The sequence below is a fragment of the Balaenoptera ricei genome, chromosome 17, assembly GCF_028023285.1.
Source record: "Balaenoptera ricei isolate mBalRic1 chromosome 17, mBalRic1.hap2, whole genome shotgun sequence".
In the NCBI taxonomy this organism is placed as follows: Eukaryota; Metazoa; Chordata; class Mammalia; order Artiodactyla; family Balaenopteridae; genus Balaenoptera; species Balaenoptera ricei.
The window spans coordinates 34170525-34314703 of record NC_082655.1 but is presented as its reverse complement, the minus strand read 5'-3'; the positions used below and the strand labels follow the sequence as shown (position 1 = coordinate 34314703).

Sequence of the window (144179 nt, the reverse complement as noted above, 5' to 3'; positions counted from 1 at the left end):
GAGTGATCCGATCTGACTTTCATTTTAGAAGGATCCCGCCATCTGCCAAGTTGAGAATAAACTGTAGAAGGCAAGACCGGAATCAGGGAGACCAGTTAGAGACTATTTCAAGAATCCAGTGGGAGGTGGTTGCAATGCGGACTAGGTTGGTGGCTGTGGAGGGGTGAGAAGTGGCCCATTTCCAAGTGATTCTGAAGACAAAGACAATGAGAAGGAGGATGTGAGGGAAAGTGTAGAGTAGGAATGATTCCAAGGTCTCTGGTCTAGGTGCCTGGAAAGATGAAAAAGCCTAGGGGAGGAGAAGCTTTGGGGGATAAGTTCAGGATTTGGGGTTTTGACATGTTAAGTTTGAGATGTTTCTTGAAGTTGAGTAGGTGGTTGGATGCAGGAGACTGGAGTCAGGGGAAAGATCCAGGCTGGAGGAGAAAAACTGGGAGTCGTTCACACGTGGCTGGTAGTCAAGGTTGTAAGACTGAATGGGCTCACCAAGAGACTGCAGACAGAGAGGACGGCCAAGGTCTGACCTCAGGGGGCCTGCCCATGCTTAGGTGGAGGAGATGGAACTGAGTAGGAGCAACCAGGGAGGCTGAGGGGACCCAGGAGAGCTGGTGTTTCCAGGAGGAGGGAGTGATCCTCTGGGTCCGAAGCTGCCGGTGGGTCAGGTAGATGAGAGCAGTGATGACTGGGTTACTGACATGAAGATCTTCGGTGGCCTTGCCAATAGCAGTTTCCTGGGAGGCTGACTGGACTGGTCTAAGAGGGCAGCAGAAGAGAGGAGCTGCGGACAGCAAGCACAGACCACCGTCCTGAGGAGTTTGAGAGGGAAACAAGAAAGAGGCAAGGGCTGGTGAGGGAATTTGGGTCAAGACAAGGGTTCTGATGATGGGGAAATACAGCATGTTTCCGTGTTGGTGGGAATGATTCAATAGAGAGGGGGAATCCATGATGCAGGAGGGAAACAAGAGAATCGGGGAAGCGGTGGGCTTGAGTCAGTGAAAGGGGTTAGGATCTGGGGCACACAAGAGCATGAGCCTCAGGTAGGAGCACCCATATTGGCGGGAAAGAAGGATGAGGTCCTGGACCTTATACAAGTGAGAGGAGATAGGGGAGTCGAGGAAGCAGGAAGAAGCTGACGAGGGCTGGTAAGAGGTGGAGCTGTGAGGCGGAAGGAGGGACTCTCAGTCCTGGTAGGGAAGAAGAATTGTTGGAGATTGCGGCGGACCACTAACTGACCCACCAAATCCATCCTCTCCTTCTTCCATAACTAGAGTCTGGCTGGGTACATCCTTGCCCGGACAACACCCCGTGTCTCAGCCCCACTAGCAGCTAGGGGCAGCCACGTGACTGAGTTCTGGCAGTGGCAGGTGACAGAAGTGAGGTGTGCAAGTTCCACATCACTGGCCTGGAAGGAATTTGCTTGCCCTGCACCTGTACCCTTTCCCCCTTCTGGAATGTCGACATGCAGCGATTCAGCTTCAACCAGCGCAGGGAGCGACACGTGGGACAGGGCTTCTTGGTTTTGTGTGTGCCTTGGACCCCCTTTCGCTGTCTGGTGAAGCCTGTGGACCCTTCTCTGAATAGTGTTCTTAAATTCATGCAATAAAATCAGAAGATTTCCAAGGGAAAACAACTAGGCTGAACTATTACAAAAATATTAAAATTTTACACTCTAGTAGTATATATATACTTCTTATTAACGCATTAAAGCACAATCTAACAATGGGTCTAATAACTACTGTGCTCTCAAAGTAATAGTCATGAGCATACACAGTATTTCACAACAGAAATCACAGATATTTTCCTGTCACATTAGTTGCTGCAGATACTATACCTGCCAATACCCCCATTAGGCTTCCTGTCAGAATGGGAGGGAATGCTAATTTTCAAGTAGATCTTGGTGTAAATCAGAATGTCGTTTTTTTCCCATGCAGGTTCACAGAGCCCCTGAATTCTGACCAGCCCTGTTCAGATCCCAGGTTTAGAACATCTGTTTTTTGGAGATGGTAGAACCACAAGATGGAAGAAAACTGCATTCCCCCAATAACCACAAAGGTGGCAAAGCCACCTTGTGGAGCAGTCAGACTGTCCCGAGAGGGAGCATTACAATCCTGCCTTATATATACTATTGTCTTTTAGGGTCTTTTTGTCATAGCAACTTATCCTGTACCCTAACAGAGAGGCAGACAGTGACTAAACAATTTTTAAGATGTAACTGCATGAGTCAGCTGATTGCCTTGCCCCACAGCAACCTGAAACCCAGCTGAGGGCCTCGAGATTCCGCAGCCTGGGAACTCAGAAGTGAGCCCTTTTCTTTCCGCCGCCGCCGTACACCTCCTGCTGCCCAGACATGGGCCTCCTCACGTCCCACCCCCCTGTCCGGGCCTCAGCAAAGTCCACCTGTTTCCTGTTCTTGGCCTGGACAGGCTGTGCCCTGGCCTCACCGCGTGGTGGCTGGCTAACAAAAGAGCAGCTGCCGCTCCCCTCCCTCCGCTCCCTCCCTCCCAGGCGCGGACACACCCAGACAGACCTTGGGCAGATCCCTGACTACAGTTCACAGGAATGTTAGCACAGAACTCGGGTTGGTTGGGGCCATGATTGCTGGCAGGATCTCAGGGCTCCGAGAGGTCTGAACGGGAGTTGCCTGCGCAGCCGGCAGCAGCAGAAATGCCCTTAAAAAGGGAAAGGAGAGATGCCAAGGAGAGAACTAATGCCTGTGCCAGGAGCATGCAACTCTCAAGAGGTAGGCAGAGGGAAGGAAGCCAACAATCGGAACGATGAGGGCTGCCATGGATTAAGCACCTACTAACAGCCAGGACTGTTAGGTGCTACCCACACACAGCCTCTTTGAACCTTCATAAGAGCCCCCTGGGTTGTATTTTTACAACTTTACATCTTTACAATTTTACATCTTTACAACTCTGAAAACTGAGGCTCAGAGAGTTTGAGTCACCTGCCTGGGGTCACACAGCCCTCAAACTCATAAGGATTCAAACCTCTTCTTAACAACAAGGACCAGAACTAAGCATAAGGGGCCTCTTTCTTTCGTAGGAAAAAGGAGGTCCAGCCCTCAGTTCAGAAATTCCTGCTGTTGTGGGAAAATACGTGGTCTTCACAGAAAAAGGCAAACTGCAATCTCTAGGGAAACTGCTCTGTGTCCTGGGGTGGCAGGGACAGCACGTGGTAGCCACGTCGAGCTGTAGGATGCCAGTCTGTCCGTCCATGCCCTGTACAGGTCAGGCTGGACAGCAGCTCTGTCTTGGCACAAAGCCACAGAGGGTGGGCTGTGGAATTCCAAGGGCCTGAGGAAGGGAACAGGCTGGCCCCAGATTTTGTAGAGAGGCCCTGATCTCTGGGGAGGGGTGGAGCTAGAGGAGCAGCCCTGGGCCAGAGAAAGAGCATGCGCTGTGGGGTCAGACAGACCCCGCCTGTCCCAGACACGTGGCCTTGGATGAACACGTTTCTTCACCTACGAAGGACACTCACAGCCTCTGTGGGAGCTCGATGATTGAGATCACACGAACTCTGTTATAAAACACCCAGACGCTGAGGAGAGTGCTTGGCACACAGCGTCCACTACGTGGTCGCCCTCATTTCTGTCCTGAAGCTCTGGGTGAGGACAGGTCGCGGTATGGCAGCCGCGTGTCCTGAGAAGTGGGGGAAGGCTCAGGGGGAAGGCGGGAAGCTGACCCGCCAGATGGGGCTGCCTGCCTCCCTGGCGCGCAGACCTAAGTGCCACCACTGAGCTCCAGGGCGGGGCCCGCTCCAACCAGGCTGGGGACCCATGTGGCTCCAGGACCAGCAACACAGAGGGGCCTGCTCTGGCCTTGCGCCCACTCCCCAGGACTTCTTCCCCACCTCTAAGGCTATGCCTTGCACGTGTGTTCAAGGAGTGAAGCCCCCGGGAGCGTGTGAGCTGGACGCCCCCTCTCTACCTCGCTTCCCCTCTACCCGGTCCTCCCAAGCCTGCTCTGAACCTGCCGTCTCCTCCATGAGCTGCAACGTCCTACTATCCACTGCTCTCCCCACTGCTGCCCAGGTCCGCCCACAGCCCTCCCCGACCAAGCCCTCTCCCTAAGCGGGGTCCTGCTATCCCGCGGCACAAGCTGGTCCTAAGGTGAGGCAGCCCAGAGTCGTGAAGAAGAGCAGTGAAGGAATCAGGGTGGAGGTCCCCAAATCTCCCCCATCCACAGCACCCTCAGGTGGCCAGGCAGCTTGGGAACCCCAGCAGCAGGGAGATTCATTCATTCAACAGAGCGTTTGTGGAGCACATCTTCTATGAATTGGACCCTGAGCTAGGAGCAGAAAACACCGCCAGTGAATAATCCAGCCCTTAAGGAGCCCCCTGCTTAAACTAAGAAGAGATGGACAAGGAAACACACAATCACCCGCTCCCCACAGTCGCAGGGCGGAGAACACAGTGGGGTGTGCGAGCGGGGCTCTGCCGTCCTCTGGGTGCTCACGGAAGGCCCAGAGCCAAGCCCCAGAGCTTGGCCAGGCAAACATGGGAGGTATTGGGTTGGCCACAAAGTTCGTTCGGTTAGTGAATCTGTTGTTGAATAGAGTTCTTCGTGAAAATGAAAAATGTCTTTTATTTTTACTTGAAACCGAACAAGCTTTTTTGGCCAGCCCAATACCCTGGGGCGAAGCACAGAACGACAAGAGAAGACTGTTAGAGGGAGCCTGGCATCACTTTAAAGACCAGCAAGGAGAGATGAAGGTGGACAGGTGAGCGGGAGCCAGGCCAAGGGGGAACCACTGAAGGGTTTTACAAGGGAAGAAACTGGTTGAACCCATCTTTCAGAACCAACATCCACCTGCAGTGTGAAGAACGGACGGGGAGGACAAGACTGGGACCCAGCTGGGGGGCTGCTGCAGGAGTTCAGGCACTGGCGGCGGTGGCGGGAGCCAAGGTGCTGGTGCTAAGCGTACAGGCTAGGAACTGCGGGTGGGATTGAGGGAGAGGGAGGAGAGAAAGTGACGCCCAGGCTTCTGCCTCGGGCTGCTGGGTGGATGGATGCGGGGCGGGCAGGGGGTTTAGTCTCAGGGGTCCAGGAGGCGAGCAGGCTTGGGCAGAAGGGAAGTGATGAGCCCACTTGGGACTTGGATTTAAGGTGCCTGTGGGACCCCCAAGTGGAGACGATCCAGGGGGCAGGTATACACAAGAGCCTGGAGTTTAAGAGCCCACCTGGGGAAGGGGCCTGAGGGAGCACATAGGTGGAGCCAAGCGTCCAGGCTGGGAAGCTCAAGAGAAAGGGGAGCCCCTGGGGGGAAAGAGCAGGTGGAAGGGACGGCATGTTCATGTCCACACCTGGGAGACTAAAAGTGGTTCTGTGCGGCTGGGACCGGGAGTCTGGGCTTTAGCTTGCGGGCAGTGGATTTCAGCAGGGCAGTGCCTTGCTGCGATTGGCTTCTATGATGAATGAATTGACAGAGGTGGGGGGGGGGACCCATGCTTAGCATGATAAGCTCATCAGGAAGTCACAGAGATGGCAGGGACGTGGGAGGAGGAGCACTAGATGAGGAGTCCTGCTTCGTTTGCTTGGGCCAAGATCTTGGATTCCCTTGGCCTCAGTTTCCCCATCTGTAGTACAGGGGTTATAATACCTGCCTTCTTGGGCACATGGTGAAGATTAGGTGGGGTGTGTTTGAAACTGTTGCCTAAGGGGCTATGCATAAGTATGATGGGTATCCTTCCATGGGTGAATAATTGGGCTGGAGCCCTCAACACGAAAGCTTTCTGGAATGCATTTGGAGGGGTCCTGGAAGGGAGGAGGGGAGAACTCAGATCTCCAAATCCCACCAGCCTATCGACTCACCACACGTCCCTTTTCTTGTCAAGGCTTGATGTATAGCCTTGGCTAGGCCAGGAATGAGATGAAGGTCATATGGGGGGCTGGTGTCAGCCTGAAGGCTTTTGGTTGTAAATTACAGGAAACCCAACCCCATCCAAGCACAGAAAAGACTATCGGCCACATCTCATTTCACTCTTCCACTCACTTTTTCTCACCCTGGATCTAGGGTTTCAAATGATATCGTCAAGGCCTAGTGTCCCTTTTTCCTGCTCTTAGCTGCCTTCCTCGGGGTTCCTTACACTCTCAGAGAGCTCCTCTCCTGGGTTGGCAAGCTGGCCACACCAGCTCCAGCGTGACACCCTCCCGGTGTTAAACGTAGGGGGAAAACCTCAGCTCCACCTTCACTGTGTCTCCCTGGCTTGGACTGGGTCATTTGCTCCTCCCTGAACAAATCACGCAGCCGGGAAACCAAAGCCCGGATCTCACCCCGATAGCAAAATCGTTGCACGTGCCAGAAAAAGGGCAATGAGGCCACTGCTTCCCATTGAAGCACCTGCTTCTCATGAACCCCCTCGGTGGTCTTGAACTGTGCTTTCCTCTGTTCGGGAAGCCAAGGCCAGAGGCAAGATGAGGGCTATAGTTCGTTGTCCCTTCCCTACCCACATGCAGGCTCCTGCTGGCAATGCCCTCAGCTGCAGCCTGTTCTCTGAGGGGCTCTGTATGTGCAGATGGGCAGCACTTTATAACATCACACGTGAACCTAGTTCCATGCCTGGCACTGCTTCTGTGTTCCCAGGGCGTGCTCCAGAGAGCACTGGGTCTGGCTGCCACTGCATGGGCAGCCTGGGTCCCAAGTGGCCTGAAAGCCAGTCCCTCAGTCATCAAGAGCTCTGAGGGGGCTCCTGGCCTTCAGCCAACAGGACTGCACAGGCCAGTTCTGCCATCTCTAGCTGTGGGACTAGTCACTAAGCTCTGAGCCTCCGTTTTCTCATCTACAAAATGGCGTTAGTAACACCTCCCTCAGAGCTAAATGAAATAACATGTGAAAGTTCAACAGAGTTCCTGGGGCTTCAACCAGTGCTTCTCAAGCTATCTGTAGTGAACCACTATTTGTGTAAAATATAATAAAAACGAATTACTGGGAAAGTTAACTTTAAAAAGATATACAAGCTCCAATTTTTTTCTATTATATTCAACCAATATGAAATTATTCTGCCACATAGCTATAAAAGTTTCTAAAGTCTCAATCTCTGTACTTCTCTCATGTGCAAACTGGTAACGAACATTTCCCAGACCAGTGTGATTCCCTGGACCACACTTTGAGTGGCACTGATTTACAGGGCTCCCCACAAATGGTTGTGGACTTTTCCATAGTCCACTTTTGTTCATATGATTATTATTTGAAAACTGACTTTTCTCTTCCCCCTCTTGCAATTTCAGGTTTCACTGGACCGTGAACTAGGCTTGTTGATTGAATGGTGGAAACAGCTGTGTGAGGCCAGGGAAGTTCAGCATCACCCCATCCAGGATATCATGAGCAGCTGCAGAAGACACGTGGAATCTCTGACTTCACCAGGTTTATAACCTTGCAGTGGCAGAGCCTCCGAGGTGTTCTCCAATATCCATTCTTCCCTTCTTCCATAATAATAAAGTTTTACATGGGAACATGGTTGCTCAGCTAAAGACTATGTTTTCCCCACTTCCCTTGCAGCTAGGTGTAGTCATGTGACTGAGTTTCGGCCAATGGGATATAAGCAGAAATGATTTCTGTCCTTTTGATGGGGTGAGTGCTCCCCTGTCTCCTTTACTCCTTCCCATCAGCTGGAAGATCACAAGAACTAAAGCAGCTTTGGAGCCAGAGATGGAATCTGTGCAAGGAGAATGGTAGAGTCTCCCTAAAACTTCTGGATTGCTGACCTGCAGGCAAATAAGCTATTTTGTCTAAGCCATTGTATCTAGAGGTTGTTTTTTTCACAGTAGCCTAGCCTGGATCCTACCACTGAAATGAGCAGTGGCAATAGATCCCAGTGGGTTTCTGACTTCTAAATACAATACAATAAATAAATACAATCTTCCAACATCCTTTAAGTACTAATACGCCAGAAACAATCCTCACAATAGCCCTCTGAGACGGGGAGGGCCTGTTACCCATTCCCTGAGCTTCTCCCAAGTTCTACCCTTTCTCTGATGGGGAACCAAATCAAAAGCACCTGGAGGCAGGGTGGCTGTGGAAGCAGAACACCCACAGAAAACTAGAATTGGGATGCAGAGCTAAGGCCATCCAACTCACTCATTCAGCAGCTAACTATCATGTGCCGACTGTTTGCCAGGCTCTGAGCTAGGCACTAGAGGCACAGTGGTGAGCAAGTCGACTAGCACCTGCCCTCCTGAAGCTTGCTGCCTCTGTGGGCGAGACCCAGGCTAAACAGAAAAACATGCAAGAGATAAGTAATTACAGTGGGCATGAAGGTGAGGAAGGGAAAGGCTACCGGGCCAAGGTCACCGAGAAGTTTCAGGCAGGGCATAAGGAGCCAGGTATGGAAGACACAGTAACTAGGATGCGGGCTGGACCTCTGGGAGCTTGGATAGATAGCGAACGAATTGATTTCCCCAACATGGGCACTTAGGCGTCCCACCGATACAAGAAGGCCTCCTGTATGTTTATCATGCCAACCTATGAGCATGGAACCTCTGCACAGAACAGTCCTAAAAATCTGTTTCCTGGGTCCTAAAAATCTGAGACAAAGACTCCCTCATACCTCCTTGGTTTTACTCAAGATGATTATTTTCAAAATGTGTCTTAAAAAGAAAGAGCTCTTACTTCAGCTACTAACAACAGCAATAAAAAATTCCATCAACTTCTTACGAAAAAGGTAGCTTTTTGTGGTTGAAGAACTCAGAACCCATTTGACAAGCGGTTAAAAGAGGCAGAACTGTGAGCTGGACCCCTTTCTCTTTGTGCCTGTCCAAGGCTGAGAAGTTTCTGGAAGCATGTCTGCCTTATCATTTAGGGATGGATTTGCCTGGGAGTCTCCCACCAATACAACTAAGTCCCAAGGCCTGGCAAGTTGTCATTTCCTGGGGTTACTCTATGTGTTTTTGCAGTCCTCCAATTTATCAAGGGAGTAGACAAGATGGGGGGTGTATTTTATGGAAGGATTAGCAGCTTAAAGAGTAAACGAGCAAAGATCTGTTCGTCCAGTTAGCAGTTCAGGATTGAGCTGCCAGCTGCAGGGGACTTTTTATGTCTAATAATTCTCAGTCCAGCCCTTGGGTTTGAACCTCTATATAGGGATCAGCTTCCACCCAGATTGGATTTATACTGGGGCATGGGAGGTTGCAGGTAAGGCTCCCCTTATGGTTTCTTGGTGAGTGAGCACTGCTACTTTTTCTCCTCCACAGAAATCTGGGCCTCCAGCGGGGTGGGGCAGGGGGCAGGGGTGTGTGCAGAGCAAGCAGGCCTTTCCGGGCCTGTGTGGGTGGTATCGTAGGGCCAGGAGGGAGCAAAGTCAGGAAGCTGGGAAGGGACAGTGGCTGTGGGAGCGACGTAGAGTGAGGCCCACTTGGGAGAGTCCCAAGTAACCGTCTATACTCCATACAGAGTCACTGGGAAGCGGACCCCAGCCTTCAGCCCCAAGGACAAGCTCCCTTGTGATCAGGGAAAATGGGCTGGTGGGCCCTCAGATGGGAGCCAGCGCCAGGCCTGTGTGATGGCCTCACTCCAGGAACAGAGAAGCAGAGGACTAGAGGGGGGACAGCGAGCTGAGTCAGAGCTCCAAATCCCACGCCTCTGGCCTTCGCCCTGACCAGCCCCTCCGTGCTCCCTTCTCAGGATGACACCACCCCCCTGGCCTCCCCAGGGGCCCAGCAGCCAAGAGTCTCAGCGACTCCGACTCCAGATGCCCAGCAGCTGCTCCGCCCCCAGGGGAGAAAACCGTGATCTCTCATCAGACCGCAGCACTAGGAGAGGGCGCACCCCTGCGTGTGCGCATGCGCAAGCGCGCAGTCACGCGCACGCACGCAGGAGACTGAGTTGAGGGTAATACATTCTAGTCGTGTGCTTTAAAAAGAGAAAGCAGAGACACAATAGCTATTCAATAAAGGTTTGCCAATTGCACGATACAAGTGTTAGCAGAATAGAGGCGGCGGTCATGTCCCACATAGTTCAAGGAAAGGGAAGAGAGGATTCAAGGGGAGAAAAAGCAAAGAAGAGGGGAAAGACGGGGTGGCAGTGAGATGAGACGAAATGAGAACACGGAGGAAGCCCGCTGGGCTTTGCTCGTACCTGGGGCACCATGCACTGGCCTCCTTTCTTGTAATAACCGAGCACCTACTGTGTGCAGGCTCTTTACTTCCGTCTCTTATTTTGACTTTAACAACAAACCTGGAAGGGGAGTAAGATTAGCCCAATTTTGTAGATGAAATAGCTAAGGCTCATAGAGAGGCTTCGTGACGTGGACAAGGCCACACAGTGGATCCAGGTTGCATCCTGGTACCTTAAATGGGTACCAGGATGCAATCTGGTACCCATTTAAGGGTACCAGATTGCTTCTGGTACCCAGAAACTCTTAATGCTTCCTACGGCGCCTGAGAGGCAGCAGGTCCTCAAGAAATGTGCAATGAATGAGAGAAGAGAGGATGGGGGGCAGGTGGAGAGGGGAGAGCTACTGCACTGCTGCTAAGATGGGGAGGGAAGGACAGAACAGCAGAGCTGACCCAGGCAGGAGCCCCATTTCTACGGGGCTGTGCTTGTGCCGCCGCCTGGATGGGTGGGCAAAACTGCGGCCTCTGCTGCAGGTTTTCTCTTGCACTGCTCAGCTCTTCCGCAGAGCCTGGCAGGGGCTGCGTGGGAGGGAGGGAGGGAGGCACAGTTGAGTAGGGGCCAGCCTGGGGCACTAGTCCCAGCAATGGCAGTGGATACATTCTACCCTCCAGCCCACAGGCTCTCCCCACTGGCTACCCTCAGGAATCACCTGGGGAGCTGTGAAAACAACAGCAGCTTGGGCTCCACCCCCAGAGGTCTGTGTTAATTGGTCTGGGTTGGGTCCCGGACAGCAGAATTTATTAAAATTCCCCAGGTGGCTCCAGTGTGTAGCCGGAACTGAGAACCACTGCAAGCCCAATGTACCACATACATCTGCCCCCTGTGAGGCGCTGCCCACTGCCCCACAAGGTAGGCATCCTTATGCCCCTACTACAGGTGACAAACCGAGCTTCTGTGAGATTAAGGGCCTCGCAGTTGTCACTGCTAAAGGGCAGAGGTGTGATGGGAATTCAGATCTGACCTCAAAACGCCAGCTTCCCCATCCAGCACACAAAAGCCCATCTATTTGGGAAGGGCCCTGACTGGGATTGCCCTGGGTTTCGTTTTAGAAGGCTGCCGCTCTGGCTTCAAGTCCCCCAGCTCACTCTCGGGTCTACGGTGCACCCCCCTCCTTAGCCAGGGAGGCTGGTGAGAGTTCGCGCTACTAATGACAAAGCTGCCATTTGTAAGCTCTTCCCATTCACAGAGCTTTTCCCACACATTATCCCGTTCAGTCCTCATACCTACACCACGAGGTGAGCCCAGCAGGAGTGATCATTAAGTCCACTCTACAGTAGAAGGAACTAAAGTTGTGAGCAGCTAAACGATTTGGCCAAGGTCACAGAGCTTATTAATTGGCCCAGGGGAGACTAGAATCCAGCTCCTCTGTCTCTAAGGGAAGAGCTTTTTTCCCTACCGTATTCCTGAGTCGGGGTTTGGACAAACTGGCTTTGCTAGAGGAAAGCACAAGTGGTAACAGAGCAGGCAGCCCAGCTTAGCGCAGTCAGGGGCAGAGCTGCCCTTGAATGGCCTAGAGAATGGCACTCAGAAAACTGCTGGTATCTATGTGCTTACGAAAGTGTTAGTTATTATTATTATTATGTGGCACAAAAGTGTTCTGGGCCGTGCTGAATCAAAAACCAGGAAACAGGGCTTCCCTGGTGGCACAGTGGTTAAGAATCAGCCTGCCAATGCAGGGGACATGGGTTCGAGCCCTGGTCCGGGAAGATCCCACATGCCACGGAGCAACTAAGCCTGTGCACCACAACTGCTGAGCCTGCGCTCTAGAGCCCACGTGCCACAACTACTGAAGCCCGAGCACCTAGAGCCTGTGCTCTGCAACAAGAGAAGTCACCGCAATGAGAAGCCCATGCACCGCAACGAAGGGTAGCCCCTGCTCACCGCAACTAGAGAAAGCCCGCGTGCAGCGATGAAGACCCAACGCAGCCAAAAATAAATAAATAAATTTTTTTAAAAAATTAAAATAAAAACTTAAAAAAAAAAAAACAACCAGGAAACACTATCTGGCAAGTTCAAGTTTTAGTGGGAACTTTTTTCTTTTTAAAATCAGGATTGAATTGGAGACCTGTATGTATCTTTGTTTTGAAGCCAGCCTCTCAAAGGTCACCAGGCCACCAAGGGCAGGCACTGAGTGGCTTGATCTCAGAGACTTCCTGCCTGGTGGATGATGTGCTTCTCTGACCTCTTGCAAATCCTGTGACCTTGGCAGAGGTGAGTCTGTCCTGTTGGAAGGGGTGGGGTTAGAAACCAGCTTGGGTGTTACAGGGTGAGACCTCTGGGTTCGCGGGTGTCAGCAGCACATGACTCGGAGGATAATTGCTGTTTGCCACAGGTCCTGGGGACTTTTGACTCACCTGTCTTGGCTAAATGGCATTGTTAAGAGGTCTGAGAAGAAGGAAATGTAAAGAGCGTAGAGTTCGAAAACCAGGAGACAGATTCCCATATGTCCTCAGCTGACCCAGTCAGAGCAGGAGCCTGAATTCTAGAAGAGGGTCCAGTGGCACAGCTGGTTTCTAATGCAGCTTCCCATTCCTAGCCGAAGCTGCTTGGATCCCATGAGGGCAGGAACAGGGACATGAGGGCAGGTGGAGGGTCTAGGCAGCCAGGGGACCTAGTTGCCCAGTCTCACCCACTCCTGGAGGGCAGTCCTTGGATGTTGCCTCTGTATGCATCTCTCTGATCTAAACTTGAAGTTTTTTTTTTTTTTTTTTTGCTGGCTCACATTTTCCCAGTTTACCAGTGAGTGTGGCCCTGGAGAGGGTTGGATCCAGCCATTGAATTCATTTTAATAAACATTGAGAGATTGATTGAGGGGTTATAAGCTTGCGCAGGATACAGGGTACAGAGTGAGAAAGACTCCACCTTTGCACTGAGGGAGACCAGGGTCTCTACTTTGCCCCGCCCTCTTTTCATCTTCTTCTCCATGTGTTCCCTATGCCACCCCGTGCCACTGAGGATGCCACACTACTGCCTGCCCTGATGCCTTTGCACATGCTGTTCCAGCTGCTTAGATGTTCTTCCTCCATACCCACCCCTACCTCCAAAAGTACCCAACCTTCAAGATTGAACATCATGAATAATTCATATTTATTGAGGACCTACTAAGTACCAGGCACTATTCTAAGCATTTTATGTCCATCACTCTCTGAATGCTCAAAGCAACCCTGTGAGGTTGGTATTGTTAGCACCCCATTTTAAGGGTGAGGTCATTGAAGCTGGCAGAGCTAGGTACAGGTAGTTACAGGTGGCAGGGCTAGGTTCAAAACCCAGCCAAACAGCCCCTAATATCACCCAGGAAGTGAAAGGCTCACCGCACCCCAAGATGCAATTAATTAATGGACTCAAACTCAGAGTTCCCTCTGCCCTTTGCACATCTGGCAGTGGTGGTCCATACCTCATTCTGGTGTAACTACTGTTCATGATTGTTGCCCCGTGTAGGAACCTCTGCAGAGTCAGTGTTCTGTTTGATCTTTGAACTTCCAGAGCCTAGCAGAGTGCCTGGTATGCCTAACATACTCAAAAAAATGTTGACTAATATTGAATAAATGTTGAGTGAATGAATAAAGATAAATAGGCAACTAACAGTAGACAGATTATGACAAATACCAGAAGAGGGATCTGAACAAAAACATGAGGAGTTTGGAGCAGGAAGTGGTCACATCTGGGTGGGGAATCAGGAAAGCTTTTCTGAGGGAAGGGGAGCTGGTGTTTGATCTGAACCTTAGGCCTGGTTGGGTTTCAGCATAGTGAGAAGGGAGGGAGGGAGTCAGATGAGGGAACAGACAAGCGAAGGCCTAGGGCCCAAGTACAGGGTGTGCTCACAGCTGGGGGTTAGGGGGAACACAGCAGCATGCTGGGCAGCAGTGGGAGAAGAGGGTAAGTGGAATATGCTGCTGTTATGGGTTGAATTGTGTCCCCCCAAAGATGCTGAAGTCCTAACCCCCAGTATCTGTGAATGTGGCCTTATTTGGAAATAGGATCTTTCCAGGAGATCAAGTTAAGATGAGGTCTGTCCAATATGATTGGTATCCTTACAAAAAAGGGAGATTTGGACAGAGACAGACTAGCACACAGGAAGCACATCATGTGAAGATGAAGGCAGAGATTGGGATGATGCATCCACAAGCCAAGGAACACCGAAGACTGCCTGCAAACTGCCAGAAGCCAGGTGTGAGTCCTGGAACATATTCTCCCTCACAGCCCCCAGAAGGAACCACCCTGCCCACACCTTGATCTCTGACTTCTAGCCTCTAGAACTGTAAGAGAATACATTTCTGTTAGGCCTCCCAGTTTGTGGCGCTTTGTTGCAGCAGCCCTGGGAGACTAGTACAGCTGGGGAGGGTCTCCCCTGGCCAGCCGGGGGTTTGGTCCTTGGCAGCCAATGGGAAGTCAGTGAAGGCTTCTGGGAAGGAATGGTCCCATTCGGATATTTGCCGGTCTGTTCTACCCTGATGAGAGTAGAGGATTCTCTAGGTGGAAAGGTCAGTGGTAGCCAGCGTGGAAATAGGCTGAAGGAAGCTACTAATGGATTGCACAGCATGGGCTCAGCTCTCAAGCAGATGCTGTGCGTAAAAGTTACGGTGTCTGCACTTCACGGCTTACAGTGGAGCTGAGGGGCAGGACAAACATGCAGGGACAGTGGTGAGCAGCACAGCTCAGGTACGGCCTCCCGGTGATCCCGCACTGGGAGAGAGCAGCGCATGACTACGGCTAGAGCAGAGGGGCGCATGGCAGCAGCAGCCCTCCTGCTGGCTCGTTTGGGCCTGGGGTGGCTCATCAGCTCAGCTGCTCAGGTCTTTTAGGGTTCCAAGCTACAAAATACAATTCTAATTTGAGCAAAAAGAGGCATTTATTGGGCATATATAATCAGTGTGCGAATAAAGGTTGAATGAATGGAGATGAGTTGGCAAATAATTATATGCAAGTCAGTGACAAATATTAAAAGATCTGAACAAAATGCGACAAGGCAGGATGTGACCACATCTGTTGGAGGCATCCAGAACCATCTCCGGAGGGAAGCTCCCCAATGGAAGGAATGGCTGCCCTCAGGAAGGATAAGAACGGGCAGCTCTGGGGAGTGGAGTGGGAACTCTGGAAGTCTCTAGAGGGTGGCCATCGATGTGGCATCTCTGAGTGTCTCCCCCAGGACGCCAATTCTCAGGAGAGAACTGATTGGCTTAGCTTGGGCCATGGGCTTACCCCCTGGGGGCGGGGCCTGTGATGGGCAGCTCAGGTCAAAGGCACGAGTTCCCCAAAGGAAAAGAAGAGGGGACCATTCACCAGAAGCAGGTGGAGCAGCAAGGGATTCTAGGCAGGCAAGACAGCTGACACCCTGTGCAGGAGAGGAGAGGGCTTGAAATTCAGGAGGCTGAATGACGAAGGAAAGAGTTGGAATGAATCATGGATGAGACTCAGGCAGGGAGGAGACACACGTGGTGGGAGCCCAGTGCCAGTGTAGGAGTAGTGGACACCTATCCTTTCGTTGGCCCAGAAGCCACACCTCACACCCCTCCCCTCCTTCTGAGAACTTTCTCTCCCCTTCCCTGCCACCACCCACATCTCCGTGGTTCCCGTGGAAGCCTCTCTGACATCCCGTCCTAGTGGATCAATCGGGGCTGGCAGCGGACCCCACTTGAGCCAACCACGGTAATCAGCCCTTCATCCCAAATCCTTCCTAGTAGGTCTCTAAGGGAGTTTGAATTAGATTTCTGCCCCTGGTAGTTGCCTAGATTTAGGGTCCTATCTTTTGCACAGTTCCTGCTCTCAGGGAGCTCAAAATAAAGCAAGAGAGACAACAATTAGAAACGTAGCTAGAAAACAATGTAAATATACCTATCCCATAGACTTGCACAGTGAGCACACAGGTAAATACTTACAAGTCATATACGTGCATTCGTGTACAAAGGTACTGGAAACAGATGAAACTTCATAGAAGAAGAAGGGCATTCCAGGAGAGAGAACAGCTTGAGCAAAGAGTGGAAGTAGGAAAGCACTTGTCGGTTTTGGAGAATTTAGTCCAGCGTGACCGGAGTATAGCGTACATGACAGGAAGCAGCCAGAGAGGTGAGTGTCACTCGCATGGGTCAGGGTTGGACTTCATTCTTAGACGTGGGGAGGAATGGAGAGCCAGGTAGGGAGCTGTGCTTTATGAACAGCACGCAGCAGTGATGTGGAGATGCGTACAGTGCAGGGGAGAAACTGTGCTCTGGTGATCAAGCCCCCTCCCCTGTCAGGTGGGCAGGAGGAGAACCCCAGAGCTAATGCGAGCTCGGGGGCCAAGGGGTCTCGGCAGCCAGAGGGCAGACGCCATGGGCAGTGTCTGCAGATGTGCTGAGGGTCAGGAAAGCAGCTCCTAAACTGGGTCATCAGTCCAGAGGGCTAGTTGTCAAGGAGTGGAGGCCCAAAGGGGAAGTTGGGAGGGGAGTAGAGGTTGGAAAGGAGGAAAAGCCAAAAGCAAGGAGTGGCAGAGCTGGCAAATAGGAAGTGAGAAAAAATTCTGGAGCTAGGGTGGGCTCCCTCGGGCTCTTCATGCCCTCTTAGAGGGAATTGCAGGAGCCCCCAGGTCCACTTAAAGGGGTCTGAACTGGACAGAAGCAGAGTAAACAGCAGGAGGCTCTTTTCCTAGTTTAGGCAAGAGTTGATAAGGATCTAGGACAGTGGTGGTAGGTATAAAGGGGAGGAGATAGCCCAGAAGCATGTTTTAATTTAAATTTTAATAGAAAATACGTTCTCATGGTTAAAAATAAAAAATATTAAAAAGTATTCAGGGGAAAGCCTTGTTCCCACTCCTGACAGCTAACCTTTATTATTAGATTTGGCATGTTTTCCCAGTTTATTTTTTTTTACAACATAAATAAACAAAATGAGTATCTATTATTACTTCTATCTTTTTTTACTCAATTCTATAAACACTGTTTTACACTTCGCTTTTTTTCCCACTTAATATCTTTGAGATCTTTATAATACACAGGAAACAGCATTTGTGTAATATTTCCTCATGTGAATAAAGCAGAATTTATTTAACCAATCCCCTGTTGATGGACACTTGAGTTTTTCCCAATCTATTTCTATTACAGATACCATCCCAAAGAATAGCCTTCATTATTTCCCATGTGTGCAGAGATTTCTGTAGGATAGACTCTGAAGGTGGGATGGCTGCGTCAGAGGACATATGCTTTGATAATTTTGACAAACTTGCAAATTACCCTCTATAGGGGTTGTACAAATGTATACAACCAATAGCAGTATGTGAGAATGCCTGTTTCCCCAGACTTGTTAGTAAAGTATATTATCAGACTTTTGGATTTTTGCCAGTCTAATGGGTGAAAATGGTATTTCATAATTTTCAATTGCATTCTCTTATTATGAACATGATTGAGAAATGTTTTCATATATTTATGAGTCATTTGCATTTCCTTTCTGTGAACTATTTGTTCATATTCTTTGCCTAGTCTTCATTTGGGTTGTGGCCTTTTTCTTCTACAATCAATTTCTAGGAGTTTTTGAACCAGGGTGGCCATAAGATGTGGAAACAAAAGTGAATATACATTATAAATAGTTTATTAATATATTACAATACATATTATATTCAGTGACATTTCGTGATATGTTCCATGTGTTATCCCTCATTAGCAACTGCTGTGCAGAATGGCAATGGCTGTGGTACATAAATGTCACATCTCTATCAATTCCACATAGGCACATGCCTCTCTGATGCACTACCACAGATTTTTTGCATCTCTTACTTTCACAGAATAAATCTATACCTCTAGCACACTCCAAAGAAACATCAAGGACTTCCACTTCCAGCTGTGATGGAGTAATGGGCAGATTTATCCTCCTGTCTTAAACAACTAAACACCTGAACAAAACATATGAAACAATGGTATTAAGACACTGGACAACAGCTAGCATAGAGAAAGGAAACAAACAAGGTGAGCCCTGTGACTTTCTTAGCTTACTGCCTAAAGAGAATTTTCAGTCTACAAAACACAGAGCAGGTACCCACACAGAGCAGGTACCCAAACAGAGCCTGGGAGTCTTCCTGAGCTGAGAAAACAGAGTTCAGGTTTGGGGAGGCCAATATGTCTGGAATTTGTGGGGCAGAATACTGGAAAAGAGAGCGTTACACAGAGCGAACACTCTGGAGCTCTGAGGAGGGTTCCCCTCAAGTCTTTAGCTGAGTACTGATCCGTGCAGGCAGGTATGAAAACTAAGGTCAGGGCTTCCCTGGTGGCGCAGTGGTTAAGAATCCGCCTGCCAATGCAGGGGACAGGGGTTCGAGCCCTGGTCCGGGAAGATCCCACATGCCGCGGAGCAACTAAGCCCGTCCGCCACAACTACTGAGCCTGCGCTCTAGAGCCCGCAAGCTCCAACTACTGAAGCCTGTGTGCCACAACTACTGAAGCCCGCACACCTAGAGCCTGTGCTCTGCAACAAGAGAAGCCACCGCAATGAGAAGCCGGCGCACCGCAACAAAGAGTAGCCCCCGCTCTCAGCAACTACAGAAAAACGGCGTGCAAGCAAAGACACAATGCAGCCAAAAAGAAAAAAAAAAAGAAAACTAAGGTCAGGGAAAAACCACTAAAATGGATCAGTCAGAACAATTGCAGAGCTCACACAGGATCAGGAATAGTTCATGTTCCCACTAGCCAGCCATTTCCAAACAGCCAGAGTCGAAAGCCTTCCTAATACCAAAGGCATTAAGTAGAGTCCTCAGAAGGTTATTTCCTTAGCAGTGGGCAAAGTTAGCCCTAGACTTAAGGCTCTTCTAGATCCATCTAACACAGCTTAAAGTCAAGCATGAAGAGGATCAAATATTTTCAAGGAACTTGACTGCATCCCAAAACAAAATCTAAAATTACTTAAAGGAATATTTAAAAGCTCTAGCACCCAGCAATGTAAAATTTACAATGTCTAGCATCTAAAAGAAAAATCTTATACATGCAAGGAAGCAGGAGAACATGATCCAAAATATGCAGGGGGAAGAAAATCAACAGACCTGGAAATGACACAGATGACAGAATCAAAAGACAGCATGGTAAAACAGCTATTATACATATACGTCAGATGTTCAAGAAGGTAGACGAAAGCATGAGCATATTAAAGAGAAATAGGGAATCTATAAAAAAGATCCAAATCAAACTTCTAGAGATGAAAAATATAAAATCTAAAATGAAAAATACACTGGATACGGTTAACAGCATTTAGATACTGCAGGAAAATAATCAGTGAACTTGAAAATATAGCAATAGAAACTAATGAAAATAGAAGGCAGAGAAAAAAACTACAGAAAAAAAAAAAATGAACAGGGCATCTCAGTGACCTGTGAGACAACAACTAGCAAACTAATATATGTGTAATTGGAGTCCCAAAAGGAGAGTAGAGAAAAATTTGGGGCAGAAAATATCTGAAGGAATAATGGCCAATATTTTTCTGGATTTGATGAAAACTATAAACCTAAAGATTCAAGAAGCTTAAAAAACCCCAATCAGAAGAAGCGTGAAGAAACACCAAGGAACAACATACTTGAAACAAAGAGCAAGTCAAGAACAGCTGAGGATGGGGAAGACAGTGAAAGGGAAAAAAAACTGTCAACCTATACTCAGAGAAAATCTATTTCAGAAACAAAAATGAAATAGACTTTTTCAGATATACAAGAGCTGAAAGAATTCACTACCAGCAGACCTGCACTGCAAGAAATGTTAAAAAAAAAAAAAAAAAAAGGGGGGGGGGCTTCCCTGGTGGCGCAGTGGTTAAGAATCTGCCTGCCAATGCGGGGGACACGGGTTCGAGCCCTGGTCTGGGAAGATCCCACATGCCGCGGAGCAACTAAGCCCATGCACCACAACTACTGAGCCTGCGCGTCTGGAGCCTGTGCTCCGCAACAGGAGAGGCTGCGACAGTGAGAGGCCCGCGCACCAAGATGAAGAGTGGCCCCCGCTCGCCGCAACTAGAGAAAGCCCTTGCACAGAAACGAAGACCCAACACAGCCAAAAATAAATAAATAAGTAAATTTTTAAAAAAAAAAGTCCTTCAGCAGAAGAAGAATGATAACCAGATGGAAATTTGGATCTACACAGAAGAATAAAGAGCACAGGAAATAGTAGATATGTGAGCAAATATAAAAGACCCTTATTTAACAAAAAAGCAGTAATCAAAGATGTTCAATCTATAAAAAGTAAAATAATATAATTCATGTTTCCAGAGATCATCACCAGTCTGTATATTAGGGAGATCTGTTCTATGTCTGTGATATAAGTTGTAGTTGGCTTTTCCCAGTTAGTTGTTTGCTAATGATGCTTTCTTTTATTTGTTCGTTTGCTTGTTTGTTTTGGTTTCATGCCCTAACAGAACTTTTTTATTTTTATGTAGTTGAATTTATCAGTCTTTTCTTTTATGGCTTTCAGATTTGGGGATTATAGTTAGAAAGTCTTCTCTACCGCAAAGTTATAAAGGAAATCTCCTAGAAAAGGGCTTGATATCTGAGAAAAGGAATCAAGTTGACTGAGGTTTCTGACTTGGGTACTGACTAAATGTTGATGCCATTTACTGAGTCAGGGAACCTGGAGCAAGAGCTGATTTGGGAAGTAAAATAATGAGCCGCATTTGGACAGGTTGAGTTTGAGGTGCTGCAGAACAGTCAAATGGCGATGTCCCGTGGGCATCGGGGAGCATGAGCATGGAACTCACAAGAAAGGCGTGGGGGGGAGTCATCAATGCAATTTGATGCAGGATGGCATTATCGATATATCTTGTCCAAGGACAGTAAAGGTAATAAATGGGTAAAAGATCAAGGATGAAAATGTTGGGAGGATAAACATTTTCAAAATGGGAGGAGGGAGGAAGAGGATCAAGGGAAAGAGACAGAGAAAACTTGGTCTGAGAAGGAGGTAGAAGGCCAGGAGAAGCAGAGAGTAAAAAGTAGGGTCATGGAGTGAAGGGAAGAGAGTGAAAGAGAAGAGGGCCAGGTGGAGAAAAGGGGGAAGAGAGAGAGAACAACCAGGGGAGTGTTAAAAATCACCCAGGGTGGGTCGTGGAGCAGAATGAGGGGAGAATGAATGGAAATGAGTGTTTATTATGTTCTATGTGTGTGGCACTGGGCTAGATATTTACAAAATTACTCCATTAAATACTTATAGAATTAATTTCTTAAAAAAATTAACTGACCATCTTTGTTTCTCCTTATTACCAAAGAAGTAAACACACTTATTAAAAAATAAATTAAATGATACAGATATATAACACAGAAATTTAGTCCCTGGGAATGCCACCCTTGAGGTATAATCACCAGTATGAGTGTGGTGTATGTGCTTCTGGATGCTTTCACGCATATACTAACATTCATTATTTATTAACCTCTACTTATTGTATTGTAGCTGACCTATTTAAAAACATTTCTTAAATATCTTTTCATTTTTGGTATATGTATATTTATTGCATCATTTTTAATAGCTATATAATATTTTCCAATGGATTTTGCCTAATTTATCTAATTATTCCTTGAATAATTTCTAATTTTTCCTATTAAAAATTTTGCTTCAATAAGCATTCTGGAACACAGGTACTTGAATATATATACAAGAAGGTATGCAAGTTCTATTCTAGTAATTGTCAAACGGTTTGCACATTTTGATGGTATAGTAGATATTGCCTAATTCCTCTCCAGAAAGGATGTACTAATTCATAGTCCCAACAACAGTATATGAAAGTGCCTGTTTTCTTACCAACACTGGGTATCAAAAACCATCTAAAATCCTTGTCACTATGCTATTTCTTTGTTCTTTTAATTTGCATTCCTTTGACTATTAGTGAGGTTGACCATCTTTTCATCTGTTTATTGAACATTTACATTTTTTCTTTTGAAAATTGTCGGGACTTTCCTGGAGATCCAGTGGTTAAGACTCAACACTTCCGGGCTTCCCTGGTGGCGCAGTGGTTGAGAATCTGTCTGCCAACGCAGGGGACACGGGTTCGAGCCCTGGTCTGGGAAGATCCCACATGCTGCGGAGCAACTAGGCCCGTGAGCCACAACTACTGAGCCTGCGCGTCTGGAGCCTGTGCTCCGCAACAAGAGAGGCCGCGATAGTGAGAGGCCCGCACATTGCGATGAAGAGTGGCCCCCGCTTGCCGCAACTAGAGAAAGCCCTCGCACAGAAACGAAGACCCAACACAGCCAAAAATAAATAATAAATAAATAATAGATAAATTAAAAAAAAAAAAAAAGACTCAACACTTCCACTTCAGGGGGCACGGGTTTGATCCCTGGTTTAAAAAAAAAATAAAAGAAAGAAAAGAAAAGAAAAAAAAATTGTCCATGCATATTCTTTATCTATTTTTCTAATAGCAGTCTTTTAAAATTATTTATTTATTTATTTGGCTGTGCGGGTCTTAGTTGCTGCATGTGGGATCTTTTAGTTGCAGCATGCGGGATCTAGCTCCCTGACCAGGGATCAAATCCAGGCCCCCTGCATTGGGAGCACGGAGTCTTAACCATGGGACCACCAGGGAAGTCTCAGCAGTCTTTTTTGTTATTGAATTCTATAAGCCCTTCACATATTATAGAAATTAGCACCTTTGACTGTCATATATATTGCAAACATTTTTTCCCAAGTTGACTCACTCTCCCTCCCCCACCCCCGTGTGTGCGTGTGTGTGTGTGTGTGTGTGTGTGTGCGCGCGCATGTGTGTTATGTTTCTCTTTTTCTTTTATTATTTAGGAACTTAACTCTTCATGTAATAAGATTTATCAATCATTTCCTTTATGGGAGCTGGGTTTCATATGAATATCAGGCTTAGAAAGTCTTTCCCAATTTCAAAATAATAACAATGCTCATCCCTATTTTCTTCTAATACTTTAAAAGTTTCACATTTCACATTTAAGCTTTGATCCATCTGTAATTTATTTTATATTTGGACTGAGGTAGGAATAAAAGTTTATTTATTCAAATGGCTATCTAGCTGTCCCAATAATATCTAGTGAACTGTCCATTTTCCTCATTTGGTTTTAAATACCAGCTTTTTCATACACTAAAATTGGATGTATTTTATCTCCATTTCACAAGTAAGAAAACAGAATCTCAAAGAGATTACGTAACTTGTTTGAAGTTGCATAGGGAGCTAGCAATTGAGCCCAGGTTTGGAAACCAAGTCTATACTGTATTCAGCATAACCTGCCTCTCACAGAGGGGGCAAGGAAAGTTTAACAAAATTCAATGACTGGCTGGAGGGAAAAGGGAAGGTCACTTCAACAGTGAACCCAGCAGTCATGTCAGACTGAAAGTCCGGAAAGTTGATCTTTTAAGCCGGTTTTAAGAGGAAAGATGCTGAATGTGATGATGACTAGAGTTTGGGATACTGTATATCACAGTGGAGGTGGTACCCAGGTGGAGGAGTACCAGATGAAAATTTCCAGAACTGGAGTTCAAGAGAAGAGACAGAGCATGAGTAGCGATGGGTGGTTGTGGGGAAGACGAGAGAAGGAGGTGCTGAGGCTGACTCCCAGGTTTCTGGCTTGAGCAACTTGGGGGATGGAGGTGCTGTCTCCATCTTGACAGAGCAAATCAGGAGAAACAGGTTGGTGGGGGGTGGGCTACGAGTTCTCTTTGGATTGGAGGAGCTTGTTGAGTCCCCCAGTAAGCAGTTAGATACACAGGCCTAGAGGTCAGCATAAGCTCTTTCCTGAGGAAGGGTGAAGTGGTAAAAAAGGGGCAGGCCAAAAGGGAGGGAGGGAATCAGAAAAATATATTTGAAATGAAAAAAAAGGACCATTAATTGCTGGGGAATAGAGCAGGGAGACTGAATCCTTATGAAGCAGCCAAAAATGGATTACCAAGAAGTAAGGATTTTTAGATGAAGCAAGGAAATCCATCAGCTGACTCACCAATGACAATCTATAAAAGGTGAGTACCCATATGATTGCCAACCTTTGTTGTAAAGCTTTTGTGTCACTCCTGCAGGCTAGTTGAGTTTATTATGCTGTCCTGAGGAAAGGGGGCCAGGAGAGGAAAGAGAGCTGCCATGGTACCTGCCCACTCCTCGTACAGGGAATAGTAATGGGCAGTCCCAGACAGATCTAAATTGTGGTGGTCCAGCCCCCATGGATTGGAACCAGAGGAGAGAGCTCTCACTGAGGCTTGGAGTAATCATGCGTAGCCTCCTAAAGGTTGAGTAGGATTTGAAGCGCTGGGAGCAAGATTAGTGAGGTAGGGCGAGGCCAGCCTGAGGACAACCTGGAAACTCAGGCCACATTCAGACCTAATAGGGATCAGAAGCAGGGATCCTTGAAGGTTTATGAGCAAAGGAATAGCACTGAGAAGGTGGCATTCTAGGAGGAATTGTCAGTGCCAGGTAGGAGAGACAGAAAGCTGGGAAGTACAGAGGTGGCTTTTTGGGGATGTTCATTTAGCAAACATTTCCTGGGAACCAAGTACATACCAGATACTAGGTATAGCCACAGAGATGAAGAGAAGAACAAAGATCCGGGAGAAGAATTAAGAAAGGCTTTCCAGGAAGCTGGGTTTTGCAGGATAAATGGAATTTGCCACTTAAACTCTTGACTGCTTAAAAATGCCTTTATTGAGACTTCCCTGGTGGTGCAGTGGTTAAGAAGCCGCCTGCTAATGCAGGAGACACTGGTTCGATCCCTGGTCCGGGAAGATCCCACATGCCGCGGAGCAACTAAGCCCATGAGCCACAACTACTGAAGCCCGTGTGCCTTAGAACCCGTGTGCTGCAACTACTGAGCCCGCATGCTGCAACTACTGAAGCCCTCGTGCCTAGAGCCTGTGCTCTGCAACAAGAGAAGCCACCGCAATGAGAAGCCCGAGTACCACAGCAAAGAGTAGCCCCCGCTCGCTGCAACTAGAGAAAGCCCACGCACAGCAAGAAAGACCCAACACAGCCAAAAAAAAAGCTTTTATCTCTAGAAACACATATAAAAAAGTCAAGCAATACAAAGGGATATGGAGTAAGTCTCCAATACAAGTTGGCCTGCAGTGCCCTCCTCCTGAAAAAGCAGCCACAATCATTAGTTTCTAGCACAGAACAGTGATGAAATTCACAGATTCTGGTACCAACCTGCCTGGCTTCAGATCTCAGCTCCACCACTTGCTAGATGGTCACCTTGGGCAAGTAGCTTAACTTCGCTGTACCTTAGTTTCCTCAATCACATGAAGAGGGTGATGACAATAGGACCTACTTCCAGGATTGTTGGAAGAGTTAAAATATATAAAGAGCTCAGAACGATGCCTGGCACATAATGAATACAAAGTACATGTCCTCCTATTAGTGTTCCTAGTATGCTCCAAGTGTGAGATGTGTATGTTTATAACCCCTCAGTATGGATGGGGATGAAATAAGATAATGCATATAAAATACTTAGTATGGTATTCAGCAAAAAAAGTTTTCAAAAAATGCCAATCGTTGTTGTCCTCATCAGTGCAGCAGTGTAGCCAGTCAAATGGCCAGAGAGTCAAAGGCCAGAGCTTCTGCCCAGGATGTTCCTCTATACATGTGTGTTGAACAAGTGAATGAATGAGTGAGTGGGTGAATTAATCTTTTACCTTATAGTCATAAGATTACCTATATCAGTTCCATGCTTCTTATCCTGATTTTTTTAAGTGCAAAAGTAGGAAGAGAAAGGTTCTCTCTGTACCAGAGCGTCTTTGCACCATTTCCCACCTTCTTTGCATCCTCTTCACCATGGAGTCTAAGAACTACAGATCCCAGAATCCCTTGCTAGCAGGGATTTGGGTTAGATGGCACTAATGAGAGGTACCTGTGCAAGATCTGGAAGGAGGAAGAGAAGAGCTAACACGAGATTTTGTAGTGGCCTCTAGGAATTTGCCTGAAACTCACCTGCTATGGTCTGCAGAGAGCTGTGATTATCACTGCAGTCTACTATGATTCTTATAGCTTCCCGACTATCTGAAAGCTAGCAGTTGACCTTTAGGGCTGGTTTGCCTTTACTTTTGTTCCTCCAGGCCTTTCAGCAGTTATGTTCCATTTAAGTCCCTGTATTAAACCCCTTCCTGCTTGAAATACCTGAGTGGTGTCTGTCTTCCTGACTGAACCATAACTAAACATTTCCTTTTTATTAGGAAAGAAAAACTTTCCCAGAAATCCACCATCAGACTTCTACTCGTGTCTAATTGGCTGGAAGTGGTCATAAACCCCAGCCAGTTAGCAAAGGATTACCATAACAGGCCTAACCCAGTCAGGAGTTACCCCTCCCCCACCCTCCCCAGGGCTGGACATATTGCTGCCTCACACCTGAACAAAGAAGAGGTAAAGGGCTACTGTGCAGGCACCTGTAGTTTCTGCTCCTCGGTGTTTTGGAGACCCCAGTCTTATTTGGAAGGTCCTCATAAGAAAAGTTGGACTGGGAGTGGGGTTTATCTTTCAGGTCTGGCTGATGGTAGTAATGAATGTCTAAGGAACTGGGCTTCATGATCAAGCTGAGAACACATTAAAAAAGAATCAATGTGTTTGTATTGATTTGAGGTGAGCATTTATATTTTCTTCTCTGCAAGGCTAGGCATTCTTGGGACATATTAAAAAATAAAAGCACAACGAAGTAAAACAGAACGGAAAATTATTCATATGTTATTCATTGAAAGACTGAATAATGTCTCTCACAGCTATCCTATGATTTAATTAAAAAAAAATAATCACTTTCATAGCATTTACAGTGTGCCAAGCATTTTTCTAAATGCTTTCTGCACATTAAATCATTTAATCCTCCCAATAATATAAGGTCAATCCTCCCAATAATATATGTGCCCAAGGTCACACAGCTTTACGTGATAGAGCAGACGTCTGAACCCAGGCAATGTGGGTCAGAGGTCACATTCAGAACAAATGAATGAATGAATGAGTGAATGAGTGAATGAATCCACCCCATGGTATGAGCTGGGTGTGAGTTACACTGCTTCTTGAATGTTTGTAGCTGCTGTGTGGTTAACAAGCTGTAAGTGCATTACTGAATTCAAGGTGGCTTTTTGTCATTATATATTTTATTCATCAATAGATGCTAAATAAAAAACAATCACAGGAGGAGCCATGGCATTTTTTTCATGTTTGTATTCGTTTCCAGTTGCTGCTGTAACAACCACAAATTTGGGACTTCCCTGGTGGTCCAGTGGTTAAGACTGCACGCTCCCAATGCAGAGGGCCCAGGTTCGATCCCTGGTCAGGGAACTAGATCTCACACGCATGCCGCAACTAAGAGCCCACATGCCGCAACTAAGATCCAGCACAGCCAAATACATAAATAAATATTTTTTTAAAAATTACCACAAATTTAGCAGTTTTAAACAACACAGATGTACTCTTTCACAGCTCTGGAGGTCAGAAATGTAAAATCAACACAGATGCATCTCTCCTGGAACCTCTAGGGGAGAATCTGTTTCTTTGCCTTTTCCAGGTTCTAGAGGTCGCTTGCATTCCTTCGATCATGGCCGTTCTTCCATCTTCAAAGCCAGGATATAGCGTCTTCTCTCCTCTCTGTCCTCCTGCCTCCCTCTTCTAAGAACCTTTGGGATTACATTGGGCCCACCAGGTAATCCAGGAGAAGCTTCCCATCCCAAGATCCTTGACTAAATCGTATCTGTAAAGTCCTTTTGACCATGTGAGATTACATATTCCCAGGTTCCAGAGATCTGGACATCACCATCTTTGAGGAGCCATTATTCCTATTCAAGTAGGATGTCTTGTCATAAAGAGATCCTACTCCCGGAAAAGGCGAAAGAGACCTCTACTAACACGATGAGTCCATCGTATGAATAGGAGGCGGCAGAGGTCATCCTCAGAAGGCCTAAGCCCTTCCCTAACTCCTTCCCACTTGTAGCTGGTGGAGCTGGTGAGCTCCTGGGCTCTGAGAAGGGGAGCAGGCCCTGAGGGGCACAGCAGCCAGTCTCCCAGAGTGCCCCTGCCCTTGGCTCGGCTTGGCGGGGCCAGCTTTGAGGGCCTTTCCAGGAGAGCCTTGTTTCCCAGAAGGAAATTTATGGAGGGACAGCAGCCCCAAAACAAGAACTAGTGAAAGCGAAAGCTCTAAAGACATCCAGGTGGGCTTCGCATCTCTCAGGAGGGTCCCTCAGATTTCAGCAGCCGCGGGATGCACAGCGTGGTCCAGGGAGGGGGGTGCAGGGAAAACCTGCGACGAGAGCCTGGGCGGGCGCAGCTGTGCTGTGTCTTCCTTGAGGGTTTGGGGACTGGGCTGAGGGAGTCTGGGCAGATGCGTGGTCAGCATGGTCCGGTCAGTGGGGGGGAATGTTGGGGTGCAGAGGGGCAGACGGGGGGCTCCTGCTCCCTCTCCCCTGCAGAAGCTCAGCCTTGGCATGGCCGTGGGTCACGCTCCAGCATCCCCAGAGTCCCTGACAACAAACATTTATCCACATCTCTTACGTGAGGCCTGGGACCGTGAGTAAGGCACGTGGGCTGGGATGGGGGTGGGGCGAATGTTGCTACCAAGAGGTATCATGTTTTTTTGCATCCTGCCCTCTGTGGCTTCCAGTCTATGCGAGGAGACAAGGCGTGAACGCAGAACGGCCACAGCACATAGGACAGGCCACTGAGGACCCTCACTTGTACGTGGAAATCACGGAAGAACAATGAAGTTGGTTGCTCTGTACAGAGCACGTCCCCCGATCCCCCCCCGTGAATCTCATGCTGCAGGAGCAGTCCCAATTAAGCTCTTTCCAGAGGCTTCCTGTCACACCAGCTGAAACAGGTATTCCCCGGGGTGCTCCTTCTCCCGGAAGCAGTACGTACGGAGTTCCTCGTGCCTGCCAGGAAGTTTCCTCTTCACCGCCCTGCTGCGCACGAACTCTGTCAAACAAGAGCTCAGGTCTGCACGCTGCCTGCCTGCGAGCACAGCTGGGCGGGCGGCACACAGCTGCCAGCTGCAGAGGGTTTGTTTTCCTAGCAACCGTCCCTGTTCTTGATAACGGCAGCCTGGGGCCCAGCTCCGGTGGATGATTTGCCCACGGGTCCCAGCGAGTTATGTTTGTTCCTGGCCCTCGTGAGTTGGAATCCGGTTGATCACCACACCCCCAACTCAGCTTTCCTCAGAGCCCAGCCTTGCCTGAACTTCCAGAACCTTCCCCTCGCTAAGCAAGGGGCTAGGGAATGTAGGTCCGTCCCCAGGAACTGAGTCAGGGAAGAGAAGGGGTTACAGAAAACATGGGAGAAGAGAGAGACCCTTGAGAAGGCAGTCAGAGCTGACCTTCCTCACGCCAGTGGCCAAGACTCCGACCAGTTTGGGTTCTGTCCCTGAAGGCCAGAGCTGTGAGGAGGGCACTTACCCAGCTTACCCTCCTGAGCAAAGAGTCCTGGCATGGAGCTACCTAAAGATGCCCAAGACCAATCCCATCATCTGATAGACAGGCCCAGAGATGCCAAATGACATGCACAAAATCAGACAGTGAGTGGGCGGCAGGACTAAGGTGAGAACCTGGGACCCACCAAAGCAAACCAGTAGAATTGGTCTTCAACTTCCACCCCCAACATACACACACACACACACACACACACACACACATACGCACGCACGCACGCACATACATTGCAGGTGACCCTTCTGTGACTTCCACGCCCTAAAGAGAGTACCTTGACCTGAGTCTGTCTGCATACAAACGTGGGCTCAAGGGGTGCCTGGAACCCCCTCCATGATAATTATAGCAGCCACTTTTTTAACGCTCAGCTATGTGCCAAGTATGGGGCCAAATGCCTATCTGCCTTAGCTCATGTAATCCTCACAACGTCTCGGTGGAGTAATGATTATCCCCAGCTTATGAAGGAGGAGCCTGGGCGTGGGGAGATTCCTTCACCTGCCCAAGTCATTCAGCGAGAAAGAGGCAGAGCCAGGATTTGCGCCCAGGTCTACTGGCTCCAAACCCAGGCTCTCAGCCACGCGGGGGTCTGCCCCCATTAGACGGGACCTGCTTCTATTTCTCCCTCTAAGAGCCTCACAAAGATCTCTGGGACTCTCCTCTGGGCCTTCTCTCCAAGTACAGGCATATATTTTGGCAGAAGGAGAAGGTCAAGGGCTGTACATTTTGAGGAGTATCAATCCACAAGCAAGTGTGTGAGAAGCCCATGGACCAGCACGGGAGGCACACAGACCCCTCGGGGTTACCTGAACCTAGACTGGGTGGTGTACTGAGGGGGGCAGGCCTGAGGCCAGAGGGAGACTTACTTCGCAGTGTATACTGCTTTATGTCCTTCAAATCTAGTATTGTATGTATATCTTGCCTTTTTAAAAGTAAAAGGGATGTTTTTTAAAAAGTTACCCAAATGTATTCAGAAGGGGTTATGACCCCAAACTGACCCACAATACATGCTTTTTGTAGCACAAGCCCTTGTGACACCTGCCAGCCTCCAGAACTAGCCAAGCGCTTCATGCTTCGGGGATTTATTGTGATAAATAGTAACCTGTCACCACCTTGGTGGAGCGGTGCAAATGGGTTCTCGCGTCTCCTGGCCCAGTTCACACTTTGACTAGCCTGAAAGTTCCACTTAGCAGAGGCCTGGGTTCTAGCCTCCTTCTTACTCATCCAGGAAGACGGGTAGAGGTACAGGAGCTACAGTTGTCATCAGCCACTACCCACCCACCCCCCGGCACATCCCCTGAGACTCTCTTCAGAGCACTTAACACTACTTGAAATGATCTCACTTATGTCTTGGTTTCCTGCTAATTGCATCCCTCTCCGGTGAGCAAGCACCACGGGAGCAGGGACTTCGTCCTCTTCTCAGCACCTAGAACAGTGCCTGGCACATAGTGGGCACACAAGAAGCCTTTTTTTGAAAGATAAGTGATCACATAGACTCATAGATTGTCAGAGCAGAATTGAATCCCTACCTTATAGAAATGAACTGACAGTTGAATAAATGATGATTGAATTATCATGATTCATGATGAATAAATGAATGGTGAAAGGGACCTGCAAGATAAACTAGCCCAAACCAAATATTTGACTGAAGACACCAGCGAAGTAAGTGTTCGGCGAAGTAAGTAAGTAAAGTGGCCTTTACTCATTTCACCCTCCTTTTGGTTATGAGCTGGATTTTGGAGCGTACTAAGCAAATATCAAACCTTGCCGCAGCCCAGCCCTGTAGCCCACAAGAGCGCTCAGATCCCTACAGACAGCCCTACCCATCCCCGGCATCACTGAAACAGCAAAGCCGAGCATGAGTCTTCCTCTTTCCACTGTCTAACGGGGTTTGGAAAGATTTGGCTTTTGACACTAGAGTCCCAGGGGCTACTGTTTCTCGAGAGTCATTAGTCTCTCTGTATTCTAGCCATTTCAGAATATTTCAAGGAGAGGCCAGGCTGCCTGGACAGCCTCTTCTGCTAGGGTCCCTTGGGCCTGGCTCCTAGGTTAGCCTGCTGGCACTTGCACCATCTCTACACCACACGTGGAAAGCGCAGACCCTGTTCTGCTTTTTCAAATCAGACCTTCTCCTGGAGCTGGCCTAGAGCTCCAGGCCACAATTCGGATTTGAGCAAAATCGTCCAGCCCTTCTCCTGGTTCACCACTTGGGCCTCGCGGTCTTTGCCCCTCATTTTTGCTCCCAGTATGTCCAAGCCCAGCAGAGAACACCCAGTCCCTCCCAGAAGTCAGAGGGGGCGGCAGAGGTGAGGCCGGGAGTAGAGGAAGGTCATCCTATGGGGAGTTGTTGATTAGTCACCGCCTTTATCAGGGCCTCCGTCAGTTCCAACCTCTCCATGCAATGATGTGCACACAGTAGGTGCCTAGCAAATCCCCACTGAATTGAATTTCCTTTCATTTTCTCTCTTCCCAGATGTCCCCTCCTTCCTGTAACCCAGTTACCTGGGCGGTGGCAAGCACAAGTATTTAATAGAGGCAAGCAACCGGATAAGCTGACAGAGTTAGAAAGAAACTGGAACAAACATCCTGAGAGATTGTGTTTTCTGTTCACTCCTCCATAAGCCAGCTTCACATCTGGTTTCCTGTGGGTACCCACACCCAGGCAGGAGCAGAATGCAGCCCAAATCAGAGGGAAGAAGTCTGTAAATAGTCTGAATAGGCCATAGGGCAGGAAGAAGAGCTATGCCGACCTCACCCTCTCCAGGTGTGGGAACAGGACAGTTCAGCAATGGACGGTAGGTAGCACAGCAAGGCAGAGGGCAAACGCTTGATTGGCATTTCCTGGCACACCCATGTGGCTTGGTAATTTCCTGCTCCTGAGACATATGGGTGCTTGGGAACATTTTAACCCAGAGGCAAGTAGGGAAGGTTTTGTCTTGATCAAGACTCTTCCAGCTAAGTGACAGAAAATCCAACTCAAATAAAAGTAATAATAGGTAATATTGTACAGCATTTACTGTCATCAGGCCGTGTCTAAGCCCTCTATACCTTAACTGCTATTCCTCTCAACAACTCTATGAGGAAGGAATTATTATTGTCCCCACTTTACACACAAAGTTACTGAATAACCTGCCCAGAGTCATAGAGCTTGGCAAGCCAGGATTAAAACTCAATGATGTGAAGAAAAAAAAAAAAAAACAACTCAGTGATGTGGTTCCTCCTATACTTTTCCTGCCTCTTCAGATCACACGGGCAAAAAGAGGTCTGTGCTACCTTGTGTCCCCCGCCCCAGCCGTCTGTCATACAGAGGTGGGACGCAGGTGGCGCTCAGAAGACAGGTGACAGGAACAAGGGTGCCTTCAGACTACCCTTCTTGGTCTTTAGTCCCTCTTTTCCTGTGGGCTGGACTGACTCTCATCTACTGCAGTCCAGTTTCCCACACACACAAAGGAGAGCTACCTTCAGTGTCCTCTCTCTGCGCTCCCAAGCTGGAAACTTCCAGAAAGGGTTCTCACTGGCCTGTTGGTCAGTGCTTGCTCCAGGCAAGGGGCCGGGGGGCGATTTGTAAGAAGGTGGTCACTCCCATTCCAATTCTTGGTCAGGGGCGCGGGAGGTGCCAGTTCTACGAAGAAGGGGGTAGAGTCCTTTCTGGACCCAAGTGTGCCACATCCACAGCCCAGTCGATGGGAGTGAGAAAGGTCTCCTAATCCGGCCCCCAAAATACCATGGGCCGGGCTCCTCTGGGGGCTCCCAGGGCAGCAGGGTGGGGCAGAGAGGAGCTCCGAAGACTTAGACTGGTTGCTTTGGAAGGAAATGAGGGGGAACAGAGAAAGGAAGGGGAGGTCAAGAATGGACACTGGTCAAGACAAGGTGCCTGAGACAGGCTGGAGAAGACAGGTGAGCATGAAGCTAAAAATGCTCAGGTTCCCGAGTCAAGGGTGAGCAGCCAGTGGGGATCCTTTTGCTCTGCTGTTTATTCTTCCCTGACAGGCCCCACGATACTTCAGGAGACCTGCTGGAAATTAGTCTTCACGCTTCCTCCCAGCTTGCATGGGACCTATTCCTGAACGAAAAATCACCCCAAAACTTAGCTTAAAACAATGGTATTTGTTTATTCTCCCTCTCTCAGTTTATAAGAGTCAGGAATTTGGGGGCTGCTGGACCTGGTGATTCTGACTTGGGGGTCTTTCAGGGGCTTGCTGTCCCACCACGGTTGGGGCTGGGTCACCTCTAAGGCCTCCACGCTCACAGCTCTACTTCCTGGGCAGGGGCTGCCACAGCTGGGGCCCCTCGGCACTGCTCTGTGCCTCTCCACGTGGCCTCCCCAGCCTGGCATCTCCAGGGCACCCGGACTTCTTCCACGCTGGCTCAGGGCTCTCGGGCACACATCCCGAGAGACAAGAGGAAGCCGTATCACCTTCTGTGATCTAGTCTCGGAGGTCACACAGCATCACCTCTTCAACACTCAGTTGGTCAAGACAATTTCAAAGGTCCACCCAGGTCCATGGGGATGAAACATATCCCACCTCTCCATGGGGGAGGGTCAGTGTCACAGTGTAAGATGAGCTCGTGGGATGGGATACATAACGGCGCGACCGTCTTTGGAAATTACATTCCACCCACCAGTCCTCAGCAGTGGCATGATTCAGAAACAGGAAAAGAACCAGGGCTGATGCTGTTGTCTCACCCAAGCTGTGCCTCTTTTGTTGTAACTCAAACAATATAGACCATAAAGCAAAAGGTAGAAATCCTTATCCTGCTACCCAGAGGAAACCTCCCTAAACAATTTGGTATTCATCCTCTCAGGTCCTTTTTCTTAGCATTTGCAAATATGTATGCAAGTCTTAATGTGCCGGAGACTTTTCACTGGCCACTCCAGGTCCACTCTCCACGCTTCTGCACCCTCACCCTCACGCGCCCTAGGAGGCTGACCCCCAGCAATGATCTCCTTCACCTTCTGGCTTCCAGGTGGGTTTGGCAAATGTGGGACACCAGCTGGAGACTGGCAGGAAGAGAGTGAGGTCAGGGGACTGATTTCCCATCTCCCTCCCTGGCTGTCACAGTGGGGTGACTGCATCCCTCTACGGAGGAGGGTCTCAATTCCTGTGGAGTGACCCCTCCACACTGTTCTATCTCTGGGTTCCAGCAGTCAGTAGAGCCCCCAGTGTTATACTCCCCAGGGTATTGCAGCACCATGCCTGGTGGTCTCCCTGTATCCTGCCCACAGCTCTATACGGATTCCTTTTATTGAACTCTCCTCACATTGTCCAATATGAGTGTGCCCTTGATTGATACAATATAACATACCCCCATATTTTTCAGTGGTATTATGCTATGCATATTATTTAGCAACTAGCCTTTTTCACTTAATATATCATGTATACCGTTCCACATCAGCACATACAAAAGCCACTTGCTCCTTTTAATATCTATCTGTACCATCTAGAATGTGTGCATCCTGGTGTGACCAGGATGTGTGGTGTGACCTTCCCCCACTGAGGGACATTTAGGTGGTTTCCAGCTTTTTCCCCATTACAAACACTGACACAATGAACACACTCACATGTGTTTGGCTGTCTAAACTGTGTTTCACTGGCTGATGTAACTTAGAGGTTAAAGGGCGGGTTCTGGAGCTACATCCCTGGGTTCAAATCCAATCTCCTCTACCTAATAGACCTGCTAAGCAACCATGCGCATACTTAACGCCTTGACACTTCCGTTCTCTCATCCATTGAAAAGGTAATGATACTTCTCCATAGGGCTGTTGGGAGGGGAATCTCACAGGATCAGCCTAAGGATTACATGATAGGAACCATGTTAAGCACTTAGCACATTCAACCTCTAAGACTCAGTTTCCCCATCTGTAAAATGGTGATATTACCTCCCTGGTTGAGTGGTTCTGAGGATCAAATCTCACAGGGTTGTAAAGATTAAGTGAGATAATCCAAGTAAATCACGTAGTACTGAGCCCAGTCTGCGGTAAGAGCTCCGTAAACATTAACTCTCGGCTCTTATCACCCGTAATTTCTACTAAGTGTGATATTTTATTACAGGTATTAAGACTACTATACAGTTTTACAGCAGTTATATTTTATGTTGATTATGGTTCTTAACAACTAAAATGATTTACTGAGAGTAATCTAGGTAGAAGATGCTGTTTAAATGGACCCTTTAGGGATAGAAAGGTACACAGAAACATAGCTTATTAATTTATTCTTTGCTATTTCCTGTTGGGGAAATCAACCAAAGTTCCCTCTTTAGCTACAATATGTAAACAAGCGTTTGGGGGTTGGTGGGGTGAGTGGAATGGGTCCCTTTGATGATCATCCCCATAAAGGCGAACCCCAGATTTATCTTTTCTTCCATGTCTCTCTTTGCCAACAAACGTATCTGTTCCTTCTATATGCCTCGTCACTAGCGAGCTGACAGGGGACACGGAGGGGGAGAGAACGCTTGTGTAGTTCTTGAACCTATAAATATTGGATTAGAATACTAACCCCACAGAGCACCCCGGGTCGCCAGGTAGACCCCGCGAAGTGTCATGGCGGCTTCAGAATAAACAACTTACAGAGGCCAGGTGGTTCACAGCTGTTAAAGAGGAGCCTGTGGGTTTGTGAAACCAACAACCCTGTCAGAGAACTGCTAGTTTTAACTGCAGTTGTGACAATTAAGCAAGAGACTGACAAACATGTTGCTTAACACCCGTCCATCCGTAGGCCTGCAGCTGCCTTCTCCTAGAACTTGACGTCTCTATTTGGGCCATCTCCCCAAAGGCTTTCAATCCAGAGAAAGTGCACCAGGGAGCCACAGGCATGGGGCAGTAGCACTGCCCACTAGGGTAAAAGCCACCGGCACAGGCATCTAACCACGTGGGGCTGTGGAGAGCCAGAGGGAGGCTGGGGAGGGTCATGCTCTCCCTGCAGGGCCCTCTCCACCCCTCCGCTGTTCTTGGCACACGGAGGTATGTACTCTGGGTGGCTGTTGGCCCTGAGAAACTGGGACCAGGCCACGCGCGCCCCAGTGCCTGCACAACCAGGGAACGTGATTCCGCCCGCCCAGCCCTCTGCTATGTGGGAGGCTGCCTTCCCTACAACACCTGCCTGGTGCTTCTCCAGCTCCAGTGGCATCAGACTGCCTGGGGAAGGAGGCGGGCAGAGAGGAGGCTTGTTAAGAAGGCAGATTCCCAGGTCCACCTGGGAATAGAGAAGCTGCCTCTAGGAATGAAGCTCTGCCTCTGAGAAACATATCCACATCAGAATCACACACTGGTACACGGTTCACCACAATGGGCCCCAGGCAATGTTTTAAAAGTGTCTGTGCCATCATGTAAAAATTGGAAGATTTCACGTAAAAATCTTATTTCGATCCAGAGCGTGGCCAGACCCAGATCTGTCTACCACTTGGCAGTAAGAAACCAGTGCTAAGTGGAATCTGCCCCTAGGGGCAGGGCTGGTGCCCCCTAGTTCGCCATAGCACCAACCCCCCAAGATACACACACACATGCACGTGCACTCACCCCTCTAGCTCTCTCCTCTGGTGGTGCCCGGTGCCCAGTAAGCCTTTGAGTTTGCAAACTCTGCTCCACCCGCCAGGGCGAGGAGAGGTAGAAGAGGCCCAAAGAGCTCGCTTCTCTGCTCTCCCAGATGCAGCCCAGTGGTACTAAAGTGCCTGCTAATTAACGCTGTTAAGTCTCCTAACTTCATTCTCCTGTGTCATCCCCCCACTAGGATGGAACTTCCACCAAAGCAGAGCCTTTGTCAGTTTTGTTCTCTGTAGGATCCCCAGTGCCTAGCCCAGTGCCTGGCACACAGTTGGGGGTCAAAAACACGTATTGAGCAAATCAAAACCACCACGAGATACCACTTCACACCCACTAGGATGGCTATAATCCAAAAAAAAAAAAAAACAAAACCAGAAAGTAACAAGGGTTGGCAAGAACGTGGAGAAACGGGAACCCTCGTACATTGCTGGTGGGAATATAAAATGGGGCAACCACTGTGGAAAAGTCTAGCAGTTCCTCAAAAAGTTAAACAGACAGTTACCATATAACCCAGCAATTCCAATATATATATATAGATAGATATAGATATATACCCAAGAGAATTGAATACAGGTGTTCAAACAAAAACTTGTACACAAATGTTCATAGCAGCACTATAGCCAAAAGGTGGAAACAACTCAAGTGTCCATCGATTGATGAATGGATAAAAAAAATGTGATATATCCATACAATGGAATATTATTCCATCATAAAAAGGGATGAAGTACTGATCCATGCTATAACATGGATGAACATTATAAGTGGAAGAAGCCAGACACAAAAGGCCACACATTGTATGATTCCATTTATATAAAATATCCAGAATAGGCAAATCCGTAGAGGCAGAAAGTAAATTAATGGTTGCCAGGGGCTGGGAGGGGAGGGTAATGAAGAGTGACTGCTTAATGGGATAGGGGGTTTTTTGGGGAGTGATGAAAATGTTCTGGAAGTAGATGGGGTGATCAGTACAAAACACTGTGAATATACTAAATGCCACTGAATTGTACACTTTCAAATTTTATCTTACATGCATTTTACCACAATAAAAAAAATGTTGAATGAATGAATGTGGCTCTGCCATGGTATTATTGTGCAGCCTGATGTACCACTGTGCTGGGCCCTGGAGAGGCAGACAGCTAAGAGCTGGCCTGCGCCTCACAGAATATCCAGGCCAGAAGGGGAGCAAGGAGACAGATGATTTCAATGCAGAGGGAATGCAGGTGACCCAGGTGAAAAAGGGCTTCTAGAAACAGTGAGCAGCTTGTGTGGAGGCAGAGGTGGTTTGGAAAACTGCAGACAGTTTTGACTGCCTGGAGAGCAAGGGCGAGGAGGAGGTGGTGGTCAGGCTAGATTACGAGAGAGCTCACAAACCATGCTGAGGGGCTCAGAAGTTAATCCAGAGGTGGTAGGGAGGCACCGAGGAATTCTAAGCAGGGAAGGTATACGATCAGATTTGCAGTTTTCATGTCCTTTGAACCTACAAATGTTCCACGAGGCCCCCAAAGCAGCTGTAATGCAGCCCTCCTTCATACCCCTCTAGCCCTGTTCATCCTTCACCCACACACATAAATTAAGGGCCTTTCTCATAGGTCGGGCACCCTGGAAACAGACCCGGAGCAGAGCTTTGCATGTGGGGAGGCTTCCTGGGGAGAAAGCCAGAGCAGCACCTGCAGGGGAGTGAGGGAAGCAGGATCAGGCCGAGGCAGAGGAAGCGCTGGATGCACTTGCTCCAGATGCCTCAGCGGATCCCGTGGGGAGCTCTGAAGCTGGGATGTCCTCAAAGAAGGCAAGGGCCCCCGGTCTTCGTGCCCCTCCTTGTCGACTAGTCATCGTATGCAGGCTGCCCTTGGGGAGGGGGCACAGCCTTGAAGCTGGCAGCTCCCTTCAGCAGAGTGCAATTCCTGGGGAAGGACTGGGCTGTGAGCAGTCAGCAGGCAAGCTCCCTGCCGCTGGGGGTGGAGCGCCTGGGCCCTGAAAGGGGATCTGGGCAGGACCCCACAGCATCCACTGTGGGCCTCCCAGGCTCAGAGCGCTTCACAACCAAGTGTTCACTGAGATGCATGCTGTTTCCCCAGCTTCTGCCCCCATCTGCTGCTGTGAGAGCCAGCCCTCCGCGAAGTTCCCCTCAAGTGATTCAGGACATCAGCTAGGACGTACTTCCCATCTTTTCACCCCCCTCCTTCTCCAGTCCTCCTCTGCCAGGGACCATCTCATCACCAGGTACTATCACTGTAGCTGCTGAACTTCTCCCCCGCCACCCCTCCTGGCTGCCCGGACATGAACAGACAGAGCTCTGTGGTCTTCTCTGGCAAAGTTGGGGAGAAGGTCCCCTCCCCTTTGTGACATGCTCCCCTAGAGGAGCCCTGAAGAACTCCTGAGCCTCAGTTTCCAGGGTTAGCTCCTTTGCTTGTTCCCTGCTGGGCTGGGGAGTAAAAGCCTAAAGCAGTGGTTCTCAACCCTGGCTGCCCAACAGAATCCCTTGCGAAACTTTAAAAAAATACCAGCGCCTGGGCTCCACCCCAGACCAATGGAATCAGAAACTCGAAGGGTGGAGCCAGGCACTGGGAATGCTTTTTCAGTCTCCCCTGGAGATTCAAATACCCTGCCAGAGCTGAGAACCAGTAACCTCGATTATTTTTTTACAAAGATCCGTCAGGGAGTGTGGAAGACAGGGATGACTGAGAGGAGAGAAGTGAAGGTTTGACCTGCACTAGAGGTGATGGGAGTGGAAAAGACGAGGGCAGCGAGGACAGAAGTAGAATGAACAAGGGCCGGAGGAGCAGGGTTTACTTGGAGGGATCTCCTGGGGAGTCAAGAAATGCTCATACTTGGGCCCTGCCCCCCAGGGATCCTGATTGAATTGGTCAGGGTTGCTGAGCCCTGGAGGTGCGGGAGGGTGACAACCGACCCAGGTGATTCTAATGGGCAGGCCAGGCTGAGAGCCACAGCTCTAGGCCATGTCACTGCCTCTTACCTGGCAGCCCCTCCAAGCAGGTGTCCAAGGTGTCCAGGTGGCCTCCGCCCAGTGTTGACAAGCCAGCCATGTTTCTCACCACCTGGACCCTGGAGTGAGGTCCTGAGCAACCCCAATTTCCATCCAATCTACACTCGAGCGCTGGCACGCCCAGCCTGCCTCCTGGGGAAGTGTTTGAGTGGAGCTGCTCTGCAGGATGTGGAGCTGACACCGTTTGTGACTCTTGTTCCGGGCACTCAGCTGGGCTGTCTGCCCCCCCCACCAAACCAAATGCACTGGCATATGGTTTATCCAGTTTAGCATTTTCTTATATAGGTGGTTTTTTTTTTTTTCCTCAGAAAGGAAATAGCTATTTTTCTAAAGATAAATGTAATACATGACTGTAAAAAAAAAATTTTTTTCCAGAATATGAAGTAGAAAGTGAAAATCACTCTTAGTCCCAACACACAGAGGTGCCCCCACTAAGTAAGAGCAAAGCAGCTGGCAACACTCACAGCCGGGCCTTGGTCTTGTGGACAAAGAATGTTGCCTGCCGTTCTCCCATTGAGCCTAACCAGCTCCACAGAACCCCATCAGCCAAGGCCACTGCCATTGTGAAGATCAAGACAAAGACACAACCATTCTGTAATCGCGTCTGCACAAGACAATAACAAGAGCATCGTCCAAACCACAAAACTAACCAGACATCTCCCTATTCTGGCTAATGGGTAACTGTTGTTTTTGTTTTGTTATTACCAATTATAGCCTCGTTCCATTCATCTTGATGTGAATTATTAAGATATCCAATCATAAAATTACCCTGCTTCCCAGCAGCATCCAATTCAAAGCAGAGCCCAGCTTGCTTGAACCATCCCCAAAGCACCGACCACACGCTCAAACCTGATACTAATTCCTTTCTAGCATCTTCTTACCCAGATGCCCCGCACTGCCCATAAGCCCCACTACACGTACGTTCTTGGTGTCCTATGGCTAATGAGCATTGACACCATAGATTTTGGAATATATCCTTCCAGGCATTTTTTTCTCTGACTATAGATATATTTTTCTTTAAGAATGAAAAGGGGAATTCCCTGGAGGTCCAGCGGTTAGGACTAACGCTTTCACTGCCGGGGCCCCAGGTTCGATCCCTGGTCAGGGAGCTAAGATCCTGCAAGCCACATGGTGCAGCCAAATAATAATAATAATAATATAATAAAATGAAAATGAAAAGACTATAATTCTATTTTCCGATCTGTTTTTTGTAAAATTAACAACCTCTTTAAAAAATTATTTTCAACAGCTGCATCTCCTGCTGTATTGGATGTTGTAGACCTGCTAATACCACTTTTTTTTGTTGTTGTTGGAGTATAATTGCTTAACAATGTTGTGTTAGTTTCTGCTGTACAACAAAGTGAATCAGCTATACATATACATATATCCCCATATCCCCTCCCTCCCACCCTCCCTATCCCACCCTTCTAGGTCATCACAGAGCACCGAGTTGATCTCCCTGTGCTATACAGCAGCTTCCCACTAGCTATCTGTTTTACACATGGTAGTGTATATATGTCAACGCTACTCTCTCAATTCGTCCCACCCTCCCCTTGCCCCACCTTGCCGTGTCCACAAGTGCATTGTCTACGTCTCTGTCTCTATTCCTGCCCTGAAAATAGGTTCATCGGTACCATTTTTCTAGATTCCTTATATATGCGTTAATATACGGTATTTGTTTTTCTCTTTCTGACTTACTTCATTCTGTGTGACAGACTCTAGGTCCAACCACATTGCTAAAATGACCCAATTTCGTTCCTTTTTATGGCTGAGTAATATTCCATTGTATGTATGTACCACACCTTCTTTATCCATTCATCTGTCGATGGACAAATAGGTTGCTTAATACTGCTTTCTAATTGGGTGATTCTGTGTCTCTTTAAGCCCTTTGATAGTAGGCTCATGTGCTCTTTTGATAGCCATGGGCTGCTGGCTCTGTTCAGAAAATCCTGAGAAGGGTCACCTCTTTGCCAGGCTTTGGTGCACGGAAGCCACAGGTGAGGATGGAGATACTGTAACTGTTCTCCGTGGGGGCAGAGCCCAGATCCTCTCAGGTGTGGCAGGAAAAGCTGCCACCAATGCAGAGCCGAGCTCCAGAGCTGGCCCTGGAAGGAGGTTCTCGCTCTCCACCACACTCCCAAAGTGTCGCCCTCGCAAAGATCAGGGATGTGGAATACATTTTATCCTGAGCTTTCAGAACATCCACGGCCTTGGAGGGGATTCCGTCTGGGATAATCGAGCTTGGAAACTATTTTGGCAGATTTACGTTTTACTGGAAGGTTCTCCAGGGTGGTGAAATCAACAAAATTCTGAAACAGCAAGGTCAGCTCGGCTCCATTAATTAATTCAAAACAAGTCCATTAAATCAATGTCAGGGAACGGGCCTTGTTCTAGAGCAGTGTTTCAAACTTTACTGTGCATCCCCAATCACATGGGGATCCTTACAACCTAGTCTTGATTCCATCAGGTGGGTCTGAGAGTCTGCATCTCTAACAAGCTCCCAGGTGATGCCGATGCTGCCGGAATAGCCAGGCCCTCACTGTCTGGTTGGCACTTACCCCTAAAAGTCTTCAGTAAATTCACACTCATTGCTTACCAACATGCGGGGAGAGTGTGATGATCACCAAATGACATATTAGACCTTTCTTCCCACCTTGGAGGAGTCTTCAGGTCCCTTCAAGGGATGAAGGTGCAGCTGGGCAAATGTCTTGCTCTCCAGACAGGAGTTTGGACACTACACCTGGGCGATGTGGGGTGGCATAGACAGGGAGAGCTCCCACCTTCCCATAGCAGGCTTGATTGGGAGCTTAAACAGACCTGCTCCCAAAGAGCCCCCTTTCAAGGAGTGAATGACCCCGAGGCCCAGGAGCCCCCAGACTGGCACCCCCTGCCCATCTCTATGATTATCTCCAAATAAAAATTCATTATTCCAAACTGAAAGCTGAAAGCAAAAATAGGTTCTAAAAGAGGGAATTCCCTGGTGGTCCAGAGGTTAGGACGCGACTCTTTCACTGACAGGTCCCAGGTTCAATCCCTGGTCAGGGAACTAAGATCCTGCAAGTAGCCCGGTGCAGCCAGAAAAAAAGGGGGGGGAGGGTTCCTAAAGAGTTTAGCTAACTTCATGATTGACAGATTCATGAAAGTTTACTAAGAGTAGGGAAAGCCAGCAATTTGGAGAGAAATCTCTTACCTCCTTGGGCAAGCCTTTCTTCCTCCTTCTGCTGTTGGACCCTCGCTCCGGTCTAGTTGGGCATTTCTCATACTTGCGGGCACTCCTCGCTCCCTGCCACCACCCCTACCTCCAACTTGGTCCCTGACTGACCCCCTCAACTCAATAAGGACTACAGTTGCAGAGGGGTCCATGAACAATATCTAGTGAATTGTGGCCAGGCTTCTGGTGACTAAATTCTACATCAAGCAGTCCCAAGCTTCCATTTTCTTGACCTAGAGCTGTGTGTCCAATATGGTAGCCACCAGCCACATGTGGCTTTTTAAATTTACATTAATTAAAATAAAATTCAGGGCTTCCCTGGTGGCGCAGTGGTTAAGAATCCGCCTGCCGGGGCTTCCCTGGTGGCGCAGTGGTTGAGAATCTGCCTGCTAATGCAGGGGACACGGGTTCAAGCCCTGGTCTGGGAAGATCCCACATGCCGCGGAGCAACTAGGCCCGTGAGCCACAACTACTGAGCCTGCGCGTCTGGAGCCTGTGCTCCGCAACAAGAGAGGCCGCGATAGTGAGAGGCCCGCGCACCGCGATGAAGAGTGGCCCCCACTTGCCGCAACTAGAGAAAGCCCTGGCACAGAAACGAAGACCCAACACAGCCAAAAATAATTAATTAAAACAAAAAAAAAAAAAAAAAAAAAGAATCCGCCTGCCAACGCAGGGGACACTGGTTCGAGCCCTGGTCCAGGAAGGTCCCACATGCCGCAGAGCAACTAAGCCCGTGCGGCACAACTACTGAGCCTGTGCTTTAGAGCCCACGAGCCACAACTACTGAAGCCCGCACGCCTAGAGCCCGTGCTCCGCAACAAGAGAAGCCACTGCAATGAGAAGCCCGTGCACTGCAAAGAAGAGTAGCCCCCGCTCGCCGCAACAAGAGAAAGCCCGCGTGCAGCAACGAAGACCCAACACAGCCAAAAATTCAGCTCCTCAGTTGCACAAGCCACATTCTAAGTGCTCAAGAGTCACATGTGACTCATGGCTACTCTATTGGATGGCACAATTATAACATTTCCATACTTGCAGAAAGTTCTACTGGACAGGGCTATCTAGATTTTTCTCACCAAAAACCAACAAGTTCATAGGGTAGTTTTGTGTGTTTTAGGAAGAGGCATCCCTTCCTCAAGATACCTTACTGACCCCTGCAGAAAAAAAACAAGCAATAAATATTCAGATCTACAACCATGCTGTATATGGCGCCCACCGTTGTGCAGTGCACAACCCACTCCATTGTATGCAGCAAGCGATGAAAGTCCTTCATTGATCCTTTGAGTTTCGCTTCTCTCTGCCTTCACCACTTCAGACCATGGCCCCTTATCTTTTCCTTTCGGGGTGGGGATGGGCTGTGGTTTGCAATTGGTCCTTGTTATTAATTTCCTGTAGCTACTGAAACAAATTACCACAAACCGGGTGGCTTAAAACAACAGAAATTAATTCTTCCATAGTTCTGGGAGCGAAGAATCCAAGGATAAGGTGTCCTCAGGGCTGCACTCTCTCCAAAGTTTCCCTTCCAGCTTCTGGTGGCTCCAGGCTTTCTTTGGCTGCATAACTTCAATCTCTGCCTCTGTCTTCACATGACCTTCTCCTCTGTATTTGTGAATTCTCCTCTTCTGCTCTTTATAAGGACACTTGTCATTGGATTTGGGACACACCTTGATAATCCAGGATGACCTCATCTTGGGATTCTTAATTACATCTGCAAAGACCCTTTTTCAAAACAAGGTCACATTCACAGGTTTTGGGGGCTGGGACATGGACATATCTTTTGGGGGAGCCACCCGTCAACCCGCTAGAGTCCTTTGTATGAGTGTCTTAATTGCAACCTCTGAAACAGGAGGGAAGGGGGCAGGGCACAACCTTTAAAAGAATGACACAGCCAGTTGCATGGACATATATACACTACCAAATGTAAAATAGATACCTATGGGCTTCCCTGGAGGCGCAGTGGTTGAGAATCTGCCTGCCAATGCAGGGGACACGGGTTCGAGCCCTGGTCTGGGAGGATCCCACATGCCGCGGAGCAACTGCGCCCGTGAGCCACAATTACTGAGCTTGCGCGTCTGGAGCCTGTGCTCCGCAACAAGAGAGGCCGCGATAATGAGAGGCCCGCGCACCGCGATGAAGAGTGGCCCCCGCCTGCCACAACTAGAGAAAGCCCTCGCACAGAAACGAAGACCCAATACAACCATAAATAAATAAATAAATTAATTAATTAAAAAAAAAAATAGATACCTAGTGGGAAGCAGCCACATAACACAGGGAGATCAGCTCCATGCTTTGTGTCTACCTAGAGGAGTGGGAGGGTGGGAGGGAGACACAAGAGGGAGGAGATATGGGGATATATGTGTATGTATAGCTGATTCACTTTGTTATACAGCAGAAACTAACACACCATTGTAAAGCAATTATACTCCAATAAAGATGTTAAAAAAAAAAAAAAACTACAGTAAGATACCAAAAAAAAAAGGACATAGCAGGTTGAAGATACAACACAAACTGGTTAGAACCAACTAGGTCCAAGGTGGCGGAAGATTTAACTCCCCGTGGACCTTGAGCCTCATTATACGCTCATTGTAATACATTAGCATGATCAACGACACACCCACCGGCACCATGACAGCTCTGAGGCCGACCATAAAAGGTCAAAAACTGGGCGGTGCCCAGTTCCTGGAAATCCACACCCCTTCTCCAAAATAGTTGGAATAATTCTCCCACTCATTAGCCTATGAAATTACCCAGCCCATAAAAACTATCCACACCATATTTCAGGGCCGCTTTTGCCTTTTGAGACAGACTGCATTCTGTCTATGGAATGTGTATCTCTCTCAATAAATCTACTTCTTACCTTTCACTTTGCCTCTAGCTGAATTCCTTCTGCGATGAGACACAAAGAACCTGAGCTTCATTAAGTCCTGAGACCATGTGTGTGATTTCAATTAAAAGACAGTGGGGGGCTTCCCTGGTGGCGCAGTGGTTGAGAATCCGCCTGCCAATGCAGGGGACACGGGCTCGAGCCCTGGTCTGGGAAGATCCCACATGCCGCGGAGCAACTGGGCCCGTGAGCCACAACTACTGAGCCTGCGCGTCTGGAGCCAGTGCTCCGCAACAAGAGAGGCCGCAATAGTGAGAGGCCCGCGCACCGCGATGAAGAGTGGCCCCCACTCACCGCAACTAGAGAAAGCCCTCACACAGAAACGAAGACCCAACACAGCCAAAAATAAATAAAATAAATAAATTTATAAAAATAAATAAATAAATAGATTTTCTAATTTAAAAAAAAAAAAAAAAAAAAGACAGTGGGTTCCAGTCCCAGCCCATGAGGTTCAGGTCCCAATCAGAATTTTGGCTGGGTTCAAGTCCCATCTGAGTTGTGCGGTTTCATCCCATCTGAGACCAGTTGTGCGGTTTCACCTCCATCTGGACATGTTCAGCACTCCTCTGACTGACGAGTTTTCCCGTGAACTAAACTGTTTGGACCCAAAGCCGAAGCTACGTCACCACCAGGAGATACGCCCCCTGCTGCAAGCGGGTCCCCCTTCGTTCAGGACAGTGGAGGGCAACTTGCTCCTTCCCACCTCAGAACCATCTGTAGGGGTCCCTACACCTTCTCAGACATCAGGCACAGGTTCATCTCCATGTGAGAGTCTGCAGCCTTCCATGTCCTCTCACACCACCCTATAAGGACGGCTCTGTTCAGCCACTGAGGCTTCAGGAGGACAGTGCATTGATAAAAGATGGGACTGGAGATATTGAAGGAAAGGGAAGAGATGAGAGAATCATCATAATAGTAAACATAATGATGGCTGCTAACACATATAGTACTTACCATGTACCAGCTACGATTTTAAGTCCTTTATGGCTGTTGACATTGTAATCCCAACAACTCTAGGCTGTAGATGCTCTAATCCCCACATCAGAGGTGAGGGATCTGAGGCAGAGAGAGATTAAGGAATGCACCCAAGTATGAGACGGTTCAGAGCCAGGACGTGAACCCAGGCAGTCGGGCTCCAAGAGCCACACTCCAACAAGAGAAGACATTGCGTAGGCTGGACGTTTCTGGAGGCTTAGAGGAGCTGCAAGATGTGACAGAAGAAAGGTGCTTCTGAAAAATGCTACTGAGTCAATCCTCAGCAGAGGAGGTGCAAGTAGAGCTTTGAAGTCCTTTTTAACGTCGTTTGGTTAACAAATGTCTGGGAACAGGCTTTGAGCCAAGAGCCCGGGCCCTGTGGGGACCTAGCTGGTGCTACCACGTCCAGCCTCCATCTCCTCCTGTGTTTCCGCATCCAGCCAATACACATGCATGAGTCAGTATAGAAGTTCGGGACTTCCCTGGTGGGGCAGTGGTCAAGAATCCGCCTGCCAATGCAGGGGACACGGGTTCCAGCCCTGGTCCGGGAAGATCCCACGTACCGCGGAACAACTAAGCCCGTGCGCCACAGCTACTGAGCCTGCGTTCTGGATCCCGCGAGCCACAACTACCGACGCCTGCGCTCTGGAGCCCGCGAGCCACGACGCCTGCGCTCTGGAGCCCGCGAGCCCAACTATTGACGCCTGCGCACCTAGAGCCCGTGCTCCGCAACAAGAGAAGCCACCGCAATGAGAAGCCGGCGCACCGCAACGAAGAGTAGCCCCCGCTCGCCCCAACTGGAGAAAGCCCGTGCACAGCAATGAAGACCCAACGCAGCCAAAAATAAATAAATAAAATAAATAAATTTATCAAAAAATAAAATAAAAAAAGGAAGTTCATGATCAGAAGAAACAGAGCTCTCTCTCTTCCCTCCCAGCCCCCGCTCTCTCCCTACCACACGCAGACGTTTCTTGTCATCCTACTTCTGTGAGGTGTTGAGGGGGAGGAATAGTGACCCAAGGTGGCGGGAGTACCAGAGACATGAGAAATGCCCAAGATAAGGAAGGCTTGAGCCCTCTGTGGGAGACATCTGAGGAGGGCTAAGGGGGCAGGGACAACTCGGTGTTCCCTGGGGATGAGGGTGGGAGCATCCTGGGGGCCTATATGTTCCAGTTTCACCAGACTCAACCAAGCACACAGGCTGGGTTTAAGAGGCTGGTTTTCAGCCTGTCAGGAATTACCAAATGAGCCCCACGAGAGTGGGGACTGGGGGCAATTCCCAACGTGCTGCCGAGACCACCACGGCCTCGCCCAGCGCGTTCACTCAGCTCTGTGACAGGAGGGTTAAGAGCCCAGGAGATGGGGGTCCTGGCGTGGACCCAGAGAAGTACAGCTGTTTCCTTTCAGCATTGTTTTCTAGTGGAAATTTCACAGTCATGAGCCAAGCTTGGGGGTAGTGGAGGAGGCTGGAACCTGACATAGTAGAATAACAGAGTTGACAGTAGCTATTTCCTCCTGAGCTAGATCGGTTCTCTCCTGGGTAGCAAAGAGCAATAGAATGGGCCCAGGTTTAAGAATCAGAGTGGTCTGGGGACTTCGCTGGCGATCCAATGGTTAAGAATCCGCCTTCCAATGCAGGGAACGCAGGTTCAATCCCCGGTCAGGGGACTAAGATCCCACATGCCGCGGGGCAACTAAGCCCGCGCTCCAGATCCCACACACCACAAGTAGAGAGAAGCCGCACTGCTTAACAAAAGATCCTGCATGCCGCAACTGAGACCCGATACAGCCAAATAAATAAATACATAAATATTAAAAAAAAAAAAAAGAATCAGAGTGGTCTGGCTGTGAGTTCTGACTCTAGCATTTTCTGTGTGACCTGAGGAAAGTTCCACAAACTCCCTGGGCCTCAGTTTCATCTTCTGTGAAAATGGGACTAAAAGCACCTCACAAGAGATGCTTATCAAAGCTATGCTCTGCTCACAGGCTGTCCTTCCTTCCTTCCTTTCTCAGCACTCCAGTGAGTGCTCTGGTCCAACATTCAAGCTGAAACTTCCCAGGGCAGGCCTGCCCCTTTTTCTCCTTCCCTTTTCCCTCCCTGTTCTCTGGGAAAGGACACGAGAACAGCTGCCACACAGCCCTGGGAGGAAAGCCACGAGGAGACCTGCCCCTCAGCAGAGCTAGCACAGCAGGGGGCCTGCGAGGCTGGAGGGTCTGCAGCTCGCCCAGAGCCCTCAGGCAGGCAGGCTCCACTCACCTTCTGGGGAGAGACTGCTGGCCTCTCTCACCCAGTGATTTCCCAGGGCTCCTGGGGAGCAGGTGCCCACACTTCCCCCACCTAGGTTACCTGTGGGCAGCACACAAATAACTAGCCACCCAGCTAATGCCCAGGGTTTGGCACTTCAGCCTTGCAGGAAAGGCCCGTGGGTATTCGATGACCTCAACCCCAGATAATGTGGGGAAATTCAGCCAGCGTGAGCAGGGATGACACAGGCAGACCTGAAGGAGAGGTCAGTGCAGGCTGGGGCATTTACAGGGTCAGCTCAGGTGTGGCTCAGTGTTACTATACCCCAGGGGGGTCAGGGTGACCTCTCAAGACTGTGGGAGGTGGCCCGGCGTGTGGTCTGGGAGCCCTGGTGCACTTGTAGATGTGTTGGCAGCTGCCAGGAGAAGGCTGAATTGTTTCCAGGTTGTTTTCAAGGCTTCCTTCTGCAGCTGTTGGGCCCCGCCTGTTCCCTCCAGGGAGATCTCCGAGAAGAGGCTCAGGGCCTTTTTCCCAGGGCCCTACACGGCAGCCCTGGAGCTGTAGGCCTGGTCTCCCTGGAGTCCCCGATACGAGGCGTATGCCTGCCAAACTCTTTTCCAGAAGTCACTTCTCTGCCTTCCCCTACTGGGGTGGATGGAGGCCCACACAAGTTTGCCAGATTGAGCAAATGAAAATACATGGTGGCCAGTTCAATTTGAATCTCAGATAAATGACAAATAAATTTTTTAGTAGAGGCATGTCCCATGCAATATTCAAAACATGCTTTTATACTAACAAAATATTCGTTGTTTTATCTGGAATTCAAATGTAACAGGCCATCTTGTATTTTATCTGGCAACCCTGGCCTCACCTCATTCTTTAAATTCTAAGAATGTCCCTCTTCTCTGCTTCTTATCTATGGGAAGGTAACTGAACATCAGGGCACATGCAAGGCATTGGTATTTTTCATGTTATTGTAGATATTAACCTGGTTTTAAAACTCTGGAACACTACTGATGTTTGCATACATTTCTGAAGCTGATCTATCTTATTAACTCTGTATTTCACAGTGACCTACTGTAATGAAAACCTCCAAAAAAATTTAAAAATGAAAATAAAAACCTCTTGCGGAAAATTTCTTTTCCTTCACGTTTCTTTCTTATTTTTGTTACCCTTGTATGTTTTGGAAATGTCCTGCCAGTATATAGGAAACCACCCTATCCTTACCTTATTATCAAAGCTGTTGAGGAAAATACTCTACCTTTGTCTTCTGTTCCTTCTAAGAAAAGCCCAGCTACCACCTTGACCCCTATTTCCCTTTGGAAAGGGAAGCTGCCAGGCTGGTCCCAGCTTTCTCAAGAGGAGGGCTGACTGGTGAATGACAGACACCCCTGGTGTATGGACACTCTTGAAATTATACTCTGGATTGAAGTGTATGAGGTTCAAGGCCCAATCCTAAGGGCCAGGGCCTCAGAAGATCTCCAGCTGAACATGCTTGGGCCTGCGGAAATATGTCCCGTTCTCTTTTGTCTCCTTCTGCCCCCTCTCCCACATTTTCCCCCCTAAGTATTAGAAACAGCAATGTTCCAACATCCAGAGTCGCAGGAGTAGGGTGTGGCCAAGGCTTCCCCCAGGGCAGGCACAGAGGTCCCAGATCTCTGCCTCTGGGCATGTGTCAGGGACCTGAACCACTTTCCAAATGCACCTCAACACGGAGGGTCTGCCCTGGCAGCCACCCGGCCCCTCCAAGGCCCAGCTGTTCCTCCAGGTCACTGGGGAAGAACCTTTGGGAACATCTGGCCCTCTCCAGGCAGCATCTTGGCAAGGGCCCAGTTTGGGCTCTCCCTGCCTCTCAGGAGAGCCAGCCCCTGCCCAGCCCCCGGCATCCTGGACGTAGGCCATCCTCAGCCACGCCAGGCAGGGCCTCCTGGGCCGGTCCTGCAGCACCCCAGCTGCAGGCTCCCCCCTCCCCCTCCCTCCTGCCTCTCCCCACCCCTCTCTCCCAGGATTCCCGAGGACTTTGTCAGGGTGCCTCAGGCCAACATCACACCCACCTCGGCTCAGAGAGTGTGAGACAATGTATATGCCATCCAGGGGTGGCTCTGGTGAGCTCCCAGGTTGACATCTGGGCAATGGCTTAATAGCACTCACCCACCTGCCCTAAAGCCTGGCTTCCATCTCTCATCATCTTCTTCCATCACTGTGCTCTTAGGGAGCACGGTGGCTAAGCTCTCAGTCTCAGATTGAAATGGCTGGGTTCTAATACTGGCCCTCTCACCTAGTAGGCTAAGTTACTTAACTTCTCTGTACCTCAGTTCTTTCATCTGTGAAAGGGGCTAATCATCATCACTATTTCATAAGGCTGTTGTGAGGATTAAATGAGGCAATGCATGTAAGGAGCTTAGAAAATTCCTGGCACACAGTAAATGCTTACTAAATGTTAGTTGTTCACTATTATGTAGACTGGCCAGATGTCGTCTGTGGTCACCCACATTTGGTCTCTGCAGTGGGCAGCACACAATACCAGGCATTAAAGGGTAGACGAGACATTGATGCTGTTGTTCTCATTCTCTGCTTTTGGGTCCCCTTGGAGAAAATCTGAAGGCACCTGCATAGCAGATTTCTCTTGTGCTTTGTGGCCACCTTTGCATGAATCCTTTGAATGTGCTTCCTGTGTTTGGGTAAGATCCCACATTAGATGTCCATCCTCCCCGAGGTAAGAAGCCAGAAACTCGATTTCCCAGCCTACCTTGCAGTGGGGCACAGATTCATGACCCAGGTTCCACCAATCAGATGTATTCACGAGAGACCTTGAGGAAGCAGGAGCCTGCAGGCACCGCAAAGGCAAATGACTCTCCTCCATACTTTCCTACACTTCTCCATAGAGGCTGTTATGGCTTGAATTATGTCCACCCTCAAAAAAAGAAGACATGTCGGAGTCCTAACCCTTAGTAGCTCAGAATGTGACCTTTGTTGAAGATAAAGTCTTTCCAGAGATGATCAAGTTAATGAGGCCGTTAGGGTGGGCTCTAATTTAACACCACTGGTGTCTTTATAAAAAGGAGAAATTTGGATAAACAGACACACAGGGAGAACACCATGCGAAGATGCAGGCAGAAGTTGGCGTGCTGCAGCTGTACACCAAGGAACACCAAAGATTGCCAGCACCTACCAGAAGTGAGGGAAAGGCCTGGAACAGACTTGCCCTTACAGGCCTCAAAGCCTCTCAGAGGGAACCAACCCTGCCCAGACCTCGGTCCTGGATTTCTAGAACTGTGAGAAAATACATTTCTGTTGCTTAAGCCACCCAATCTGTGGTACTTTGTTACAGCAGCCCTAGGAAACGAATGCGGAGGAGAAGCGCCTATGCTTCTGTGTCAAACGTAAGCTCTTAAGAGCAGGAAATTTTGTCTGTTTTATTTTCTGGCACCTAGATGGTGCCCAAGAAATTATGTTCAATAAATTAATGTCCTCTTCATAGTTCACAGCCCAGGACGCACAGGACAGAGAAAAGTCCCACATTCAAAGACTGCCCACTTCTCATCCATTACCATCGGCCTCAGCTGTGATCAGAGGACCGTGCCTGCCCCACCTCCCTACAGAGGCCCCAGAGCCCACCCGACGCAGCAGGGCCTCAGGAGCTGTGTGGACGGCCACGTGGCCCTGTGGCTCTCAGGCCCGAGTGACTGCTGAAGAGACCGTAGAAATCCTACTCCAACTCTTTCATTTTATTTTTTAATTTTTCTTTCATTTTATTTTGAAATTTTTATTGGAGTATAGTTGATTTACCAACTCTTTCATTTTAAAGCGCAAAGCCCACAAGGCCCAGTGAAGGTTTAAGTAACTCCCTGACCCATCCCTTTCCATGGCACAGCACAGCCACCCCAGGTGACCCTCGAGCTCAGCTGAAAGATACATCAGCACAGACCCTTTCGATGTGCCTTCCATGCCATCTTGCCTACCCAAAGGTTTCTTTCTTTCTTTTTTTTTCTTTCATGCATAGCAGGGTCACACCAAGGGGGCACTTAGTGGCAGGGAGAGCCTCTGAGTTCTGAAGAGAAGTGATATTATGCCTGGGGTCAGTACAGGGGTTCTTGTTACATACTGCCTGGCCTGATTTCTTTGGGGCCTAGTCTAATTTCTGTGTGGCAATGGCCTGGGGGAACGGGGAAGGGTCTGCACAATCGAGTTGACTAGTCTAAGTATGGTTAGGTGGAACCTTCTCTCATTTGGACTCTGAGCGTGTGAATGTGTGTGTGAGTGTATACGTGTGCACATGTGTGTGTGTGTGTGTGTGTGTGTGTGTGTGTGTGGTAGACCTAGGAAGCCTCTTTCCCAGAGGAAGAAAACGCAGTTGCCCATGTCCTGTGGAGTTAAGCGGCCTCTCTCCATCCTCATGTGCAGACCAGAGCATAATGAGGACTGAAGTCACCCATCCAGATGGGTCAGCCTACAGGCCACACCCAGGACTGTCTGGGAATGGGCCTCCTTTGTGTTAGGAAACGTGAGCCTCCCAGATTGCACACGGGGCTGGGTGTGTCCCGCACAGAGAGCCCTTTGTGCCTGGGAGAACGTTGGCCCCGTTTGTTCTGGCAGACTTCCAGGCACTGCCCACCTGCAGCCATCCCACCCCGGGGCTCCCTGCCTTTCCTCTCCAGCTGCACTTCCCTTCCTCATGGGGTGCGGCCACCCTACTGAGGGCAGGGCACTAGGGAGGAGGCCTGGGCTTTGCCAGAAGGGCGACCCTGGGAGCCCCTGGCTGGAGACCAGGGTGACTCCAAGGACAGCTGTCACGGAGAAGAGAGGGCTCTGGGGCGGACTCACGCGGGCAGGCTGACAGAGCAAGGGCTGCTGACAGACCCACCCTGGGGCACCAGGAGCCGGGAGAGAGCTCGGAGGCAGAAAAGCCCTTCCTGCTCATCCTGCCTGGGTAGGGTGGGAGACAGCATGAGCTGGCTTGCTGCTGGGGAGACACTATCACTGAAGGTCCACGATTATAATTGCAACTGTTCGTGTTCCTTTAAAAATTAAATTAAAAAAAAAAAAAACCCCAAGAAATCTCATGCTTGTCAGAGCCTTCCTCCCCCGCTGTCGGCTCCCATTTATGAATCCGTGGCATCTTCTGCTGAGAGTTAATTACATGTTGTATGAAAGTTACAGGGCTTCCTTTTACATTTTTTCCTCCTTGATGGGTCCTAACCCTTTTGGCTGCCTTCCTCTGCTCCCTCCCCATGCCGCAGGGAAAAAGGCACAACTGGCCTGACCTCCTGCCCTGTGCTCCCCAGAGCCGGGCTCTCAGCCCCACTGCTCCGGGCCTCCCTGAGTTGGCGAGCTGACGACAGCCCTGCCCATCCAGGTCTCATTTCCCACCGTGGAGCGATCCAGTCCTGCCAGAGTGCTAGGGATTATGACACAGCACAAATGGAAGGTGTTATTAAAAGGGGCCACGCACTTCACCCACCTCCTGTGGCCCTCTTCCCGCCCAAACAGCGCGGATCAGGTGCGGGGTCCTGCAGCCTGAAGCCATCTATTCTACGAGAGGGTGAGAGGGCGCAGAGGGGGGGGTATGGTCCCTGCCAGGAGACTAGATGCCCTTTTTTCTTACAGCTCCGACCTGGAGCACTGTCTTCATTCTCAGGATGGCTCATCTTTTCTCTTAGGAGGCTGTGACCAACTCCGGAAGCAACAAGTGTGGACTAATACCCTGAATTATTGCCTCTTTGCGGTGTTGAGTTTCACCTACTGATGAGATGGCTGAAATTGCACAGCTGCTGCCCTCCCCCAACCCAGCAGTTACAGCTTCCCCGGGTCTGGACAAGTCACAGCCCCAGAGGGCTGGGAGGGCTTTCTCAGCCAGCGCCTGCCCTGAGCCAGCACACACCTCAAAGTGGAGAACTTTCTACTGTCCTCTGATAGCGCTCCCCTAAACCAGTTAATAAAGGACACCTCAGGTTGTGAGTTAAAAGTAATCATGTCTATAATTACTATTCTCAACTAACGGCACGTGGAATACCCACTTGTTAATACAGCAAAACTTTCCCTGTGGGCTGATGTCCTCCTGCAACTGCTTAATTCCAACCTAGGGTAGAGTCTGGGGATGTTAACTCGTTTTAATTATTAGCCTAATGTAAATTAGGAAACACAACCTGCTGTTACTGAATTCCAAAATATAATACAATTATGAATTTTCTATTCTTTTGAATATGTTTTGCAGCTTCCCGTCTTAGGCACAACCAAGAATTAACTTTATAAAAACGAATAATTTCTCTTCAAAACAAAAGTGACTGATGTGAGAAACCATGCTGGATTACTGATGAGCAGGTTGTCCACAGCCGCTAAGGCAAGGGGAATTCAAACTCAAGTGTGCAGAGCCTGTAAGAATGCAAATTCCTGGGCCTTGTGCCCAGAGATCCTGATTTAGTAGGCCTAGGGTTGGGCCTAGAATTCTGCATTTTTAAATAAGCATCATGGGTAATTCTGAGGCAAGGAGCCATCCAACTACATGTTGAGAAACTCTAGAGGGTTACGGCTATGGCTTATAAACACAGAAATCAGCTGGACACCCAGCAGCTGCTACTCTCCTCCCAGCCAGAACTTCCCTGGAATGTATATTCCAGGAAACTATTTATATATCTATTTTAAAAATAACATTAGGGTTTTTTTCTCCTTGGTTATAAAGCTAATGCAGAGAATATATATAATGCCATAATAATAATTTTTAAAACTCACTCATAATCTCTCCACAAGAAGGGGGGAGACTTTTAACATTATGTTGATGTTTTTCTTCCTTGTATATTTTTTATAAAGTTGACAACATATAGAATATGTCATTTTATTTCATTTTTTCCCATGTTACAAATTTTTTTCTGGAAATATCATTTCTAAAGGCTATATAACACCCCCCTCACGTAGATGTGGCTTATTTTAACAACCATCCCTAACTGCTGGACACTGAAGTTGTTTCTAATAATTATTATAAACAACATTGAGATGAATACCTCTGTGCATAAGGTTTTATCAACATTTTTGCTGACTTCCTACAGCTGGATTCCTAGTTGTGAATCACTGGATTAAAGGATATGAATGCTTCTGAGGCTCCTGATAGATGGCCTGCCAACTTGCTGTCCCGATTTGCCTCCTTGCTGGCACAGGGCAGAATGCCCATGTTGACGACCTTCTCAGCCTGTGCGGCAGCCTGTTTATCAAAGGTATCGCTCTTACCATATGTTATGGGTTGAATTGTTTTCCCTAAAAAAGATATTGTAAAATCCTAATCCCCCAGTACCTGTGGATGTGACCTTATTTGGAAACAGGGTCTTTGCAGGTGTAACAAAGTTAAGAAGAGGCTATTAGGGTGGGCCCTTATCCAGTATGACTGGGGTTCTAATAAAGAGGAGATTGCCATATGAAGACGCACACAGAACATCACGTGCTAACAGAGGCAGAGATTGGAGTGATGTAGCTGCAGGCCAAGGAATGCCAAGGATTGCCAGCTATCTGAAGCTAGGAAGCTAGGAAGAGCCAAGGAAGGAGTCCACCCAGAGTCTCAGAGGGAGCAGGGCCCTGCTGATACCTTGATTTCAAACCTCCAGCCTCCAGGACTCTAAGCAAATACGTTTCTGTTGTTTCGAGATACCCAGTTTGTGGTGCTTGGTTACGCAGTCCTAGGAGACTAATATACCATATGTTCCCTGGATTGGTGTCAGATGGGCCAGAAAGAGCTGAGGTGAGGTGCAAAGGACAGTTCTTACTCCCTCTCCAAAGGATGTCCAATGCAGCCCATTAATCTGTCCTTCCTGGGAACATTACCTGCTCCCATTCACGGGAGCAAGAATCCAGGGCCCGGCATGTGGCTCTGGGACCCATCACACACTAGAGCAGGGTCTGATTTAGTGTTTTCCCTCAGGGTAACATCTCACACGGTCAAGGGGCACACAAAATATAAACTTTGCATTTGTCTTCAAACTCTTGGATTTGACTTAATGAATAAGTATTTATTAGGCTCTTTCAACACCTCCTGCACTAAAGGCTCATTCAGCGGCTCAAACATGCCAGTGTCTGGGCAAAGGTCATCTTTGTCACTGATTAGGCCTCAGAATGATTCATTCTCAGGTTTCTCTCAGGCCTGAAACCCACGATTGGTTAGCAGATTGCGCTGCTCTTAAATTCCTTACCTCTCCTAGAGATGTTGGTCTTTGCTCCAGTGGCTTCTGAAAAAAGACCTCAACGCTCTCTCAGTTTGACCTTCTTGACCCTGGACGGAACCTAAACCTAAAGAATCCCAATGGAGAAGATTATACACTTAAGGAAGTTGTTATCCCAACAGTTAGAAAGTCTAAAACATTTTAAGCTACCCTTTACTGAGCACCCACCAAGTGTCAATTACCTCCTCTGGTCCTCACAAGAGCCCTAAGAGGTAGGTATAAGGATCTCTATTTTACAGGAGAAGAAACCAAGGCACAGACAGATCAGCAGGTGGCCCAAGGTGGCAGAGCTCAGACACGGCAGAGCCAGAGACGGAACCAGATTTTCTGACAGAGTCCCCCGCTCTCTGCTCCATTACGTGGTCAAGGACGGCTGGAGAAGGTTAGCTTTCCAGTGGAGTGATAAACGCTACCAAGGGATGCCAGATGTTTTGAGGAGTTACGCCAGATCTTTTGAGGCAGATATTCCTAGTTCGGCTCAGTTTCGTCTCCAACTTTTCTGGCATCTGCAGTAATACAGAACTTTGTTACACGACCCCTGAAAATAGTCTAATCTCTGCTAATTCATCTCCTAATTTTGTATCTCACTTTCAATGTATCTATTCCTCAAAAGTTGCAAGGAAAATGAGCCCTCTAAATACATACCAGGAATCTCATATTTAATGGTATGCTTTGAAAAAAGTTTTGTGAAGGGTTGCAGCCCTTATTTTTTGTATGACTGTGGATTTACACGTGACATGTTAGCTTCAGTTAGGTCCACCTGCATTCCTGGATGTGCAGGTACACGCAACGGGCTGGCTGGCTTTAGTGAAGTACACTTAGGCTCCATCGACCCTTTGCTCTAGTTCCAACTGCTAAGGGAAGGTGCATAAGCTCTCCCTGCTGAACAGCTGCCAGGTGTCAATCAGGATAACAAGCCAGGGTCCCAAAGGCTGGGCTGAACTGTCAGGCAAAGAGCAGGTTGGGTCAAAACCCAGGATGAAGCTCTCGTGGAAGCAGCAGACACAGCAGACAGGAAGTGCCCTCAGACACAAAGGAGGCTATCAGGCCAAGCGTGGGGCAGAGGAGGGCAGAGTTGACAGCTAATTCACTTCCCCATGAGTTCCACCGAGAGGGAGTTGCAAAGATGAAACTCTGGGCTTCCCAGTAGGCCTCTGGGTAGAGAGGGAAGTTGAAGACAGCAAAACCTCTCAGGCCAAGCAAAGCATGGTAAGGGTTACGGTGCAGGTGCAGAGGGCTACAAGCCCACAGATTGTGGAATGGGAGAAAAGAGCTTCACCCAGATCGTGATAACTGTCTCTCTGACAGATACATGAGAAATCAGAATTTGAAACAGTGGAGGAAGCAGCCTCTACCAAGAGAGTTCTCAGCATGAAAAAAAAAGTGGAAGTTGGGGGTTGCAGTGTTTGTGGCTTAAGTATCCGGCCACAGCCCCCGTTCTGCACCTGGCCTTAGCCTCCTAGGATAACCCCCACTGGTCCAGCCCACCAACTTCCCCGAAGGGCAACCACACAGGGCCCAGGACCTCCTGCTACTAACACTTTCCATACCGATCCCCAGCCAGTATTTCTGCCCTTTGATGTCACAGGGCTCTGCATCTTGCCCCACCTCAGCAAATTAGACCCCCTGGCTTCCCAAGAGCTGTTATTTTTAACTCTTCTACAGAGGCCTGGAATACAGAGCTTCCCAGAACTCTGGCTCAGTGCTATTTTGACCTGGCAGGAATGAGCCACCCATACACACACTTGGGAGAAGGCTTCCCAAGGAGAAGGGGGCCGGGAGCTCTTGCTCTGCCTGAGTTTGAATGGGGGTCACATGGGGCAAGAGGCAGCTCACGTGGTCCTGTGAGGCCATACTGACAAACAGCTCTGGACAGATCCGGATGGGTTTGGTTCACCCAGCTGTTGTGCTACTTCTGCCTGCAAGATGAGACACAACACTCCCTCCATGGGCTGGCATCACTTGTTGAGCCGTGGCTTTGGAAAGAACGGCAAGTCAAATCCCGGAAAGAGACTGAGAATGAATTGCAGCTGGAGGCCCACTGACGGGCAGTTGCGTCTTGCTCATCCTGGGGGGTCAAGGGAGGGTGGGGTGAGGTGGGATGGAGTGGGAGAGGAGGAAACCCAGGTGCCTGGGGAGCTTTGCTGCCTTTCTGTCTTCCTGGCTCCTCTCCCTTCTGACAAGGGCAGAGAAAACTGTCAGGGTTAAGGAAGCTTCTAGGTGTCGCTTAGGCCACTGCATGTGGGTGCTTTTTAAAGGGTCTTTTGTCCTTTCTTGAGCATCCTAGAGCCACAGGAGGCAGCCTCTCAAAGTGGGTGCTCAACACGGACAGTGGCAGACCAGAGCACCCAGAGGCTCCAGCCTCTTACTCAGAGGAAGAAGCCCAGACTCCACATTCCTTCCTGCAGCGAATCCATTTTCTTTCCTCTGAGGATTTTGGCCTGATTCCTCAGGTAGTAGGAAACTCACCTTTCCAAGGACTGCAGTTATGTCCTTGGCATGTTCTTAAAATTCTTCTTCCTTCTTTTTACGCCTCCGTCCTTCTTCCTACTACTCCCCCCGCCTTCACTGGGCAGCCACCCACCCTCAACTTACTCAGCCTCTCAAATTCTTTGACCTTTGGACAGACATCCTCTTTGAGGGGTGGGAGGTGGAGGAGCCTCCAGCCCTAACCCCATCCCACCGCGGTCAGCGGAGGCCACTGGGTTAGGCCAGTGCATTTCTTTAGGTCCAACCCTAACCAGGCAGGGCCAGCCCTGCAGGCTTGGCCAGAGCTGCTCCCATCAAAGGGATCTGGGCCGCGTTATCCAGACACGAACGTTCCCTGGTGGCCTGGGGCCGAGCGTGTCCACCCGCGGTTCTTCTCCTCCCCCAGAAACGTGGCCTGGGGCCTTTCCCAGCAAGGGCCTCTCCCTCCCCCACGCCTCCCCAAGCCACCCACCCAGCGCCGGCTCCAGCACGTGGCTCCGGGCGCAGGTTCCCTCCCCGCCCCGGCAGCTCCGCAGGGCGGTTTTCACCCTCTCGGTTCCCCTACCCCCCGTGACTTCTTGTAAAAAGCTCCGCTCGTCCCCACCCACCTCCGCCCTCCCGCGGCTGCCAGACCCGGCCAGCCCCGCACCGCCTCCCCCGGAGGCAGCGCTCTCTCCCAGCCCCTGGCAGTAGGCTCAGCTTCGGAAACTGTTGACTCAGAGGGTGGCCGGGCGGCCAGCGTCTGATGTCAGCTTGGATTGGGGCCAGGGGAGCCGAGGGGCCGGGGGAGGAGGGTGCCGGAGGCGGGCGGGAGCGGGAGGCGCGGGAGGCGGGAGGCGCCGGGCGCGCGGGAGGAGCCAGACGCCGGGCGCGGGGCGCGGAGCCGGGCCCTACCGGGGGTCGCTCGGCCGCGGCGGGGGCCTGCGCTCGGCGTCCCGGCTCCGCGCTGCGCGCTCGGCGGCTGCGGCTGCCCAGGCGCCCGTGAGTCACGGTGCGTCACCGGAGCAGATGCCCGGGGAGGCTGGAGGCTCCCCGGCTCCCGCTGACTCATCAGAAAGCCCTGCCCCGCGGCCAGGGAGGCGGGAGGCGGGGGGCGGGGCGGGGGAGCGGCTCGGGCCGGCGGCTGCCGAGGTCGTTTGAGGCGCTCCGAGCCGGAAAACCCCAAGAAGGCGGCTGCGGCGGGGCCGCTGGGGGTGCTCGGTGGGGAGCGGGGACGACTGGCAGCAACCGGGGTCACCTGCGGCGCGGGCCGGCAGACGCCCCGCTGTCGGGAGGAGGCGGTTCCGTGGCACCAGCACTGGCCTCGGCGGCGCCCGAGGTCGCGGGGGTCCTACCCCTCCCTTTAAGACTTTGGGTCTGTCTGTGGGAAGAGACTGCGCCAGCATCCAGGGCTTCGACGCTCTCATCCCCCGCCTCCGTCTTTCTACCCGTCCCTCCCCAGGGGAAGCTACTCTGGTGCTGCGGACACCACGTGCTGGGTCAAGGCCTGGCCTCAGCTCTTTCCTGTCGCTGCCGGCTAACCACAAGGCCCCCTGACACTCCGGAAATGGAGCGGACGGGCCAGAGAACTATCAGGAAGGGGCACGAGCAGAGAGGATTTATCTTTGCGGCTGTCCACCCTGTCCTGGAACAGGGACAAATTCTGTAGCATTCAGGAAAAGCGTGGTGCTCCTCCACGCAAGGCGCCTCCACCCCACCCCCAGAGACAGGCCGGGGAGGAAGAGGCACAGAGGGGTGTGATCGCCCCCGCCCTTCCTGCATCTACAGCCTGGCCAGGGAGACAACCCTGCGCACACCCGGGCAATGACAGTCTGGGAAGGGGGGGTACAGGCGCTTACAGAAGGTGGAGGCTTCCTGGTGGAGCTGGCATTAGGGCAGGGACCTTGAAGAGGAAAGATTTGAACAGATGGGGAAAGGACATTCCACATGGAATCAAATGTCGGGAACCAAAACCTAGAAGCGGAAAGATCAGGGGGAGTTCTGGGAACGGCAAGCAATGCAGTTGGACTGGAAGAACTGAGGCGCACAGGAGCATCAGGGGCCTCTCCCGGCAGCACGAACGTGTGTCTCAGAAGCAGGCACAGTGGCCCAGAGGGACCTGGAGTCACGCTGGGCTCCTCCCTCTGTCCCTGGGCACCGAGTCATGCCAGTTCCCAGACGGGTGGACTCTTTCCAAGTATTCCACAGTCCTGCTCAGCCACAGCTGCAGGAGCCTTCCTGCCTCGGACAGCTTTTATTAGCTGGTCTCTAACGCAAACCTCCTTTGTTCAGATATCAAATGCTTTCCCCTTCTGTCCTTTGACCACTGTCTGTTTGTATTGATCTCCCTCAGTGTTTCTCAACCGCGACAGCACACTGGAATTACCTGGGGGTGCTTTAGAAATCACAAATGTTGACACATGGGCCCCCTCCCAGAAAGGTGATTTCACTGGTCTGGGGTGGAGCCCAGGCATCAGCATTCTTTCACTGGGCAGCCAGGGATGAGAACCACTGATGCAGATGGTCACCGTCAAGAGTGTCCAGATGAGGCCCACACTCCCAGAGCAGGGGCCCCCTGGCCTTCAGACTTCCCAACTCCAACAACCCCCCAACCTCCCCCGAGAATGGCCTTGGCAGATCTCCAGGAGCAGTTGGGCTCCCCAAGGCTGGAGTTGAAATGTGTTTCCCAGGCATCCACTCTGCAGCTGAGGCCAAAGTTTCCAACAGGAAGGGAGGGTGAGGCTTCTGTTTGTTTCCCAAGAGCCAACTGGCCTTTCAAGCCAGTGATAACGACCGTGAACCTCACTGGCAGGAGAACCAGGCATCAGTAGGAACTGCAGCCATTTCCTGTCGACAAGGCATACCTGGAAGGGGCCCTAGGGTGGAGGTGGCACCACCTGTAACACTCTGTCCTCAGAGGTGGAGGAGGACCCAGCTAAGGACAGATTGGGGACCTGGGCAACAGGTCCTCTGCTTTCTTACGGGCAAAAAGGAGGTGATGCCTCCTGCCTCAAAGGTTCTTGTGAGGACCCTGAGATAAATCACCCCAGTGTGGAGGTAATTTTCAGTAAGCATTCTTTTCTTCCTGTTTTGCTAGTAACTCACAAATTTAGGGAAAATGTCCATGTCTGGGCTTCTCAGCTCTCCCAGCATTTGTCCACCCGCACCTCCCCAATCTACAGGATTTGGGGAGGACCCTGAAACCATATCTGAAGCCAGGGGTAAAGGAAGGTCAGGCTGAGGAGCTTGGCAGTGGCCTGTCTGCTGTAAGGGAAATGACATTGATTAACAAGGGGGGGACCAACGGTCCTCTCCCAGGACCGAGCAGCAGAAATATGGCCTTGAGCCTGGGGAGGATCTACAACTAGGAAGAATTTCCTGACAAATGGCAATGCTGCCTAAAGGACTCATGAGAGTTTGTGAAAGTCAGAGATTCATCCTGGATACCTGACCCTGTCGCCACCAAGCAGTGTTGTGTTCCCATTTGACAGCTGAGAAAACAGACTGAGCGACATTCAGTACCTTGGTGAAGCAGCCACAGCCAGCAAGTGGCAGAGTAGTGACTGAAATCTGAAAGACCAGCAGTTAAGCATAGTGGGCCAAGACCTCCCCCCGACCCCGCCTTTTGACTCTAAGATCTTGGGAATTTAAGTTTTTCATCTCAAGCCTTGTTTGCAATCAGAGCCCTAGAAAAGCCAAACTTAATCCTAGGGCTGACGCATTTAACCCAAAGAGAAAGTGTGTCATTGAAATGCTTCTGCACTCCTCTCCCTTTGAATCCCCATCACGGAGGAGGAAACTCTATGAAGGGTAACTAGTGTTTATTGGAAGGTCTTTCCTGGCCAAAATGAGGGCGAACGAGATTGTCGAAGGCCTTGGTAAATGCAGTAGAGACGCCACGAGATGGCCCTTTCTTGGATTTAGGAATGGATAATTCTTCCCTCCCTTAGAATTCTCCCCGGCACATCTCCTTGTGGCGTCACGAGGTTCCTGGTGTGAAGACCTGCGGGCCTACTGGGAGGTTAGGTATTCCTTTTCCCATTTCACAGATTAGGAAACTAAGCTGGACCGAGGCTGGGATTCAGTGTTGGTTGGATCTGACTGCATAAATTCCTTCCCTCGTTCCTGAGGAAGAACTGACCACCTACGGCGGACACGACTGGTAACCTGGCCGCCCTCCCAGGCCAGACTCCCCGCTGCAGGGCGGCCCGGGGCGCGGCGGAGCAGAGGAGCAGAAGGAACGGAACCGGCGCGACGCGCACACGCCGAGGCCCAGGGCAGGGGCCCCGAGCGCCGGGGAGGAGCGCATTTCCCTTCCCGCTCCCCTGGGAACCCGGAGTGGGGGGAGGGGGCAGCCTCTGCCCTCCCCATCCGCCCCAGCCGCCAGGTGCCCAGAAACTCGGCCTCCCCCCCTCCCCCCGCGCCTGTTCCCGGCGCAGCCCGTATCTCGGCGGTCACGTCTCCCCATCCGGCTCCAAAGTACGAGTCAGCCGCGGCCCGGCCAACCCCGCGGAAGGGCGGAGGCAGGGAGGGGGAGGGCGGCGCCGGGGGCGTAGTGGGGGCAGACGGCCCGGGCGGGCGGGGCCGCGCGCTGCACCCCTCCTCCCTCCCGCGCGGCGCGGGCGGGTCTGCGAGGAGCCGGGTCCCGCCTGCCGCGCCAGGGTCGGCCCAGACCTAGGGGCGAGGCACTGGCTAGGTCGCAGCAGCGCGGCCGCCGCCCCCGCTGCGTGCTCTGCGGGCGGGGGGCGGGGCGGGTGGGGAGGCCCGGCGGGGAAAGCCGGGAGGCCGCGCCTCCGGAGCGGCGCGCGGGCGGGTGTTGCTGGGGAGAAAAGCGCGGCCGCGGCCCCGCCCCGAGCCCCTTGGGCGCAGCGCCCTCTGCTGGTGCGGCCTCAGAACTGCACGGGGACTCCCCCCGCATCTACAGCGACTACCCGACTGCGGAGGCGGAGGAGGGCTCCGGTCCTGCTGTAGGTTCGTAGAAATTCCTGGTTAATTAAAGATCTCCATTCTCTTTAAAAAAAAAAAATTAATAATAATAATAATTCAAAAACGAGTGCAGAGCATTGGAGGAAAATTTGGAAATGTGGAGAAGAAAAAAAGAAAACAAATTACTCATAATGCCTGTTTTAGAATTTTACTATCTGCCCTTCAGTGCTTCATATCTGCAAATCTTTGTGTGCATCTTTTATAGAATTTTAAAAGTACAATTTTGTCAGCTTTGTGAACGCATAGGCCTTGTTTTGTTCACTGCACCATCCTCAGTGTCTAGAACACTGTTTAGCAGTGTTCTGGGTGCTCAAAAACCAATTGTTGTTTCTACCAACATGGGATCATGCTTTTCACACTTTCTTTTTTTTTTTTTTTTTTTTAATTAATTAATTAATTAATTTATTTACTTATTTTTGGCTGTGTTGGGTCTTCGTTTCTGTGCGAGGACTTTTCTCTAGTTGCGGCGAGCGGGGGCCACTCTTCATCACGGTGCGCGGGCGTCTCACTGTCGCGGCCTCTCCCGTTGCAGAGCACAGGCTCCAGACGCGCAGGCTCAGTAGTTGTGGCTCACGGGCTTAGTTGCTCCGCGGCATGTGGGATCTTCCCAGACCAGCGCTCGAACCCGTGTCCCCTGCATTGGCAGGCAGATTCTTAACCACTGCGCCACCAGGGAAGCCCCTTTCACACTTTCAAGATCATCATTTTTAGCATGCTTAAATTTTCTTGTATGCTCCCCTGAGTAGTAAAAGATTGATGATAAAATGGTCCACTAGCTCCCTTCTAGAATTTGAAGGAATGTGTTTGGAATTTAGAATTATTCACAGTATATGTATAAGGTGACCACCCCCCCACACACACCACCACCACCAGCTGCGGGCTCTGGAACAGCACAACACCCTGTAATCAAACATACCACATTCCTGCAGCAAAATGTGTGACTATTCGCACCAACTAGGATAAATAAACACTATAAACAGCTTCATGTCCCTTCAGTCAGGTTTTGAGGCCAAATGAGTTTTCACCGAACTAAACAAAAAACTTTTGAGTTTCCAGAACATTTTGAATTTGAAGAGACTGCACTAACCTCAGGCACAAGGGTCTGAAGATGTGAGTGAGTCTCTGCTGTGTGCGCTTGTTTTCCCATTTGCCTCAGTCTGTGCTCGGTAATCACAGGTAATTGAGGTGCCGGCTGATGAGAATTGAGTGAATGTGGGGTGCCATGTGAAAGGCTAGGATATGGTTGGGTTAGACTTTTGGATGTGGTCACACCTCCTTCTCTACTCCAGGCTGCCACCTTCAAACCAATGGACGTCACCACTTGTGTGGTTGCCTTTGTTTCTTCCTGGATTCACTTCTAGGGCTATGCTTGTCCCAGTGGACCTCACCTGGGGATTTTGGAAGAGAGCCAAAGTCCCCCCAGAACACCCGCACCCACCTATGACCAAAGGGGCATGACAGTAATTTCTCCAAAAGGGCATGTCATTCAGCTGACATTCGTTGGTTGTGCTGTTACCACATGCACAGAACCATACGCAGCCTCTGGGCTGGGCCTCTCTCTGAACTCCAGACTGAGTACCCAGCCTCCCACTGACATCCCCACCCCAAAGTCACCTCAAATGCAACATGTCCAAGACCACACTCACAAGCCTCCCCTCAAAACCTGGTCCTCTTCTCTTGTGACCAACGTGTCAGTGACCGAGCCCATTATCCAGTTACACAAGCTAGAAACTCAGAGGCACCCTCCCCCTCTGTCTCCTCCATCCTTATCCAACTCATCACATCTTGCCCATTTACCTCTGAAACAGCCCTTCACTGCACCACCACCATCTGGTCCCAATGCCAGAGCCTAACCAAGCCTCCACTCCCAATTCTTGCCCTCCTCAGGCCCTTTCTCCACAATGAAGCCAGACGAATCCCTTCGAACACAAACTCAATTACTTCACATACACTGCAGGACCACCAGGAGCAGCTCCAAGGTTTATGGCTTCACCTAGGATTTCTGCAAAATCGTTTGACAGCTCTGAAACACACCCCACCTCTAGCTATAAAAAGAGTAACGCCACCCCCATCTTTCTTAGGATAAAAATAGAAATCCATAAAAAGGCCTGCAGAGCCCTGCCTGGGCTGGTGCATCCTACAGAATGCTTGTGCTATGAGTCTCTACCCTCCAGGAGCACTGACCTTCTTCCTCAGGGCCTTGAATTTCCATCTCCTGGCCTTTGCACTTGCCGTACTCCTTGCCTGGAACATTCTCCCTCCATCTCTTCACCTACTTAACTCCACTCTTCATTCACATCTCAGTGCAACTATCATTTCACCAGGAAATCTTCCTGACCAAGCCAAGTGCCCCATCATCTGCTCTTTAGCACCAGTGCTGTTCCTTCAAAGCTGAGACTCTATTGTAGTCTTACATGTATTTGTTGATTCCCTCAGGACATGGTCCTGTCTGGTTCGCCCATCACGGTGTTCCCAGCACCTGGCCCAGTGCCTGGCATAAAGCAAGTACTTCTTGAATATGTATTCCATGAATCCGCTACCTTGTCTGCTCACCCATCTTGGGACAACCCCGGAAAGGAGGCGGTGTTGTGAGTTCATTCACCCACCCAACAAAGAGCATCTGTTATGCACTGGTCTTTGGGGATATGAAAAAGATACAGGCATGACCTCAAGAGCTACTGGAAGATGGCAGACTGAGAAACCAGTTGACTGACTGCCTTCAAGATCTTAACTTCTAAATCACAAAAACTGATTCATGGATCTAGCAAAGCCATAGTCACACAGAGAACATTCCCCACAGATAAAAAGATCCCTTCTTTGAACCTGAACCAATCAGCAAAAGTCCCTTTTCTCCCAACCCACCAGCCCTAATCGTTCCCTGCTTTTCAAGCTGGCCTCAACCACTTGATCCTAAGAAAAGCCCAACCTGACCTTCAAAGACTGAGAGGGTCCAAAGGCTTGCCTGGTGTGTGGGTTCCTTGGATGCATCAAGCTATGTAAACTTGGTTTTGTGTGGCCATAGGTATGTCATTGGTGGACCTGACATCCCAACTTGGAGTTCAAAATGCACCTGGAAAAAGCCACAAAATTTAACCACCACATTCCTTGAGTGTCTGGGTCTTCTAGCCTTTGGTTATATTGTCTCACACCCAAGAACAAGGGTCCCTCTTGGGCTCAGAGTTGTCACGGTAACTTGTCAGTGGGCTCAGCTCCAGCAGTTGTCATGGTCACTGCAAACCTGTACTTTGTTTGGGATTTGCAGTGGCAAAAGCTGTTGCTAATGGGGGTGGGTGAATGGAGGAGGGGAAGGAAGGTGAGGCAGAATCCCCTCTTCCTCCTGGCTCCGCCCCACCTCGAAACCCACTGTAACAGTGGATTAGGACAGAGAGGCGGAGGCTTGTGTGACGTTCAGAAACATGCTAGAACGTAAGAATTTAATACTACGTGAAATCAACTAAGAAAACTGAAAAACAATTGCTTGCTGCAACTTCGAGGCACTATGAGCAAAGATAATCCACGAGCGCCATCTAGTGGGTAGATCAGCCATTGCAGCCCAACCCCTGAGCCCTTCTTGAGTGGCAGCGATGTCTGCTCTGTTTCCACCAACAGAGAAGGTCAGCCATCTGCATCTGGGCCCTTGCTAGAAAGAGCATTTTGAGCTTAATTGCCCCTGGCACTGTGCTCTGCACTGTGGAAAGAAAGCTTCACTCATATCCTATGGATGCTTTGAATTTTGTTAACATTTTTTAAATTTGAATTTAAAGTGTTTCCCTTTTAACTCTGGCTGCTAGGAACCTCAGAGACAAAGCGTGGTCAGACTTTAGCAGCACCTTGTGATGATCACTTTTGGACTAACCTTGACTCAGTTTTATCTAATATTTAAAGTTGTTCTCCACTTTACTGCCATATTCTTATCAAGTTTCTTTTTTTTTTTTTGGCTGCATTGGGTCTTAGTTGCAGCACATGGGATCTTTCCTTGTGGTGCACGGGCTCTAGAACACACAGGCTCAGTAGTTGTGGGCTTAGTTGCTCAGCGGCATGTGGGATCTTTGTTCCCCCACCAGGGATCGAATCTGTGTCCCCTGCATTATAAGGCGGATTCTTAACCACTGGACTACCAGGGAAGTCCCCTCTAGTTTCTATCTTATATGAAGGATATTTCAAAGAATTTTTGGAAGAAGGTGGAGTCACCAGTAATTCCACACAGACTCCATTACCAAAACATCTTATTCAGGAGTCATCAGGAGCAAGAGGGTTCCAAGCCCCAGGGAGATTCAATGAGCAGGAACCCAGGAGATATAATGGCAAACACATACTGAAATTTTACTACATGCTGAGCACTTTTCTAAGCACTTTAAGTGTAAAAACTCATTGAATTCTTACAATCCTATTTTTTATAGATGAAGAAGTGAAGCTCAAAGTTTGGGGGCAATTTGTTATACATCAATACATGGAAGAGGTTAACTGAGGATCAGAGAAGTTAAATAACTTGTCCAAGGTCACACAGCTAGTAAGTGGTAGAAATGGAGTTACGATGCCCCAAGTCCACGTTCTTAACCACTAGGCTCTACTGCTGCTTCATGAACTCTGAGTCAGGCAGCAGCTGAGGCCAGAATGGGGAAAAGAGGCTTTGTTTCAGGGTCGCAGACTGAAAGAGGAACTCACAAGCAGAGCTGTGTGGCACAGAACCGCCTGCAGTTGTTGGTGTGTAATTGAGGTTGTGTGGATATTACACAGTTGCTGACTCTTGTCCAGCCCAGCATCCTGGATGAGGGATGCGGGGGACCCTGACGGGTCAGACCACTTACTGTAGCAGGCCTAAAGATAAAGTGGGGGCCGGTCCATCCCTCAGAATCCAGAAGTGAGCTGAAAGCCTCTAGGAGGCCTCCTGAGATGGAAGTGCCACGTGGGCCGGGATTTAGGGTTATTTTGTTTACTGCTGTCCCAGTGCTAGAATAGTCCCTGGCCTGGAAATATCAAAAGATATTTGTTGGAGAATAAATGAACAACCAAAGGAATGAATGAATGAATGATAAGGTTGAACTCACCCTCGGGCATTGCTGTGAAGGAGCTACGCTGTCTGAGAGGTGCTGCGGGATCTCACAGGATGAGTAGCAAGATGGCACCTTTGGGGTTTTTTAAAAATATATTTATTTATTATTTATTTTGGTTGCGCTAGGTCTTAGTTGCAGCATGCGGGCTCTTAATTGCAGCATGCATGCGGGATCTAGTTCCCTGACCAGGGATCGAACCCCAGCCCCCTGCACTGGGAGCACGGAGTCTTAACCACTGTGCCACCAAGGAAGTCCCTGCACCTTCAGTTTGAAGGCTGACCAGGGCCTAGAAAGCACAGATTCCAGACGGGACTGCAGAGGGAGACTTTAAAGCAGATTAGTGATTTCATCAGACCCGTTTCAGAAGCTCACTCTGCAGCCATAAGGATGGTGGCTCGAGGGGAGACCCTAGTAGCAGAGAGACTAGTTAGAAACCATTGAAATAGTCCAGGTCAGAGAGAGGAGGCAAGGCTCTAGAACCAGGTCTCTAGCCTGACTCTGGCCCCGCCGTGGCGTTGGGGTAGTTTGGGGCTGCAGATCTTCGGGGTCACGTGGTGTGGGTGGTCTGTCAGCAGGCGGAAGCCGGCAGAGGTAAGGGAGCTACAGCAAAGTGGGTGATGGCCTTCTGAGCCGCTGGTCTGGGGGCTGAGTTGTGGAAAGAGAGAGGTTAAAGTGTTGAAAATAAAAAGGGGCCACTAAGGTTGAGGAAATTAGTTCTTGGACATGCTCTCACACCTCCAGCTGCCCTCTGAGCCGGGCTGAGGCCTGAACTCAGGCTCACCTTCCCCTAGAGAACCATCTGGAGGGTGGCAGAGTCGCCACATCCCTTTGAACTTACCCTTCCCAGGCATTGCAGGCGTACCCGAGGGCTCGCCTGAGGGGTGAACCGACTTCAGATGGTCTCCCCAGACGTTCCTCTCCTGCAGGTTCCTGCACTGTTCAAGATAAAAGGTTTGAAATGATTGGAAGTGGCAGAAGTAAAATGCTGGGTAGTGTCCATTATGGTCAGACTTTTTCCCGAAGGAGAAAGAGGGTTGGAATGTTGGAATAAAAACAGGTATCTAGAAGGTAGTGCCACAAAATATTAAAAGCAGTTGTCTCTGTTGCAGAGTTTCAGATGATTTTTTTCGTCAAGAGTTTTTCTAATTTATAAGAATTTTATAATAATAGGAAAAAACAAAGATCCTTTAACCTTGTAGGAAAAAGGGAAGATAAAGAAAAGTTAAAAAGCAGGAAGCCTGAAAATGTGCTGAGGAAAGGAAGGCAGCAGAAGGAGCAGCTACTGTCAGGGAAGGGAGTGGGCAGGCAGGGGCCACCAGGGCAACTACAAACATATCTGTGTTTATAGGTTGTGTCCCCCTAAATTCACATGTTGAAATCCTAACCCCCCAGTACCAAGGAATGTGAACTTATTTGGAAATAGGGTCACTGCAGACATGATTAAAGTTAATATGAAGTCATTAGGGAGTGACCTAATCCAGTATGACTGGTGTCCCTGTAAAAAGGGGAAGTTTGGAGACAGACTCATATACAGGGAGAATGACATGTCAACATGAAGACAGCTGTCTACATGCCAAGGAGAGAGCTTAGAAGAGATCTTTTCCTCACAGTCGTCTTAGTTAACCCTTAACCACACCTTGATCTGGGACTTCTGGCCTCCAGAACTATGAGACAATAAATTTCCGTTGTTTAAGCCCCCCAGTTTGTGGTACTTTATTACAGCAGCCGTAGCAAACTGACACACATCCTAGCAGAAATTGCGGTTCTGACCTTCTTAAATAGAAATTGAACATGATATAGTCTTTTTCTTTTAATGACTGAGTACAGAGCACTCTGTCAAGCTGCTCTGCAGGGCTGATGGACGCATCCCCCAGATACTAGCCAGCAGCCGCTGAACGCTCACAGCTGCATTCTTCACTGGGAATTGGCTCACAACTTTGTTCATCTCTGAGAATTGCCCTCTGCCACAGGGAACTGCTTGCCCAAGGTTATGTCTCTTCACAAGGTGCAGCTTGTAGCCAACAGCTGGCTAGTACTGTGATACAAAGTCCCAGCCCCGCCTTCTCAATTTGGTCCAACTCTGAAGGGCCAGCCCAGCTCCAGAACCCCCCCACTGGCTCAGCTAAGGACTCGGCTGGAAATACATCATGGATCAGCTTCTCCCTCTGCCCACTCCTGCCTCCCAGCTCCTACGAGCACTTCCAATCAACCTTCTGCGTGCAGCTGTCTTCACCTGTGTTCAGGAAACCCAGTCTAAAATAATGACACAGGTTTATCAAGCCTTAGGTTCAAATCCCTGCTCTGATACATCTTAGCTGTAAAATTTGGGGGCAAATTCCTTTACCTATCTGAGTCTCCATTTCTTCAAATGTAAAACAAAGAAATTAGATAAGAATATCCCTAGGATACTTTGAGCTCCATATTTGTGTGTCACACAGAGGTATCATGAGGCTGTGGAGATGCTTGTCCTTGACGAAATAGCTTAGGCTAGGCTTTTAGTTCCACCGTGTCCTATGTTTTTGCTCTTCTTTTCTCAATTGCCGTCAAACTGCTGTAGTAAAGACTTGAGTGTAATCCTTTATTATTGATACACTCTTCAAACCTACTCCCAAGAGGGTGAAGAGTAAGTCAGTTTTGAAACCGTTTGTTCCAGGGTGATTGGTTCATTAGGGGTCAACGTTAAGATAACTTGAACTTCGTGGTTCTTAACATACGAATATGCAAAATACACACTCCTCAAATATCTACCAGCTACCTCAGTTCACCAAGTGTAACAAGCCACACCCACCCGTAAACTGATGTTACCACTTTCAGATAACCCCCTTCCACCACTTCACAACTCACAAGCTGCAACACTTCCACAAACTGTGGGTCTTTTTCAAGGTGACGTGCTGCAGTGGCTGTAGTATCTATGTATTTGTTTAACATGTGTACAACTGTACAGCCATTTTAAATTGGTTACCATCAATATTGTAATGTCGCACTGACAGCATGAGTGCTCCCAACCTCATATTCCCCATCAGCCCATGGTGCGGTTTCACATAGTGTAAGGATTTTTAGGAAAGCATATGCCAAGTTCTAGCAAAACTGACTGTACATAAAAGGGAGGGGGCAGTAGCATTGTGCCACTTGGGTAGTTACTTTCCTCCTCAACGTGAACTTCTTGTATGTCCGCATAGGTTCTCATATGAAGCTTTACATGCCCTCCCCGACATCAATCTAAAATACTCTAAACCCAGTTCCTATTGGGGCAACATGAAGGTAACACTAACTAAACCCATTTTTAAAAAAATTTATTTTTGGCTGCGTTGGGTCTTCGTTGCTGCGCATGGGCTTTACCTAGTTGTGGTGAGCGGGGGCTACTCTTCGTTGCAGTGCACGTGCTTCTCATTGCGGTGGCTTCTCTTGTTGCAGAGCATGGGCTCTAGGCGCGTGGGCTTCAGTAGTTGTAGCACGCGGGCTCAGCAGTCGTGGCTCAGGAGGTCTAGAGCGCAGGCTTAGTAGCTGTGGCGCACAGGCTTAGTTGCTCTGTGGCATGTGGGATCTTCCCGGACCAGGGATCGAACCTGTGTCCCCTGCATTGGCAGGCGGATTCTTAACCACTGTGCCACCGGGGACGTCCCTAAACCCATTTTTAAAACACATTTTAAAATGATGCCTCTCGGGGCTTCCCTGGTGGTGCAGTGGTTGAGAGTCTGCCTGCCAGTGCAGGGGACACGGGTTCGAGCCCTGGTCTGGGAGGATCCCACATGCCGTGGAGCGGCTGGGCCCGTGAGCCACAATTACTGAGTCTGCGCGTCTGGAGCCTGTGCTCCACAACGGAAGGGGCCGTGATAGTGAGAGGCCCGCGCACCGCGATGAGGGGTGGCCCCCACTTGCCACAGCTAGAGAGAGCCCTCACACAGAAACGAAGACCCAACACAGCCAAAAATAAATAAATAAATAAAATGATGCCTCTCTTTTGGGAAACACTAAAGTTCTCCTCCCTCTCCCAGCAAGCTCTTTACGTGTGTTCTCTCGTAGAATCAGAAAAGGAGGAAACCAAACTTCAAAAATGCCCTCGCTTCCTTTATTTCTGTTGAGAATTTAACAGTAAGAGAGACTATTAAGAGGGTAGGTTTAAGTCACAGAAGTAACTAAAGCTGAGGGGCATTACTGAGCAGTAAAACAAAGAAATTGCCTAAGTGCATTAAGACTGGTTTGAAGCAACAAAAACTGAGTATGTGACTGTGTTGCATAAACTACAACTTAAGAGCATCCCACTAAAATTAAAAAAGAACAGTTCTAGATAAATGCAAATTAAAATTCTATTCCCATATATCCCTTATGGTAAAGGGATTGTTGGTATACCCGTAAAATTATGAAACTTTAAAATCCCCCCAAATTAAGCTCAGTGAGCAGATGGAAATAGTCTGAGTGGTCTCCCCAAATTTAAAAGTTCTCCTAATTTGACTGCTCATGCACGTAGTATATATTGAGAGGCACGTTTACAATGGTGGACTGGAAACACATCTGTTTCTTCCTGAACTAAGGCGAAAACTCACAAGGATGGAGACATCAGATGAAAAAATGAAGCTGGAAAGTGCACAGACTAGTAAATTATTTAGAAACGGCAGGAAACAGAATCCCAAGTTGCCAGGGGGTACCAAAAAACCCTCAAATTCTAAAACGTTGCAGAGAAATTGGCAGCAGTCCCATCTGGAGGTGGGGCAAAATAAGGATTGTCTGGAAGTCTAAGCATTCAATTCCTAAATCCTTTCTCCTACGCTGCACAGCTGGGCAAGAGCCCACTCTCATTCGTCATGACTGGAGATTCCTTCTCTCAAGTGGGTAAATGGGCCTCTGGAATAATGGACATGGAGCACTGCTGAGGGCAGGGGTACCCTACTGCACACTGAATACAGAAGCCCAACCCCTCTGACTCCACTTGTCTTCTAGAATGCTAGCAGATGGCCCATTACCCTTCAGGAAGGAGACATGAAAAGTGTTCACTGAGAATGAGCAAAGACTTCAAAATTATGACATGAGGTTCCCCAACTGATCCACTAGGACAGAGCACATTCAGTTGACAAACGGCACTCACAGCTTCCTATTCGCTCTTTAGCCCCCCACTCAGATAGAAGGGTTACCACACATCCGAAGAATGCCTCTAATAAAGATACAGACCAATCCAAAAACATATAGAGAAAAAAAAAAAAGACTTCCAAAAACAGAGAGAGAAAAAAAAAAAAGACTATCTACGTCTGGGGTTGGGGTGAGGGATGCGGGGGAGAAGGGCTGGCTGGGGGGAACTTCCAAAAAGCTTTCTTGGGAGATCATTAGCTTGTAAAAATTGCAGAGATTAAAAAAAAAAGACTTGGGGGACTTCTTCGCGGTCCAGTGAGTAAGACTCCGTGCTCCCAATGCAGCGGGCCTGGGTTCCATCCCTGGTCAGGGAACTAGATCCCACATGCATGCTGCAACTAAGAGCCCACATGCAGCAACTAAGACCCAATGCAGCCTAAATAACTAACTCCGCGCTTTCACTGCAGGGGGCGCAGGTTCCAACCCTGGTCAGTGAACTAAGATCCCGCATACCGTGCAGTGAGGCCAAAAATTTTAAAAAAACAGATGGGAGGAAATCAATGAGATCCAGAGAATTAAAAATTTCTGAATTTTAACCGTGTCCCCCTTGCTCTGTACACCATTGCTAAAAATTGAGTGGTGACAGAACTGTAAGCACAGGCGGACAGGATGAAGTCTGGCACCGTCATTTAGGAAAAGCTCTAACTGGAATCTGAGACTGAATCTAATCAGAATAAGATCCTGCTGGTTTACCAAAGGATCTTTCTTCTCTTGCACTCTCACGCAACCCCTTTTTTCTATTGCCAATACATGATCACTTCACCTGTTAGCCAGCTGTGGATTAACTTTCCAATTTCCCATAATTGACCCAGTGCTAAATTTCTTCCTAAGCCATCAACTACAAAGGGTTTTGACAGGCGTAAGAGGTATTATGGTAGAATCAGGATTTCAAAGATTAAAATGGAACTGCTTTTGAAACTGAAGCCAATATAGGTCATGGAATTCAGGAGTAAGAAAGATGGTGCTTACCTGCTCCAAGACAACACACAAAAGCTGAAATCTTTGGGCTCACATATATATTGGACTTTATCGAAGCCTTCAGTATTCCGTATGTAATATCCAGAATCATTTTACCAGATTCAATTTGTTACTAAGTGATAAAGCAAGTTAAGATTCTTAAAGAATGCTTACAAGTTAACACACAAAGCTGATATGTAAAATTACAAGTCTTTCACGACAGAAGCCAAAGCAAAGCAAAACTAAAATGTAAGGAGGAATAAAAACATTTTATCTGTGTATTCAGAATCACACACAAGTTACCTTTACAGTTCAATTTACTATATAGAAATCATTTGGGTTTTATAGTTTCAGTTAAATTCTGAACTGAGATTACAATATTGTTTTAAAAAAAATGGTTATATTAATTCATTATTTTAAGCAAACCAAATTGAAATACATAAGTTCAAACTTCAGATTTATGGCAAACAGTCTTCAAATACAACACAGATATTTCTTAAAGTTACCGTATCATTCACGTCTTACTTGCAACTCTGAGCTGTTATACACAGAATAGCTCTCCTATAAATATGGCAAAATCGACACGCCATGAAGCTCAAAGTTGTATAGTCAGGCCAATGAGTCAAAGTTGTACCATCTCTTAAAAGATTTGGCATTTCTGGACCAAAAAGCACAACAAGTAAAGAAGGTTAGGAACAATTCCTCCTCCTTATTACAGTTAAAAAAAGTTGCATGGTAGCTTGGAATTCTGCATAAAACCCCACATTACATCTTGGAAAAGCCCAAGGGTAATTAGATGACAACAGATTGGAGTCTTTTTTTTTAAAATTAATAGAACCCACATACTTCAAATGGGAATTAATCAAATCAAAAATATTAAGCACCTACTGGTTTAAGAGATTGAAATTTATTAGAGATTCATGATCAATTTCCTTCCACCTTGAAATCAAGGTGTAAAAACCAGCTATTAAGTGCATTCCAAACTTCTCCTATGTAGCACAGGTAGAATTTTCTGTCCATTGGCACCAAAGTGAAGTCACATTTCCTCTTGGTAGACAGAAATTCCACATCTGAACATAGAGTAAGTTAGGAAAAAATGACCCCTGTTGTTTATTACTATTGTGATTCTGAGATCTAGGATTACTAATATACTAGCAGTGAACAACGCAAATTCCTGGCAACAACTGTCATGTTAGTGACTCTAACTCACTTCCCCCAATCACCATAAAATTTTAGTATGAAAAGAATTAAAACTACACTAAGCTGAACAAATGGGAAATAACAAGAAGCTAAGTGAACAGCTAAAACAAAACAAACCCTAAGTCTGAAATCACTGCAATTGAGAAACTGAAAATAGGTGTGCTTCTCCCCACCCCACCTCACAATTTTCAATTTAAATAATATTCCGTGCAAAGGAGCATCAGGTTTCTGGATATAGATGTAGCCCTTCTTTAAGATTTAGTGCGCAGCAGAGTTTTCTGCAATTTTATTTCCCTCCCCCAAAGTTTTTTCAAGGTACTTAAGAGAATCTTCCATTTCAGCCAAAAGATTTGTGATTCAAAGATTTACTAAGGTACTCTATGCATTCTATCTGTACAGAAACACCTATTAATTATTACAATTGGTTTATGCAGGATTAACATTTTTGGTGTTAAAATTGTTAAACATCATGCTTACTGCACATCAACTCTCCATAATGAATCTCAACTTCACAATGATTTACCAAACATTTTACTTAAATTACTAATTAAATAAATGAAAAATGTACTGAGCCAAACTAAACTTAAATGGGCTATAAAGGAAAATAACCTTCTAAACAGTCCATATACACATCTATTTCGAAACTACCTTTGCTAGCTAGCCCCTTTCCCAAAGTTTTAGCCTGAAAAAACAGTAAAATCTACACAAAATTTTATTGCAATCATACAAGGGTTACATTAGGTCAAATACAACAAATACTATGATGCAATTTTACATTTATTAAACTACAGTTCAAAGCACAAATTTACACATTCTAAATACACTAAACGTATCTAATGAAATCACACTGGTCTTCCACTGACATTTGATATATCTGGGTGAAAGACATTAACTTTACAAGACTTTTTAAACACGAATCCTTAGTATAAAAACTGTGTACTTGTATGTAAACGGTTTAATGGGGAACCCAATTAATGGGCTTCCATCTCCACTAAGTCATCCATTTTGTTGCATATTTTATTTTAAACGCTTAAGGGGTAGGGTAGGGCAAACTGGTAAGTTTAAATGTGGACACATTATCTTAATCTCCCAATTACCCCCAGTGAATTATAGATGAGAGCTAATTTTGTCTGGTCCCAAATAGCTATTACTAGTAGTTTTTGTTTTCAAGAGAATTAACAGAATAAGATTGTTCAAATTTTTTCCACACTGGAATGTAGACCAGACAAGCTTAACCTGCAACTTCAGATCTAAAAAAGCGTTAATGCCTGCTTAAGCTTCAGTGGAAAAGTTGTCTTCTTGGCTCAACTGAATGCAAGAAGGCACAAAGAAGAAGTTCTTCATCATTGTGTCTGAAGTAATTCCAGCATCTTGCATCTCATACCTACATAAGAAAAAAGTAGAAAATTTGAATTTAAGGATAAAGACCACACAACCACATAACAAATGGACAATGAAATAGGACTGTAAAATAGGTGGTCTTCCAATTACTCTTTTTTTTTTTTAAATTTTCATTTATTTATTTGGTTGTGTTGGGTCTTCATTGCTGCACGCGGGCTTTCTCTAATTACATGGAGCAGGGGCTACTCTTCGTTGTGGTGCGCGGGCTTCTCATTGCAGTGGTTTCTCTTGTTGCGGAGCTCAGGCTTTAGGCGCGCGGGCTTCAGTAGTTGTGGCACATGGGCTTCAGTAGTTGTGGCTCACGGGCTCAGTAGTCATGGCTCGTGGGTGCTAGAGCACAGGCTCAGTAGTTGTGATGCACATGCAACTCCGCGGCATGTGGGATCTTCCTGGACCAGGGCTCGAACCCATGTCCCCTGCATTGGCAGGCGGATTCTTAACCACTGTGTCACCAGGCAAGTCCCCCAGTTACTCTTAAAAGATCATTTTGCTATTACTTTTAAGTTGTGCGTTCATTACAGTTCTGTCACCTCAAATACCCAATCTGCTTTAAAACAAAAACACCATCTTACCAATCACTGTATGACATCATATAATAAATAGCTGGCCTCTGAAAATCATTAAAAGCAGATGGTTCATGGAAAGAATCTGCTCCCATGTTATCAAAGATAAGCCAATCTCCCACATTCAGCTCAGGAAGAAGACAGTTTTCCACAATTTGATCAAGCTCATCACAGGATGGACCCCAAAGGCTGCTTGTAAACAGAGGCTCATCTTCCTTGTATTTCTGTAGGAAAAAAAAGGTTGTTGTTTTGTTAGGTTTTTACTCAGGCAGGCACTGAATTTGAAGGTGGATAAGAGCATTTTTTCACTATCTCAGATCAAATATGTCCCTGGAAGAAAGGCCTAGAACCAGCAGCAGTGATGTTCCTTAACTCCATCTAAGGAAGCAACTAAAGGAACTCAGCCAGAGATATGCAAGTCCTCAAAAAAGGGGCAACCTTCCCCCATCCTAAAATATTTCTCCAAAAATTGGGATGTATCTTAAAAATAACAGCTTGTTCATAAACTGCCATATAAGCAGTTTTTATATTATTTGTAATAAAACTTGCCTTGTGAACCTCTGGAATGGTATTTAAGTCCTCAGACAGTTTACTTGCAAAAGAACCATAAACACCATCGTTCATATAATACATAAAGGTTGGTTCATCACTTCCGGTTTTTCCTACTGAAATGAAACAGGAAAAGTAAAGACGAGTTTATAGTAAAACATCTGTATCAAAGTCTGAATTAGTATTTACAGAACTGACTCATAGGTTTCACATTCCTCAAAACATAAACACCGATATATATATACTGACATACCTTAAAACTGTTAGCCTAAAATACTGAACACACTTCACAAAGGACGATAACCAATGAAGACATGAAAAAAGTGCTCTACATCATTTGTCACCAGGTAAATGCAAATTAAAACGACAGTAAGATACCCCCACCACACGCCTACTGAATGGATAAAATTTAAAACACTGACACCCCCCCCCAAAAAGTCAGTAGAGGTGGGGAGCAACCAGAACTTGCATATATACATTGTCATTGGAGGGGCAAAATAGTAACACCATTCTGAAATCTTTGCAGACACCTACTCTGTGACCCAGCAATTCTATTCTTAATCATTTACCTAAGAGAAATGAAAAATGTCCACAATACCAGTAGTACAAGAATGTAGTAATAATTTTATTCTTAATAGCCAAAAACTGGGAACAATCAAATAATCATCAGCAAGAGAATGGATACAATGAATATACAATGTATATTCATTCAGAAAATGGAATATTAATTGGCAATAAATGTAAAACAAAATGGTTCAGACATTATACCGAGCTGTCTTAAACAGAAGAATATATGTTATATGACCTCATTTATATGAAGTTCAAGAGCAGCCCAAACTAATCTATGGTGGAAAAATAATCAGAGTGATTATCTGGCAAAGGAACAAAACTGAGAAAAAACTTTAAGATACGAAAATTATTTGTAGCTTGATAGGGATGACAGTGTAAGCCTTCATTAACTTGTCAAATCATACATTTAAGACTGTACTGGTTCTTAAGGGGAATCAATCACCTGGGTAAGTTTATCTAAAATAAGCCTATCTCAACATCAGTATCAAGAAGAGCTGGATTCAGAAAGTCTTATTATGGAATGGGACCTTGGCTAGGGCATTTTGAAAAGCTCCCTAGCTGCTGCCTACTGATGGATGAAGACCACCCACAACTTTATAATCCATGAAATGTCCTACAGTAAATTTATACCTGAGTAGTATCTGATAAACCCATCTTCGAACTAATTGGAATTACCTACTAACAGAAACAAAACTATAAACTTTGTAACTTACCTCCAGAGGAAAACTTATTTTCGACAACTTTCTTTGCAATGATATTAACTGCAAGTGTAAATGCAGAAGACACATAGTAGCTTCCGGGTTCAGAAATTATCTTAATGCCGGATCCTTCAGGAAAGTAGACATCCAACAAAGGGCTGATAACATGATTAACCTATGGATTTAAAACCCCACATTATGGTTTTAATACTGGATTAGATAATTCACAATAAGAGACTAATAGCTATTAAATTTTCTAGGAAAATTAAGTAGTTGAATTATAGACCATGAAGCTTTGCAATAAAGCAGGCTTTCAAGTCATCAAAGTTTATTTTCTAACTATCAGAATGGCATAAAAAAAAAAAATATCGTAACTCCAATGGCAAATGGCTACTGGTGATTGTTTAAAGTCATGTCTCTATATTCAATCACTATCAATGAAGGAGCAAAATTTCAAATCAGTTTCTATATATTAGGAAGGTGAGGAGTGGTGTGTATCTGGATAAAATAGCTCAAGCTCTCCAAGTTATGAATTCATCTGTGCCATCAAGTACTGAAAATAGAAACTGTGATAAAATTATGCTATAGAGTTTTAACTTTTCAAAGTTAAGCTATGTTCTCATTGCCTATTCATTTTCTTAGAATAAAATTTTAAACAATGTTACACCTTTAGTTGCTGCTGTAAAAACTCTAGTCTACAAATCTACCAGGTAAGTAGTAAAGAATGAGAGATTATTCCAGTTATGTCCACCCACTGAACAAGGTTTACCTCTTCCAATTGAAATTCGGTTCCTGTGAAGCCTCCACCAATGTCTAACATGTTCATTGTGAAGCCAAATTCTCCCTAGAGATGTGGAGGGGGGAAAATCTTTAAATGCTTTTCCAAATTGTAATGCATATAGGGACATTTCAAAAAAAAAAGGAGGTAAATAATCTCTGTTCTGACCTTTAGTACAGTAAATTTCTTGCTTTCTACTAACAGAAGCAGATTCATTCAATGTTATATGTATTGTCTTCCTGATGTTTCCGTATTATCTTTAGACATATGCAAGTAAATTACTATTTCATCCCTTCACACCCATTTTTAAAAATGTGCATGTCATAAAAATGAATGAATGAAGAGTACTTCAGAGGTAGAAAACCACTGAATCGGGCTTCCCTGGTGGCGCAGTGGTTAAGAATCTGCCTGCCAATGCAGGCGACATGAGTTCGAGCCCTGGGCCGGGAAGATCCCACATGCCACGGAGCAACTGAGCCTGTGCGTCACAAGTACTGAGCCCGTGAGCCTAGAGCCCGTGCTCTGCAACAAGAGAAGCCACCGCAATGAGAAGCCCGCATGCAGCAACGAAGACCCAACGCAACCAAAAATAAAAAAATAAATAAATTTATTAAAAAAAAAAAAAAAAAGAAAACCACTGAATCTTAGATAACATCCTGGCTTAATTAAAATATCGAAATAATTTAAGGGAAAAACTTACAGCCATGTCAAATACACATCGAGCATCAGATAAAGCATGTACATATACTTGAGATTCTTTGCAAGCACTTGAAACATGAAATCTGAAAGAAATAAGAGTAATAAATTTGAAGCTGCTGCAAGTTTTAGAGGCCTTTCCTATAAGTCCTTTCTCATTCACCATACTGACACAAAAAATATTCACATTAACCTTACCAAATATTTAAAGCATTAGAAGCACGAGCCTCTAATCATCCAAGTTACTTACAATACCAGCCTTTTAGAAAAGTATTATCCAATACTAGAATACTGTAATTTTATAAACAATTTTTTATAAGTTATCAGTTATGCTTCATGACTATCAGATAGGGACATGCTTTTTACGCAGATATGGTAAAGTAACAAGCATCACCCTACAAAACCTTTAAGTTGAACGCACAATTTTATCTAAAAATATAAAAATGTTATCTATTGTGAAATAAATACAAGTGAACATTAATTCAGCTGAGTAGTACTGATACTTGTTAGTATTCATTAACAGTGATACTTATCAATGATTCAGACTATTTAAATTTAAATAGGGAATTCCCTAGCGGTCCAGTGGTTAGGACTCCATGCTTCCACTGCAGGCGGCCCGGGTTCAATCCCTGGTTGAGGAACTAAGATCCCACAAACTGTGTGGTGCAGCCAAAAAATAAAATAAAATAAATTGAATTGAAATATGGTTCTTTCTGTACCCTGACTGTGGCAGTGGTTACAAAAATATGTTAAAATTCATAGAAGAATATACCCCAAATCAATTTACCTGTGTGTTAACAATAAAATTTAGCTGAACTATGAAAACTCTCCAATACTGTTAATATTATCAAGTAAGGTAGATTTAAGCTTAACAGTGGTGATTCTTTATCCGTCTTAATGAGCAGTTTTAAAATTTGGAGCATTAAGCTGCTCCAAATTTGACTGAGATCATGGTTCTGAAACTATGATCAAAATCATTAACTCTCTGGGTCTTAGTTTTCCTCACACATAAAATTGAGAGGGTAAAATAAAGTCTACTGCTTTTTTGAAGTGCTCTTGAGGGATTAAAAAGGAGAAGAGAAAAAGTCTTAGGATAGGAAAAAGAAAAAAAAATGACATCTCCAACAACTTAGAAGCTGAATGCCATTTTGGTATTCATTAGAGTTCTAGTAAATCCCTCCATTCAATTTAAAAAGAGGTGATTTACATTACTAACTGAATTGTTACTTACTATTTTCTCTCTTTACTGGGTGAGGGGAAGGTACAGGTACAAAATAGTATGAAGGATAAGCATATTTAGTTGCTTTCCTGAACTAAGGGAAATGTGTATATTAAACCCAAAGTTGAATCTATTAGAGTTCATGCAAATGAAATTCTAAATCAGTAAACAGAAAGACAAAGATTATCACCCACAAAATGAAGTTTAAAACAAATACTCACTTAACCCCAATAATTTGGACATCAAGTTCCTTAGCACATTCCAAAAGATGCCTACAGTTCTTCAGGGTAGTGCCAAACTTCATGTTACCCTCTTCACCTCCAATATTATCTTCTGTTGCAATATGTAGTAAGACCCTAAGAGAAGGGGAAGATGATTGGGGCAGAGTTGGTTTACATCATCATCAGCACATGTGAAGCCTGAAGATTGTAGGAAGTGTGTTGATTATGTTGTCAGCGCTCCAAAATCCAGCGTCGGATGAATCAAGTGAACCTAATGAAAAACAATCCTGTATAGAGAAAAAACTAGCAATTAGGGCCTAAAGCATGAAGCTTACAAGGATGGGAATTTGGAAAATGCAGGAAGTTAAGACTCTGTTGTAGCATCAAGAGTCGGTTGGGCTCTGTAATGAAAGACATTACTTTCAAATCAAGTCCATCAGTCCATAAATCCACCTAGAAAGACTAAATTGAATAGCAATGCCATCATTGTCTTTCAGTAAAAATGATCAGGGCTTTAAATGTTCCAAATTTCCTAAATTGTTCTAGTTAGCTAACCTTCTACCACTTATTCTGAACATTCCTCCCATTAATTTTGTACATCTAACAAAAAAATTAGGAAGTCCTACGTTATTTTACGTATCTCAACAGCAGCCTTTTAGACTGCTGATTCAAATCTATTTGGTATTTCCTTCCAAACCACGACAACCAAGACAAAAATGATCAAGACTGTCAGGCAATCTCCAAGTAATTACTAACCACTAAAAAATGCAATTATACAAAAATGCTGTTTGTAAACGCAAAATTATTCTACCTACAAGTAGAACCAGCTCTATCAAGAATATACCATTCCATTTATAATCTAATACAGTAAACACCCCAAATCAGGTCACAGAAAAGTAAGACTCCACCCCCCACCGCCCCCAGAAGACTTTTAAGAGACAAGCGGTTCCCTAGAACCACTTTATCAAAAAACTGGCCTTTATCAAAACAAAGGTTTTCAGAGTAATAAATCCTGTCACGATACCTTTCTAAGAATACCATTAAAGTCAATAAGAAAATTATGAATACAAGGAAAATATGGATATGATACACATTTTCGGCAACATATAACATACACAATAACTTACTAAAAAGGAAACAATTCTGTACTAATATACTTTCAGTATATTGTAAAATCCTCTTGATATACCAATTCATGGCAATATTAATTTTGCCTTAAATTCTTTTGCTTTTAAAAAGTGAAGTGTTTAGTTAAAAAAATAACTCTTGGGATGCATGTAGGTACAAGTAAAAACATTAAACTTCCTGTTTGAGGAGAAGGGCCTTAAAGAAATCCCAGGAATCTATGGACTAGGTTCCTAAGACACTGACACAAAGGACAACCATTCAAGAAACCACATCGAAGGGCAGATTAAACCCTCAGCTAACCAGGAAAAAAAGCTGACCAAAACACATCCTGTTCCCAATATGACAAATAACTAGCAAGGTTAATGTAATTGTGAAAATATAGCTGTGGCTCTAATTTGATTATCCTACCAACCAGATTCTCTTCCTTGAATTAAAGATTATAAATTCATATCCCAAAATGCCCTTATCTCATCCCAGCTCCACAGGAAGGATCAGAAGTAGCCAATAAAATGCTAGTAGCATTTTCCATAAAGGAACTTGAAATAGTCACAGTAATCACAACATACACCACTGCTCTACATAAATGCCCCCTTTTCCCAGGCTAAAGACAACCCCAAACCCTAGGTAATAATATTCCCATGTACCTAGTTTTACACTTACTTGGCATTTGGGTGATTACGTGCAATTTTCTTCAATTCGACTTCATTGTCACATGTCATGATGTTCACTCCAACTTTTGCTGCATACTTTATCTGAGACACTTGCTTGCAAGGACTTATGTAAATGATGTTTTCTGGAGATACACCCAATTCTTGCACTAAAGCCATTTCAGTCTAAAAACAGATTTTAAACAGTGTCATCTAAAAGGCATGCTTTCTATTACTTTTCAATCACTACCACATACCTTTATTTTTTGGTTAAATTCAAATTATATAAGGTTAAATTAGGATTATGTATGTCATAGTTCAGATTCCGGTAATGCTTACTATACTGTACTCTGTTAAAAACCTTTTAAAAAGGTATACAGGGGGGCTTCCCTGGTGGTGCAGTGGTTGAGAATCTGCCTGCTAATGCAGGGGACACGGGTTCGAGCCCTGGTCTGGGAAGATCCCACATGTCGCGGAGCAGCTAGGCCCGTGAGCCACAACTACTGAGCCTGCGCGTCTGGAGCCTGTGCTCCGCAACAAGAGTGGCCACGATAGTGAGAGGCCCGCGCACCGCAATGAAGAGTGGCCCCCGCTTGCCACAACTAGAGGAAGCCCTCGCACAGAAATGAAGACCCACCGCAGCCAAAATAAAATAAAAAATAATTAAAGGTGCTAATCATTTAAAAAAAAACCTTTAAAAAAAAAAAAAAAAAAAGGTATACAGGGACTTCCCTGGTGGCGCAGTGGTTAAGAATCCACCTGCCAATGCAGGGGACACAGGTTCGAGCCCTGGTCCGGGAAGATCCCACAAGCTGCGGAGCAACTAAGCCTGTGCGCCACAACTACTGAGCCTGCGCTCTAGAGCCCGCGAGCCACAACTACAACTACTGAAGCCCGTGCGCCTAGGCCCATGCTCCGCAAAGAAGAGAAGCCACCGCAATGAGAAGCCTGCACAGCACAACAAAGAGCAGCCCCTGCTCGCACTAGAGAAAGCCCACACGCAGCAACAAAGACCCAAAGCAGCCAAAAAATAAAATTAAAAATAAATACTGACCCTACTTTTTAAAAAAAAGGTATACAGGCATATCTCATTTTATTGCACTTTGCAGATACTGCATTTTTACAATTGAAGATTTGTGGCAACCTTGTGTTGAGCAAGTCTACTGGAACCATTTTTTCAACAGCATTATTTTTTTATTTGATGTATGTACATTATATTTTAGACATAATGCTATATTGCACACTTAATAGACCACAATATAGTATAAACATAGCTTTTATATGGACTGAGAAACCAAAAAATTCATCTGACTTGCTTTATTGCAGTGGTCTAGAACCCAATCTGCAGTACCTCTGAGGTATGCCTGTAATTACCATCAGAGAAATCTCATAGTTTAGGATATTATCTTGCTGTCATAAGAAGTAATTTGGTCAAGCTAGCTCTAGGCTAAAAATGAGGAAGAATTTTGATTAAAGAAAAATAAAGCTTATAAAATCTCATCTCACTGAAACATTCCTTGAAAGGTACACTTGAAAGTTTGTAAATTTCCAATAGTACACTGCAAATGTAAACAAGAGTTAGGAAACACATTCAAAAGTCAAAACTTCCTTGCAAGTGTTCTCCTACTGCTGTGGGTCACCAAAAATTAGTCAATTTTAAAATGCTGCAGTTTAGTAATAAAGTAATGAAAATGACTTACTTTACTGGAACAAGCAAATCCAGTTCCAAGAGCTGCCAAGATCTCAAGTACAGCTGGAGTGGAGTTGCACTTTACCGTGTAGAATGGCTTTATCTGAGCCACTATGTTCTGCCACTGACTGTGTTTCTTCACAATCTTTCCAAGATCTCCCACAAAAAATGCATTTTTCCCTGTCTATTATGGTTATGAAAAAGAGAAACATAAAAAACTATTGAAAACAGATTATCAAAAGTAGGAAAGAACTCCCTTTTCCTCCACAAATGAGCCAGGATAAACATTTACATACTACCACACTTAAGGCTTGTTTCTTTTTAAATTTGACTCTGTGCTGTGCTATGCTATGCTGGTATAGAAAATATTCTCTTCGATTAAAAAAAATGTATCAATTATAGCGACTTTCTACTTCAGAAATGCCTCAATTTTACTTTTGGGGAGAGGAGGGGAAGGAGACTACTTATTTCCTTCCATGCTTTCCTTAACTGTTTAAAATAAACCTACTTTAGCAGTATAGGATCTAATTTCCTAATACGGTGAGTAGAATGAGGAATCCTAAACAAAAAGCTGTATCTCCATTATGAATTTCACTTAAAGACAGTAAAACAAGGAAACAAAAGAAACCCATTTTTAAGGAGATAAAGTTGGTAGTTTGTGTGCATATAGGTGGCCAACTTGAATTTAAAAATACAGAAGTACACTAAATGTCAGATAAATCTGAGTAAGGATATTCTTCCCTCAAAAGAAAGAAAACTGGGGGACTTCCCTGGAGGTCCAGTGGTTAGGACTTGCGCTTTCACTGCTGTGGCCTGGGTTCAATCCCAAATAAACAGATTTTAATTAGGGACTGGGAGAGACCTGTAATGATTTCGAAGTTGGGGCTACTCTAGGGGTAGAGAGATGACTATGCATGTCATCCAGAGCATGAATTGCCCCATGTTAGACGGCAGACAAAATAATCGTATTAAAAACATACAACGTGCAAGTATTGTTTGAAAAGCCATGAAGATATTACTGTTTTCTATAATCCACATTATTTGAAGATATACATTACTGGAACATACTGACCAAGAAACAGACACGACTAGAAATTATGGGTTACGGGTGGCAGATATAGGACAGTTGTACTGAAGTTACCCCATCCTTAAAAAACATGCTGCCATCCCCAGGAAGTGTGTTGTAAAAGTGACTAAGACTAGTGACATCAGAGAATTAACCGTAGAATGACTTAGCTATAGAACAGACTGAACGGTAAGACAAGTGTCACTCTTCCTCACCCCCCAAAAAGAATTCTGATGGCAGAAGAGAGAAATAACAAGATTTTGCTGGTGTGTGAGAAGACTTAAGCACATCTGTAAAGGTCAAGAGAAGAAGAAAGTTTTTTGGATATCCTATTACTGAACACCAGTAACACGAAAACAATTGTTCGAATTTGGGGAATATGGGAAATTAGCTTCAACAAAAATTCTATCAGTAAGGCAATAAACAAAATTTTTCTATCAGTAAGTATGAAACAAAAATGATCTTAAGTAGCAATAAATATGATTCTATAGAAACTGACACTTGGGCAGTGGAGAGTAAGCATTCAGTATAAATTCTCATTCAACATACATAACCAAGATTATCTGAAATATAAATTAAAATCTAATTATAATTTATAACTGTGTACTGAAGTACACAGTTGAGAAAAATGGGTAAGAAGCCACGTACTGATTAAGTGGATAGCTGGCAACATATCAAGAAAATAAAAGAACATACAAAACCAGGTGCTATAAAGCACAGAAGAGAAAGGGCTGTCAGGAAGCATTTTTTTTTTAATGTGAGCTAGAAAGAAAATCTCATCACTTCTCAAGGGGAACTGGGGTTGTCAAGTCAAGACAACCTGGAACAAAGTTCTTTTATCAGATTAAGACCTTGGAAACAAAGCATTGACGCTTCAGATTTCAGAAATTCATAACACTGTTTTCAGAAATGTGAGATGGCACGCTTACCAGGGTATGTTCATAAACATAGTTATCAATAACATTTCCAAGGTTTGTTCCTTCATCCAACAGGCCAACGGAGTAGTTTGCATCGTCAATAAATCCTTTCATCTCAGCCGTATTCCACAAAGCCGAAAGTCATAAACCAGGAAAAACAAGAGACGGGCCACCAAGCCTTACGTCTGGGTCCTTAGAATATGCAACAAACTGTCAAAATAGAAGTTATTTCCAAGTCTGTATTATTTCATTAGTCAAACTTAATGTATGAGTTGTCAATGAGAGTGTGTTAATAATAAGTACCCAATTTAGTGAAGAATCTGTGATCACTTAACACTTTCAGAAACACTAGATCACTAATATCCTTTCCTTTAGTGCCCATTTTAAAGCAAATAAATGTGAATTTATACATTAAAAAAATAAGCTTAATATGACAATTTCTTGAGAAGGTAATTGACACATATGCACAAAATATTACAAGTAGACATGGTCACCTTACATACAGAGTTGCAGAGCCAGTCTGTTTTATTCATCTTGTTTCGTGATTCCTCCATCACACACACAATTTTACTCATTTTAAGTAAAGAAAGCTAGCGGAATAAATGTCTGCAGCTAAGAAATCAAAATAGTCTGAACTTCAATACACTGCCAGCCACATAACAGTGTGCTACCAGGTAACTGCAGATAAACGTCTTCTAAGTAAAATTCTAGAGTAGGTGATGTGTAAATATCAATAATAGGAATGAGTGAAAGTGGAGGCCAACTTTAGGGGACAATCTGTAGCTTTGATACACACTATCTAGATCCCATCACAAGCTAAAATGGACTAGTTAAATCAAGTTAACAGTGTTAAGTCTCTTATGAGGTCAGATGATTGGTGAAAATGTTACTGGACTAGAAGTCAGAAGACCTAGTCCTGGCTGTGTCATTTAATAGCTGCGCAATCTGAGGTCAACTTCAGTTAACTACCTTAACTACTTCCTCAAAAGATTGTTGTAAAAAACAAAATTAAAATCACTTGTTTAAGTGTTGACTCGGAAGGGCTAAAATTAAGTCGCCAACTGCCAGAAATACAAAAATGCCATCATAATTTGAAACTAGGCATAAGCTAGGGACCTATACATCCTAAACCATTTATTTACTAAGAACTCTGATTTTTAAAAGGGCATCAGACTAAATCCAACCCCCCCCCCCATCAAATAAAGTTTTCCCTCTTTCTCCAAATCACCCACTGTCCTCTGGAGCGGCACACACAATAAGTTTATGTTCTTTGCTGAATTCACTGGTCCTTACATTACTTTAGGCAAAGATTTATTTTAATATAAAGTCCATAAACAAAACAAGTCCTCTAGACAGGATGCTACTCATTGCCTGGGACTGATTTCTGGTTGCCACATTAATTATAACGGACATAGACCAGCTCTTGGCAACCTATCTTAAAACCTGCACAGCTTTGCCTACATCCTTGATTGCCCCCTTTCCTTTCCCCTCTCCCTGCTCTATGCAAGAGTTCACCATGGGTGACGGCCCCTGTCCTAAAAATATACTCCATTTCAATGGTTCTCAAAAGTGTCAGCTTTCACGGAGCAACTAAGCCCGTGCGCCACAACTACTGAGCCTGCGCTCTAGAGCCCGCGAACTACAACTACTGAAGCCCATGCGCCTATAGCCCGTGCTCCACAAGAGAAGCCACCGCAATGAGAAGCCCACGCACCACAACAGAGTAGCTCCCGCTCGCCGCAACGAGAGAAAAGCCCACGTGCAGCAACAAAGACCCAATGCAGCCAAAAATAATTAAATTAAATAAATAAATTTAAAAAAAAAAAGTGTCGGCTTTTTGGTTGTACCAAAACAAACTCATCAATAAGCCAGAGCATTAGTCAAATTTCATAAAATACAAGCAGTATTTTAAAAATGACAATTTTATTTCCAAGAACTCAACTACATTCAGTTTAGCTGAGCAAATCTCTTAGATTATGATACCAGAAATGATTTAAATCTGTGCCCAGAAAGTACACATTTTAGGCTTGAGGATACATGTTTATTTTAAGCAATGTAAGACCAGCTGGAACATCAATTTTAGAGGGATATTGAACTATGCACTAAAGGAACAGAACAGATAAAACCTACTCATTCAAAAAGATCAATAATTCTATTAATGATGAAAAATACTTAATCAAGATCTTTAGCCTAGTATTTCCGCTCATGAGACTCCTAAGGAGACTCTACTCTCTATGCAGTATTTACCTGGGAACCTTGAGTTATCAATTACTGACCATCACAGGCAACTGCTACCAAATGTAAAGTCTAGCTTTTAAAGCCAGGACAAGATGAACCTCAATTTCCTACAGCTAGTGTTTACAAGAAGGCTAATTTTCCTCTAACATCAGGATCCTAAACAGCTGCAAAAACATCAGGCCCATTCAATCCAGTCTTACCTGCTGAATGCCCACATCCTTCAGAAATTTTTCTAGATTAAGTAAGGTTATAGTCATAGGGATAGGATATTTTCTCCAACTATTTTCAAACTATATAATCTACAGGTTCAACTCTCACTGCCTGCTAAACTAGCTTAAATCTAAAAGCAAACATTTTTTATAGCAGTGTGCCAAGTACTTTATACAATATTCTCTTAACCTTTAAAACCACTATGACAGGGACTTCCCTGGTGGCGCAGTGGTTAAGAACCCGCCTGCCCATGCAGGGGACACGGGTTCGATGTCTGGTCCGGGAAGATCCCACATGCCGCGGAGCAACTAAGCCCGCGTACCTAGAGCCCCTGCCCCTACAGCCCCTGCCCCGCAGGGAGAGAAGCCACCCCCACTGACAAGCCCGCGCACCACAATGAAGAGCAGCCCCCGCTCGCGACAACTCGCAACTCGAGAAAGCCCGCGCGCAGCAATGAAGACCCAATGCAGCCAAAAATAAATAAATGAATAAATAAATATTAAAAGAAAACCCCACTATGACAGTATTATTCTGTTTTACAGATGAAGACACTGAGGCACAGAACAACTAATTAGGCTAGCTCTAGAGATGCTGATGATCAAATTAACAGGCATACCTTGGAGGTTCAGTTCCAAACCACTGTAATAAAGTGAGTATTGCATTAAAGCCAGTCACACAAACTTTTCAGTTTCCCAGTTCCTATAAAAGTTATGCTTACACTATCCTCTAGTCTATTAAGTGTGAAAAGAACCCAAAAAAAACCCACACACACCCAAAAAACACAAACAATGTATATACCTTAACTAAAAAATAATGCTGTTGGAAAATGGCAGCAATAGACTTGCTCAAAGCAAGGTCACCACAAACCTTTAGTCTGTAAAAAATGCAGTATTTGCCAAGCGCAATAAAACGAGGTATGCCTGTCTGTTAAAAGGAAAACTCTGTCTCCCCTGCAGTCCCGTTCCTAGAAAACACAGGATTCCTGTTTTGGAAATCAAACACAACTCTCAGTCTCTTTGATAGACTAAATGACACCCCCATAATCAATTAACCATTTCTCAGACATATAAATTCCCATAGTTCTTAAACCTCTGTATAATAAAGTTTACTCACATGTGGTACCAAAACATCCTATCATGCTTTCTCATAGCCTTTCAAACCTTTCTTTATGACTAGTTTCCACATTTCAACCTTGCTCCTTCTATATCTTTTGTCTAAAACTCTCAGGTAAACTCTAAATTTGAATTAGTTTACATGCAATAACGTACACCCACGCTTTGACTAATGTATACACCACTGTAACCAGCACTACCATAAAGAGAAATTTCTTCATGTCCCTTTTGTCCACCTCAGGCAACCATTTATCTGCTTTCTGTCACTACAGACTTTTGTGAAGTGGAATAATTTTTTTTTTTTTTTTAGAGCTCTTAACTAACTTTATTATGGTAGTCATTTTGCAACATACACTCCTAGCAAATCATTGGGTTGTAAGCCTTAAACATATACAATGTTATATGTCAAGTATACCTCAGTAAAGCTGGGGGGAAAAGAACACAACGTGAGATCTACCCTCTTAACAAATTTTGAGGTGCACAATACTGTATTGCGAACTACAGGCCCTGTGTTGTAGAGCAGATCTCTAGAACTTATTTGCCTGGCATAACTGAAACTTTACATCCACTGAGGAACAACTCCCCATCTCCCCTTCCCGCAGCCCCTGGCAACCACACTGTATTCTCTGTGAAGTGGAATAATTTTAAACAGTAAAGGACAAACTAAAACAGCTGACAAATAAATGTACTACCAACAGGAATAAAGATATGTTAAAGCATGCCCTGCTCTAAAGGAAAGAGTGAGAGTACATTAGAGTGGCTATATTACCATCACTGAAATGGAACTCTGACTTCTGAAGTAACCATAGGGTTAGTTTACCAATCCTTAGCTTACTCACAAAAGGACTGTGACAGAAAAATAAAATAAAATGTGCTATATTGGCAGGACCTGACAAAAAGGATTTTGGGACCAACACACCTGCAACAACTGAGACAGATGTAAACGTAGTATTTTTTACTTCTGTAATTATACCAAGCACTGCAATAACAGTTGATTAAAACCAATACTAATAACGTCTATGCATAAAAGATGGTAAATGTTGAGATAAGTGAGCTCTATCTCGGTTTATCTTCTCAGATGCTCCCTAGGAAGGTCTTGAGATTCCCGTAATTTCCTAGCCCAGAGTAGGTGCTGAGAAACAGATGGACAAAGGATGATTCTAAGAATGGGAAGTTCTGAAACTTAAGGGTTGTGGTGATGACAGGAAAGAACTCCCTCAAGTGTGTTGAAAAAGAGGTCCATCTTTCACATCCTTAAAAGGAGCCCAAAACCTTGATATACAAGTGACCCACATGTAAATGCAAAGCTCAACTGTCAGTTAAAAACTAAAAGCTATGCCCAGGAAAAACTAATTCCTCAAAAGAATCCACAAAACACAAAGACCTTCAGGAAAGAGGGTTTCTAACACATTTTGAGCCAACAAACCCTGTGCTCAAATGAAATGTTCACTTGGAAGCCCAGTATTTCCAACAATTGAAAAGGCTTAAGTTGGTGGCTAAGCATAGACTGTTCTTGAGTCTTTCCTACGCCCGATCTCACTGAAAGAGTCCTAAAAGCAGTTCATAACCATACCCTCAGAATCCTATGCTTGCAATTTTCTTAACACGTGAGCAAAAATACTTTAAAGTTTCACTGTTGCAAAAAGGTTCATGTTCTACATTTCTGCTTTACTAGGCACTAAAGTAAAGAAATATTTGAGTAAAATGTTTTCAAGAGGCATTTAAAGTTACTTGGTGGTAATATTAAACCAAAAATCTGACACACAGCATGTCCTAGGGAGTCAGAATGAAAATAAGTGTGCATGTGTTGGCGGTGAGCAGAGTTTATACTGTATGCCAGATCCACCAAGTTAATCCACACCACAGGGAATTTCCAGGAATCTCTCCATTAAGAACGCAGACACAGGGAATTCCCCTGGTGGTCCAGTGGTTAGGACTCTGCACTTCCACTGTAGGGGGCCCAGGTTCAATCCCTGGTTGGGGAACTAAGATCCTGCAAAGTGCTCCGGCCAAAAAAAAGAATGCAGCAGACTCAAACCCAGATGATGCCAAACTTCCCCCATGTTCCAATCTAATCCTGGTTATTAATTCCCAACAGACACTGCACCATTTTCTTAAATGGTGTATAAATCAGAAACAGTACTGATTTATTGGTTCCGACATGTTATAGACCACTACATACTATAGTCTAGTGTTGCTGGACGTTGACTTATTTAAACTTAAAAGAGCAAATCCATTTTTAATAAAAGCTCCCAAGTTTATTTTTATCAATAGACACTAGAATGTACTCTCTATTCACAAGAGCCTTTGAGCTATTTTCACAACCAAACACCTTAATATATGGTGAAAGAAAGCTCAGCTTATTTTACACTAATACAACTGCTGCAATCACAATACTATGTTTATAAACGAAATAATTTCCTCTTGGACATCATAGCTGGGAAGAAAAGAACATGTTTAACATTCCTTATTTACACCTTCATATTGGTGTTTTTTGATAATACATTTTTCAGGAAGAGCTGCCAAGGAAAGAAAAGGCTCCCAAGAACCACACACTGCTCCCTGGAGTCTTTCATGAGGTCGTGAGTCCTCATGTCATCGAGAGGGTAGCTCCAAGAGGAGTGGTTGCAGCAGCTGGGCACTTGCCTTGTTACACACCTGCTACAAAGGCTTCTACAGTTGATTGTACTTCAGAAGAAACTGATACATCTCTCAAATAATCACAAGATAATTCTGGCAGCAACAGCCCACTTGACACCAAGCTGGATGAATATGAGTCTTGGATTTCTGAAGTGAAGACCTCCCTGGAAGTAGAACAGGGAGAGCTGAAAGTTTGAGAGTACTGTTTCAGAGACATCTAAGCAGGAAACCCAACCTTAACACATGACCAGTTTTCTAAAAGGACTTTTACTCATTAAAAATGAGAACTTAAGATATTTTGAAATTTACACTACTATTATTATTCTGAAGAAGCCTAAGGGTATTTCTACCTTTATTATTACTTTTACATAGGCATTTGATGACTTAGCACTCAGCTCACAGGTTTAAAAATAGACACAATGGGGGAAAAAAAAAAAAAGACAGACACAATGCTGTCAAAGTCACCTCTGCATTCTACATCCCACAGAAAAATGTTACTTACCACAGAGAATACCTTTAGAAATAATCGGCCAGAAGGACGACACTGGTACTACAAACATGAGGTCTGGAGCAGGCCTCCAGGAAGGTAGTTCCAGGAAGCTACATATCAGAACTGGTAAGTAGAAGTTCCAATAAATTGTGTGATCATAAGACCGTATGAACTTTTGCCATGTTGGACCAAAAGTGATGGATAATAACAATAGCCTACACTGAGTACTTAGGATCATCAGGACAGGGGCTGCTTTAATTGACAGCAAGAGGAAAGCCAATAATGGCAATAAACATCCTTAAGTTTATTTTTCAGCTGATAAGGTTGAAAAAAACTAACTCTAGAGGAAGAACACTAAAGGTGACTGCTGAAGAATTATTTTTAAAAAAACAGACAAGAACAAGAATGAATAGGAAATACATAAAGGTGGGGGGAATCCTAAAGGAAATGAGCCCAACAGGCTAAGTTTGAAATGCTTGGGTAAAGGCTGCCCAATGAAATGCCTCACATTAAACTCTAAAATACATCTAAATGAGAAAACGGAAATACAGGATTTTCATAGTAATATACTTTTGCAAGTGAAATTGACAAGATTAGGCTCTCTTAAAAAATGTGTCTTGACTATCTGATGTGAAGACTAAATTTCTTCTGCAACAAGTATGTACCTGTACAGAAGTGAAATATGTAAATCCCTATGGTAATTAAAATGTAGTAACATTACAGATAACTATTATAATGCAACATAAACAGCAGCAAATACATAACCATATTATTTCAAGCTTTCTAGTTTTCCTGGTGCAGCACAGGAAATAACCTTTTAAACAAATGCACTTAACTACTATTTTGATTACCCTAGGGCAGATCTCACTGCCACTTCACCAAGAGGAAAATTTACTTTTATTATATAAAGCATGTGTCCATTACAATGACTGCAGTAAACACCAGGTTAAGGAAGACTGAATACCTCAGAAGCCCCTAAACATCTTTACCAGGTAGCAGTGGTTGCATCTCCTCTAGAATAAGCATGTTCAGACTTTTCCAATCATCATTCCCTTGTTATTTAATCTTTTTATTCCTCTATCTGCCCCCTAAAACATCGGCTTTACTGGTTTTGAACCATGAATGGAGTCACTGTTGTTTTCCTACTATGACGTCTTTTGCTCAACTTTATAATTTCAATTCCTTCACACAGATAGATGGGACTGGAGTCCATTAATTTTCATTGCTGTGTACTATTCTTTGTAGATGTACAACATTTATTTATCCAAAGAGGACCTATAGGTTGTTCCATTTTTTTGCTATATTGTTTATAAACACCATAATATAATTTCTTGCTGTTATTTATGTACCCAAGGGGAACACTGCTCAAGTTGTGGTCTGCAAACTAGCTGATCCACAAATGAAGAACCAAGCAGTGTGCTACTTCACCTGGGAGTGAAACTGCTATGTTGCTAGTGAAAAATTGTTTTTAAGCCTTTTGCTCATTTTCCTACATGTTTTTTGCTTTTTCTTATTGACCTATAAGAGCTCTTCGTGAATTCAGGATAGCAAATCTCTCTCATTTTGAGTTTTATTTATTTTGCTACAGTATCCATGTTGAACATACTAGAATCTCCCATCCTACTCTTGGTCATGCCAAACATAACATGCAAACCATGCTGAACCTAGATGATGAACTAAGGAGAGACTATACTTATTTAGGAGCTCTTTATATACTGGGCACCACAGTATCTTTGCAGTAAAAAACAACAAATAGGGAATTCCCTGGCGGTCCAGTGGTTAGGACTCCACGCCTCCACTGCAGTGGGTCAGGGTTCGATTCCTGGTTGGGGAACAAAGATCCCACAAGCCAGCCCCCACCAAAAGAAAGAAACAGATCAAAAATAATCTGAAGTCATATATTCAACGTAAACCTAATATTAAGTTCAGTCTGTATGAGCACACGAAGTATAGCAGGGAGCTGGATCTTAAGAACATGCTGGGCAACTAAAGAATTCAACTAGAATATAAAACTGAAAAGCCCCTACAGTCAAGAACAGTTTATTAGACAAACCTAAGGAGAAAGAAGAGAATGTGTAATTCTTATGATTCTTATTAACAGATATTTTAAGATTAATATGGCTAATACCACTCACATTCACAGTAACAATTATCCTAGAGTGATGCTGTCCAACAGAACTTTCTATGATGATTGAAACGTTCTTTGTCACTGTCCAAAACAATAGCCATTAGCCACATATAATTCCCAAGCACTCAAAATGTGCCCAAGCAACTGAACAGCTGAATTTTTAATTTTATTTGATTGGAATTCTTTAAATTTATATAGCTACCTGGCTAGTGGCTACTGTACTGAACAGAGCAGTTCTAAAGAATGCTGTTTTCATAAAAAAATTTTAAACTTCTAAGGATCAAGTCCACACACATCACAGATAAAAAAACAAGAACAAAAACCATGGTACCCCCAAATAATTTTGCTCAAGGTAACAAAGATCAATTCACAAGTTTACAAAACTAAACAGTAAAGGAAAGAAAGGTCAAAACTCCACACCAAGTAAATCCTAGAGAAATGAAATGTGTGCTTACATAAGATAATGAAGAAAGGTGGAAAAGTTTAGAGCAGAGCATTCCAAAAGGGTTTTATCATCTTGGCTCCTGTTGCAACTCACTCAGTTACAGGCATTTAAGACCTCATGGTGGCTGGGTATGGTTTGGGCAGGCTGAACTTCATCAGCCTAATCCTTGCAACTCAGTACGCTGCACAAATATTTTCTACTTATGCCATAATGTTCTTCACATTATTCCCTGGATTAGAAAAAAGTATGGCCAAATCTTTGTTTCGGTTAGGTTGTGACAAACTGCTTCAGTGTGCATGGATGGCCCTGGAATGGAGGTGAAGGACAAAAGCATCTGTGTCTTCTACGCCTTACCAGCACGACAGCATTGCACTTGCAACGGCCTCCTTAGGCCGGTCTGAACAATGGCCAGCCTAAAACTGCAGCCTACCATTTACCTAGATTTTATAGCTTAGGACGTACAGTTTACACAATATCTTATTTACTCCTAATCAGAAGAAATAAGTGTCTCTAAATGCTTTTTTGAGGGCAGAGGAGAAAAACCCCAAACTCAAAAACTCTGAAATTAAGACCAAAGGGAGTGTAATGGAATACACAGATTGGTAGTGACTATTAACTTTCTCAGCTCACTATCTTCTGTAATAAATGCAAGAACAATTTTATTCCCTTTAAAAGTGGTCTACACTGCATTCTAATCTATTTGGCCCCCCCCCCCAGAAAAGTTTAAATTCGCCTGAAGAAAGAATACCATGTCCCCCAAACCGTTTTATCCATTAACATCCTATTATTCCCATTGGGCTTATAGAGAATGCTTTTTTGCTACTTTACACAAGCAATGAGGCACCATTGAATACTACTTTTTGCATGCCAAGGGGATACACATACTTTAAAAACTGGTCCCTAAATCTGTGTGTTTTCAATGATAGTTTTATTCGTCTTCGCGGTCAAAGAGCACCAACAACCATTAATAAAAGTTCTGTGAATTTGCTTACATCACAGAATCTTTAAATTACCAAATATTGGTAATTTAAATTGAATATTTAAAATTTTAGACAAAATTTGTCCGTTTAGACAAATCAATTAATTGAATCCCTTTTCTATTCTAAGAAACAAAACATTAAAAGGTATATGTTAATAATTAATTCAATCTGACTTCATCACTAGATCTGCTAATAAAAGAAGCTGGTTAGAAGAGAATTTAGTTTTCTGAAACAGACTTTAAAATTTTTCCATTAGGCTGATCCAGTAATTATAATCGGAGCTCTAGCTAAAATACCTTGAAAATATAGCCCACTGAAAAAACTACTGCAGCGTAGAGTCTAAGAAATTTAAAACGTACACAAAAACTCTTCCACAACTAGAGCCCTTCAGTAATCTGAGATATTATTAAGCTTAAGCATTTGTTATATCTTTACAGTGCTCACACATTACACCACACACACATCCAAAAGAAGAAATTTTACTATGCAAGCAGCTTATAAAGTTTCCATATACTTAATGAAATGAACTATCTAAAAATTCAGATGGTTACCTGATTTGAAAACCTAAATCTGAAGCCAAATCCTAGAGCTTAGACCACCTGCACAGAAATCCTACTGGAGTACTAGACGTATAACATGCTTCATGTAATTATATATTTTGCAATGCTATGTGCTAAGTGTTTTCCATGAAGGCCAGTGTGTTAAATCCTTTGACTTCTAATTTTCCAAACAGTATTGTCGCTCCACAGGCAATATCAGGATTTCAATGTCTAGTACTGCAAACAGCTATTAATATCTAAGGACATTTCTGGAATGTAGAATTTCTCTTGCCACCTTTACTAATTCTAGTCAAGAAACTTTTGGGGCAAGATATCTTTCTGGATTCAAAATTTCTGATTTTAGAATGGCAATGTAGTATATATACGTTTAATATATTATTTAACGCTCTCCAGGAGGCAGCAGAATTAGGAATATTAGCACTAAATGGGATAAGTCAAAATAAAAATAGCCTCAAATTAGCTCAGATTCAGGTCAACTTTTTGTTCCCCAATCAGGTTAAGTCACATCAAGGAAGTTATACATTTTTTTTTAACTTTTCAATTTTGGAATTACTTGAATAAGGGATTGTGGCTGTAGCTTTATAGCAAAGCACCAAGAACTAAAGTTTCACTTAACATAATATACACTGTACCTGGGCATAATAAATCAGTCAGTCACTTTGGCTGCCGGAACCTTCAGAATGAAGTGTTAGCATTTTCTATCTGTGCCTATATACACTACACCTCCACAAACAAAAAAAGAGGGGGAAATTATAGACTTTCTGAGTTCTACAATATTAATTATCTTAAAGACTTTTCCCTGAGTTGGCAGAATCATTTATAAATGTATGAGCTCACTAATATGTTTCTCAAGTCTAAGAGGAAACACCAGTAGAAATATAAAATATAATGCTAAGTTAGGTTTCCATTAAAGAGACCTGAAATAAAAATCTTATCCTTTAATATGGTCTTCCTTAAAACATGAAGCTTGTTATGAAATTTCCATCTTAGAATCTATTCCCCTCTCAACTATGGAGTCAACTACACCCCACCCAGAAAAGTTTTATATCTCTACGACAACTTGGGAGAAAACATCAGATATGCTGGAAGGAGAATAGATGACTAACAAAAATTAAAGAGATAACTGGCTTGGCACTGAACTGGTGGCAACTGTACTTCTCTTTAATATGCATACAAGCCACTTGGTTAAAATGCAGATTTCTGATTCAGGTTTGGGTGGAGCTGAGAGTCTGCAGTTCTATTCTAGGTTATGCTAATGCTACTGTTCCAAAGACCACACACACTGCATTAACAAAGGGCGATTAAAACCCTCAAAAAAAGAGAAATCATTGTATCAATTTACAGTTAAAGGAACTGTTCCAGTTCAACTTTATTTTACAGCTGTGATTAAAAAAATAAGCAATTCGCTCAAATTCACACAGCTAGGAGAAAGCCAGTACGGGAAACCCTCCAGTCTGTGTTCCAAGTCAGTAGAACTTTCAAGAATTCGTATTATATAAACTGTTTCCCCCCTTTCTCTTTAGACTTAAAAAAAGAAGTCTAAAATTGTAATTTGAGGTTAACAGTAAATGTGTTGAAAAGGTCTGCTTTAACATAACGCTATCCAATTAGATCTCTTTCCTGAAATTTTCTAATGTTACTCCCTCCAAGTCTCTAGCCCACTTAAAGACATCCAAACCTCAACACCAAAACCCAACTTTCAATTGCAAGAAATCTACAAATAATAAAAAATTTTAAATGAACCACACAAATCTAGCAGCACAAGTTCGAACAACAGTTTACTGTGGAACTGCATTTTGCACAGAGGTTTAAATTCAAAGTTAAATCCATACACAGAAAATCAAGTATAGTCAAAAACTATCCCTGAAAATCTCTTGGGAAGGTAGCCGGTTGAGAGATAAGCATGTATCATCTCTCAGTAATACCTCTAAAGACAACCAGTTTTTCTACCAGGTGAGTATTATACAAAGTCTTTTTGTGAAAAAGAACATAAACTCTTAGAAATTACATTGTATTTGGCAAGATGCTCATAACTAGAAAAACAAGAACTAAGATTCACCTCTTATTATCCCATGCTCTGTGGAAGAGGTTTGAGTGGAATGGAGAGCAGAATTTTTTACTTGAATACTTGAATACTCCAAATACTTGAATCTAACAAGTTAAATGGTTGAATGGCATGATAAACTACTACCCACACCTCATTAAAACACAAACCAAAAACCATCTCTCCAAAAACACAAACCAAAAACCATCTCTCCAACTTATATTAAAATCTGGAATAGTAAGATTTCCTAAAACTTACCCTGCAGTATGTACTTAGATATAGTAACAAATAAGGATCCAGCCACTAGTAAACAATGCATACAACTGAATCAACTTTAAGGGTAAGTGGGGGAGTTCCCTGGTGGCCTAGTGGTTATGATTTCGGGCTCTCTCACTGCCATGGCCTGGGTTCAAGCCCTGGTGGGGGAGCTGAGATCCCTCAAGCCACCCAGTTCGGCCAAAAAAAAAGGTGGGGGGCGGGGTGGGGCATAAGTGGTAAATACAATTTCAAGTTTTGAAAAAGACTGAGCAACAAGAACTCTCCTTTACTTCTATTTTACAAGACCGTCCCTCACCCTCTGCAGATGTGAAAATACTTACATGGACAAGTTAGGAGATGGAACCCCCCTATCATCAGCTAGGTTCCCAAGGTGGCTCAGCGTTGAAGTCGAACTGCTCTCTATACAGCACTTCTCCTAGGCCCTCTGGGTAGTTGTATACTTGGTCAGAAAGTTCGCCCTAAAGAGGAAAATAAAAGTATATAAGTCCAGTGGTAAAAAATGTTAGGTGGCGCTTCAAGAAGGTTAAATTGATGTAAAGATTAAGTGCGGGAAGAAGTTTTAGTTTGAAGTGTTTCATTAAAGCACATTACACAAAATGATGTTTTCAAAGGGTTTATCACAGTACGAAGTACTTTTTTATGTAATAAGCATTTCCAAGCTGCTAGAGTACAGAACTGACAGAATTTGAGGTCATGGTCATCTTACCAAGTTACTCTATCTACCTACTCAGTTTCCAGTCTTCACCGAATTTCATTTTTGCTTTTATTTGTCCTCCAAAACCCAAACTTCTAAGTGGCCTAAAATTTTAAGATCTCCAAGTGCCCTCACTAACCTGGTGTGTGTGCAAGATTTTATATGTATATCTAATAGTCTGAAACTACCCACAAGCCTTCTTCTACTCTCCAAATTCTAAGTTCTTCTTTGCTTAAGTGTAAAATCCTACTACATATCAAAAAGAAAAACATTTTGTGACTTAGCTAATACACTAAGTACACATGTGAAATAACTTCTGAGACCTGCCTTACATATCCGACAAGTAACCTCTTAAGGTTTACCTCCTCCTCATTCCTAATCTAAGTCACTCTACTATCACTAGGAACAACATATGAATGTGAACGTGCTTGGCACACTACAAAATGCTAAATAAGTTTTAGAAGTGGTTTTTACCTATTATGATTTGACAGGATAGACTTATCACCTCTAACCTAAACAGCTACATCTATACTTCTATTTGTAATTCAGTGATTGCTACCTTAAAGTAATACAACCTGACAGTATCTGCTAGAAGATGGGTGGTAAGAAGGGAACCAGAAAAATAATGAAATTTAGGAATTAGAAGAATCTGAGATTTCAGAAGCACTCTAGACACATCTTAAGCATATCTCATCTCAACCAGGATAGAGGCACCCTTAGGGGAGGTAAAATGTTCTTTCAATCTACTAGGGGTATCCTGCTCACATGCTCAATGACTTATGGACAATGAGGCAAAAATCCATACTAGTATGCAACAGTGACTATATCATCACGTTAGATTCCAACTAAGTACTCCAAAACAAAGGTTCCAATTCTTCCCAAACCAAGGTAATTTTAAAAGTAAATTAAAAGCCGACTCACGCTAGCGACAGAGACAGAGTTTATCCTTAACTGTTCTAAGGAATAGGATAATTATCCTGGCTGAGACATTTTTCATCCACACCCCCACCCCACCCCGACCCACTATAGATCAATAGCTATTTTGGTGCTTAATGCAACCCAGGAGCAGTACTGTGAAATGTTGAGAACATTACACTTCAGACATTCAAGAATGTTCTTCAGCAGGATCTCTAAAATATTTCCACCTAACGAAAAAGATACTAGTAGGAAATGAAGGCTCTAAACTTTGAAAGGCACCCTTTAATATAAATAAAAGGGGTACAGGGCCATTTACATACAGGATGAACTGAATGTTCACCTGTACAGTCACGATAAACCATAAGAGAAGTTTAAATAAAAATATGAAGGGTTTCCCTGGTGGCTCAGTGGTTGGGAGTCCGCCTGCCAGTGCAGGGGACGTGAGTTCGAGCACCAGTCCAGGAAGATCCCACATGCCACAGAGCAACTAGGCCCGTGCGCCACAACTACTGAGCCTGCGCGCCTAGAGCCTGTGCTCCACAAGAAGAGAAGCCTCCGCAATGAGAAGCCCACGCACAGTGATGAAGACCCAATGCAGCCAAAAATAAATAAATAAATAAATTTATTAAAAAATAAAAATATGGAAAAATAGAAGGTAAAGGGAAAGATAAATTTTTCTCATTTAGAATGTTTCAATCAGTTGGATCATGTACAACACTGCAATCAAATTCAATTGTTTGAAGAGAATGACCCTTGCTACACTATCTTGGCAGACAGCACAGGGAGAACTAGAGTTAACCGCGTCAGCAGCTGGCCAATAAATCACCAAAAACCTCCCATCACTTTTGACAATAACTACCCAGAAACTTAGTATCCCCCAAATTATCAGTATTTCTCTGAACAACTTACATTGCCTTTACCAATGACTTTTCAAGTTGTTCTGGGTATTCTTTCCAAAAACCCCAAACCCTAGTCCAATCATGAGAAAAATATCAAACCCAAATTGGGGACATTTTACTGGATATCTGGCCAGTACTTCTCTAGACTGTCAAAGACATGAGAAACTGTCACAAATCAGAGATGACTGGGGAAGACATGACAACTAAATGTAGTGTGGTATCTTGGATTGGCCCCTGGACAGAAAGCACATTAAAAACTGGTGAAATCTAAAGAAAGTCTGGAGTTTAGGTGGGAGTAATGTATCAAAGTCAGTTTCTTAATTTTGACAAATGTACTATCAATACCTCTTATAATAAGGTAAACGAGGTGAGAAGTACAAAGTAACTTCATGTTATCTTTGTAAGTTTTCCATAAATCTAAAATTATTCCAAAATAAAGTTGTTTAAAAAAAAATCAGGCAACATATTCATATAATGGACTACTACTTGGCAGTTAAAAGTAACAATTTACTGATGAATGGATGAATATCAAAAACATTCTGAGTTAAAGAAGCCTTTTACAAAATACAATGCATACAGTATATGCCTATGGAAGTTGTAGAATAGACTTCCATAATAACTAAGCTATATGGTTAGTAAAAAGTCAGAACAGTGGTTGCCTCTGTGGGTTGTGAGGGATGGAGTTTGAAGGGGCAAAAGAGAATTTTCTGGGTTTGATGGCAATGTTCTCATCTTTTGTTAAAGGTCTGGATTACTTTTTTCTGTCAAACTCGTCAAATGGTAAACTTAAGATTTGTACATTTTGCTGTTATGTGAATTTTACCCTATTAAACTCTATTTAATGATATGTGCATACTGAAGTTGGAGGGGTGAAGTGTTCTGGTGTCTCCAACTTTTTTTTTTTAATTATTATTATTTTTACATTTTATTTATTTATTTATTTATTTATGGCTGTGTTGGGTCTTCGTTTCTGTGCGAGGGCTCTCTCTAGTTGCGGCAAGTGGGGGCCACTCTTCATCGCAGTGCGCGGGCCTCTCACTATCGCGGCCTCTCTTGTTGAGGAGCACAGGCTCCAGACGCGCAGGCTCAGTAGTTGTGGCTCACGGGCCTAGTTGCTCCGCGGCATGTGGGATCTTCCCAGACCAGGGCTCAAACCCGTGTCCCCTGCATTGGCAGGCAGATTCTCAACCACTGCGCCACCAAGGAAGCCCTCCAACTTATTTTAAAATACATAGAAACATAAGATTGATGAGCGCACAGTGGAATGGCAAATAAAGGAAAATGTTAAGTGTTTACTGAACGTAGGTGAGGGTACAATTCTTTCACTCCCTCTGTTATGTTTGAAAATTTATAAGTTAAACCTGGGTGGCAAGAGGGACGGCACTGATTATTACTTGATTCCGGCGCCTACCATATCACCTATAATCATCAGGAGCCTATCTTTCCTTCTAACTCTTCTGGGCTTATTTGCCTTCATAACCAGCATCTGTACTCTCCTACAGTTGCAAAAGAAATCAAAGGAGTGTTAGAGCCTTGCCCTATAATCATTAGCTGTATTTCTGCCAGGCTCGTCCACATCAACCTTTCCTTGATCACACATCAATTATCTCCCTTAAGTGTCCTCCGGTTCCCATCCAAGCAGGGGGTTCAACGGTGGAAACCCGACGGGACACAAAACATCTTCATGTATCCACGAGGCAACCACAAAAGCCAGTTAAATCTGCTGAAACATGGGGCCGTAAACTGTGTTCCCGACCGTTTCAGGTCGCCGAACCAGCAGCTTAGCCTAAGAAACACACGTTCAGGATATACATTGGGGAAGGGTTAAAACAGCACCATTAACTGCCAAAACACTGCTTGATAAGCCACCCAAGCCTACCGCTCTCCCTCTCTCTGCCCTGGAATCGTGGCGTGGCCGGGAAAACGAAGCCATGGTGACTAATTCTCGGGCTCCAGGAGGTGGCTGGGGTGAGTGAAGGCGACTCGGCCCAATCAGGAGCGCCGCAGGGGGCGGAGCAGCAGCCCCGAGGCTTCCAGAAGGGGCCAAAGGCCTCTCGCTCGCTACCTGACACCGGGGCTTCCCCGCCGCCTGGCCCCTTGCGGCGTCAACTTTCCTCCAGCAGAGGGGGGCCGCACTCCCCGCACCCTCGAGCACCCGTCCTCCTCCGGCAGCTGTCACAGGAGGCCGGCGCCGGGCCCGCCCCGCTCCATTCATAACCTAAGGCCGCGGCGGTTGCAACCGGTCGCGCTCCCGCCAGGCTCCCGGAGGCGAAGGCGCGGCGCCGCTCAGGGTCGGGCGGCGGGACCAAGGCCCCTCAGGGCTGCAGCCCGTCCCCCTCCCCGGAAACAGCAATGCACCACGGGAGCGGGGTGGGGGCCGCACGCCGCCCGGAGGCGCCGCCGACCCCCGGCGGCGAGACCCCCGCGCGCGCCCCCCACACACACGCCCCCTCGCCCCAACAGCAGCTGGTCGGGCTCGGCCCGGCGGCGCCCGGGCCCGCCGCGCCGCCGCCACCGCGGAAGCACCGGCAGCCGCCACACACGCCGCCATCCGCCATGTTCGAGGCGGCCGGCCGCGGGGCGCTGCGGGGACGCCGACCGGGCGGCGGGGCCCAGCCGGAGGCACCCGGCAGCACCCCGAGGCCGGCCCCGCGCCCCGGCCCCGGCCGCGCCCCTCGGGTCGGTACTCACGTGAGATAACGGCCCAAAGAGTCGGGTAAAGCGTCTTCTCTTTTTAGGCGGAATTTTTAAAGAGGGATGTGGTTACCTTGAGCAGAAATACCCAAGGCGGCCTGGGCCATAGGCTGCGGGGACGACGTGGGGGGAAAAGCGCGGCACCGACACCAGCTGTGCAGCAGTGGCGGCGGCGGCCGAAGGAGAGAAATAGAACAGCGCGGGCAGAAGAAGAAAGGCGAGGGCTGGGTGCGGAGAGGATTCAGCCTCGTCACACCGCAGAGCAGAGAGCGAGAAAGGATGAGAAGAGGCAGAGAAGGCGAAGGAACGAAACACTGCAACCGAGCGAAGAGCCAGAGAGTGTGAGAAGGCGGCGCCAGAGACGCCATTATTTATATCAAGGGGGCGGGGCATAGTGACGTCACAGCGGCCGGGTCGCCGCGGGAGCCGGGCGGAGCGGGGCTGCGGCCCGGAGAGAAGGGAGGGGGCGGAAGAGAAAGGGGTACGGCGAGGAGGGAGAGAAAGGGTCTGGGGCCGGGCGACCCCGCGAGGCAGGTGCCGGTCGTCCGGTAGCTTCCCGCCCTCGGCAGCTTCCCTGCCCGAGGAAGACCGCCGCGCGGACGTGGGCGGGCTGGGGATAAGGGAGGTGGCTCCGGCAGAACGCTGCATCGCCCGCGCCCCCGCCGCCTGGGCGCCTGCGCTCACTCCCGAGGCGGGCTCGGGCGGTTTAGGAACTGGGCCCGGCGGCCGCGGCGCCGAGCGCAGTCCGGGGCCATAAGCTGCGCGACGCGTGCACTGCCTGGAGAGGGTGAAAGGGAGGTCCGTGCCAGCCACCCCCGGAGACTCCCTCCCTCGAGAGCCTCCGCTTTGGAGGGCTCTGTAGGCTGCGCCTGGGGACTGCCCTCCCAGGGTGAAGCTCCAGTCCCCGCGGGATGCAGCACTGCTTTTTGGAAGCGAGTTCCTAATGGCCAGGACGGCTCGGCCCAGTGTTCGGGTGGTTGCAGAGGCTCGTGACCGCGTGGAAATGTCCCCGTGCTCGCACGTTGCAGTGTGGTGCAGTAGGATTTTTTTTTCTAAAGGAGTGACATTTGTGTCTTCCTTTTTAAAAGAGTTGGTGCAGTCAGACCCAGTCCTTATTAATGAAGGACCAGTGTCGTAGAGGGCATTACCGACGTTACAAGGGCACATTACTTTAACCCCCTACGTCTCGTTGCGCGGTCATTGAATTTTACTACTCCGTAACAAACTTATTTTTACTGGCGAACCTAGGACGACCTGCATGGCTTTTAGTTTATTCTCATCTTTTTAAAATGTCTTCGCTCTACTCATCAGAAACCCTGAGTCCTCCCGTGCTAATGCCTTGCAACTCAGACTCAATGAAATATGTACTGACACACCCCTCCAAAATCTTTGAGATAAAGACCCAGACTTTTTTCCTCTGGTACTTGCCGACCGTCTGTTTACTTTGTGAGCTGCACTGTGGTTGATTACTAAATCATGAGATAAGAAAGTAAGAGAGAGAACATTCCTGAGTAAAACGGTAGCAACGCTGAAATGTACGCTCTGGGATGAAAGTATTAGGTAGAAGTCAGGAGCTGTGGACTTTTCCTGATTTCATATCTCCATATTTTACTCTGCTGTCTCTTGATTTTCTCTTTCACTCTATAAAAATTATTTTCGCTTCAGAACATTTATAAGCACAGCACTTTACTAGACCCCGTCCCTGGTGGAGGGAGGAGGGCTAGAAATGAATACCCCACTTGAAATCTTGCTTACAATCTAGCAGGGGAAATAAAACAACTACACAAAATAACTAAATTGTTGACAGATAAATAAAATGTTGCACGGAACCTAGTGGAAGTGGGAAATGATTGCAGCTAAGTGAGAGAAAGGCTGGTGGGGAAAGGTAGAGATAGATTTTGAGAGCAGACATTCCAGACATGGGAAATAAGTGATTTTGAGAGCAGATATTCCAGGCAAGGGAACTATGTGAGAGAAGGCACAGAAATGGGCCAGTTCAGAGAACCGAGTGACCTTTGTGACTCCAGCTTAGGGCCTCGTGTTGCAAATGAGATGGAAAAGGTGGGTTAGGGTGAGATCAAGAAGTGATCAGAGCTTGGACTTTATTCTGGAACCATTTAATCAGGAACATGATATACTCAAAGATATTTTTAAAAGATTACTCCGGCATCAGTGGAATTGAAAACAGAAAATGTGGAAGAGGGAGACAGTGAAGGATACTCTTATAGCAGTTAAGAAGAGTACCAGGAGTTTCAGAATAGATGGGAGGGAAAAGTCAAAGAAAGAGTAGAGGTAATCTTGAATGTCAAGGGAAAGGAGAACTTGTCAAATGATTTGGAGATATGAAACTAATCAACAGGGAGAATTCTGGAATCATGAACAGAGATAGAAATAGAATGACCTAGTTCAGAGGGAAGACTATGAGCCTTCCTTGAGCATAGTTTGAGCTGTTGATGAGATATCCATGTAAAAATGGTCCAAAAGCCCCTGGAAACAGGGAGATCTGGAACCCTTTTGGCTGTGAATTTGGGAGCCTCTCCTACAGACATGATAATTAAGGAAATGTTAAGGTCTACAGGAAAAGGGATATAAGCACAGGACTTAGAGAAATGCCAGAGAGAAGATAGGCCAGTAAAGAGGACCAGCCAGAGGAGTAGGAGGAGAATCACAGTAGTACCATGTCAAGCCATTCAGGGAAGGTGTTTCAAGATGGAATGAATGATCAGCATGTCATATCCCTGAAATGGCTGAAAGGGGGTTCTGATTTAGGAAAATGGGAAGTCATCGGTAAACTCCAAACTCAGGTTAAGAAGTCTGGATTTTTAACACAAAAACGTTTCAATCATGGGAGTGATTTGAATTTTAGAAAAGGGGAGAGTGTAGGGGTGGGAAGAAAAAGGACTATACATGTGTGGCAGGGAGAACACTTGGAAAGCTATTATAAGGATCCAGTAAGGAGAATGATAAGGGCCTGAAAACAAGTTATGTGTGACCTTTAACTGAATTTCAGTGGAGTGGGAGGCACAGACATGTGGCAGAGGTTCCAGTGGGGAGCAGCTGAAGTGAAGTCAGTGAATGTCCACTCTTTCAACTGGATTAGACCCTAATCCAACATCATTTATACAATGAAGCAACCCAACAATTTATCATTCAAACTATGTGCCCTCACAATTAGTATTTGTGTATTCAAATCTAAATAATGCTAGCTTTTAATGAATACAATAGAGCCTTAAAAACTGTATTTCAATGAACTAGACAACATAGTATGTAACTTTAACAGAATGATAGCTGCCTAATGAGAACAGCATATTTAATTGCGTTTCGGGTTCGAGGTTTGGGTTTTTTTTGCCAAGTCAGGTTACACATACACAAAAACACAGGTTGTGCCAGAGAAAGTATTATCATTAAATAGAGAGCCTTAAGATAAAATGATATAATACCATTCACACTTAGATCATACTGGTCTGTTGATTCAAAGTTGTTTGCCTTTGTGCCAGTAGATATAAAAGATTGAATGAATTAGATTGTTGATAAAGACAAGTCACTCAAAAAACAATGGGTAAACCTAAAATTACTAGCCTGTAATAGAAATATCTTGTAGTCACATATATAAATGTGACAAAATAAAGAGCCCAGTGGTAACTGAGAGTGAAAATCCTAATTTAATGGGAATGTTTAAAGAGAACTTAATAAGAATTTCTATTGCTAAGGTACATTCTTAGAGTACGCCTTATTATGTAGAAAAGCAAAATATATAGATTTCAAATAGTTAAAACATTCACACTTTAATATGTTATGATATTTCAGTTGTCCACCACATCTTTTTGTGCACTGATAATATTCGAAAAAGCTAACTTGCTTATCAAGAATCTGGTGCTATGTCTTTTACGGACAGGTAAAAATGAGTAATTACTCACTTGCTCTGTAAATTACTTTGCTGAGCACAGAGTTCAGATTATACACCATTCTCTCTTTGAACAGAATGGATATAAGGTGCTATCCTTTATTTGCTAAGAATTTGTTGTTATAATCTTTTAGAGTCGTAATTCCTTTACCTAGGTTGATTTTCACCTCAGATGAGGAATCACTTAATTTGGAAGGAGACTTTTTATTGTCATATTTAATTTTTTTTTCTCACAAAATGTAGGGATCAGGTCAGCAGGGGTTATGTGGCATTCCAGTCCAGGTACCCTGCATCCCAGCACTGATTTGAAATCGCTCATGTCCATCACCCATATCTTTGTCCACAGGACAATTTGAACTATAGAATGGTATGCCTGGCAAGCAAAGGGTGAGAGAGCCCAGATACAAACCCAGTTTGAGGGAAAAGAATTTTTTTCTATTTTCATTGCAGTGGTTGTGTATGTCATTAGATATGGGTCAGCCTATCTCCCAAGTGATTTGGATGGTTTCTAAGATAAGCACGTCATAAGCAATACACTGACGTCTTTTATTACTTCAAGAAATAACAAATTACTCACTGTTAATTTAAGAGGACTGTTTTGGAAACCTGTGTAAAAGGGCAAAGCAATAATCCAGCTTTACAAATTAAATGTAACATACAAGTATTCCCTCGTGCTCCAGTGGTTAGGACTCCAAGCTTCCACTGCAGGGGGCACGGGTTCGATCCCTGGTCAGGGAACTAAGATCCCACATGCCACACAGCTTGGCCAATAAATAAATAAATAAATAAATAATTTAAAAATAAATGTAACATACATGACTAGAATAATCAATGGACGTGACCCATGAGTTTACTCCCTCATATCTTTCTCTAATCCTTGGAAGTTAGGAAATCCTTGGAAAATTAATCTCATTTTCACTTTGCTGTCAGGCATTATCTGATAAGTGTTTTGTTTGTTGGGTAATACATAGCAAGATAAGCTTGTATCTCTCTGTCTCAAAACAACTTCCTGGCAAACATCCTAAACTTTTTGGTTCAGGGCATATAGAAGATAGGAGCTCTGAAATCTATTCTTGTCCAGTTTGAATTATGGTTTACTCTATTTTTTAAAATAAATAACCTAGCCTAGGTGCTGTCACCTGAGCACCTAAATGATTATTAATAAGTAACTGCGGGCTACATTTTATTTAATGAGAATTTTTGTTACTTTGTCATTTAACTTGAAGTTTTGCAAGTTCTCAGATAAACATTTATATCAATCTAAATTTGCTTTACTTAATACTAACTAAAAGGAGAAAAGGCCATGCAGTAAAGACAATAAAAGATTAGTTCCTTCTTTCCTTAAATAGGGAGAAGAAACGTAAATGACTTGATTTCACAAAAATAATATTTTTGTGTCATTCAACCATCTGTAACAACAGTAGTTTGAGAATCTTCATTTCATCTAGGTCCTACTTGTCTAAATCACTTAATTCTAAGCCACCTCCATTGCTTTTATTTATTTATTTATTTATTTATTTATTTATTTATTTAATTTTTTTGGCCGCACAGCATGCAGGATACTAGTTCCCTGACCAGGGATCGAACCCATGACCCCTGCAGTGGAAGCTCAGAGTCCTAACCAGTAGACGGCCAGGGAATTCCCCTCCATTGCTTTTAGAAAATGTATTCCTCATTCCTTTGGGAGAACATCTCCCCTGCCATACCCTGAGTTCTGCTGGGAACTGCTACCTTCTCAACCTTCTGCCTTGCTGGGACAAAGTAACCAGCTTACGGGTTGACAACTTCTCACCCTCTCTTGGGGGCAGGGGCAGCTCAATAACGATTGGCACATTTTTGATTCAGACCTTGGTTGGAGGGAGGAGGAATGGACGAGGGAATCATTTTTTCTATGGCTCAAGTCATGACAGTATGAGCCAGGAGCTGCTGCTATAAGGGTCCCAGTGGAAAGCTATGTGAGAAAATGAAGCCACTGCTCATCATGAAGAAGGGATAGTCAGCATTCTAGTTGTCCCATTTTTCTTGCTCTTCAGTTATGCCAACAGAAAAATTCGTCTTTCTTACTTAAGTTTTTAGTTCCAACTAGCTTTCTGTTACTTGCTACTAAGAATCAAGGCCTACACAGGAGAGTGAAAGGAAAAGACCTTCATTTAGGTTAAAAAAATCAATTGCATGGGAATTCCCGGGCGGTCTAGCGGTTTAGTGCTTTCACTGCCGTGGCCCTGGTTCAATCCCTGGTTGGCGAACTAAGATCCCACAAACCGTCTGACCAGCCAAAAAAAAAAAAAAAAAAAAAATCAATAGCACAAGTACAAGACTGGAGAGATCTATTGTTCATTAATTATCTAAATAGTGCCTAGAGAAGGTAGTTGGCCACAAGCTTGCCATGAACTGATAAGGCATGTGTGGAATTGCTAAAAAACAAAAGCAAAACAAAAAAAAACTTGAATGCAATAATTTTGAACATTCAATAAATTAATGCATTAACAGAAGTACAGGTTAGAAGGGAAGTAGTGGTTTGGTTTACTGTTTTGGTCAGAAACCAACGAACAGAAAAAGTAACATTTTGGGGGGAAATTTTTATTGTTGTAAAGTTCAAGGTAGCACATTGTACAGGAGAATGAAAACGAGATAGTTTGGAGGAGGATAGCCATAAAGGTGAGGAGGTCTAGAAACAACATATTATTAGGAGTGATAAAAATATTAGAGATAAATTGGGGAGAAAAAAACACAGGGAAAATGAAAAAAAAGTAAAAGCAAAAGCTACAATTTTTTATACACCAAGTGCCAGTCACTAATGCTAAAGCCTCTTATATTATTATTTAATTCTTCAGTAAGCTTGTCAGGTAGGTCTTACTATGCCCATTTTACAAATGAAAACACAGAAGTACAGTGAGGTTATGTAACTTGCTCAAGGTCACCCAGCTAAAAAAGAAAAGGTCCAGATTCATGTCCAAAGATGTCTAATGCCCAAGACCCAGCTTCAAGCCCCTCAACTATATTGCCTCTTTGGACTCATCTATAGACTATGTCAAGCTCTACAAGTGGACAAGAGAAACTACAGTGTCAGTCCAGACAGCGGAGCTAGGACCAATGGGTTTCCTTGGCTAGATGTGCTATCTCATTCCTCCCCTTGAGTTTCCGCAAGGTTTGGTTTGTGCCTTTCTATAGCCCCTTTAATTTCTTGTCTTATGTTATTGTAATTATTGTCTGAACTTTGTGAAAAGTTCACAAAGCTTCTTTATGGCAAGGATTTTATTCTTATTTTTTTAATCTGATGGAACACTCAGCACAGTGCCTTGCACATAGACCTCTGATTACTTCCTAACAGCGTAGTAACTGGCAGTGCCCTAGGATGTCTTGTGGAGCAGAAAGCTATCAATATCTTGTCACTGGACTCACTCAGAGATACAGAGGGGATTTCTGCCCTGGGAGGATGTTGGAGAAGAGGGACCTCTTAGACACTTTCCTTACTTAATCACAAAGTAAAGGTGAAACATATTCATTACTACTCATTAAATATTATTTTTTAAAAACCAGCAAAATTTAGCATTATTTTAACTTTAAATGTGATGATTGCATATTAACATATGAAGTTCTATTTCTTTATAATGCATTATTTACTCATACTAAAATTAGGATGCATTTTATCTGTGATTAGCCATTATTGATTCCTCCTCCTCCCCAAGGAAATCAATAGCCTACAGTAGGGAAAAAAAAAAAAAGAAAAAGAAAAAGAAAGAAAAGAAAATGCCTCTAATTTGAGAGAACTGAATAGTGCTTGTTTGTTTGTTTTAATTTTAAATGGTAGTCATAAAAATGGAGATAAACTATCCAAGAAAAACTGGGGTGTTTTATGTTTACTTGTGTGCCTAATTACCAAGAAAAGAGTGTTTGCTTTTCAAAGAAAGTGAAGAAATAGAAAATGAGGGACACTATAATAGTATAACATTAAGAATGCTTTAAAAGAAAAAAGTCTCAGTCATTGTTCTTTGTACACAAAAACAATGGTGCTTAACAACATATTTGATTCCTAAGTCAAATTTCCAGCTGCCAGCAGCAGCCCTTGAGTGGGAGATGATTTAACACAGAGGGTCTGTGTTGTGGCATGCCTCTTACTTCCCAGGCACCGTACCCACTGGCAGCAGAGTTACATGACTATCAAGCACTGGGATCCAACATTTCGTTGCTAATACCACAGTAAAATGATGAACCAAACCTTTTAGTTGTTAGAGAACAATGGTCAGAAAATCAAAATCAATATTCTTCCAAATATGATGAGCTGGCATTACTCAGGGCCTCCCGTCACTTCTTGTTCTGCCTTCTGGTTGCTTAGATCTGGGAGAATTAGATTAGACTGGGCCAAAGCCTGAGTGATCAGACAGCCCCAAAGAGTAATTCAGACTTACAGGAAAGAAATGGGACTACCCATTCTACAGTGATAGCCCTAGTCATGAGGAGAGAAGCCCTTAGAGAAGCTCCATAATGTTCTGTCATTTTTGACACTTTGGGAAACTGCCAAACCAGCTTACTTGAAGTTCAGCCATACTCATAATCCTACGCATCCAGAATACTGAATGTATGGGTGAGGAAAGCAAGAAGGTACTAGAATGTGTGTCAACTATGGGGGCCTACAAAGCTCACAGAATTAGTAAAATCAACAATGAAAAATAAAACTAGAATTTCAGCTTTATCGTACTAGAGTAATAGCACTGAAAATGGGAGAATAGCCTTTGTGTTTTTCCTAAGTACATTCTAAATTGTAATCTTAAATTTCTGAATTATTTCATGCAAGTTTTTAGTTGATCAGTGTGCTCATAAAATATTTTTAGAAAACAGATGAAACTTAGGAGTGCTAATTTAGTAAAATGGGTATCAAGATCTTGTAGACTGTGTTAAACTATTAGGATTTCTAAAGATATATTTGAAATCAAATGATAAAATCCTGTGAATCGCTCAATGTTTCACATTTTGATAAGATTGGAGACTTTTCAAATTAGGAAATATTTTCTTCACGCCTGCCATATTTACACTCAACTTTAAAATCAGTACCTAAGAACGCCACAGTCCAAATTATAATCGTTGGATAAACTTTTTTTTTTTTTTAAATAAATAGGTATTTTTTATAGTGGGTAATGTGAAGACTTCAGATGAAATAGACTAAGAAACTGATTGGAAATTGAATGCAAACTAAGACCACTTGACTGTTACTGAAATGAATAGCCCAGTTTGCTTTTTTTTTTTTTTTTTAAAGAAATTCACGTTCTTTTATTTATTTATTTATTTATTTATGACTGTGTTGAGTCTTCGTTTCTGTGCGAGGGCTTTCTCTAGTTGCGGCAAGTGGGGACCACTGTTCATTGCGGTGCGCGGGCCTTTCACCATCGCGGCCTCTCTTGTTGCGGAGCACAGGCTCCAGACGCGCAGGCTCAGTAATTGTGGCTCACGGGCCCAGTTGCTCCGTGGCATGTGGGATCTTCCCAGACCAGGGCTCGAACCCGTGTCCCCTGCATTGGCAGGCAGATTCTCAACCACTGCGCCACCAGGGAAGCCCTGGATAAACTTTTAACTTGGCCATCTCGTCTCCTGATAAACTCCTGTTTATCCTTTAAGAATCAGTGCAAGCGGGACTTCCCTGCTGGTCCAGTGGTTAAGAATCTGACTTCCAATGCAGGGGACTCGGGTTCCATCCCTGGTCAGGGAACTAAGATCCCACGTGCCACAGGGCTACTGAGCCCACGCGCCACAACTACAGAGCCCACCCGCTCTGGAGCCCACGCACCAAAAGGAAAGATCCCACGTGCGGCAACTAAGACTGACACAGCCAAAAAAAAAAAAAGAATCAGTGCAAGCATAATTTCCTCTCTTGAAATTTCTATGACTTTTCCCTCTAGGTAAAATTGCCTTCTTTGTGCCCCACCTGTGCCTGTGCCCACCTCAGTGGATTCAATATTTATTAAATTGCCAGTTTAAGTGAACTAGCTACAAAAGTAATGAGTATGAGTGTCTAAGAATATAACTGTTAGATATTATGGCAGGCAGTCGCTAAAATGGCCTCCAATAATCCTGCCCCCTAGTAGTCACACCCTTATGTAACCCTTTCCCCTTGACCCTTGACTTGTTTCTAATGAATAGAATTTGGCAAAAATGATGAGACGTTACCTCTGAGATTCGGTTGTATGAGACCGGGGCCCTCTCTCATTCACTCACTTTCAGAGAGAAGACAGCTGCCATGTTCTAAGTGCCCGTATGGAGAAGCTTACGTGGTAAGATACCAATGTCTCCAGCCAACAGCCAGGGACCGGAGGCTGCTTCCAAGCTCACTCAAAGCTTGGAAGCAGATCCCCCAACCACACCCGACCCCGACCCTGGCAAGCCTTGATATGACTGCCGTCTGAGACCCAGAGAAGGTCAATAAATTGTCAAGTTCCTATAGCTAACAAATAGCAAAGCCAAAATTCCTGTCTCTTTTCTGCCTCTTGATTCAATTCTCTGCTGTCTCCTCCTATGGCTTTTCTCCTCTTCTCACTGTTTCCTCTCCCTTGGATAATTCATCCATTCCTACAGTTATTTGACAAGACGATGCCTATGACTCCAAAACGGATATCACTAGTTTTGATCTGTCGTTGAAGTACAGCTCTGAATGGCCAACTGCCTCTAGGACATCTCTTCTAGGATGTCCTGTGTTATCTCAAATTCAAGATTTCTTTATCTATATAACATGATCCTTAGTTGTTCCACATGGTTAGATGCAAAGTCTCACTTAGCTGTAAGACTCAAATGAATCTCGGTCCCAAACTAAATTCATCACTGTCCACTCCTTCCCCCTAAACTGATCCTCCTCTTTCAGGGCTCCCCTGCCCATGCTTGATATAACTCTCAGCCAGGTTCAAATTTTTGAAAAATTTTAATCCCTTCTTTTCTTTATCTCTCCCACATAAAAACCAAGTTCCGTTTGTTTTTATTTTGAAATTATCATTTTTTCCCCTCCCTAGTCCAATCCTATACCACATCATGTTTGGATAGTTGCAAAATCTGTGGCAAGCCCAATTTTTCCTGCCCCAATCCACTTAGCATGGATATTTCTCATACTAATCTTCCTGAAATGCTGTTTTCATGTCCTTCCACTGGTAAAAACCCATAATGAAGCTTTGCTTCTTACAAATCATATCTTTTTTTTTTTTTTAACATCTGTATTGGAGTATAATTGCTTTACAATGGTGTGTTAGTTTCTGCTTTATAACAAAGTGAATCAGCTATATATATACATATATCCCCATATCTCCTCCCTCTTGTGTCTCCCTCCCACCCTCCCTACCCCACCCCTCTAGGTGGTCAAAAGTAGACTGCCTATTTTCTCTTCATTTTTTTGGTCTGGTGGGCTTTTACCTTCCTCCTTCATCTGCTGTGTGTTTCTCTGTCTTCTCATTTTCCTTAACTTACTGTGTTTGGGGTCTCCTTTTCGCAGGCTGCAGGTTCGTAGCTCCCGTTGTTTTTGGTGTCCGCCCCCAGTGGGTAAGGTTGGTTCAGTGGGTTGTGTAGGCTTCCTGGTGGAGGGGACCGGTGCCTGTGTTCTGGTGGTTGAGACTGGATCTTGTCTTTCTGGTGTGCAGGACTGCGTCCGGTGGTGTGTTTTGGGTTGTCTGTGACCTTATTATGATTTTAGGCAGCCTCTCTGCTAATGCGTGGGGTTGTGTTCCTGTCTTGCTAGTTGTTTGGCATAGGGTCTCCAGCACTGTAGCTTGCTGGTCGTTGAGTGCAGCTGGGTCTTAGCGCTGAGATGGAGATCTCTGGGAGAGCTTTCGCCATTTGATATTACGTGGAGCCGGGAGGTCTCTGGTGGACCAATGTGCTGAACTCGGCTCTCCCACCTCAGAGACACAGGCCTGACACCCGGCCGGAACACTAAGACCCTGTCAGCCACACGGCTGCTAGTGTTGGAGGGTCTCCTGCAGAGGCGGGGGGTGGCTGTGGCTCACCGTGGGGACAAGGACACTGGCAGCAGAAGTTCTGGGAAGTACTCCTTGGCGTGAAGCCTCCCAGAGTCCACCCACAAGTCATGTCTTGACTCCTCTGCTGGCTTATAAGGCTCTTCAGACCCCAGCCCCACCCTTGGGAGCCAGCCTTCTAAACCCCCATACAAACCTTCAGCTTCGGTTTGTCTGGTTTGCTCGTGGACCCTCGAGTTATCCATGATCGAGTTATCCATGATCGTGTCTGCCTCAGGGACTTTGTACTGCTGTTTTATTGTCTACCCAGATTCTACTGTCCAAAGTCCCAGCTGAAGTCCAATATCCTGTTTGGATCCCAGGAGGCCTGTCCCACTGTTACTAAACTTGACATCACAGGTCTTTCTGGGCCTTTAAGGCCACTATGACTCACTGAACTACCCTATTCCCATCCCATATAAGTGCCAAAATGTGAATGCCTCTGGTCATCCATCTTATCCTGCACACTGGTCCCCAAACTGCCCTGTGCCTTCCCACACGCATTCCCCAGCTGCTCCTTTCCTTCTCACACTTTTCTGTTTTCTCTGGAACCCCCATTTCATGGTGAACAAATCCTTCCACATCCCCAGTCTGTCTCCTATTCCTTGCCTTAACTGAAACCTGGCTATCGTCTTGAATTGAGGGGTGTTTACTCTAACAAGCCTCACATACTTCAGGGTTGGAAGGCAGGATTGGCCATTTCCCAGCCCCACAATATTACTGCCAGACCATTACTCTGAAAATAAATAGGAGATTAAGTCAGCTGGCCTGCCCACGCCCTATCCATGCCTGTATCATCTGACACCTTGCTGCCACTCCCACGACAATTAAAAAAAAAGGCACTTAGGTCATTGTCCTCCTTTCCTAAATTAAAGTTCCTGTATTATAGCTTTAAAACAACTTTCATTATTCTTTCTCCTTAAAAAGATACTATAGTAATAAAATTCCCCTATAATCTCAGCTATCCCCACCCCACTCCAGTGATGGCCACCATCCCTAACTGGACATGTATCCTTCTGAAGTTGCAGTCTTGAATCTCCTTGTGAAGTCAGTGTTTTTGGAGATAAGGTTTGGGTCACCTTAGCTGTTTTTACTGCTCAAATCCAGGGGCCCTCACCTGTCCTAAACTATTCAGTATTGGAGTCTTCAATCCCAATATTCCTCCCTCTGATCGCAACCTCCTTTACCTTCCAGCAGCCTCATGCCATCCCCATACCTGCTCTTCAGGTATAATTGCCCAATTTTTTTTTTTTAAATCAAGCTGAAATTCACAAAATGTATAATTAACCATTTTAAAGTATAAATTCTGTGACATTTAGTGCATTCGAAATGCTGTGTAAATACCACCCAATCTGCAGATTCAAACGTGATTGCTATCAAAATCTCAATGGCTTTTTTTGCAGAAATAGAAAAACCCATCCTAAAATTCAAATGGAATCTCAAGAGAATAGCCAAAACAACCTTGAAAAAGAACAAAATCGGAAGACTCACACTTCTTAATTTCAAAACTTACTACAAAGGTGTAGTAATCAAAACAATATGGTACTGTCATAGGACAGACGTATAGGCCAATGGAAGCTAATAGAGAGCCCAGAAATAAACCCTGAATATACGGTCAAATGCTTTTTAACAAAGGTGCTAAGACCATTCAATGAGGAAAAGACAGTCTTTTTAACAAACGGTGCTGGGAAAACTGTATATCCACATGCAAAAGAATGAAGTTGGACCTTACTTTACGTCATATACAAAAATCAGCTCAAGCTCTCTCTGCCAGCCGTTCAAGATGCCGAAGGGAAAGAAGGCCCAGGGCAGGAAGGTGGCCCAGGGCAGGAAGGTGGCCCAGGCCCCTGCTGCCGTGAAGAAGCAGGAGGCCAAGAAGGTGATCAATCCCCTGTTTGAAAAAAGGCCCAAGAATTTTGGCATTGGACAGGACATCCAGCCCAAAAGGGACCTCACCCACTTCGTTAAACGGCCCCGCTATAGCCGGCTGCAGTGGCAAATCCTCTATAAGCAGCTGAAAGTGCCTCCTGCGATTAACCAATTCACCCAGGCCTTGGATTGCCAAACAGCTACTCACCCGCTTAAGCTGGCCCAGAAGTACAGACCAGAGATGAAGCAAGAAGCAGAGGTTGCTGGCCTGAGCTGAGAAGAAAGCTGAGGGCAAAGGGGATGTCCCCACCAAGAGGCCACCTGTCCTTCAAGCAGGGGTTAATACTGTCCCCACCTTGGTGGAGAACAAGAAGGCTCAGCTGGTGGTGATTGTACATGACATGGATCCCATTGAGCTGGTGGTCTTCCTGCCTGCCCTGTGCTGTAAGATAGGGGATCCCTACTGCATCACCAAGGGGATGGCCAGGCTGGGACATGTGGTCCACAGGAAGACCTGCACCACCATTGCCTTCACACAAGTCAACTCAGAAGACAAAGGGGCTCTGGCTAAGCTAGTGGAAGCCATCAGGACTGATTATGATGATGATATGACAACATCTGCCGTCACTGGGGAAGCAACATCCTTGGTCCAAAATCAGGGGCTCGCATTGCCAACCTGGAAAAGGCAAAGGCCAAAGAGCTGCCTACCAAACTGGCCAGCTGAGTGTACACTATTGAGTTTTCTGTACACAAAAGTAATAAAAATTCTTTGGCCAAAAATAAACCCAAACAAACAAAGAAAAATTAACTCAAATGGGAATTCCCCAGAGGTCCAGTGGTTAGGACTCAGCGCTTTCACTGCGGGGTCCTGGGTTCAATCCCTGGTCAGGGAACTCAGATCCTGCAAGCCACGTGGCGCAGCCAAATAAAACAAAATAAAATAAAATAAAATAGTATATATGAGCTATGTATTATATGCACACACACAGAGACTGTAAACTTCATGAGATTTGGGGCTGTATCTCACCCCAAACATTTTTTCCCACAGGTCTGGTACACCACAGTCTTGTCCCACAGGAAGTTTTCAATATATATTTTTAATTAAATGAATGAAGGAGAGAGAAAGAATACTCTGTTTAATTCTTCCATTATCACCAGCATTATTTTTCTAAAATTCAGAGGCAATCAGGCCATTTTTGGCCCAGAATTCTTGCATGACTTCCCTCCCAGTGCCTCCGGAGTCGAGTGTGGACTCGTTACCTGGCAGGCAACCTCCCTCCCTCTGCTCTCTGCCATCCTCTCCACCCCATCCTCATCACGGTACAATGGAGGGAATGGCTTTGGCCTTTGTGCACTTGGTAAAATAGGGGCAATCGACACCACCTCAAGGATTGCTGAAACTATTAAATGCGGTGACATCTGAAAATGTCCGGCATATACTTGAGACCAGTCAATTCATGCTGGTTTCTTTTTCTCCCTCCTGCACCCTGCTCTTCAGCCACATTGTAGTTTTTGCTGTCTCAGAGCACACACATAGTTTCATTCCTCCAAGTTTTTGCTTATCCTTTTCCCACTGCTTCACATATGTCCTCCTGGTCACGCTATAAAAATTTCATGAAAACTTCAAGACATATCTCAAAGTGCATTTACTCAGTGAAAGTTTTCTTACTCCCCCAGGAGATTTAAAATTGTCTGGGGGCTTCCCTGGTGGCACAGTGGTTAAGAGTCTGCCTGCCAATGCAGGGGATATCTGTTCGAGCCCTGGTCCGGGAGGATCTCACATGCCGCGGAGCAACTAAGCCTGTGCGCCACAACTACTGAGCCTGTGTGCCACAACTACTGAAGCCCGCGTGCCTAGAGCCCATGCTCTGCAACAAGAGAAGCCACGGCAATGAGAAGCCTGCGCACCTCAATGAAGAGTGGCCCCTGCTCGCCGCAACTAGAGAAAGCCCGCGCACAGCAACGAAGACCCAACGCAGCCAATAAATAAATAAATAAAATAAATTTATGTATTTAAAAAAAAGCTGTCTGGGAGGAAGAAAAGCTTACCTCTACCCTTCTAGGTTCTCTGGCTGGTCTAAGAATGAAATTGATGTAAGACTGATGAACAGGAGAGAATCAAATTTTAATCTGTGCATACGGAAACCCTACATACATGAGAGGTTCAGAGACAGAAAGATAAAATGAGGCATATATGCCATCCTGAGCTAAGGAATGGGATCGGGGCCTGGAACTTCCCAGGACAGGAAGGCAATTTCAGAATGATAAGAAGAGCAGATGGCTGGGAATTAGATGTTTACTCTGCCATGTAGATGGCGCTGCTTAGATAAAATTTATTTCTGGTAATAACTCTTTTTCTGGGAAAAATCCCCAATTTTAATTCTTCCAGGTAGTTAAGGGAGGGGCAGTAGTTTCTCTTGAGCCTACAGGGTCTCCATTGCCTTTAGCACAAAAGAATCCACATGCCAAATTAGCACACCTTAGGGAGGCCTGTTCTTAACCCTTACAATCCTTTTTAAAGCTTTCATGTAATTTTGTAAGTTTCTTAAAAGTTTTCTTTTTTTAAAATATTTATTCATTTATTTATTTGTTTCTTTATTTTTGGCTGCATTGGGTCTGCATTGCTGAGCGCAGGCTTTCTCTAGTTGCAGCGAGCGGGGGCTACTCTTCGTTGCGGTGCGCAGACTTCTCGTTGCAGTGGCTTCTCTTGTTGCCGAGCACGGGCTCTAGGCACACGGGCTTCAGTAGTTGTGGAGCATGGTCTCAGTAGTTGTGGCTCGTGGGCTCTAGAGCGCAGGCTCAGTAGCTGTGGCGCACGGGCTTAGTTGCTCCAAGGCATGTGGGATCTTCCCGGACCAGGGCTCGAAGCCGTGTCCCCTGCATTGGCAGGCGGATTCTTAACCACTGTGCCACCAGGGAAGCCCCAGTTTCTTAAAAGTTTTCTAAGAAACTTTCATAGAATTGTCTTGTATTATAATTATTTGTGGGCATATCTTATGGGCATATATGTCTTATCTTCAGAGCCCAACACAATATTTATTAAATTGAATTTTTTTTTTTTTTTTGGCCATGCTTTAAGGCTTGTGGGATCTTAGTTCCCTGACCAGGGATTGAACCCTGGTCCCTCAGCAGTGAAAGCATGGAGCCCTAACCACTGGACTGCCAGGGAGTTCCATTGAATTGAATTTTTTTGACCAGGAAATTTGGGGCTTAGATTTCATAAATGAAATACATCATAAAGTCTTTCCAAGTACAGTCTCCCTATAAATACCTTCTCTCTTTATGTGATAACATCCAGCCTGGCAATTTAGCACCCTTGCCACCCACAGCTCTCTGGAAGATATAGCTACACAAGACAGTGTAAGATAATGTGACTTCTAGGGATGGGCGGTGGAGGTGATGGGGGCGGGGAAACGCACAGCTGATTGGACCAGGGGTGAGCACACACCTGACCCAGCAAGAACCAATCATTTGCTCAGAAACGACTTGTGTGGCCCAGGTTTCCTCAGAAGAGCCAGGCTAGGTCCTTCCTCTCTGAAGGACTTCAGTGTTGTCAACTGAGGGTGGGTCCTGGAGCTTACCGGCCATGGTGTAAGTCCAGGAGGACCAGGCAGGCTGTGCCTCTCGCAGGGTGAAGGAGCAGAGAAAGGAAGGCAAAATGGAGGAAAGGCGGAAGCTGGCACAGAAGCAGAGACAGAGAGACACGGGGAAGAGTCACCCTGCTCCTGAGGGCTCCCCAGTTCTCTGGCCAATCTGCATGGAGCCCAGCAACACTTCGTTTTCTGTCCTTGGATCCTGTGAGACCTCTGTATACTCTCAGTAAGTACCCCGTTTTACCTCAGTCGGACTGATGTTTCTTACAGTCACGCACATCCTGGCTACAAAAAGGAAACTGTTTTGCTGAATCAACTCCAGCATGTAATGTGTCCAGTCACCTGAATTTATATCTCATCTTTGTCCCTCCTTTAACTAGCTAATGATGACTTTCGGCAAAATTTTTGCTCGCTCCATGTCTCGTTTCTTTAATAGGTAAAACGCAATAATTTCATATCATGTTTTACCACTTACCAATTACTTTCCATACATTATCTCACATGAACTTTTTTTAAAGTTCTTAGAATACGGCAAAGAATTTTTATTCATATTTTACAGACTTCCCAAGATCTCTATATACTCAGGTCACTGTCAGGCTACCTCAGAGAATATAAATTTTTTTTTTTTTTCCAGTTTATCCCTTCATTTTGGAAGGCCTTTTTTTTTTTTTTTAATTTTTATTTATTTATTTATTTATTTATGGCCGTATTGGGTCTTCGTTTCTGTGCGAGGGCTTTCTCTAGTTGCAGCAAGTGGGGGCCCCTCTTCATCGCGGTGCACGGGCCTCTCACCATCGCGGCCTCTCTTGTTGCGGAGCACGGGCTCCAGACGCGCAGGCTCAGTAATTGTGGCTCACGGGCCTAGTTGCTCCGCGGCATGTGGGATCTTCCCAGACCAGGGCTCGAACCCGTGTGCCCTGCATTAGCAGGCAGATTCTCAACCACTGCGCCACCAGGGAAGTCCAGTATTTTTTAAAAAGGATAATAAATTGTAGCTTGAATGAATGAATGAATGAATACACTCTAAATGAATGAATGAATGAATGAATACACTCCAAGATCTCTTCCATGAGAATTTTTGTTGAAAAACTTTCAAGTCGTTAGAGGTAACAGTGACTTCATATTCTATTTATATAAGTCCTGTTTCAAAATATACTGATACTGAGTTCAATAGTAGGACCACTAGATTGAAGACCTCCGGTTATGATAAAGTGCTATATTTCTAAAAATATGCATGATATTCCTGCCTGTGGCATGTGCTTCATGAAGGATTCCAGTTACCATCTGGAAGTTTAACTTCAAGGCTACAGGCTCAAGACCCTACCTAGACCTGTGAGCAATACCTGGTACTTTCCCACTTTAAAAATATGCTATCTTGGGTCACAAAGAACTTTCAGTACTAGCATGATGCCGCACAGTCCTGTTCCCCAGAACCTCCTCATGGTGTCCCCAAGGCCACTGACACAACCTGACCAGGTCCCACCACAGGCAACTTTCTTCCTGTCCTTCCTACCGGCCAGGGCTGCCTGACAGGCTGATTCTGCTCAGAGCTCGCAGCCCACACATGGCTTAGGGGGAGGCTGATCGTGCTGCTCCCCAGAGCTGCCCTGCACTGTTCCACGCAGAGTCCTGCTGAGTCACCACCTTCTCCTCCCAGCTGCCGCCATCAGACCACATGGCTTCTTTCTCATTTCAGCCCGAAAGAGAAGAGCACCTTATGCAAACTAGGCGCGAGCACAAAAACGCAACCCCCTTCCTCCCTCACACCAAAAAGCATGTCCTTATACGACGTAGGGATTAACCAACACAGCGTGTTGTAATTGCACCCACCTGAAAAAGAGACGGAAGGAGAAACCAGGTTTGGCGTTGGTTCACTGCTGAAAGAGCTGACCCTCAGTTGGACCTGTTCAATACCGCTCCAAGAGAAGCACCAAGTGTGTGTGTTGGAAGAGATCATAACTTTCAGCTCTTTTGCTATAATGCTGATAGCTCCCATCATAGTCATATGTAATAATGTTAGTAACATTGACATCATATGCTATGTTAATTCCTTTATGTACATTCTGTACGTAATAGAATGCATGTAAAGCCTTTAACATAGGGCCTGTCACAAATAAGTGTTCAGTGAATGACAGATATAGAAGTAGTGGTAGTATATTATGTTATTATATGCATAATATATTATTATTGCAGTACTAGTAGTAGTATCTTATTTATCCCCCCCCCCCCAAATCTTTGCTGAGCTTTTGCTTATCCATCAGTCATCCCTTCAAGAAACATCTACTCAGCATGTTCTACGTACGTATGGAGCACTGTGTTAGGCCCTGGGGGCACACAGAAGAATAGGCCCGTGCTCTTTCAGGCATCGGTTCCAATCTAGCTTAACCACTATCTTTCTGGGTGGTGTTGGGCATGCTCCTTAAGCTTTCTGAGATTAAATTTATTCAACTGTTAAATGAGTACAATAATTTCTGTGTCATAGGATTCTTGATGGGATTAGAAGCACATGCAAAGGGCTTAGCCCAGCACATTACTCATACAAGGAGAAGCTCTTAATATAATCTTAGCATCATTTAATATGGAATTTTTATACGTCACTCTTAAAAAAGAATCCTGAGATTTCCCTGGTGGTCCAGTGGTTAAGACTCTGTGCTCCCAAGGCAGGGGGCCTGGGTTCAATCCCTGGTCAGGGAACTAGATCCTGCATGCCACAACTAAAAAGATCCTGCACGCCACAACTAAGACCCGGCGCAGCCAAATAAATAAATAAATATATATATAAAAATTTTAAAAAAAGAACCCTAGGAGAGAATTCCTTTTCAAGCTCACGCAGGGATCACTAGTAGAACCTGGGACTCAAACCCTAGTCTACCTGCAGGCCACATAATGAGCCAATGCAATTCTGAGTTTGAAATCAGGATTTTCTCTTAGACACCCTGGTATATCTAGATTCCACATGTCTCCTGGACAGATGAAGCATCGATATACATGGAAAGGAGATTTTTAAAAATAGAGGAATCTAACTCAAGCATAAATTCAAATTTTTTAGAAATCTTCAGGCACCTGATATGACATGAAGTTAAATACAACAGCATCCCTGTTCTGTGATTTTTCTGATGAAAAAGGAAGAAATGTGAAGCTGTAGAGCCAAACAAACCTCAAAAACCCTCCGGAAAAGAATTTTTTCTATGTTGATTACCATCCGGACCTAACAGTTTTGGAAACTTTGAACAGAATCAGTTTGCAAGGAGGCAACCCTTGCTCCTACCCCTTCCCCCCACACACTTAACTGTAGCTTATGTTCTGAGAACGTTAAAGTCTTCAAATCTGAATGATTTGCAGTCCCAGTGAAAACTAAAATCAAAACTGATTTGGGGAAAAACAGTAATTTTCTGACCTCTATGTACTCACTCTTCAGAGCATTTTTTATGCTTGTTTATTTTTGTAATGTCTCTTGGTTATGTGTTTTTCTTGCTTCGGTTTCATATAAGAAATGTTCCATCTGTGTATTCATTTTCTGGATTTATTCCCTAGAATTTTAAGTAAAAGATAGCTTAGAGCAGTGTTTCTCAAACTTTTTTTCTCTTCAATCTATAGTAAGAAATATATTTTATATTTTAACCCAAATACACATGTATTTACAAATATCTAAAAGTTTCATGAACTAATATCCATACCATGAGGTATGCACTATGATTTTTTTATTCTATTCTATCTTGTGTATAAAAAATTGAATTACAGGTCCAGGAGGAGTGGGGGAGAGATGAATAGGCGGAGCACAGGACATTTCTAGGGCAGCAAGACTATTCTGTATGATATGGTAATGATGGACACATGACATTATGCATCTGTCAAAACCCATAGAATAACAGGAACAGTGAACCCTAACATAAACAATGGACTTCAGTTAATAATCGTGTATCAATATCAGTTCATCAGTTAAAAATGTCCCTTCTGTGCAATTTTTGTGTTAACCTAAAACTGCTCTAAAAAATGAAATCTATTAAAAAATATCTTAAAAAATAAAAATAAAAGTGGGTTGTAATTTATAAAATTAATTTTACTACCTGCTGGTGGCTTCTTCTCCACAGTTTAAAAACTTGTGGGCTTCCCTGGTGACGCAGTGGTTGAGAGTCTGCCTGCCAATGCGGGAGACACGGGTTCGAGCCCTGGTCTGGGAAGATCCCACATGCCGCGGAGCAACTAGGCCCGTGAGCCACAGCTACTGAGCCTGCGCGTCTGGAGCCTGTGCTCCGCAACAAGAGAGGCCGCGATAGTGAGAGGCCCGCGCACCGCGATGAAGAGTGGCCCCCGCTTGCCGCAGCTAGAGGAAGCCCTCGCACAGAAACGAAGACCCAACACAGCCAAATAAATAAATAAATAATAATTAAAGGTGCTAATAATTAAAAAAAAAAAAAAAAAAAAACAACAACTTGTGACCTGTAGGAAGTGCCCTGGCCTTCTAACCAGCTCTGTTGCTCCGTGGAGCCTGGCCTTAGACAAACCACATGATATTGTGTCAACTTTCCCATCTGAGAAATGGGGTTTTTTGATCAGAAAAATGCCAAGATCCTTTCCAGCCCCCAAATGTAAGTATTAATTCTAATAAGAATCTTAGAATGAAAGAGAAATCATTGTAAATTACATATACATTATTTAGGTCAACGCTATTTTTATAGGCATCTCATGGGCACTGTTATTTTGTCTATTTAAAATAAATAAATAAATGAAAAGTAATGGTTCCCAAACAAACTATACAATTGCATTTTTCTCTGGGTTCCTGATTCAAGATCCTTGTGGGAGAAGCAAATAAAGAGCATTTAGAAAAGATGTAAATGGCACTCCTAGTGTGGGTATTTGTCTGCCCTACTTCCATGGCCTGGCTAGAGTTCACCTGAACTCGGTTCTCATTGTTTGCCCCACTCAGTGTTTGCTGAGAGCCTACCGTAGCCAGGCGCTGTGTTGGGGGTGAGTGCAGTGCTGTCCCACCTCTTGTAGCTTGGGTCAAGAAATGGAAATCAGGCTACCTCACTCCAGATCTTTCTTGCTTTCCCTACCTCAGGACCACTATGGAGAAGACAGCAATCTGGGAAGGATGCACGTAAGCTCTGGCTCAGGCTGACCTGGGGTGAATCTCAGCGCTCAATGCTGCTTCTCAACAGCTGTTGAACCTCAGGTAAGTTATCTGGCCACTCCCCTCAGTGTTCTCAAGTGAAAATGGGATAATAATATCCCACCTCATAGGACTTTCCGAGGATGAAAGGGGGAATGGAGCTGTCATCTTGGTCCTACACAGTACTGCAAAGCAGATGAAGGTGCCTTGGAACACCCTTCCCATTTTTCATATCTGCTCTGCCCCCTCTCTACCTCACCCCTACTTTCTGCAACCAACACTGTTATAGACGCTTCCCAAACACGTAGTGCTTCCTCTCACCCATTCAATTTATTTGCCTTATTTTCTAAGAATGGATGACCCTAAGCAAGTTGTGGAACAAATCACCTGTGTGTTTCCCCTCCCATGACAAGAAGTTCCTGTAGGGGAACCCAACTGGCATTGAACTTCAGAGGCAGCCTAGAGAAGGAAAAGTCCATCACAGTAAGAGGGCAACACTCTGGGAGGTGCAGTTGCAGTCTTCCCGCTCTGTTTTAGTGGGACTGCTTTTAGGTTGATTGCACAGCAAATAATAACAATAGCATCTAGGTTATTTAATGAAAGTCTATAATTTGCTGGGCATGTGCTAAACAGTTTGCATAAATATCTCCAGGCCTCACAACCACCATGAAAGGCTGGGTTTTCCTTGGTGTCCCTTGAGCCTCTCCATGAAGCAGCAACATGAGCTTGAATTCTAGGTCTATTTCCCTGAGATCAGGGAAGCCCAACCTGACAGTGGGGTGTGGGGATGGAGGAGGGGGAGGAGCGGTTGCTTTAATAACAATCACAGAAATCCCTCAAGAATAGTTACCAGGGTGAGGGTACCAGCCAAGGGAACACCCGGGAAAGAGCAGCCCCCAGCAGGGAGGGGGCCACCCCTACTGGTGATTGGAGTCCAGCAATCCCACTGATTGGAGGTGGTGAGCCAAGCCCGTGTTGGGCCTCGCTGATGCATGGCTGGGCTGAAGAAAGAACTCATTGAATTGTTCATGGAAAAGAGTGGTGCCTGAGAGGCCAGAGCTGGAGAATGAGGCCGCCTCAAGCACAGGGCTTGGCAGGACACCAAGGTGAAAGGTACAGTGAAGGCCTCCCAAAATCAGTTCTTGGAGCAGGGTTTTGCGTCACAAGCTGGCCACTGAGGGGAAAGATGGGCACTCGCAGGTTTCGCCTGTGTGTTGAGGTTCACTGCTGACATCAGATGTGTCTGAGCTGCGGCTCTGCCTTTGCGTGAAAGGGGAGACCTGGACCTGCCTGAGCAGGAGGTGCCCGAAGCTGGACAAGTCAGGCTATGCCCTGGGGCTTTGTCAGCGGGCCCTGGCTTCTTGCTTCCTAGAATCTACCTGCACAGTCAGGAGCGAGAGGCCTTGGTGGCCAGATAACTTGAGTCTAATTCTGGCCTGCCAGCTGAACGAACAAGGTCACAATGATAAAACATTATTTACTGTGTGCAAACACTGCCCTAAGCACTTTGTGTCTCTTACCTCACTTAGTCTTCTTTTTTTTTTTTTAAATAAAATTTACTTATTTAGTTTTGGCTGCTTTGGTTCTTTGTTGCTGCACGCGGGTTTTCTCTAGTTGCGGTGAGCAGGGGCTACTCTTCGTTGCAGTGTGCGGGCTTCTCATTGCAATGGCTTCTCTTGTTGCGGAGCACGGTCTCTAGGCATGCCGGCTTCAGTAGTTGTGGCTCACAGGCTCTAAGAGTGCAGGCTCAGTAGTTGTGGCACACGGGCTCAGTAGTTGTGGCGTGCAGGCTCAGTAGCTGTGGTGCACGGGCTTAGTTGCTCCGCAGCATGTGGGAATCTTCCCAGACCAGGGCTCGAACCTGTGTCCCCTTCATTGGCAGGCAGATTCTTAACCACTGTGCCGCCAGGGAAGCCCCCCTCACTTACTCTTCGAAGCAACTCTGGGTACTATTATTATCCCCCTTCTGCAGATGAGGAGACTGAGGCAAGGGATAGTTTGGTAGTTTGCCCAAGGTCACACTGCCAGGTACTGATGGAGTCAGGATTTGAACCTGGCTGTGTGACTCTAGGAACAGAGCGTTGGGCCGCTTTCTTACCCTGCCTCTGATTCTCAAGAATTGTAAAATGGGCTAAACAGAATGCTTCCTTCCTATGTGTGGTGATAGTCAAGTGGGATAACCCGGGTAGCAGCGTGGGCACAGTGGCTGCATGCAAAACAGTGTGAGCTGCTGTTGGTGTGATTCATCATAGCCCTCTGCGGCCTTGCTACTCTTTCTGTTTCTTCTTAATAATTTTTTGATTAAGCTTCATGAGCCTTTCAGCTTCTTGGGTTGGGACACAGTGTCTGTTTGGCGTGCGTGGAGGGGCTGGGCAGCAAAGTTTCAGAGCCCTGTGGGGTAAGTGGGGATTCTGTGCTTACCTGAACAGTATTCCAAGAATCCTTCAAGGATGGAAGTTCAAGTTTAGTCCTCTGAGCAAAAAGTTTAGAGACGTTCTTCTCTGCCTTTGTTTAACTGTAAAAAAAAAAAAAAAAATTCTCCATAGTAATAACAACAAACCTCCTGGTTTTGTTTTGTTTTTTGTGGCTCCCAACACTCACAGAAAAAGAAAACAGATAAATTAAAACCACTTATGTCCAAGGTTCCCATAGGTAAGAGAAGAAAAGCTTTCTCCTTCTTGGGTAGGGGCAGATATGTGGAGGCGAGGGAGGGGTTTCACACCATTCTGGTGCCTCCCCTCCAATGCCAAAGCTGAGGCAGAATGAGTGACTCAGGATAAGCCCCAGGGAAATTCTAGGTCTTGCTTCCCTGCATGCCAAGGGGATTCTTGAGTCTCCCCTCAAGGCAGGGAGCCCCTCAGATGCAGCCCAGCCCCTCCATGGGGAGAAGTTTCTACTCACCCACCTCTTAAAGAAGGTACCTGTCGATGACAAATTAATCAGTCGATCTAAGAAAGAAATGGAAAACTTTATTGGAGCCAAATTTGAGGATTACAATGCGGGAAGAGCACATCAGAAAGCTCTGAGAACTGTTCCGCCGGTTAGAAGTCAAGGCACAGTTATATAAGTTTTTTGACACAGAGGGCTGTACATAAATGACGTATTATTGACAGTTTACATAATCCAGATCTAAGTTTCATCATCGTGGTGGGTCATGTGACCCCTTATAAGATCAAGAAAGAATGTTATCTTTTAAGGAGTTGTCTTGTTGTTGCTCTTTATGGCTGAGCAGGTATTGCTGCTCGTGGGGGAGGTCTGGTTGAAGTATAATGCAGATACACAATGCACAGTGAGGGGAGAAGGGAGGCCAAAGGGCAGAGATGAATTTTTTTTTTTTTTTTTGCCTCACCGCGTGGCATGCGGGATCGCAGTTCCCCTGCCAGGGATTGAACCGATGGCCCCTGCAGTGGACTCGCAGAGTCCTATCCTCTGGACCGACAGGAAATTCCCCAGAGAAGAATTTTTATGTTTAGATTTTTCTTGTCTTGCCTTAAAATATGAATTTTATGTCACATGCCTAAGGACTTGTGGATGGGGAGATTCTGGATTCCTTTTTTGTTCCTCTTCCAGTTCTCTTGGGCTCAGCTATGTGTTGCCTGGTCATTAGGGACCTGCCAGCCCAGGGCCCTTGTATACTCATGCTTATCCATAGTGTTGTAACTGCTCCAGCCCTGATGTCAGCACTCTAGGTCACTCCAGGTCCTGCTGGACCACTGTGGGAGGGACAGAGCAGAGAGGCCTGGGTCAAATGGGCTGCTTCTGAGATTGCCCCAAGAGACCTGCAGAGAGCTGGTGGGCTTGAGGATTAAAGACATGAAAAGAGTCATAAGCCAGTGGCTCAGATTTCTCTTGCTGTTCCCATAGAGAGGCATTGGCTGTTAGAAAATACTGTGCGAAATTTGAAGCTGTGGCAATGTTTGTATGTCCAACCATCTTTACTTCCATATCCGATCTCTGCAATTGCCTGATAGGGCTGATTTGCCAGCCTCCAAAAATGTCTGTGGAGGGGAGCAAAGGCAAAGGCACTAAGGAAAGATGAGGGAAAGGGAAAGAGGGGAAACCAGTATCAAGGACTCTCTTAGGAGATTTTTCAGGGAAGGTTAACTGGAAGCAAAAAAAAAAAAAAAAAAGTCACAAGTTTTGTTTTTAGAGGATATAATACATCTGTGTATATAATTACAGCCCCACTTAGAAATGCCACAGGGAATTTTCCTTTTCCTCTGCCTCCTCCCATGCAACAGAAAGCTCCAGTTTGGATTTCACACAGGAAGTGTGATGTAGTACACACGGCCACGTTACACCAACTTTCATGAAGCCAGGAGGCCAGAGCTTGATGCTTCCTGGTGGGAAGGACCTCTGGGGGCTCTTGGGCCCCAAAGGCAGTAGCCCCAGGGGACTCCAGGAAGAATGATCTGGTTCACCTGTAACAAGTGGAGGGTGGCCAGTTCCGAAAGCTTGCTTTCGGCAAAGAAAAGCTGGATTTGGCTGAGCGATAAGCATGGGCACCTTTGACCCTTTTGTGCTAGGCGAAAAGGGAGGAGGTTGACCTCCAAGAGATAGAGACTGTTTTCCTTTGAGCTAGAGGACCCAAGCTCTATTTTGTTTCTGCCTGGAAGACAAGTAGAGCTCATTCCAGTGCTGTCAAAGGTCACCAAATACCAACACCCCTCGTCAGAGTAGCCGTGCTCAGTGTGGGCCAAAGACACCTGGGTTGGTGGTGGTGGATTTTGTTTTGTTTTGCCCTGCAGGAGTGGGTACAACAGTCAGTTAAGGTCTGGTTCCCCTGGTGCCAAAAAACAAATCCTAGTACCTACGGCTTCTGGCTCAGTTGTCCCCAACCCTCGCAAGTAATCCAGCTGCAAGTAATCCAGCTGGAACGTGGAGAACAGAAAGGGACCGGATCCGCCCCTTCCTGTGGGTGGGTTCCTTTAGAGTTCTTGCCCAGGTCAGCGCACTTCCCAGTGCCAAAAACAGAGCCTAGTGTTTGGGGCCCCAACTCAAATTACTTCACAAGACAGCAGCAATTAGTTGCCTGGGGCCAGTGACTCCCCACAATCTGCACTGCTGAAGTAGTCTGTCACAAACTGATTTGTAATTCCAAATGTACCTGTGCCCCACCCAGATGTCAACACGTTAGTAATTACCTTAATCCTAAAACCTGGTGCCTGGCAGAAAGGAAGGAGGAGGGGTTCAAAAGAGCAGCTGCAGGGCCTAGATGTGCCATCCAACGCCTGCTAAGAAGAGCTCGCATTTATCTAGCACTCACTCTGCCAGGTGTGCCCTAAACACTTCTTTATTTCCTGTAATCCTCACCACAGTGCTAGAAGGTGCCGGTGATTCCCATTTTGCTGATGGGGAAACTAAGGCTCTGAGAGATGGAGTCGTTTGCCACATGGCCAGTAGGAACTGAAAGCAACTTTGGACTCTCACCTGATTCTCAAGCCCTGAGCTTTGCAGCGTCAGGGTGCACTGCTGCTTCAGGCCGATAGATTTAACAAGGGTGGGTGCCAGGAGATGCCAGTTGAGCCAGGAAGGCAGTCATTGCCAAAGTGTCAAAACCAGAAGGGGTCTGAGACCTGAGAAGTGGCAGTCCACTAGCTGGAAACCACGGGGCCAAGCGGAGGTGTTCCTGGGACACTAAGTGGAGGCAAGAAGAGCAGACCCCGCATGCCTGTTGAGGAGCATAAAAGGCAGCACCCTTGGCCACTGCCTTATGCTAACCCAGTTTGGAAGTGGCAGAGGTGTGGAGAGCCAGGGAAGGGTTTCTGAATTTGTGTTAATGTCATCTCCCAGCTAAAGGCTGGTGGAAACAATGAAGTTGATGTTGCTTAAGTCATATGCAAATATAAACTGGTCTTCTTCCAAGATGTTTTGAATGGAATGAATGCCCCATCCGGGGTACCTCCCAATACGTAGCCCCTAAAGAGCCCCAGTGAGGCTTCTCTATCCTTCCTAACCTCGGCTTCCTCCCCGTACCCGGCTGTGCAGGTGTCTCCCGGTAATAGTGAGGGCCAACCTCTCCACTGAGTGCCAGCACCAAGGCGTGGCACCACGCTATCTTCTCCCTCACCGCACAGCCAGACATGCTGCTTGCTGGATCTGGGGTCACCCTCTCCATCTGTCTCTCTTTGATAGTTCCATTTTTCTTCCATTACTGTGCGTTTAGCGGTTGATGAATTCAGAGCATCACATACATTTTTAAGAGAGTGCTTACTGTACACCAGACACTGTTCTAAGTCCTGCGCATGTATTGACTCTTTTTATCCTCATAAAAGAGCATGAGGTGGTTAGTACCCTGATCTCCATTTTACGGATAATAACACTTGGGGTCCAGAGAGGTTAAGCTACTTGCCCGCGTTACACAGCTGATGAATAGCAGAGCCCAGGTAAGAATCTAGGCCGCCTGAGCCCAGTACCCACACTCTTAGCTGCTCTGCCATAGTGATTCTGGACTGAGTCAGGGTATCCATTCAGGCCTCTTTTCCCGGGCATGCCAGACCTATCCGTGGCTGGGTTGCTGCTGCCATAACTGGCTCTGGGCTAGAACACTGAAATTATATCAAGTTCCCAGGTGAGGACGATGTTATTGTCGGTGGTCATGGAGAATGTCACAGAGCATTGTGGGTGCTCTGCAGGGGGTGGCGCTGAGTGACTCACCTTCCCTGGGGCACCCTCTTCTCTCGCTTGGTACCTGGGCACTGTGACTCAGTTTGTAATGTCATCGGGGGTGAGTCCCGGACCCCTTTGGCAGCATCATCACCTATTCGTAGAACATGCAGTCAGCCATCCGGGACAGGTGCAGAGCAGAAATTCACAGGAGGAACAGCATTTAGGGTCACTCACAGGAAAGTGCCAATTCCAGAGCTTAAGAGGAACCTTGGAGGGAGTGAAGATAATAATAACTAATGCTTATTAAGCCCTCACAATGTGCCATCCCTGGTCTAAGCACATTCCAGGAACTTTGTCATTTAATCCTCACCTTGGCCCTCTGATGTAGATCCTATTATTATCCCCCTTCGGCAGATGAAAAAAATGAGGCACAGAGATGTGATTTCCCAAGATCACGGGGCTCATAAACAGGGGATCCAGGATTCAAACGCAGCCAGTTTCTTCAAAAACTGAGCTCAAACATGGCGCTACTGGGAATTCCCTGGCAGTTCAGTGGTTACGACTTGGCTCTTTCATTGCCATGGCCTGGGGTTCAATCCCTGGTCGGGGAACTAAGATTCTGCAATCCACACGGTACAGCCAAAAAAAAAAAAAAAATGGTACTACAACTGACACCTGAGCCCTTGTTCTTAACTGCAGCTCTGTTTGGGGGAGATGGGGACTTTTAGCTGTCTCATTACCAGCTCCATTGTCAGCCTTGGATGAATGAGGCCCCAGAAACAAAGTGAAAAGAAAGCTTGGCCTAAAATAACTGCATGACTCCTGACTGGGGAACAGGGTCGGGAGGTGAGGCAGGGGAGGGGGGTGCCTCCAGGTGGCAAATTCAGTAAGTGATGTTTCTGAGTAGGCTCTAGAAGCAGTCAGAAGAGACTTCCCAGTCAACATCCATGGCAGCAAGGGGCACAGGGAGGGAGAACCCAGGTTGTTCCCTTGACCCTCTGAGTTCCTAAAACAAGACTCCAGCTCTGGTCATCCTTCCCCTCCCACCCTGACCTTGCTGAGCTCTCATTCTTGCCACCTGTTGCTGTTGGTTGCTTGCCCCCATTTCTGAGGTGCTGACAGGAGGGAAATGTATTGCCCGGCTGGTAACAGAGCTTTCATTTTAGCATTGGAAAGCCTGGGCATCACCACTTCGATGGCTACTAAGTATAACATTACTACTTTCTTTTGGATGAAATCTTAAAATTTTGCAAAGATATTTGCAAATCATATATCTGAAAGGGATTAATATCCAGAATGTATAAGGGACTCCTACAACTCAACAAGAAAAAAATAAACACCCGATTAAAAAAATGAGCAAAGGATTTGAATAGATATTTCTTCAAAGAAGATATGCAAGGAGCCAGTGAGCACGTGAAAAGATGCTCAGCATCACTCGTCATTAGGGAAATGCAAATCAAAACTACCAAACCCATTTAGGATGGCTATAACCAAAAAAAAAAAAAAAAAAAAAGGGAAAATAACAAGTGTTGGCAAGGATATAAAGAAAGAACCCTTGTGCATTGTTTGTGGGAATGTAAACTGGTGCAGCTGCTGTGGAAAATAGTTTGGCAGCTCCTCAAAAAGGTAAACATAGAATTACCATATTGTACAGCAATTGCACTTCTAGGTATATACCCCAAAGAATTAACAGCAAGGACTCAAATACTCGTACACCATTTTCATAGCAGCATTATTCACAATAGCTAAAACGTGGAAACAATGTCTATCAATGTATGAATGGATGAACAAATTGTGGTATACCCATATGATGGAATATTATTCAGCCATTAAAAGGAATGAAGTTCTGACACATGCTAAAACATGGATGAACATTCGAAACATTATGCTAAGTGAAATAAGTCAAACACAAAAGGACAAATATTATATGATTCTACCTGTATGAGGTACCTAGCATCGGCCAATTCATAGAGACAGAAAGTAGAATGAAGGTTATCGGGAGCTGGAGGGGGAGATGAATGGAAAGTTCAATGAGGACAGAGTTTCTGTTTGGGGTGATGAACAAGTTCTGGAAATGGATAGTGGTTACACAACATTGCAAATGTACTTAACGCCATTGAACTATACCTTTTAAATGGGTAAAATGATAAATTTTGTTATGTATATTTTAGTACCATTTTTAAAAAATCACCAAAAAAAAGTATATAAAAAGTTCTGTGGGGTTTCATCTCAGCAGTTTATAATTCCATTGATAGTCACCATAACTACCCTACAGAGAGGAGTACCATGTGAAAACCATACTTGGCTCTCCAAGCTGGAACTGAAAACACCACTAGTCTACTCCTTGGAGTTCCCCCAAAGTGAATCTGTCCACACATGGTTGCTATTGGACTCTACCTGTTGCTACAGTATCACTGTGCTGTTACTAAGGAATGGGACATGTCCTGACTTTCAAAGCATTCACACAGTACATAAAACCACTCCGTTCCTTGATATAAGGCCACATCTCCTTCAATACTTAAGCATTAAAAAAAAAAAAAAGTGAGCTAAGGATTTATTTGGTTAGAGTTTAAACTCCAATCATTGTTTATTCAGGGACAGAGCCAATTGCAGTGTTTAAGCTTCATCATTATTTAGACAGGGACAGAGCCAACTTTACAGAATTCTGGAAGGCAAGCTTATCCTCAGGGTACCTTAACAGTTGTTCTCTGTAGCCAACCCTGAGGATTTAATTCAGAACAAAACTTTCATCCATTTATAACCCCAGTTTCTTCCGTCTACTGGAAATACAAAGAAGAATAAGGCATAACTCCTGCTCTCAGGAGGCTGAGAGTCTGATAAAAATGTAGAAATAATACAAATAGATTAAAGTAAATGTTAATAGTCATGTGTTCAATGTGTTCTGGGGTGACCGGGGTCAGGATTGGGGGCAAGAAGAGGGGCCATCATGGGTCACAGAGACAAGATGACATTTCAACCAAATCCTGACGGAAGAATGTAGTTTTCCAGAGCGACAAGACACAAAGAGGGACTTCAGGGGGAAGGGACGGCATATGGAAAGCCACAAAGCATGACATGATGGGCCATCCAGAAATCCACAAGCAGCCAGGTGTGGGTAGAGCAGGGTGAGTGGGAGAGTGGCAAGATCCTGCAAGGATATAGAAGGAATTTAGGTGTTATCATGTGCTCCATGGGCAACTGCAGGAGGACGTTAACCACGGAGGGCTCCTGGAGGGGCACAATCAGGTTTTCATTTCTGCAAAAAAAATTTAAAGATTGGTGGATGGATTTGAGGGATTAGAAGCTTGGCACAAGGAAGCCAGCTGGAAGGTTGTCAGAGAAACCAAGGTGAGAGACGAAGAAAGCCCAGACGCAAGGGCCGTTTCAGAGGCAGCAGAGACAAGATAATAATTGTAGCTATTTTACTAGCTCGAGGTCCAAAATGAGGTCACATCTCTTTTCGGCTCTGCAGAGCTGAAAGACAGCCGGTCCTCCCATGCCCCCTTCTTGTGACAAAGCTGTGGGAACCGCAGACTTGCAATGGGAATGGGGTCTGTAGCTGCTTCCCCCCTCCTTTCTCTTCTCTAGGCATCCTTGCTCAGCCTCCCTACATTATCTGAAGACATCGTTTTACTTTACTATTATTTTAATTTATTCTATTTTATTTTTTGACTTCAGTTTCACAGATGCTTCAAAATTCAAGACAGGATAGGAAGACAGTGAAGAGCGTTCCTCTCACTTCTCCCCCATCTGCTCAATTCCCACCCGGACGTGCAAAGGCTAACCACTGTTTCTAGTTTCTTATGTATCCTTCCAGAGATATTTTTAAATGTGCATTCAAGCAAATATGATGATACATTCTTCCCTTCCTCCTTTTATTTCCTTTCCTTTTTGGGGGTCCTTCTTAGAATACATTTACAAAACCCCAGGGGAACTCATTGGGTCTTAAGGAGTCAGTCCTGGTTACCATTATGTCTACTGTTAAGCCCTTCTCCTCTGCAGTGGCTAAAGGTATAAGGGCCCCAAGCAGAAAGTCATCTAGCGGGGAGGCCTCATCTTCTCAGGAGGCTCCGTCCATCCCTGGACCTACTGCAGTAACTGAGGCACGAACGCCAGCCAGCCACAGCAGTCTAGGCCAGACCCTGAACACGGTAGAAAGTGAGGCATCGCTGAGGCTCCCAGTCTCAGGCTGAGGAGGGAGATGCCCTGTGTGATGCTTAGATGTGACCACTCCACAGCCAAGAGGACCCACACTCTTAGCCATTTTCCCTGGGCTCACCCATGGGGTCAAGTGGCTGGACCACAGGGCACCAGCTCTGGTACTGCTCCCAGAGTCAGCTCTCCAGAACAGAACCCCACTCTGACCCTGAGCCCCCTCGGGGACACTTCTGTTCTTTCCGGCCAGCCAACCTCAGCCCAAGTCCAGCAGGGATATTATATTAACTTTTATATTATAAAGAGAGGCCCTAGGTCTCACTGTTTCCTTCCAGAAAGTTCTTTGCAGGTTGCAAACATGAGTGCCTTTGGGAGGAGCATTGTGTTACTTCACACACCAGAAGCAGCTCAGCCCCGAGGGCTTGGGGACACATATAGGTTTTTGATTTCAGTGCTTGGGGCTACATATAGGTTTTTGATTTCAGTGCTTGGGGCTGAGTTCTTTTTGGTGGGTAAAGTGGATTGTAATAATAAAGGAGGAGGATTGAGTTTGGGGAGGGCCTGGGAGAGGAAATCAGCTCTGAATATATTGAGCTTATCCGTGTGACCTCTCAGCTTCCTATTATAAACATAAATCCTGATTTTAATGGAATCTCAAAGCTGCCTATCACTGAATTCCCGCGAGTCTATACATACCACCCTTCATAATTAACTTTAAGCTTCTTCTGGATCTTAACTAATGAAAGTCATACTCTGAAATCTACACAGGATAGCTGTTTAAAAAAATACACCATGCGATACTCAGGGGATACAACTGATACACACCAAATATAATTATAATAGTGTTTAGTAGTTGAACAAAGATATTCATATACCAATGAGAAGAGGAAGGCTGTATAGAGGATGAACTTACAACTACCAGAGGCTACGATCATGCCAGGCATATAATCGGCATTCGATAATTTTACTTTAGTAATAATAGCTAACACTTATGAGTACTCACCATGAGACAGAAACTCATCTAATCAATTGACATGCCCTATCCCTATGAGGAAGGTATTTTTATTATTGTTGTTGTTATTGTCATTGTATTTTCCATATATTACAGATGAGAAAACTGAAGCCCATAGAGGTTAAGTAACTTGCTTTTTAATCACAGTTACTCTAGTAGGATATCAATTTTGCTACTAACAAGGTCCGAAGTAACAATGGCTTAGACAAGAGAGACGTTTAATTCTCTCTCATGTCAGTCTCATCCTGAGCTGGCTAGGGCTGATAAGGTAGCTCAACCTTGTTGGGGCCCAGGCCTCTTTCATGTTGCTCTGCCTTATCAGAGGGGGTACCCTATTCCTCCATGTCAAAGATGGATCAAGGAGCAATGTTACTTCTGTATTTCAACAGAGGAAGAAAGAAAATGGAGGGGAAACCTGCCCCTTTTAAGGGGATGACCTGGAAGTTATGTTCACATTCCATTGGCCAGAATGTGGTCACATGGCTATACCTTATTGCAAAGGACGCTAGGAAATGTAGTCTTCACCTTGGCCACATGTCCATTAAAAATTCAGGGAAGAAAGGGAGAATAGATACTACAGGACAAATAGAGATCTCTACTGCCATCAGAAGTAGAAGTGGAGGGCTTCCCTGGTGGTGCACTGGTTAAGAATCCGCCTGCCAATGCAGGGGACACGGGTTCAAGCCCTGGTCTGGGAAGATTCCCACATGCCGTGGAACAACTAAGCCCGTGCGCCACAACTACTGAGCCTGCGCTCTAGAGCCCGCAAGCCACAACTACTGAGCCCACATGCCACAACTACTGAAGCTCGCATACCTAGAGCCCGTGCTCCGCAACAAGAGAAGCCCCCGCTCGCCATAACTAGAGAAAGCCCGCGCGTAGCAATGAAGACCCAACACAGCCAAAGATAAATAAATAAATTTATTAAAAAAAAAAAAAAAAGAAGTGGGACTCAAACCCAACAGTTTGACTTCCAAGCCAGAACTCTTTTTTTTTTCCAGTAATAATGATCTTTTTTATTTTATTTTTTTGAATTTTTGAACTTTATTTAATTTATTTTTTTTATACAGCAGGTCCTTATTAGTCATCAATTTTATACACATCAGTGTATACATGTCAATCCCAATCTCCCAATTCATCACACCACCACCCCCACCCCCCGACTTCCCCCCTTGGTGTCCATACGTTTGTCCTCTACATCTGTGTCTCTGTTTCTGCCCTGCAAACCAGTTCATCCAAGCCAGAACTCTTAACTATTACATTCATCATACTCTTGTCTAAGAAGAATTAGATGAGGTCAGGAGTTGGTAGGGTCTTTCTGATCCTTCCCTACAATTTGAGAGTTTCTTTTAATATTCTGCTTTGAGTACATGCATGTGAGCACAGACTTATAGACACAATATAAAGTTTTTAGATATAGTTGTCCATTGATGGGGACACAGGTAAGGTCTCCTTTCATCCTTTCCTTGTAGACTTTAAATTTCTTAATTTTCTTTTTTTTCTGTCTTCTTTCTTTCTTTCTTTTTTTGGTGAGTTGCCAAATGACTCACACTTTATTATGCTTGGTATATTATGCTAGCATCAGTTTAACAATTTTCTCTGCCACCAGCCTGTAGGATTGGGCTTGGAAATCACCCTCCACAAATGAAATATCCCAGTCTTTCATTAGCAAGTGGGGCAAGCTAGGGTAACCTTTAAGAGTGCTTAGAAAGTATGAGAACATTCAAAATTAGGATCAAACCTCATGAATTTGACACAATTTGATAATTTTCATTAAAAGACCAATTTTATCTCATTCATTCCCAAGTGCTCTATTTTAGGGTTCCCTCAGTAGGATACCACCAAAATCAGGAAGCTTCGTAATAGTCCACATATGCAGAACTGCACTTCTGATGCCTTTTTCTCTCACCCCTGTAAAAAGCAATTTTGTTTGAACCTCTCAAGACACTTGAGACATATTTTATAAAACTAATTTATAGTAAGTATTAATTCAATCGGGCATTACTGGTGTGGCTCTTTCAGCTGTGCAGAATGCCACAGCAATGAGGAAATTGTTTTTTTTGGAGCAGGAGATGCCAATGCGATGACAGACATTTTTTTTAAGGCATATAGCTGGTGGCTGTTAAATCTGTATTTCCTGGCATTCATAATGGTCCGTTAGCCACTGGACGTGAGCAGAGAATTAG

At 45.6% G+C, this 144179-nt stretch overlaps 1 protein-coding gene, 1 long non-coding RNA gene, 1 other non-coding gene and 1 pseudogene across 7 annotated transcripts; 2 read left to right on the top strand and 2 right to left on the bottom strand.

Moving 5' to 3' along the window:
• Positions 1-56137: 56137 nt before the first annotated feature.
• On the bottom strand, positions 56138-60366 carry LOC132351908 (uncharacterized). 2 transcript variants are annotated; one of them, XR_009498517.1, is made up of 4 exons: positions 59977-60366; positions 57690-58013; positions 57478-57574; positions 56138-56498 (listed from the first exon to the last, which is right to left on the bottom strand). It is a non-coding gene; the product is annotated as an uncharacterized LOC132351908 (long non-coding RNA). The 2 variants fall into 2 exon arrangements; XR_009498516.1 differs by lacking the exon at positions 57690-58013.
• Positions 60367-77964: 17598 nt separating this feature from the next.
• Positions 77965-108104, bottom strand: AZIN1 (antizyme inhibitor 1). 4 transcript variants are annotated; one of them, XM_059901579.1, is made up of 13 exons: positions 107748-108104; positions 102866-103003; positions 95638-95783; positions 89432-89629; positions 87447-87620; positions 85760-85932; positions 83972-84106; positions 82536-82617; positions 81827-81901; positions 81073-81232; positions 79790-79905; positions 79250-79464; positions 77965-78660 (listed from the first exon to the last, which is right to left on the bottom strand). In XM_059901579.1, exons 4-13 carry the CDS (start codon positions 89531-89533, stop codon positions 78549-78551), a joined length of 1344 nt encoding a protein of 447 aa, XP_059757562.1. In that variant the 5' UTR covers positions 89534-89629; positions 95638-95783; positions 102866-103003; positions 107748-108104; the 3' UTR covers positions 77965-78548. The 4 variants fall into 4 exon arrangements, with proteins under 4 accessions (XP_059757562.1, XP_059757561.1, XP_059757564.1 ...); XM_059901578.1 differs by lacking the exon at positions 95638-95783; XM_059901581.1 differs by lacking the exon at positions 95638-95783 and having other exon boundaries at positions 79790-79902.
• On the top strand, positions 94891-94964 carry TRNAG-UCC (transfer RNA glycine (anticodon UCC)). Its single transcript has one exon. It is a non-coding gene; the product is annotated as a tRNA-Gly (tRNA).
• A 13321-nt stretch (positions 108105-121425) lies between the features above and the next one.
• LOC132351720 (large ribosomal subunit protein eL8-like) lies at positions 121426-122235 on the top strand (annotated as a pseudogene).
• The last annotated feature ends 21944 nt before the right edge of the window (positions 122236-144179 follow it).

What these genes read in the sequence shown, in the direction of transcription:
- AZIN1 (XM_059901579.1), bottom strand. Translation starts at nt 89,533, where the DNA reads ATGAAAGGATTTATTGACGATGCAAACTACTCCGTTGGCCTGTTGGAT. An exon ending in AAATAAGTTTTCCTCTGGAG is followed by an intron (nt 79,906 to 81,072) that starts GTAAGTTACAAA and finishes GTTTCATTTCAG; the next exon opens with TAGGAAAAACCGGAAGTGAT. An exon ending in ATGATGTCATACAGTGATTG is followed by an intron (nt 78,661 to 79,249) that starts GTAAGATGGTGT and finishes TTTCTTATGTAG; the next exon opens with GTATGAGATGCAAGATGCTG.